General features: G+C 39.9%; 6 protein-coding genes across 6 annotated transcripts; 3 read left to right on the plus strand and 3 right to left on the minus strand.

Moving 5' to 3' along the window:
* Window positions 1–1,583: 1,583 nt before the first annotated feature.
* Window positions 1,584–23,392, minus strand: LOC134646364 (neuroligin-4, X-linked-like). The gene is made up of 9 exons (XM_063500236.1): window positions 23,018–23,392; window positions 20,809–21,771; window positions 19,811–19,960; window positions 16,787–16,972; window positions 15,265–15,715; window positions 11,171–11,384; window positions 9,820–9,944; window positions 6,523–7,132; window positions 1,584–2,689 (listed from the first exon to the last, which is right to left on the minus strand). Exons 2-9 carry the CDS (start codon window positions 21,281–21,283, stop codon window positions 2,282–2,284), a joined length of 2,619 nt encoding a protein of 872 aa, XP_063356306.1. The 5' UTR covers window positions 21,284–21,771; window positions 23,018–23,392; the 3' UTR covers window positions 1,584–2,281.
* Window positions 23,393–48,970: 25,578 nt separating this feature from the next.
* On the minus strand, window positions 48,971–61,822 carry sona (SON DNA and RNA binding protein a). Its single transcript, XM_063498167.1, has 10 exons — window positions 61,676–61,822; window positions 59,434–59,527; window positions 57,456–57,663; window positions 56,301–56,374; window positions 54,379–56,196; window positions 53,782–54,169; window positions 53,104–53,627; window positions 52,439–52,926; window positions 51,895–51,986; window positions 48,971–50,855 (listed from the first exon to the last, which is right to left on the minus strand). The coding sequence occupies exons 2-9, from the start codon at window positions 59,459–59,461 to the stop codon at window positions 51,912–51,914; spliced, it is 3,603 nt and encodes a 1,200-aa protein (XP_063354237.1). The 5' UTR covers window positions 59,462–59,527; window positions 61,676–61,822; the 3' UTR covers window positions 48,971–50,855; window positions 51,895–51,911.
* An 894-nt stretch (window positions 61,823–62,716) lies between these two features.
* ercc1 (excision repair cross-complementation group 1) lies at window positions 62,717–70,292 on the plus strand. The gene is made up of 9 exons (XM_063498821.1): window positions 62,717–62,871; window positions 63,112–63,525; window positions 65,218–65,321; window positions 65,570–65,669; window positions 68,542–68,618; window positions 69,132–69,231; window positions 69,439–69,510; window positions 69,732–69,800; window positions 69,889–70,292. The coding sequence occupies exons 1-9, from the start codon at window positions 62,812–62,814 to the stop codon at window positions 69,949–69,951; spliced, it is 1,059 nt and encodes a 352-aa protein (XP_063354891.1). The 5' UTR covers window positions 62,717–62,811; the 3' UTR covers window positions 69,952–70,292.
* A 1,071-nt stretch (window positions 70,293–71,363) lies between these two features.
* Window positions 71,364–76,835, plus strand: prmt2 (protein arginine methyltransferase 2). The gene is made up of 9 exons (XM_063499528.1): window positions 71,364–71,610; window positions 71,702–71,899; window positions 72,674–72,835; window positions 73,155–73,319; window positions 73,464–73,639; window positions 75,910–76,039; window positions 76,125–76,261; window positions 76,346–76,520; window positions 76,726–76,835. Exons 1-9 carry the CDS (start codon window positions 71,524–71,526, stop codon window positions 76,756–76,758), a joined length of 1,263 nt encoding a protein of 420 aa, XP_063355598.1. The 5' UTR covers window positions 71,364–71,523; the 3' UTR covers window positions 76,759–76,835.
* A 703-nt stretch (window positions 76,836–77,538) lies between these two features.
* On the minus strand, window positions 77,539–79,139 carry LOC134645902 (zinc finger protein 436-like). The gene is made up of 2 exons (XM_063499529.2): window positions 78,992–79,139; window positions 77,539–78,640 (listed from the first exon to the last, which is right to left on the minus strand). Exon 2 carries the CDS (start codon window positions 78,574–78,576, stop codon window positions 77,545–77,547), a length of 1,032 nt encoding a protein of 343 aa, XP_063355599.1. The 5' UTR covers window positions 78,577–78,640; window positions 78,992–79,139; the 3' UTR covers window positions 77,539–77,544.
* An 806-nt stretch (window positions 79,140–79,945) lies between these two features.
* On the plus strand, window positions 79,946–100,892 carry LOC134645957 (sacsin-like). Its single transcript, XM_063499606.1, has 7 exons — window positions 79,946–79,974; window positions 80,531–80,618; window positions 86,510–86,621; window positions 86,842–86,988; window positions 87,079–88,510; window positions 88,695–88,783; window positions 88,894–100,892. Exons 1-7 carry the CDS (start codon window positions 79,946–79,948, stop codon window positions 99,801–99,803), a joined length of 12,807 nt encoding a protein of 4,268 aa, XP_063355676.1. The 3' UTR covers window positions 99,804–100,892.
* Window positions 100,893–110,235: the final 9,343 nt, after the last annotated feature.

Genomic DNA, 110,235 nt, shown 5'->3' on the forward strand with positions numbered 1-110,235 from the left:
TACAGATCAGGACAGGGAAGGCAGAAATAAAAGGGAGTAAAATGGGAGCTTCTCAGCGCCATCGTTATGGCTTTTGGTGAAGTTCCTGGAATCGGGGTTTTTAGTTGGAGCAAAGAAAAAAAAGTTTTTAGCTTCACAGTAGCAACCAGATAAGACTATGACTTCATAAATGCTTCATATCTTATTATGATGACCAAAGCAGCAAGTACTCACGCTAAAATCAGCCATTATTTCCACATGATGCAGTCTGGGTGGGGAGGGGGGGGAGTGATAATTAATTTTACTGCTTTCCCGGTGTGTCTTGATAGAAATTTGGGAAAAAAATATTACTCCATTAAGAGGATGTTAAGGCGTAAAAAGCAGCATGTTTGCCTCACACTGTAACACAAAGCAACTGTGATTGTCCCCTCTTCTGCTCCACCCAGACTCCACCTCATTCATCAAATCTGGCAAACAATTGGCACCATGGTGGCAGGTAGTAAGCCAAACATCGGGCTTACTACCGATAAATCGTTGGTGACACTGCCACATTTCTCTACAGACTGTGGGTGACAGCGTCAAGAGAGTCTAAGCAACAAGACTTCTTTGTTTTATTTAGGAGGGGTTGGCAGACGAGATGGCGGCTTTTATATTTTAATGGGTGCAATTCAGTCGTGGGTTTGTAAAACAGTGGGGCTTGAAAAAAACAACAGAACAAATCCTTGAATTTTGAGGGACATGCTGTGATTTTCGACAGCATGTGTCCCAAAAAAAGTCTTTCCCTCATGCCTTCTGTAACAACCCCGCAGGGTTATTAGTAGGGGTATTTAAGCCTTTTGTTCTTTGAATGTTTGGGGAGACATGCGGTGATTTTTGACCTCCTGAAAAATCACCATCTGTCTGTAAATCTTCAGATTACATTTTGGTTTTTTAGGTAATATGGGTAAGGCCTTGACGAAGAATTTTAGGAATGCGAAGGGAAGGAGAGCAGGAAAGGTTCAAAGGGTTCGTGGTTTTTGGCTGGTGCTCAATCATCAAACCAATATTGCATTATCTACACAGTACTAGCTCATCTTCCCAATGATCAAAAAAAGACAGGATGGCGTGAAAAATGTCCTATATTTCAACGACTAAACAAGTACCTAAATGCTCACATCGTTAAGAATTACTCAAATGACTGTGCATAGCAAATATAGTCTGTAAATAAAGGTACTGTGTACATATTACAGTGGGTTGAGATAGAAAGACAACCAGCCTTGCTTTAGGACATCTATACAATAATATAGTAATATCTGAAATGAAAGCAATAATGTGGTTAAATAAGTCATGTTTTAATGCAAGAGCAGGTAAATGCTGTAAATCATAATATATCATCTGTATCTTTCCATTCTATTTACAAGAGTTTAACACATAGCTGGTTAGAGTGATTCTTCAGTAAGTCTGGCAACACTTCAGAGGCCCATTCTTCTTCTGAAGCTAATTTCTTTCTCTTGGCACACTTTCCATTTCTCTGTGTGTGTGTTTTTTTCTTCATATCACTCTATCTCCCTTTGTCTTCCTCACTCTCACAGCTGTTAAATCCCTCTCAATGAAATCTTAATCTCTTTCCCACCATCACACAAACTTTTTCCTTCAGCTTATGTTGTCTTTTCAATCCCCCTCTTCCTCTTTCTCTGCTTTTTCCTTTTTTGTTGTTTTTTTTTACATCCATCTCTCGCTGAAATTTGTTATTTTCTCCTCAGCTTAGTTTGATCCTTGGCAGATAGGGCCTTTGATCATTTAATGGAAAAAAAAATGCTACATTCACATTTCACAGGTTGTTCAAGTTGACATCAGCAGTCTGTGTGTGTGGTACTTCATAACTCAGTTCTGCATCTACATCTGCTCTCTTCAGCCTCAGCACGGTTTGCACTGCGCAGCTCAGGTGCAGTAAGAGATGTAAAGTAACTGACCCCTTTGCCACAGTGCTCCTCATCCTCCTCCTCAGATGTAGAAAAAAAGCAGATTTAAAATCCAAAGAAGGTTTTCAGACATTTGATGGATGTCCTGGCTCATCGGGTTATGAGCAAATGAGTATCTCGTCTGATCCAGTTTTAGGTTTCAGTTTCCCAGACATGCAACACACAGCTGTTTGTCTTTACATCCTGTTACTGAAAAATGTCTCTCTGTCATTCCTTCTGTAACAATCCTGCAGGGTAATTAGTAGAGGTATTTAAGTCTTAAGTCTATTTTGTTCAGTGTGTGTGTGTGTGTTTAAGTATGGGTGTGTGTTGTATCTATGTGCTGCGGTATCTTGCTGCGGTTATACACGCGTGGTGGAGTGTGTGTGCGTGGAGATGTGTGTGTGTGGCAAGTGTGTATTACTATATGGGCTATGGTGTGTGTATCCCTGGTGAGGATGCCCCATCCTCATCCCGGCCACCGATCCAGGTGTCATTGGGGTCATTGGCGTCGCAGGAGTAACGGGGTGAGACCCCGGGGTCACGGGCAGCGATCCCGGGGTCAGAGAGGTCATGAGGGGGACATCGTCGGGTGAGCGGCGCAACGTGAGGGTGTAATCAGGTGGGCAGGTGAGGCGCACAGTGTCCAGTGTGCTGTAGATGTCCTGGGTGTCCAACCCATCCAGCGCATCTAGAGTATCCAGGGTGTGATGATGGTGAGCGTTGTTCCGTTCATCTGCTGAGGCAGCGTCACACTCCAGCTGCTTCACCTACAGGTTTGGAAAGTTGGACGAGAGAAAACAATGAGGTCAAGTGGAGAGAGAGAAAAAAAGGCTGAAAAACAAATTCATTATTAAATAACCACATCTAGGGCAGCAACTGAGTATTGTTTCTATGATAAATTAATCTACCGGGTATTTAATCAAGTAATTAATTTATCATTACTCCTGAATAAAAGATAACATGAGAAACTAGTTTAATGGGTTTGGATTTCATGTTTTGCCCAGCCAACAGTCCAAAAACCGAAAAAATATTGAATTCACAGTGAAATAAATCTGAGAAAAACACCAAATCCCCACATGGCCAACATCAGCACAATTATGTATAAAGCCACAGTTCAGTAAAATAAACAATTAATCGTTATACCTACTTCAGTGGGCAATTTTCTTCCTTTTAAATACCATTTAGCAGGTGCTATGCGAGACCAGCATAAAATATCACTGGTTTATATAAATATATAATGAATGCAAAAGCCTCTAAATGCCACCTCGATCTAAAATGAGAAAGCGATATCAAGTGAAAGCTCTCAGTGGGTAGCATATGATAATAGAAGGCTTTCACTTCAAACCTGGCTAAATCAGACACTGAGCCTCCTCCAAAATAAGCACCGCTTTCCTTTGTCGGGAAAAGCCTCCATGTTCACAGCACCACTAACGAGAAGATGTGAATAAGATCATCTGACATTTAATCAGGTCAAGTTCCATTTATCAATGTGGTCAGACTATTGTCATGATGTTGTTTCCCCATTTCAGGCACTACTTGATATTTTAGACATGGCATGGTTTTTTATTTTTTGGAGAAAATATTATATTTAATGCTACTTTTTGAGAACTTTGATATTTCAAATATACACATGTGATTCAAATGATGGGTAGCAAATGACAACATAATCATTCATACGTCTTTTTGAGCAGTAATGCTATTAAATTTTGCATTATTGATGCTGGTCTGGGTCAACAAACAAACAAACAAAGAGCTATTTTGATAAATAAATCAAATCAAAACCTGCATTTAAATACCCAAATATATTTCTTCACATGTATATTTCTTTGCATAGGAACATATTTTTGAAAGTAGCGATTTCAACATATAAAGGACGTTAGTCTGGGCACTGTGTCACACATTTGTGACATGTGTCATTAAATAAAAATAGAAAAATAAGAATAAACCCTCAAATTGACCCATTAATGCCTGTGTATCATATTTGAAACACACAGTTTTTTATTCATTGTTGAGACTTCTACATCATCAGTGTGATTTTTTCCCCCTGAATAACTTAAAAAAATACACAATACAATTTTAAGCCTGATGCAGCAAATATGACACAAATGAAAAAACAGAAATTATTATTAAATTCATTTTTTAAGCAAATTTTCTAATGGTTCCATAAACTCTCAATTTTTTTAAAAAAAATTGAATTTTCTGGCAATTATTTCATGGTTCAGGCTTTAAATGGTTAAAGGGACGGTTTAATAAGCAAAAGTGTGGTTTGTTGCCTGAGGGCAACACCGTGCCATGGAGGGTTAGCTTACTCGACACGACAAGTATTCACTGGTTTTAGAGTTATTTATTTATTTGATATATCATAATTCTATTTTTATTTTTATTTATTATAACAACAGCACAGGGCATAGTGATTGTGCAATCTCTTCTATTTATTATTTATTGTTTATTTTGTTGTACTGTGTGGCTATTGTTCAGTTATTCATTTTGAATCATTTGTTTCCAGTTGAATCTTTAGTGATTTTGCAAGCCTTTACTACATCTTGTACAAAAAGGATTCTGCAAAACCAGCACAGATGGACAACAGGGGTTTGGCTGCAGAAGACAATTGAATTAGTTGAAAACCCAAGAACTGACTAGAGTTTTTGAAAATAAGGCATTTAACTCAGTCACAAATGAAATTTTAGTATAATTTCTAATCAGGAACCTGATTTTAAAAAATGTTTTAAACAAAATGTGTCAGATGGGCTTAGAGGCATTTGCATCTGATCTTTTCACATATACTACAGTAATTTGCACTGTATGAAAGTCATGATCAATGGTAAAGATTGGCAGCCACTCTGCGTCTTAGTGTTGTTAGTTATGTCCTCTGTCAATCATGGAAGGGAATTATGGGGGAACAAGGGAAAAAAAACATTATAAATAATAAAATAATATTAACTGAAAGCTTGTGTGTTAATTGCATATATAAAAAAATAAGTTTTGAAATATGTCTCATAGTTGCTGGGGTCCATTTCCGACCATTCTCTAACTCCTTTACCTTGAAATGGTGCAACGATGTATGAGTCATTGTTCTACAACTCAATTGAATAAAACATATTTAAGGCTCTTACCAGACCGCCTTTTGTTAGCTCCATTACCCTGCGATTGAATCTTGTGCTTCAGTGAAGCCACTATATCGTTACAGGGCAAGCATGTCTCTTAATGCATGTTTATGGAAGCAAGAGGTCTGTCTGCAATTAAAATCAATATAACACTGATTACTGGCCCAATTTTCTGATATTCCATTCCACAGCCCCAGAGGAGTACTCGGGTCCCCCTGTGCCACCCTATTTTTAAAAATCCTAGAAATGCACCTGCACACCAATGTGAGACATTCACATTAGTGAGATCGCATTTAAAGAGTCAAACGTCTTGGTAAACTGGGATTTCATTGCACCTGATTCAGAGCCAGCTTTGAGCACCTCCACACAGAGTTTGGACTTTAATCCATAAAACAAATCAAATCAAATTCTAACTACCTCATGCTATTTGTCATATAAACCCCTCCTGGCTTTATTTGACTGATTTTTAGGTATTACTCTACATCAGCGGTGGGTAATTAATTTTCCCAAGGAAAACTGGGACCTTTGCGGAGAGCCACACGAATAAGTTGAACTTAGTTTTGGTCAGTTAATTTTATTTCTTTATGAATAAGCTTATTGGTGTGGCCCTCCTCAACAGTCCAAGTTTTGCCTCCTGTTCTACAATCATATGTTTTTATTAGCCAGAATAATGTACAACCCAAGCGTGAATAAGAATACGTTCTAATAAAATGTTAGATTTTTATATTTAAAGAAACACAGCATTGAAAATAAGGACTTAAAACATAAAACTGGCAGCTGTTGTGCTGAGCTTGATTACTGTAGTTCAATTGCCAATTAAGATTTGTCAGCTATAAAACATATCTAACATTTAGCACTCGCTGTGTGAGATTTAAAAGCGACAAGCAGCTAACAGTGCTCCAAAGAGGCCAGATATTGAATGAACTCGAGGCAAATGAAAGCAATTCAGGCAATTGTACACAGCTAACACCTGCACATGCATCAACACTCACAGATACACACGGATCCTCACACTGATAATGTCTGCTGATGACGGGCTGTGTTTTGCAAGAGTGCTCTACTGGCAGCTGCTACACTGACAAGAGTTTAATTACGTCGTCACACAAAACCTCAACTGACTCGCTGACAATGAGCGTGATTATTTTCCATATAGCTTGAATCTGAAAGGGCACTCGGGGAGCACAGACCTCTGCCAAGGCCGATCCCCAATTTTGCAGGATTCAAAGAAAGCGCTGTGATTCCACACACAAAAATGGAATGGGGTCTTACTTTGCCCATGCTCCACCTCTCCAAGAAGGTTGATGTAATTCTATAGCTTTTGCTACAGAATTACAGCTAATCTTGGTGACAAACAAACAAACAAACAGACAAACGGCCAAGCTAAACAAAGATCTTTGAAGAGGATTTCTGTGGCTACACAAGCACACTATGACTCACCGCAATCTAGACTTCATCACATGTGCAAAGCATGTGCAGCCACCCACACTGTGACTTACCTGTAATGACATCAGTCCCTCCCCCTGCAGGTGGGCTGCAACGTCTGCTGGCGTGATGTCTCTCCTCGGTGGGGGAAGCGGACGTGGCCTACGATGCTCCAGACGCCTTTTGTCTTTTTTGTAAAGAAGAGCCGCAAATGCAAGTATGTTAAGAAACAACAGTGACGCTCCTACTGCAATAGTCACTGAGAGCTCAGTGGAGTAGTCCTCGTTAGGGACACGGACCCCATTTTCTTCTCCACCTTGTCCTAACGCGGGCTCGGGTGGTTGTGGAGTACCTCCTGGGGAACCTGGGTGGCGTGTACTGCTAGGAGGCCAACCTTTGGATAGACGCTTAGTGTAAGAGTAAGGGGTGTCATCCTGTGGAGAGGGACTGTGAGTGAAAGACGACACCGACTGGAGGAGCTCGTTGACATGATGCAAGTGTGGGACCAGCTGAAGCCAGAAGGAGATTTTGGTAGCACGGTAGTGGTCTCTGACACGGGGCTTGAGGCCAATGTGGAGATACAGCTGCTCCTTGGGGGTGTATTTAGACCAAGCCACTTCCTCGAAGCGATTAGGCTTTGTGTGGATAAACTTGGTATCTTGAGGAACTGGCTGGTTTGGATCACTGAAAAATGTGAGAGAAGGATTTATTTGTTGCTAACAAATAACTGTAACCTTAAAGAAAATAATACTAAAAGGATTTAAAAGAAACAAAGAAATTAAACACATTTAGCAAATGATCTCATGTTGCACCACGTGTGGCTCAGATATTCATTAGATGTATAAATATCAATGACTTTTTTTTCCCTTGCTTCTCAAATGTCAGGGAGTTCTCAGCTCCTTCTGTGCTGGCAATCATCCTCCGAGGATGCCGAGTTTCGCTCAAGCTGGCACAACAGTTTCATCAGACTTTCTAATCAATATTAAAGTGACATAAGACAAACCAGAGGCAAAAAATATTTGCTACAACGCAAAACAAGATTTATTTTCCTGTAAACATAGCTGCGAGGTGGTTTCGTTTTAGTTCATTGATTTTTGTGCAGTTTATATGACTCTTACAGAACATTCCTGTTAATGCACAGTTCAAACTCCTGCAGTTTGAACTGCGTGCAAACCTGTCAGATATCTACATTAGAGATGAATGTGTGCGTGGTACAGTGGAAATAGCTTGAAAAATCACTTCTCTGACACATGCCGACAGGCATTTATTTGTCGATTTACCGACTTATTTGTGTCAGCAGCTAAAATGTTGGGAGTCAAACGGCAGCGCATCTTCACAGACTTGCCAGTTACGTGTTATGTGCTCGCTTGTCAATCAACACCTTATGAACAGCACAAAAAGGCTGCTAGCTTAAAGACCTACCGACACACAAATGCACACAAGCTGAGGATTTATACGCCCACACAGAGGCGTGCAAAATATACATCAGGGAGCATCACATCTCCCCCGTTAAATTGAGCTGTCGCAGAGTTCCATCACCATCTGAGGCACTCAGAGCCGAGAGAAATCTTTCTTCAGAGAAAGTTCCCCTTTGATAATTGAAGTGTATACTGAAATCTTCACATGCCTACTTGGTGATTTTGCGCTGCGGCTTGCTGCGACGGTAATGACAATACAGACTATGGGCTAGAAACAGCTAACTTAATGCAATGTGACTGCCTTAATGCATTCACATTAAAGATATCTTTATTTCATGCCACAGTCAAATTATGTGAGCGCACTGTCCTGGTTCTTTATGCTGTGAAACAGCAAGGCTCTGTGGTGATTTAGATCAAGGTTTAGACCACAGATGTTTCTGTTAATCTGAAGAGGTCTCAGTGGATTGAGCCTCAATTGGATTAATTACTGGTAATTACTCACTTCGAGCACTGCAGAAAGAAGGTCCATCTTCAACAATTACTTTTATCTTGTATATAATGTCAGCGTGGAAAGATAAAAGGCACTCTTATCAGTGTGGATTGTCAGGTTTGTAAAGTTTTAATGCGGGCTTTTTCTGTGGCAGCAATATTTTTCAAAGCTACGGGCAGACCACTTCAGTCTGCTTTAATAATTTGGATTGCTCTTTGCTACTTAGTTTTAATTCAACATACTGAATAAACTATATTTCTCATTGCATCAGAGAAGAGAAGAGAAGAGAAGAGAAGAGAAGAGAAGAGAAGAGAAGAGAAGAGAAGACATTTGTCAAGCAACAGCAAATTAATCAATTGATTCCTCTTTTAGGACATCACCTTGGCTGTCCTCAAGGACTTTTTTTCAAGAGCAGGAGCTCTTTAACTATTTCCGCCAAGGTCCCAGAAGAAATGCCTGTCAAGACATTGACATGACAGACAACCTGTATGCCCACTTTGCCAAAATTAGTCTGCGGTGTTGCTTTCATTATTGTGCCTACAGCGCCGTCTCCTCGTCAGACATCAGAGAGCTCTTGAAGGAAAAGGCATTACAATAACATATCCTTTGCCTGTGAGCTCATTATTTTTGTTGCTCTAAAAGTGTGATGTTTTCATCTAATGCTACATTAAAATTCAACTTCTACGACAATTGCAATCAAATTTTTCTGGAGAAATGTGGTTCTCGTGTTATTATTTGCTATGTTAAATATTACTTAATTTAATAAAGAAGCTGAGCAATTAAGCTTATTACTCCTGCCTGTTTTCAATAAACTGATGCCAATGCCTACAACTCAATGCTAACAATCAAAACTTTTACATTCTCCTCTTTGTTCCCTCTTTGACTGAACTCTCTGTGTGTAAACATTGACAGATAGCTCGGTGCCTGTGTTAATCTTTATTATTAATCTGTCCAACAAATTAAGCACATGGAAAGGATATCAAGCGCTGCAAAGTGGAGAGGCTGTTTATCTTGATAACATTATAGACTTGAAACTTGGCTGTCCTATTTCAAGCCTGGAGGAGATTTATTCCAGTAAAATCAAGACTGAAATGTCCACACTTACAGAAACAACACTTTGCGTTGCCAAAACCTTGTCTTTGCATAGTCAATTAAAAAAAAGGATAAGGAACGACTGATCTTTGACTTTGACAGCTGTGCATTTTCTTTTGCACTTGTAAAATGTGATTAAGTGTCTTGGCTTTCATTCTCAGTCATGAGACATTTTACACATGTGGGAGGGGATTATGTATTAATAGCAGAAATTAGAAACGGGTTTCTCGGTTTGAAAAGACTGAATGACGCTGAAGCCATCCTCTGTTTTTTGTCTTTTTTATGGACTTTTGATTGTGTTTGCTTAATTCTCCGTGGGATTTTCCAACAGAACAACATCTCACATTGCAGTGGACATTTTATTAACTCACCCAGTCTTGGCAAAGTTGGTCCAGTAGGTCATAACGACCGCACTCAGCATCACATCGTTTTTGGAAAAGTTACAGTTGAACAGATCGGTGGGTCCCACCATGGGCACGCCGAACACATAAGGCACCTACACATATAAACACATATTCATGTTAGAGTCAATACATTTGTTCTCTGGACTCCAACCATAAGCATGACTGAAGCACTACTGAGTCAGATCCTGTTCATTTAATTTGATCATATTTTCCATACTCTGGTATCTGATCATTTTCATATTATATGTTTTGTTTGTGATCATACTTTGCAGCAGGGAGAGTGCAATATTTTTTTTATGCTTTTTCATGTTATGTTATCTTATGTTGACTAACAGAGGACTACAGTAGAGCTGTACACCAGCATATCGCTTTTGCCCTTCAGCTATTACATACTTGAGCCAAGGAAAGCACTTACGATTAGCCAATCAGCGCCAGGGGTGGGACAAACAAAGAACTGGCATTTATGTATATCATCGCCTGTGCACCCATATACACTGGCAGTAGAGCCCAGCTTCAATTATTTATTAAAAGGGTCTTAGCTTCGTTACAATGTTCAATCACACGTGGAGTGGCAAAAAGTGAGATGGGCGACATTACTGAAATTGCAAAGCTGGCTTTAATGGGTAATTTAAGTTAATTGTAAATGTATTTCACTTGTCTTAGTGGACATTTTTTATGCAAGGGTGAAAAGATCAAAGTATTTTCTTACTAATATTGCACAACATTTGAAAACCGTGTGAATTTTAGCCAATTATGCATTTTACATTTATTTCATTATTTTGAAAAAGAAATGTTGTTGTTGGTGTGCACAAACATATACACAACCAACAATGACTCTGTAGCCGAGATTAAACTAAAATGTGAATTTTGTGTCCTATTATAGCCATATTGTTACCATCATAATTCAGTCATCACATGCATGAACAAAGAGCTGTTTTATATAAATAGTCCTTTTCAGGAAATATACACATACACAGCATATAAGTACTTAACCACCTAAAAGGCCTGTAGCACAAGTTATTTCATGAACATTTCTGATATTTCATGCTCTAACAAATTGCTTAATCAAGTATTTTGAACAGATCAATGTGAAGCAGTAACAAACCCCAAAGCTTCTCATTCATTGTATAAATATTTCAAGATTCTTTGAAAAATAAGTCATTTTGTCTAATTTGCTTTAGAGTTAATTACTCGGATTAGTCACCATCCTTTGCGAAGTCTTTCTTCTATCCTCTTTGATATCTAGTCTCATTTCTTGAGCCTAGTGCTTAATAACTCTTCCCATGCAACAGATACTGCTCGTGTACTTTGATCTCACCTCATCTCCGTGGGCAGAGTCGGCCCAAGGTGGCGTGGCGTCACTCTGGCAGTGGTGGTAAAATGAGTAGAAGTAGGTAGGAGACCCATACTGAGCGTGGAGATCAGCTGTTGCTATTGCTGGTGCCACCCACTGATGGTCTGTAAAAAGCGCCACTAGTGTCTTCCGGCGGGTTTCTGCATTGTCCCGATCCGCCCAGTCTGTGTACATGAACCTTAAATCATAAATACATTTGAAATTTAGTCAATCGATCATCTCATCTTTCAGCAAATCTATTATATGCATTACAGAGCAACAAGATTTCACAGCAAATGGATATTTATATACCAAGGATTCAAATTCTGTTGTCCTTGCACAATGACAATAAAGGTCTTGCACCTTGAATCCAGATGTCGAGAGGAAGAGATGGATCTGCATGCCTATACAGTAGTGGTTCAACAGTCACAAAGTAAACCAGCCCTAAAGCATGCAAGCATTATTTGTTTTACACTACATAGCTAACTCATAATGTATAAAATTAACAGTAAATTGCATGAAATAATACCTAAATAATACCTCCTGCACAACTAGAGACCATAAACTCATCGTTGGAAGCTATGGTCAGCTCTTTTTGCAACCAGAGCAGTCACCCTATGCAGCGCATCATAAAGAATTCAGGTTTAAGGTCCCTCTGCACTGCTTCAATTTTAAGACACCACACTATGTCTACAGTTGTCTATGGCTTTTAGATTTTGCTAACTATGCTTTTTGCCATGCCTTTGACCAGAAGATTGTTCCCACTTGCATGTCAGTTTGATATATTTGAAGCTACAATGAGGGATCAGTTAACTTAGCTTAGCATGCAGATACTACAGTGTAGTGGTTTACACATTTGCCTAACAAGCAAATGATCCCCAGCTCAGTCCCAGGAGGAGACTCAAATCCCTTGGGGGATGTGTCAGGAAAGTCATCCGGTATAAAATATCTGCCAAATCAAATATGCAGAGCAACCCACTGTGGTGACCCTCTGTGATTAAGGGAGCAGTAGAAGTAGCCTTTTGTTCTAGCAGTCGGAGAAAACAACTCATTTTGTCCGTGTTAAAATAATTGCTAACCAACACCTCTAAAACTCACTAATATGCTGTATCTTTTTCCACTAAGTCTCCTGCTGGTTTCCTTTATTCTAGGAATCACTGCCTGGAGGCAAGACACTGTCAGTGTGAAGGGAGGAAGTAACAAATTACATTTATTCTCATTACAGTGCCACTAGTTTTTTATGAGTCCATACTTTGGCTACATTGGTATATGCTGCAGAGTCAAAACAAATGTCACATGAAATAGGGATAATAAACACGTGAGAACGGAACAAGAAGCTGCAGCAGACATAAAAACCAGCTTGTTTACTGTGAAGCACACATGTTCTCCGTGAACTTTACCTCATGAATATAGTTGTTCACGCTGTTTCGGGTTCAATGCTAAAACACTTGTGTGGGGGGGCTTTGCTATCCCTTCATCACCTATGACCCGCATGTGGGCGGCTGGTTTTCTCAGACCCGTGGCCTGCTTGTATATTCTTATTATTCTGTTGTGTTCAAGGTTGCACCCTTACAAGCTGTCTCCTAGTATGAAGTATGCCTTAGATTTGGACATAGTACTTTAATATAGTGTGAAGTCTGTGAGGCAAAAATTGAAGAAAAATATATGCGATTTGGAAGGTTACTTAAATCATCCGTCTTGTGATGCACGGCTCATATCTTCTACCACACAGAGGATTGTGAGTCATAATAGCCAGAAAAGCATGTTGGTTTGCATGCTTCAAATAGTGACTGGATGCTGTGGGACATCCTTGTCATTTTGGCATACTGTTTTGGACATACTGTATTGTGACATACTAAATCTTTATCTTATATTATAAGCAGCATGGTAGTAAGAATATTGGAACACAGGCCATCTCTCTCCTCTGATCTCTGTCTGTGTCATGGATGTCTTTAGAGCCGCAGGTCTGTGTGTCTGTTTGACCAACAGTGGGACTGAGGCAACAGTAGACAGGACGACAGTGTGGGTGTGCTTATTTGTGCTTCAGAATGCGACCGCCATGTAACGATCAGAAAATAATGTTTTTCTTGCTCGCACTGCTCTCCTCATAATCCACTTTCTAGCTTGCTTGGCCACAGCTGCTCTCCCCATTTCTCTCTCTCTCTCTCTCTCTCTCTCACTCAGGAACAAGGGGTTGGGTTTGAATGTTGGTAGTTTGCACGTTCAGATAATCTAAATTTTGACTGCTATAACAAATATCCCAATATGGCCACTCGAAATGAAACATCCAGCCAGACAAAGAAGGCAAAATAAAGGAAAAGCTGAGACTGATTTTTTCTTTTTTTATTTCCTGAATTGTCAGAAACAGGTTTGCTTTAAGGCCGACGAGTAAAGAGTTATCTTCAAAACAGGTAGGCATGTCAGCAAGTTCATTGTCAGTAGGCAATACATGTAAAAATAGCTCAGGTTTGTAATCTGCTTTAACCAATAACTGCAGATCTATTAAAAAAATGTAAATAATGTAAAGGGGATGTAATGATCATACAGGGATCCCATGGGACAGGGGGTGTCATTTTGTGTCTGAAAGCCCCATAACTTATTGCACAAATGTTGTAACTTCAAAAGTCTCATTCAGCTCAGTGTCTAAAGGCTTAGAGGCAGATAAAACTGAGAAGTGAAAAACAGAAAAGCTGAACCTGGAGCAGAATCAGAGTCAGGAAGGAACTACAACAAACTAACTGTGAGCACCACAGTTAGCGCCTATCTAATCTATGTGTGTTAGTGGGCTGCAGCTGCTGTGTGTAATTAGCTTATATTGTTTAGAGATTTCAGTGTTGTAGGCTGTACTGATGCCTCATCAGCTGAGGCTGATTATTTGATTTATGTAGCTTAATATTGCTACACAGTCTGAGGACACCCACTCTGGTTGTTTGGTTCTATTTTCTTCTAAATTCTGCAAAGGTCACCACCTGCAAAATACTCTATTGACAATATACCATGTTAATTTTACTCACTTTAGTGACTACATTGGAAGGAAACTCTTTTTATTTTAGCATAAAATCTCTTTAAGGGAAGGGATTTTTTCTTTTTTCTTTTTTTTTTTACGAAGGAGCAACCTCCAGAGCTGAAAAATGAAGCCAACTGCAATTCCTTCAGGTGCCACTTTAGGCTGGCTGCAAAAGAGAGTCAATCTTCATAGAGCTAAAATGTCCAACTTTGCAGCATCAAAAAGCATATTCACAGCATGGATCAAAAAACAATTTTGGGCTCTGTGGATAGTTTCCCTCCTCTTAACCACTGGGTAATTGAATTATGGGCATAACCACATTGACTGACTAACCCATCATAGGCAGATAGCGCTAACTGGTGTCTGCTAGGCCTCACCTTCACTGCTGCAAAAAATAAACTGGACCTTTTTATCTTCTATGTGCTATCGGGGCCCTGTGGAACATTTTTAATAGATTATCTGATTAATATTGTGGCTTCTTTTGCAGCCATCCAAGACATTTCTCCTTCAGTTTTGGTGAGTAAAGTTGTCACTGTGTTATTTATATGTTACCTAGCGCTAATTAGCTGATATGTGTGTCTATGTGTTGCACCGAACAGTTTATGAATGCAGCTTAGCTAGTATTAGCTAATGAATTAGCACTCCACTTTTCCATCCATATAAGCTAACTTCTGACTCCAGGAAAACAACATGGTGTTGGGGAAAACACTAACACTGATACTTTAAAATGTGAAGATCAAAACCAATGGGTGACATTAAACTGTGTATGATTTTTACTAAGTACTGTTGTAAAGTGCTTCTTCCATCCCTGGTCACAGCCATGACAGATATTTATTCATAAAGTTTAGACATGCTGGAGTCTGTTTCTTTAGGACAGAACATCAAGCTGTTCACACTATTAAAGCACAGCTAGCTGAAACACTCCTGACTGCAGGGTCGCATTTATTAGCTTCGTATCAATGATCTCATCTAACTTTCTAAAAGAAATCTGATAAGTATATTATTTGGAATGTCACATTATTATCCCCTCAGTTATTACTCATTTTTAAGTATATTCAGAAATTCAACTCACCTTATGCTTTCTCTCAATGTGTCTCGGCCCTCTGGGTATCCATACAAACTATCCACAAAGTCCGACACTGCGAAGTCAAAGTCCTCAGCACTGACACCGTCCTCTGAGTCCACTATGCCCTCCACAAACTTCACGCCCTCGCCCTGATTAACCCCCAGCATCACGTCGTAGTTCAGAAACTCTCCCTGCTCCATCAGAATCTGGGGGTCATCAGGTATAACATCACCATCAATCACCGGGGCAAAAGCTGTATGATATTTGGCTGGTGTTATGTTCTGCTCCACAAGTTCACGGTAACTCCGGCCCTGGAGGCAGGCAACCAGTTGCGTGCTGTCATCGATGCCGCAGCCCACTCTTTCACCGAGCTGCCGGGCATACTTGCTTGGCTGGTAGTTGACAGCCCAGCTGGCTAAAGCACTGCCGCTCTGGATGATGGCTCTGTGGAACAGGTCTGATACACATGAACACACAAACATACTGTAAATACAAATCTGGGTGTAGATGTAGCCTGTATACACTGAGGCACATATATATGGGTGCACATGCACCCACACATGTGTGCATGGATGCACAGCCACTTGAATGCACACCGGAAGGTTGCACAACACATTTGCACACATAAATAGATCCAGAAGCAATCATTCCCACAGCAAGGGAAAAAAATTGGCATCGAAGATCTGCATTATTCTGATTTAAAGTATGACAGGTTATATCTGGCATACTAAGTTGAAGTAAGAGTTAAATGTTAAAAGTTAAAAATAATAACAGCCCTAGGCTATATGAGTCACGGGCAGGCTGTATTATTCACAGAATTCAAAGGCTTTTTCAGGCATTAAGACCACTAAATGAAAGCTGCAACGGTTCACTGGAGACCTTGAAAAGTTTCATAATGGTAAATGTCAGAGCTTACAAAGCAGCCACCTACCTACCAACCGCCATCACAATCTGTCCTTTCTCTTTATATATTTCTAAATGAAAAAAAAGTTTAACATACAGATGGGTGATAATGATCGCTGAATTCTTGAAATCTATGGTGAGGAGATCAAGTGACTGGTGGGGGATGGAGTGGGCATTTTTTCTGCCATGATTTGGTTCTCCCCTTGGAGATTCTTGGAGGTGGGTCACTGCAAATCAATACATTGTTATTCTGATTGATCACCTTTATCCTAAAATGAGGCATTTATTTATTTTTTTGTCTTGACAGTGCCTTCACCCATAGGGATAGTGTACTCACGTAATGATTTAATAAGAAATACATTGTGGTCTTCAGAGTTTTTGGATGTCGGCTCCAATGAAAACACCTATGGGAAATTCTGGATTAACATGCTAACCAGGGCTCTTAACCGCCATCATCAAAAGACCAAAAAAGGGGGAAACCTTGATAATCCACCACTACCCTAAAGTCGCGCTGATGGCATGTTGTGGCAATTGATTTTTCTTTTAATTTGTCACCCATCTTTAAAGATTGAACTGAGTAAAACACAGTACATCAACACACTTTTTATCTTTGATTCTCCCTCACCCTCCGAGTAGTGCGACAAGGTGAGGAGGCTCACGCAGGATGCTCCAGCCCCTGATCCAAACACCGTGACCCTGTTTGGATCCCCGCCAAAGGCTGCGATATTTTCCTTCACCCAGCGCAGGGCCTGGATCTGGTCAAGCAAGCCGTAGTTCCCTTTTGCTGCCTGGTCACCTGTGCTAAGGAATCCTATAGGTAGGCAGAGAGAGAAGGAAAAAAACTCCTGTTCAGGAATGGCGCATCTTTATCTCACAATAACAAAAAGAAACTCAAAAGAAAACACAAAGTTGAGCACGAGATTACAGCATTCATACTGTTAATTATTCACAAGTTGTTTTTATGATACATTGAAGTTGAAAATTCATGAAAAGTGATGTGCCTCTCCTGCAATTCCTCAAACTGAATCAAATCAACAAGTTACATCCATATTCATGTCAGTAAATATCAATTACACACGGACATAAACGCATAAATCTACATGTGCATGCAGTTACAACTGCAGCTATCCCTTATTCCCTTTACTACTGATGTTAAGTAAACACGAGGATCCTAACGGCTCACTCCTCTATCTCATTACTGCAGAAGCTCATTTCTGTGAACCTCAAGCACATAAGAGTATAATGAGCAAGAAAAGCAATGCTAAAATACATTTCACCACTTATGTGCATTTGTCAGAAATTTCTCTGAAGCAAAAAGAAGGACACTGTAAGGATTATATTCGTTTAGAAGAGCTCTGTGATTATTATAAACTGTATAATGTGCTTTCATACTCTGGAAAAAAAAATTTGGGTCAATCGTTTATTTATTTCATTTATGCTCATGTGCATAATTGTACATCACTTTTAATAAATGGGCTCACCTCATGCATCCAACTTATGGTGACAATGACGAGGAGAAGGAAGAAGAAGACACTGCTACTCGAGATGTAGCTTGATGGTGATGGTGATGATGATGGAGAAGGCGCAGGTGGTGTAAACACAGGGGATGGAGTGAAGACACAAAGAAGCATGTAGGATGGTCTTTATTTGGCTCTGAATGATGATTACAGCAGTAGCTGCTATTTTTTCCCCAAGGTCAGAATTAAATGGAATTTCTTCTCACCCACTAACCACATGCAGATTTATTCCATCTTATAAAATCAATGTCTAATGAAAGGCTTGGAAATTAGCTTTTAAAAACGTATTAACCTTTTAGCATGTATTCAAACCCAATTTTCAAAAAACATTCTCTGCCTAATTAAGGAGGAACCCAGATGTGTCCTTACTTTTGGGAGAGAAATGTCTCTCAAACAGCCTGAAAATGATTTGCATGTGCAAGTAAAAGATCTATAAACCGATAAAATTTAATTAAAAGCCACATATTAATTAATACAAAACACCAGTCCAGTTTTTCTATTACTAATTTACATAATCATGCAGATTATAATAAGGGATGTCATTTTTTAGCTGTATAAGCTAAATCAGGCATTAAAGTAGAAAAGATACAGTATCCACACGTTGCTAACTTACATATTATTTTCATATTTTCATCACTCTCACTGCTAAATAGTGGGCACCTTCTTATTAGAATGCTTTTACCCAGTCAGTGGGATGTGTTGCCTGTATATTGACTGAATCAATATACAGGCCTCACACAAACAACTAAATGTTCATGCCCTTAGTGTAAAACAGTAAATGAGGCCTTGCATTTCTTTTTAACCCTCCTGTGGCCCCACTCAGCTCTTTGTAATTTTAATAATTACAACCACAAGAAGGCTTAATACCAGGATTTTAAGACATTCTGCTTATCCAACCTGTGAGCTTTGCATAGCTGCCTAAAATTAGAAAAACCACAGGGAATCAGATTTATGCTGTTCAGAGAGCAATGAGTCAGAGAGTCGTGGAGGTAAAAAGGATCAGATTTGAGTCGATGCTAGTAGTGGTGGGGGGGACGGCTTCAGGGGTTTTTTTTCCACCAGGGACCCCCATACTCAACATGTTTCCACTTAAAGAAAAAAATTTAAAAAATAAACGGAAAGGGCGCTCTGGGTAAAAACAGCTCACTAATGGTTTTCACATTTTATAGCTCGTTGAAGGATTAAACAATCCAGATGGTAAGTATACTCTAGATTTGACTTCTGTGTTGAGACGTAAAAACTGAATTTTGTTTTAAACAAAACTGTTGTATCTTGTAAAAGTTCCCACATAATGAGAAAAAGCAGAAATATTACATGTAAAATAAGTTAAAGGAAAATTCATTTACAAAGTACACACTGCATCAACCCTGAACTCTCAATTATAGCTCATAATATCTAATAAACAATACAGCAACCCACAGGAAAACTAAAACTGAATTAGTGTAAAGCAACAATGTTTTCTACAAACTAATGCATTTTTTTTTCCTAGTGTAAGATCATTCTGATAAATCTCACCACTGCGGTGACCACTGCCATCGGTGGACCTTTTGATTTATGCATTCCCACCTTCATCTGCTTCTATCATGGGGTAAAATATCCATCTCTTCCTATGCAATTTAATTTTTCTGGAAAAGACTAAATTCCCAGATTAAATAAGTGCCACTGAGATGTGGACAACGCATTTCAAATTATTATCCATTCATCACCCTTTAGACTACCCCGCTTCATAATGGAAATTACCATACAGTAGGTGTATGACACTGCAGTGATACCCAGAGCACCTTGGCAGTAATTGCTCTGCTATTGTTCTCTCTCGAAGGGTGGAGCACGGTTTTGAAGCTCAAATTCAGCCATTTTAGAAGCCATTCACTAAAAACCTGCTTGTAGCTGCTTGGATTTGGGAGACTTACATAAAAATAAAGGCACTACAAAAATAAACCATGAGCATATACACAGTATTCATTCACTGACTCATTGAAAAAAAGAATCTACTTTTAGAGTGTGAAGGGTTTATTTGAAAATCCGACTACACTGATTCTCAAAGCATACACTGTACTTTGGCAGTTTTACCTAATACAGCCAAATTGTACATACTGGAGACAGGATGGGTATAAAATGTAGATAATTCTTACCTAATACTCCTAGGCGGTAGTTGAGAGTTATGACAATGACATTGCCATAGCTTGCAAGCACACTGCCATCCATCATGTTACCGGTGCCTTCTGTGTATGAGCCACCGTGGACGTAGACCATCACTGGCCTCTGCCCCTCCTCATGGATGTCTGGGCAAGAGAAAGATAGAGATAGATAGATAGATAGATAGATAGATAGATAGATAGATAGATAGATAGATAGATAGATAGATAGATAGATAGATAGATAGATAGATAGATAGATAGATAGATAGATAGATAGATAGATAGATAGATAGATATTAGCGTCACATGGCATCAAATTTTTCTTCTTTTTTTTGCATAACTTTTTGCACAGCTCCATCCACCATCTCCAACTTCATTCTGTTTGAATAAATGGCCTTGTAGGCTGTTGGTGTGTGCATCTGTGGCTGTGTGTGTGTGAATGTCCATGTGTCCATTTTTATGTATCTCAGCCTTTGATCACTCTTTGGGTTTATTTGCTCCCCTGCCTTCATTTTTCGGTTGGTGGGTATAAATTGAAGCGGCGGGAGCGTTCAATGCCATGGCGTGTGTATGTGTGTGTGCGTGTGCGTAGGGTCACATGCATGTGTATGAACCAATATGTATGCATGAGTGAGTCTGTGTCCTTCCCACTTTCCTCCACAAGTAAAGGCGTAAACCCCATGGCGACTGACGCAGGTGTCTGCATATTAAGTGTTGGTTCAACCAGCAGTGCGCAGAGGGCGTTGAGGGAGCAAGGCATAGTTTAAAAAGAAAAAAAAGATTTATTTGTTTGTCAAGGTTATGTCTATGCTCTGACAGGACATTCATGATTTAATCATTTGTCATGCCCAAAATATTCCTAAAATCAGGTATCATCCTCTTAGCCAGTGTAGAGCAAAATGAACCTAACCATGTAATCCTAATCCCAATCCTGCACGCTTGTTTTTCTTCCCTGCCCCCAGATTTCACTGCACACCACTAGGTTCACTCACCTTCCTCAGTTGGCACATAGATATTGAGGTAGAGACAGTCCTCGCTCTGGTGAGTGAGGTACGTCGCTGCTATATCCAAGTTAGCAGTGAGCCAGGATGGCATCATGTCTCCCAGTATGCTCCTCTCATCCAATGACTGTGGGCACACAGGAGCAAACTGCGTCACGTTTCGTATTCCTGGCCAAGGTAAGGGCGGCTCAGGCGGCTGGAAGCGCCGATCCCCCGTTGGAGGCCTGGCGTAGGGTACTCCAAGGTACTGAATGACAGGCCCAAGGAGGTCTGAGGGCAGCGGGGTCAAGATGCCACGGATACGGCCCTGTGCCGTAGAAATGACCGGCACAGTCTGTTGTGCCAGTAAGGAGGTTGGATAGAGAGAAAGGGAAAGGCAGAGGGAGAGGAGGAGGGATAGAAACCTGAGGTGGAAGGAGAAGGATGAAGGGGGGGATAAAAGTCTGCTGGTCCTCAGCTCGGACATGATGATGTGTTTTGGGGATAGCTGGAAGAGGAGGGATAGGAGGGGTAAGGGGAGGAACTGGGGGAGGCAGAGGGTTCCGGCTGCTTTGACCCTTCAGAGGTATCCAACACTCACACACAGCTGCTGCTCAGCTTGGCCCATAGCACACACAACACAGTCCTGGCTCCTGCAAACAACCTTTTCCCCTTGTGTATGTGTCTGTCTGTGTGTGTTCCTGTGTGTGAGTCAGTGATTCTGTTCCTCTGAGTGTGCAGTGACTCAGTCAGTGACTCCGTTCAATACGCCGTCTCAGAGTGTATGCATGTGTGGAACTGTTTAAGTGAGTGTGTATGTCTTGGACTGGCGATTTGAGCCTACTTGCATGTCTGTGTGTATATGTTTGTGCATGTATGTGTGTGCGAGTCTCTCCTGTTATGTAAACAGTGGCATCACTGTTCCGCTGTCACTTTCTCCTTCGGGTCACCCCCATAACAAGCCCAAACTGCCGCCTGGATAAGAGAAAGAGAGGCAGAGAAAAGCGGAGGAGGGGAAAAAAGAGAAAGAATGGATTTAATTAGTCCTGATTAGAATAATCACAGGGCAACAAAAAATAAATAAATAAAATGTCACACACACACAAACACACAGGAGACACACATATGACATCACAAGGCCGGCTTGTGCACCTTGCTTTCTTTTCATGATAAAAATAGATATGGGAGTGATAGATAGGGCAAACGAGATGTTGTCCGCTCAGCTTAACTCGGTGTCAGACTGTCAGGGCTGCTGTGTCACATCCTCACTACACACTGTTTCACAGATCACAGGACCCCGATGGGGGGAGGGGAGGGTGTCACGTCACACGCTTAATTAAACCCCGAATACACCGTAGGGCTCTTGACCTGCATGTAGCATAAGGTAGGAAGCCTGTGACGCGCGCACGACCACGCACACGCATACTTTGCTCTCTATCCCACCACCTAAGATGCGTGCAATACACCTTTTTTTAAATGTCTCACACACTTTCTTTGTCACCTTACATGCTCAGTCTTTTTCTCAAGCGCACACACACACACTCTCACACACACACTCACACACACACTCACAGCTGCTTCCCAGCCGACACTGCTCTCTCTCTCTCTCTCTCTCCCTCTGAGGGCCTGAGGGCAGAATATTAACACACGCGTCCACATACGCGCACAAAGAGAGAGAAACATCAATTCTCTGTATAATCACACACACATCCGCGCGCGCGCACACACACACACCGACCCACTGTAAGCTGCAAAGATATTAGAGTGTAAAAGGATCAGCGCGCTGTCGCTCCTCTTATGTTAGATTGTATTGGTGTCGGCTGTCCAAGGTGCTAGTTAACATTCCAGTGGTGATCACACACACGCTGATGAATAACGCTCCATTTATCAAGGCAAACCCGCCTGCCACCCTCCCCTTGTGTATTTTCATATAGAAAGAACAGATAAAAGCTAGGCTGCTTTCTTATTATAACGAACGAGAGGGAAAGCGTGTGCGATGAAGAAGAATAAAAAACAAATAAGTGTGGAAAAATGCTTGCCTGTGAGGTAGAATTCCCTGTCTAAATCTCTATCGGCTCTGAAGCTGACTACGGCAAAACACGCTCACTCACTCACACACACACACTCACACACACACTCAAATGCAAAGCCTCAACCTGCATCCCCGCTGCAGTAGAAGGGAAAAAATCCTCAAATGACAAAAATGTAGGATATACCGTACCCAGGCTGGGTGAGAGGTGTGAAATCCCATGGACCATGCTCTCCTTTCCCGTCCACCGCAATATTTGCCGCGTGCTTTCGCTGCTGCAGCTTATCCGACGTGCCCGGGATGGGATATTGGGAGATATTCCTCTGCTGCTGCTGCTGCTACTGCTGCTGGTGATGGTGGTGGTGGTGGCACGTCTCCGGGGTGAAAATAACCCAAAAAAGAAACAAGAAAAAAAAAACAACCTGCAAGCCTTCCGCCTGAGGAAGGTGGGAAGAAGAAGAAGAAGAAGAAGAAAAGATTTGTTTGGAGCTATAGTAGAAATTTTAATGTTTCTCCGAGGAATACAGGGCCCAGGACGTTCAAGTGATCAATCTCCTTCTCTCCCTCTCTTCCTTTCTTTCTCCTCCCCCATCTCCCCCTCGCTTCCTCGCTTCCCCCCTCTCTCTCTCCCTCTCTTTCTCTCTATTTTCTCTTCCTAGATGCGATTGGACAGTGTGGCAGCCAGCAGCTACTGATCCAATGATACGCACCTAGCTCCGCGAGGAAGCGCAGACATGGAAAGAAGAAGGGGGTGGAGGAGAGGACAGGACAGGAGAGGACCGACCTGTTCATGGGAACACACACACACAAACGCACACACACACTCACACACATACAGAGAGGTGGACACCATTACACAATAAGTGCATAAATACACACACACACCTGTGGAAAGTCCCTCAAAGCCTAGAAACACACAAAAAGCATTAATGCATATTCCGACTCAACCGCATGGCCACAATCACACCTTGACAAATTTACAAATTTAGTGGAGTAGCTGCACAGTAACCTCCTCAGGACCAGAACAGGAGAGTCTGTCCCCATTCTATTTAGCTATGCCCGCAAGCAGCTTTCTCCCTCGGGCACTGCGTGTCAGGAGTGTGTGTGTGTGTGTGTGTGTGTGTGTGTGTGTGTGTGTGTGTGTGTGTGTGTGTGTGTGTGTGTGTGTGTGTGTGTGTGTGTGTGAGTATGGTAATGCAGTTGGTCTGCAGTCGCTACTAACTGTGTTTGGGAACACTCCTCACGTCAGCACAGCCTGCCGCAACAGCATTCAGGACTTTCTATTCCTCTCCTCAACAAGCTTCCATCCACCCATCCATCTCTTTGTCTGCCTATCTACCTCTCTGTCTGCCTGTGCACTTGTTTGCTTATTTCTCTGTGTCGCCTTCTACTCACTTAACCCCTCCCTCCACCCTCCCTTTCCCTTGTCCCCTTTCAGAAACATGCTGTTTACATATCCAACAAGGCAAAAACAAGCTTGTGCATGTTAATTTGAGCAGATGGGGTTTTGATAAGTGATTTGGAAGAATGATCCTGGCATAAGTGGAGACCTGTCCAGGGTCCTTTCTTCATCTTCATCTTCCCCTGCTTGCTCTGCTTTTCTTCCCCAGGCTCCCGCCCCCCCTGCAAGCCTAAGATGGATAAGCGGTTAAGAAAATTGTTGGGTGGATGGATACTGACATAAGCTTTACAAAGCTATAGTTCCAATAAGCAAAAGCCCTGTCACTTATTCTCTTTTAACTCAGACTTATCCAAAAAAGACCCTATATCTAAAACTGTGCCGAGAGTCATTTCGGCTTAAAAGGTTAGAGATGAGCTAGAGGTTAGACTAGGACGATCCAAAGAAGCTATCCATAAAATCCCAGGAACGACTCTAAAACTGGCACCCTATTAAGTAAGACTATACAGCAACTGGTATTGAGGTCAGAAGGGTTCGAAATTTAACAAAAGAAAGCAATATTTCATGTTATGAAAAGTTATTTTAGTCTTGTGTTTACAGAAATTTGATTGTCTACCCAATACATTTATTTTAATTCCTTTAGTTTTTACACCCATACATGCATTTTTCCATTTTATTTTATACTACCACTTTTTCTCACAGTGATTTCATTTGTCAGTCAGAGCGTGTACACTACGTGACTGATTAGTTTTCCTAAAATGCGTGAGGCTTTCTGTAGACTCAGATTAGCACCGGGGAAAGTAAACTGTCTCGGGGAAATGAGCGTTCCATAGACTGTATGTAAAGACAGAAATTATATCAACACTTCCTGCCATTATGCAAAAGGGAAATGAAATATATTCGTGTAACATCTCAGTCTTTATACCTGTTATGTTACTTAAATTTATATTCTATTACCTCTGTATTGTTATAGTGTTCATTGTCTCAGACACTACCCAAGGCAAATAAATAAATAAATATGTTTTAAAGGTGAAATGTACTGTATGTTTCTTAACCCATAAACCCTAAACTACTGTTTGAAATTTCTTTAAAATAAATTAATAAATGATATTATTGATGAATAATAAGAAGAAGAATTTGCTAAGTAACAGCCAAAACTGTAAGGTCAGGTTAACAACTGTGGGCTTTATGGATGGAAGACACTTTGGTGAAATTTCTATTAAAAAAAACAAAAAAACAATCAGTCCATTTTTGCTTGTTATCAGTTCAGAGTTTGTTTTTTCAGATCTTTACAGTTTTATTTTCATTCAAAAAAAAATTGTAAATAATACTGTAAAACAGCCACAACACTGATGTTATTGAACCAGTCCTAAAAATTCTAACTGACTCTATTATATTTAATGCAACACATAAATAAAATACAGCCAATAGTACTTACATTTAAGTAATAGTAATAATATGCAGCCTCTTCAGTTTATGTATGATAAACTTTCAAAATTCAATTCAGTTTTATTTATATAGCGCCAAATTACAACAACATTCACCAAAAGGAGCTTTACATTGTAAGGTAAAGACCCTGCAATAATATAGAGAAAACTCAAGAAATCAGACTACCACCTATGAGCAAGCACTTGGTGAAAGTGGGAATGAAAAACTCCTTTTTAACAGGAAGAAACCTCCATCAAAACCAGGCTCAGGGAGGGGCTCCGACTGTTGCGACCAGTTAGGGGTGAGCGGAGGTAGGACAAAAGACACACTGTGGAAGAGAGCCAGAGTTTAATAATAATTAATGATTGAATACAGAGTGATGTATAAACACATAGAGAGTAAAGAAAAGGTGAGTGAAGAAGAAACACGGTGCATCATCGGAAGTCTCCAGCAGCCTAAAACTTTTGCAGTTTTAGCCAAATCATACAAATACAGAGTGTCTGTCTCCCAAATTCAACACAGATGAGGGGCCTGAAAGCTGAAGGCTCTGTCTCCCATTCTACTTTTAAATACCATAAGAACCACAACCAGCCCATTAGTATGGCACCATGGTACTATTAGATCTGTAGTCCCTGTCTGTACTCTTGGGTCAGCATTTTAGATCAACTGAAGGCTATTCAGGGAGTTTTGGGGACAGCCTGATAATAATGAATTGCCAAAGTCCAGCATAGAAATAATGAATGCACGAACTAGATGCATGACATGCATGAAAAATGGCACTGGTTGCGTTTTTATAACAGATACACGAAGTTCTGGGATGAAATCACTGCTCGGGCCCTAAAATAAATTGAATTTGTAAGTGCCTCTTAAAAATTAAAAATTACTACATTGGCTCTAAAGTTTTGAAGTTCATTGAAATTAATTTTAACAAATGTGTACAGTTCAGCTCAGTCTTTTTGGTGAACAGAGAGGATTAAACCAAAATGTATTTTATTTTTGAGTGTTTCATATTTTTGAGGCTATGTAGAGACTACTCTCCACTGTCAACAATATATGTCATCACTAATGTACTGTATATGCCACTTTTCTCTTGATTCTGTGAGTGTCCTGTGATCATTTATTAAAAACCAACACCATCAGATCGGGTTCTCATACTTCAAGGAATGACAAAGTAATCTGTATTCACATATCTGCTTTGGATGAGTTTTATGGTAAATGTCTGGTTAGCTAAAAAATTATACAGCAGTCTATCCAATTATTGGGGTTTTTTTGTATCATTATGAGCTTTCTCTAGTACTCAACTGCCTGATTTTGTATGTTTGAGCACTGTCTTAAAATTAAATTCAGCTTGTATAAAGAACTGACCCTGGAGGGAAAATATTATGAGTTTTACAGATGCCTAAGGTTGGCAAGGTAGCTTAGAGAAGTTAGCAAAACAAAAATAACCAACTTATCCCACGTAATGCAGGTGAGAAGTTTACCTAAGTGCTCTTGACTGCAGCAGTTCACTTCGCAATGCAGTTAGTGAACCAAAAAGAAAGATGTACACGAATTAGCAATCACAGTATGCTTCTTCTCTAATACAGTCTGAGCTGCAGATCTTAATCTGACTTAATGTGGTGTTGCATATGTCTCATATCTAACATGTGCCTCGATTGAGTCATTAGTTCTTAACATGCACCGTGTCTATATATAATTATATTAAAATTAATAGAATGATTCTGCATTATATTAATTTTGTGTGGTATTGGACATATATTTGTTTCATGTGTGTGTTTTTTGTAATTTAGGTGTGTAATTTGCATTTTATAAATGTTGTATGTTTTGTCTCATTTTTATAGTTAGCTTGTTATTGTTTTGTCACTTTGTGGAAGTTTTAATTATGACCTGTCAGGGGACTGCAGATAGAAATTAGTCTCACACAGACAGTGGTAAAATGCATCAAATGGTACCACGTGTTTAAAATTGTGCATGGTCCCTTACAAATAACAGTATTTACGGCGTGTTTGATTCAACTTTTTCACAATTTAATCATAACATTAAACATTTGTTTGTTTCTGTAATTGAATTGGATTCATTTATGTCATATTTATTCTGTGAGTTTTTATAATTTCATTTGAAAGTTGTGGAAACATACTCGGTTCTCTGTTTTAAATTACACTAAAATATATTTGCACACATGAAGTAAACAGGATGATTTGGGAGAGTTTGTATGCAGTCAACCTGGAAAAGATGATAGAAGAAGTCATAAATAAAGGATCAAAACAGACATCTAAGTTTGTTTTGAAGTGGATATTACAGCGCAAGCAAAGAGACCATATTTAAGATTTGTTCCGAAACCAAACCAAACCAAAAACAGAGACTTTTCAAATCACAGAAAATATGTATTTTTGGAGTGGTTTGCAACAACACTGGAGGCTAAATAATCTTCCTTCACATGCCTAACATCTGTGTCTTCTGCAGGGCATGGACCTGTTGTGTGATGAGGAGTTCTGCAATAATAGTCTCACATTAACATTCTCAGTTACGTAAGGAGGAGTTTATCTCCTATGTTTCCTTACTTACCACTCTAATGCACAAGCACTGTGTGCTGTCAACCAAAGCTTCTTTTTAATGATATCTTCTTCTCTGTAGTATTACTCCTGTAATGATCCCCGTTTCAAAATCTCATTCATACAATTCCTTTTGTTCCTTGTCTACTCATCTACTTCATATTTATTCAGGAACTCCTCATTAATAATCATGTATTTCCTAATTTGTCTCTCACAAGTTTTACTCATATCTTTGACTAACACGTTGTAAAACAATTCATAGAAATCACAGAGCATGAGATTAGTGTTATTGCTTAAATGTGTTATGTGGTATATCCATACGGAAGGATTGATGTATTTCCCACCACCTTTCAAATCTCATCAGACACATGAGATATATCAAGACAGCTCTGTATCTGCCTCGATTGGTCGATTTGTACAAAAAGTAGATAAAGAACTTCAAAAAGGATGGAATATATTTGTCTGCAATTTGCTTCTTGCCAAGATTACAAGTGCTGTACTGGAAAATTGTGTCAGTGTTTCCTGCCGCTTTAAAGCACTTTCTCAATTCAATGCCAATCATGCATGATGCATGTTAAGAACCTAAATGCTTACCACTATTAATCTTAATGGGCACAGTCAAAAGCTGAAACGCACAAAATGGCAAAACAACACACTGGCAGTAAAGTGGCAGGTGAAAGCTGCCTCCTAGTGTGTGGGAAAATGGTGATAAATACTGACGTCTAACAAGAAGTGCAGGATTAAAATTCGTTGTTAAATTAATACTTTTACTTTCTTTGCTAAGAGAGACTGTATATAATTTGGAGCTGCTTTTTTAATAGCTAAACATACTAACAGGGCTTGTGCAGACTGTAGAAACACAGGAAATGTTTTAACACCATGTTTGATTCTGCTGTGAGTTCACACGAATGCAACACTCCTGTAAAGAGTGCCACTTTTATCTTTATCTTTAAAAGACAGTCTTTTTTAGTCATTATGTCATTACAGCTGAAAGCCGGAAGTGTGCTGTTAACAGTAAGTAATGTGGATGTAGAAAAATGGAGTTCAATTCATCTCTCGTTGGTGCTGGTCCAGCTTTTTCTCTGGTTACAACTCTCATTTAAAGCAAGACTTACATCTAACAAATACAGCGCACCATCATCAGCATTGCAGTGGAGCAGAGTGTCATTTTGACAAGTGGGCTAGTGAAAATAAAACTGCACTTCAGAATTAATCCTGAGGTATACCGAACCCCCGATTCAAAGAAGGATAATACTGTTCAACATGTAAGACAAATCACTGCAGAGATAACAAGTCCACTGTGTCATAGCTTTCATTAAAAGGTCTGTTTCTGCCTTACCTCTGTGACGCTCCATGTCTAATTTTTGCTGAACGTGTCAAGCTTGTAATCAGATGAAACCAGAGCAGCTGACAAATCATAAATTTAGTGTATTTTCTGCCTCTTTGTGGCTGCGTTTGTGCTAAAAATGGAACTAATTAAATGTGTTGGTTGGATGTATTACAGCTTATTCTTTCTACTGCGGCCCTAGAGATGATTAACAATAATAGGTCAGGCCTTTAAGGTCAACATGTACAAAGCTTTGATGATTTCATCAATCTCAGTTTCAGGAAAATATTGCATAGTTTTTATTGCCTAAACCTAACCAACCAAAGGAAACAAAAAACAGAAAAAAGAACAAAGAAAAAGGAAATTGTAAAACACAGACCTTCAGATTTGCAAATAAACTGTAATCAGCTCCTAGTTGACAAACCCATGACTTACTCCATCACCACCTTCCTTTCGTCTGAAAATGCAAACTTCTTCATTTCCTTCACATCTAATAAGGCCACAGAAGATGCTTCAAAGAGATGCCTCGTGTGTATTGGGTCTGATACCAGCCACATTTGATGCTCTGGGATGAGAACACATCGAGTTACCACACTAACCTCAAATCCAGCTTTATAGTACGGGTTTCTGACCTCATGAGTCTAAACCTTATTTGAGTCTATGCCTAGATTTACTCTCATTTATATTTTATTTTTTATTTTACACACCTTTTTTATTATTTGTCACAAAGCCAGTCCAAGTTTAGGGTCTTTTTTAACATTGCACAATACATCTATTTGCTCATTCATCTATCTTATTAAATTAATGTCGCTTCTTCTCTCCATTGCTTAGTCCAGATTAGTCCACCATTCATTCATCTCCCATCCCTCCAGCTTTTTTATCTCCCCTCCAACACATTTGCTCTGCCCGTCTATTAAATTATCTCTCCGTCTCTCAGCAGACCAACTCTCTTTCAGCTTGTACATCCTTCCCACAGCTCCCACTCTCTCTTAAAATATTCATTGATGCCTTAAACACTTTTTCTGTCTCTTTGACACACTACTAACCCTTAAATCTTTTATTGCTCCCTATAATCCCCATACACAACATCGCAAGTAAATTAATTTACATATATACATATAATTCCTTGCTTTATTGGAACTACTATAGGTGCTGTTATTTAGTATAGCTTTCTAGTGAGATGTGTTACTATTAGCTATAGTTTTATGGAACATACTGCATGTGTTATACCCAACAAACCTTTGAGTCACAACTTTCTCAGCTTGTTTCTTATTGGAACACTGATTTAACATTAAAGATAGTCTTAATTATCACTGCATAACACAAACTTGTATAATAAATAAATTACTTAAATCTTTTTAAAAGTGTGAAGGAGGAGTTTAGCAGTCTCTGTAGTCTGACGGTGAAGCAGCAGAGTTACTGTATTACTGTATCACTTGAAAGATGGTAGAGGAGTGAGCTGGCTGTGTTTGAGCTTGGTATTGTCTTTTCGTGTCCTTTGGGCTCGGCTCATCACACCAACGAGCTGCACAGCTTTTTGGTCTGCGCCCACAAGCCTCCCATAGCAGTTAGTGATGTTTCCTCTTAGGATGCTTTTCCTTAAAAGTTAACAAGTTACTGGCACTGTGTCTCTTGTGTTTGTTATTTCAGCTTGTGCTGCACTGGGTCTGAAAAATAATGAGAAATAAATGAGCGTCTGAGCTCCAGAACCCACAGCTGCATTTTCTTGAAATACCTAAACCTGTTGCTTGTCTCGTAAAAATTGTTCCATTTAAACTACAGTAAAGTCTGTGTTCAGTATAAGCAGCTTCTTACTGCCATCAAAGAAAATCTTTTCTTATTTCTGCCTGCGTACAAAAATGTAACCACACACAAAAAAATACAGCGCACAAATGGGGGGAGTTATTGTTTTATCTTGTTCAGACAACACAGATGGAATAAAAAGAAGCGCTCCGCCACTTTCTGAGCTGCATTTCTTATGTACCGTCTTGACACGAGATCTTAATTTATCTCATTAAATGTTCAAATTGTATTTCAGTCAACCTGCATAATGGTGTCTGAGAGCTTCTCTCCTCATGCCCATTTCCTTGACCATGGTTCACTGATGTAGTGGCGCTGTAGGAGTATTTTTCATCTCTGCCATCATATTATATGGCTGAGCAGTCAAATCAAGTTCAATTTATTTATAAAGCACTTGTCACAAAGTGCTTTGTCACAAAGTGCTCAAACGAAAATAAAGGACATGCAAACAGATATTAAAAGAAGGGCCAATAAAAAACAAAACCAAGCCCAAACTTCAGAGCTTCTGTTGAATTTGTGGCTTTACTGAGAACATATGGAAGCACACAGAGTCTGGAAGATACAGGCTAACAGGCTATAAGATAAGGAACTTTTTACTTCACTTTTTTACTTAATTTGCATCTAGCCTTGAGCAACGTTTCACATATTGTCTGAAGTAATGAAATGGGTAGAGCGGCATGGGAATATGAATACTGTGATGGAAAATATTGTGCAGTATTATGTAACAGCTTAAAACCATAGTGATAAAGGTGAAAGGGAACAGAGAAAAGTCCCGAACACTGTAAATGACAAATGATCTAAGTGTCCATTGTAGAAGAAGTATTATATCCTACAAAAGCAGATATTTTTTTGTTTTTTTTAATCACTCGTACACTTGAGTAAACTAAACAGAAAGAAGATATCCACAAACATACATAAACATACATACATACGTAAGAAAAGGCAACAAATGGCAGCAGTCATTTCATACATGCACTCACCCACTCACCAGCCACTTCATTAGAAACACTTTGCTAGTATGGGTTGGCCCCTCAGCTCGACTTCAAATTAGACGAGCTGCTGTACATTCCTCAGAGATTTTGGTCCATATTGACACGATGGTATCACACAGTTGCTGCAGATTTGTAGTCCACACATCCATCAAATTAAATCCATGAAAATCTCTTGTTCCACCACATCCCAAAAGTGTTCTGTTGGATTTGAGATCTGGTGTTTATTGAGCTTGCTAAGCAACAATACTCGAGTAGGCTGGAGTGTTTAAATGATGCTCAGTTTGTACAACAGGTCCCAAGGTGTGCTAAGAAAACATCCTCCACACCATTACACCACCAACAACCTGAACCAAATTCTGACCCTACCTTTTACCTTCCTGTCATCTTGAAGCCGTCCGGGCATTCTCCTATGACCTCTGTCATTGACAAAGCATATTGATCCAAAGAAATGCCGCTCACTGAACAATTTCTCTTTTTCAGACCATTCTCTGTAAACCCTAGAGATGGTTGTGTGGGAAAATCCCAGTAGATCAGCAGTTTCTAAAATACTCAGAACAGCCTGTCTGGCACCAACAACCATGCTGCGCTCCAAGGAACTTAAATCACCTTTCTTCTCCATTCTGATTCTCGGTTTGAACTTCAGCAGGTCGTCTTGACCATGCACACATGTTAACAAGCAGTTACACAGGCGTAACCAGCAGAGCAGCCAGTGAATGTTGATAGATCTCACATAACACTCCACTAAAAAAGTCATAGGTATTTAAACACTTTGATTTTGGGTCATTTTAAATGTTCAGCAGTTACGATAACTGTAAATGTCTCATAAGTTACGATAACATTAAATTGGTTGTAACTGTTATAGAAAAGTGTGTAATGAAAGTTAGACTAAAGGGTGTCTAATTCGCTCTTGGCTCAAGTTATGGCCTCTTAACCATTTCTTTAGATTGGCTGAAGACTTACCCTCCTTAGCTCTCTTTGTTAGCTGCTAGAATGAATTCACAACTTTGTACTGAGTGACACCTATGAGTACTCTTACTGATAACAAAACAGAAAGTAATCACTCATTAATTACTCGCAATCCATGCAGAAACTGTTGTCCCCGGTAAAATAAAAGATCCAACTGGTAGGCCTTTATGTGATAAACTTCATATTAATGTGGACCTTTTTTTTAAATCGTTTCCACATTTCCTTTTTTGTGTGTGTTTTCATGGTTTATTTATCCAGTACCTAGTTTTACGTGCAGCACGGCCCTATTTGGTAGCGGTGCTGGAATCCTGCAGGTTGCATGAGCATGCACGTAACAATGGCTGGCACTCTCGAGGCATTCTGAGACTGCACACAGAGGCAATTATTACTGAAATATTTCCCAGCCTCAAAGTAGGAGGAGAGGACGAGAGTGGGAAGTAAAGGCTGTCACATTTCAAATGAAGACATGGGGTGAAAGGGCAAGCAATGTAGGGGTGAATGAGACAGAAACAAGGATTAAAGGAAAAAAGGGGAGGCGTGATGACAACGCAGGAGAAAGAAGATTATTAGGAAACAAAGGAGAAACTGTGGCAGCTAAGGGAAAAAGAGGGAAAAAGAGAAAACAGGAGGAGAGGTAATGGACGAGGCTGACAGTGTGAAAAACTGTTAGAAGCAATTAGAAGGGGTGAGAGCGATTCAGACAGAGAAAATGATACAATGTTACAGAGAGGAAACTTTGTATCAATCTCTTAAATTCGCACTTTTGAGTCTCCTGAGAACACAGTTTATGGGATGTGGATTTTACACAGCTGAGGACTTAATATTGATTGACCCCGAACACCAGAGGGCACATAAATCCAGAGGCTGTGCTGAAATATAGACACGTATGGGCCATGCTTGTGTACCATGAAAATATAAGTCCTATAATTGATCATACTCTATGGACTGTTACAGGCAGAGGTTAGAGCAAATAAATCTACCAGAAAACAATGTTTATATTGATTGTTCATTGGTCCGGATGAGTCGAAGAATATAATTTTTTCTAATATGTTATCATTTAAGCAGGAAGTCTGCAGTACTAATGGATTTATTTTTCCAGAAAAACAGTAATATTTCAGCATCCTTAATGTCATAATCATGTGTCGTGTCCCTTTCAGGTCAAATTCTCACACTGGGTTATGTTGGGTGGTTTCCAAAACTGGGAAGCAATAATCAGTTGATTGATTGATTGATTGATTGATTGATTGATTGATTGATTGATTGATTGATTGATTGATTGATCACAGGTTTTAGAGGGAAAAAATCACACTGATGATTAATGATGATAATGAAGCTTTTACCCAAAGTTCTAATGTGTACATCTTCTTAAGTTAAATGTCATATTATAGCTACACCTGCAACTTATACTATTTGTTGTGATATTTATACCTTATGATAATCATTTTGTTTTTACCTCAGCATATAGCAAGTACTGCCTTTGTAAAATCACTGTGCCTGAAATTGATGTCCACGTATCGCAGCCTAAAGGGGGTTCCTGTTGTCATCTCACATCAAATAGAATAAGAAAGTCTCACTGCTCAGGGGCTGGAGCTTCAATGTTTCTAAATATTTGTGAATCACATGAGCGCATGAGGTAAAACTCCATTCCGTCCAACAACAACACTGGATTGAGGAGTGCGCGCGGCGTGAGAGGGATGTGTTCACGGCTGTGTGCTTGTGTCACGTAATTTATTGCTGAAGGTGCCGGTGAGCCACAAATAGCCACTGCACTGCCCACTGAATTGATACGGCAGCTGTTCAGTCGTGTGACCTGCAGGCACTGCTGGGCAAAAGAGACTTCTGAAGTGTCGGTGAAATCCTGTTGCTAGACTCAAACATCATTCTCTCTTTCTCTCTGTCAGCTCGTGTTGGGGTTGTGCATGAGCTTCTGTTTAAACTCCCTGTGCAGAAAACTGTGTATCAAATCCAATTTGTCACATCAGTATGAATTTATGCAGCGGCAACACACCTCCTGCTGTGTTTACTTAAGCAGTGTTCCAACAAAATTACTGTCAGAATTTTGATTCTCGTTGAGAAAAAGACTTCCCTTCAACGAGGCCGTTCACAATAGTGTGCTGCTTCTCTGATTGGTACCTGCCATCATCTCAATCACTGCCACATTTCATGGCAATGTTACATAAAATGAAACAATAAAGGTTCCGTATCTATGTTTGCGCATTGTTAAAATTATGCAAAAAAAAGAAATCTTCACAAAACACAGAGCTGCTCTTCTAGAATGATGATGAACAATAGGTTTGTTTGTTTTTTCAGAGCCTTTCAAGAGAGAGGAATTAAAATGATTGATGTTGCTGGCAGTTGGCCTCGGTTTAATGTATTCATTCGTGTGTGTGTGTGTGTGTGTGTGTGTGTGTGTGTGTGTGTGTGTGTGTGTGTGTGTGTGTGTGTGTGTGTGTGTGTGTGCTCCCACTGAGGGTGACACACGCACATATATATTTGGGAAAACATCACACAAATGTACTCTCACATGCAGACACACAAATGCAAATGAGCACAAGGATACTAAGTAACCAGGTTTAAAATATGCAATATGTATGTGCATGTACTACAAGCTTGCAAAGTCGCTTTCTGCACTCTTGTAAGTTTTCTGTGTGGACTTGCGGAGGTAAAAGGCTCATTCATGTAGGCTGTACTCCTGAAGTACATATATTTTTAGTCAAAGAAAATTAAAAAATTTAAAAAAAAATGCACTAAGTGGAGCTCAACAGGTTTCATAGTAATGCAGAACACGTTTATTGAAATACTAATTCCTAAGATTCAACATTTAAAATATATTCCATCAATTTTAGCCACTAAAGCAGCTGCTTAGGTAAATGATGAGGCATTACGGTAAAACAAAGTTTGCATGAAATGCACATAGAGTACAAATTTATCTGCAAAATTACAGTAAGGTTGGATTTTCACCATGTAATTGAGTTTTTTTACTCTCTCCATTCCCTTATTTTCTTTAATTGAGCTATACAGACCCAAGCGAACTATGACTCGTGAGGCCAATTTGTGAGAAACATCCCTAAACAGGCTGATAACTGCAAAGAAGCCATCCTGCTCCCAGAAATAGATCATTTTAAAATAAATAAATAAAAGAACGAATGAGCTGAAATGGCTATAATTTAAAGATTAATCAACTGTTATTGTATATTCCTCCAGTCCTATGAGGGGCTAAAACTAAGCCACTGCTGGATAATCCTCTCGGTCTAAAGCAGAAGAGAGAAGCTGAGTTTCTAAGACTACATTACTCCATGAAAATATTCATGTCACTTTGTATCAGTATGCCCATTTATGTCACATAGCTCGAACAAAGTAACGAGGAAAAACAGTCTTGAGAGGAATGATTAGTCTTAGCAAGAGTAAGCTGGCATGATTGATTGATATCATTTAATATCTCAGTACAAAAGCGGGTCATGGATGGGTTTTATTTGTTTATAGATGATTCAGTAAAGCCCACTGCTATAGTCAGTGCTTAAAGTGCAGGCATAATGTAAAAGGAAAAAAAAATGAGATGAAAGTAAATCATAAAGTCACACCTTCTTTGTCACAAGCTTTTTGTAGACTCACAATCTCTGAAGTGAAACCATAAAATAAAGTATACTTGTGGTCTGAATTTGAGATAGAATATTTTAGCTCTGAAAATATATGTCATTTGTGGTTATGCCTTTGTGATTCAGTTGTTATCATGGTTCATCCTGCAGCACCAGCTCTGCTTGCCAAAAGCAATGCACTGGAAGGTCAGCCACTCGGTCACCCCTTGATCAGGGCCATTAGGGGTTTTCTGCAAAATAAGAGGTTCAAGAATCGAAGGAATAACTGATGCAGTGGTCAGGTTTCATTATGACCTCTAGTTCTCAAGCTTGTTAGAGTTAATAGACCTAAAAAAAAAAAAAGGTGAGGACAAAGAAAAAACTTTTATTTTGTAACAAACCAGGCATGCAAACAAAAAGAAGGGGGTAGACAATGATCGAGGTGCAGGTTAGAGTCTAAAAAGAGCAAAAAGCAAACAGGCTATGGTGACAAATGCACTGGCATATGCTTAAAGGGCAATCTAGGAGGGGATAGATTGTGAACTACTGATATATATATACTGAACTAACAATGCAAGGTAATGTAAGTGAGTAAGAAGTTAAAGGCCATCATATTGGTGGAAGAGAAGGGCAAGTGGGAGTTCTAAGTCTGAAAGAACAGGAGAGTTAGTGCAGAAACAATAGGCAAGCAGAAAGGAATGAATCAACATAATGTATTTTTGCAATAATACATCATCCAAATTCATGCCAATTAAGCCTCTTTAAATTGACCTGAACTAATGGACTGAGAGACAGAGAGAGTGAAATACAAAAGACAGAGAGAGAGAGGGGGATGGCAAATACTTCAGCGTGTATAAATCCACTAAGGCACAAGTGTCCTCAAAGAAAGAGGAGATGCAGAAAAGGACACAGAAAGGACACAGCAAATAAAAGTAAAATAACAAAACTTAAAAGGTTTCCCACAGGTACTGTACGTGCTGCACCCGTCTGAAGTCTGAGTCCATATGGCATAGATTGTTTGTCAGCTGGCTAATAAGAACAACACTTTAGGGGCTAAGAAGGTCGATAGCAACCACTAAAGTAAAAGTACTCTTTTCACAGATACAGATAAGAGCTCTCAAATTAAAAACCCGGGACTAAACATTTCTACTTGTGGGCAAACTCTGCTGTCAAAAAATGCAGTCCTGTATTTGCCACTATAGAGGTAGCATTATATTTACATGAGTAACTTGGGTAAATTATGTTTTTTTTACTATATAATACATGAATATGATAAAATATAGAAAGGTTTCCTGTGAAGTCCTAGCAGCAATAAGTCTCTACTGTCCTACAAGTTTGCACCCAATAAAAATAACAGCGTTGGATCCAAACATCCTATTACATTTTAATAACCCATCTACTCTAGGAACCTCAACCATGATGCATATTAATCACTGTTTTCTGGCAAATGACTATGAAAGAAACTGGGGTGAAAAAGGAAAGTTTTCATCTAGGAAAAACAAACACAGGTCAGTGTTGTCATACAAGCATTCAAAAATGGGAAACAGTAGGAGACAACAGGAGACAGGCTAACAGGCAAGCCCTTGTATCCTCAAAGTCAAAAATGTCCTGCAGGAAAACAGAAGAATGACAAAAATAATGACACATCAGGCTTCCTGTCCTCTGTAATACAGCACAATGTTGCAGGAAACAGTTTCACGGTAAAAACGGGATTTAATGGCCATGAAAATTAACATAATAGCTGTTGTCCTTTATTAAAACAGAATACAATTACAAAGCTGCTTATTCCACGTAATTCATTTCAAATTAAATGGCAGCCATGTCTTAGCAACACCCGAAAGATAAGGAATGTAATATCCACTTACCAAAGCAACAAAAATAAGGGGCGTAATGTCATAAATTGCCTATTTTTCCCCCCTCAGACTGGGTAGACTCCATTTAGTTAAGGAGGAACAGGAAGCTGAGCCATGTGAGCTCTGAACTCCTTGGCCACTCAGTGAAGTTGCAGATCTAATCTATTTTGCATGGAAGCCATAATTAATGCATGCAGCAACGGGCAAAAACATACATTTCTTGGCTGCTTTGCTATGTCAGGGAACAGTGAGTTAACTTTAAAAGAGCTGTCATGTATAAAAATGTGTACAAGTACAGTCAAAGGTAAAAGTCCCGGGACGGCAGCAGAGTGAAAACGTTTGTCGTTGTTGGTGAAAGTGAGTCAGCATTTAACACTTTTCATGAATAAAATGTTCAAAGTGTAATGTCTTTGAAAAAGATGGCGGGAGGGGGGCATTGAAGAAAAAATTTGACTTGGGATGGAAAATGTTTCACATCCTTTGCCACCACATATATTCTTATAACGCATTTTATTAGACTAAAATGTATGGTTAAAGTAAGTGCTATCTGAGAAATTACAGCAAACGAGAACCACCTGGCGTTATGCATTGTTAGGGGGTATTGAGATGTGAGTTTATCCAATTGGATAAGCTGGAGACTAACCCTATCACACTCACACCTACAGCCAATTTACAATCACCAATTAAAAAAACAATTAAAAAGTCATACTCAAATAGATGTAGACTATTTGTAAGAAGAAAAAAAACTATTATGATTGGTCTGAGTAAGAGTTTATTAGTTAGTCAATATAATCATCATTGTTTTTTGTGGTATATGACAGCAAAATACCTTCAGTAAAATGTATTCCTACAGGATTCAGTGGTGCTCTGCCTGCTTTGTCTTTAGGCTTAGGTCTTCAGATCGGCTAGCGACTGCCTGGCAAAATGAGCACTGCCCTGCAGATATTATGTAAAATCTGTTACTAAGAAGTATACGTTTCTGCCCACGTGTCTGTAAACAATGACCAACTGCTCACTAAGAAGTAGTTCGGAAACTGCGAAGAGTGTGACTCAGACCGGAAAGGGAGGCCATTCCCCGTCAAAATAAAAGCTCCACCTTTTGAGTATCGTAGTATCGCACAGCTTTGTGTACAGTCTCTGTTTCCAGTTTATTTTTTTCAAGCTTCACTACCACTTGGTGATAGGATAGCAAGTGTTTGGAGACAAAATTCAGTGTCTTCCATGCAAACTATGGATGACTGCAGTAATCTACTAGCGACGGTAGCGATCGCAAGAAGGTATTCAGTGCAACACCCACATTGGGACCGATTTCACCCAGCAAGCACTCACCAAAACACACAAAACAATACGATATGACACAATGCAATGCGACACATTGCTGTTCAATGTGAAGTGACTGAATGAAATGATGGATGAAAGGATGATATGATGTGAAGGAATAGGACAGTATGAGTAAAGTAGCAAATAAGATGAAATATGATAGGGCTGGAAAGAATATAATAGGTGCAGAAATTTTTACATGATTTCAAATATAATGACCATTTAAATAGCATATGAAGTCACTACAGACTTATTAGATTGGTCCAAGTCTGGCTAATTGCCTCAGTCCACTTGTCTTCTCTGTCCTTTTTTCTTCCAGCTTTAAAAAGGCTAATGAGGCTGGGGTACAAAGAAATGTTATTTAAAAAAAAAAAAATCTCAGCAAATAAGTGATCAGTACTAAGGCATTTTTTTTAAAAAAATGAATGCTTAAAAAAATTGTTAGGTGGGGATTCAATCAGTGTAATAAAAAAGAAGATTTCTGTGAAGGAATAACAAAGCCAAAAGGATTCAGTTTATTATTGAGGATTACATTAGTTTATCCAGGTTTAAACTTTTGATCCCTTGGTAAGCCAGGGGGACCACTCAACTAATGTGAGTATTTCACAGCCCTGTGGCAAGTATACATATTTTATCTGCCAGCTGCGGATGGGCAGAATGTCAAACCTGGATATGTAAATCACAGAGGGAAGAGTACTCTTTTACATACTGTGCACTATTTTTAAGGAACGATACACACACACACACACACACACACACACACACACACACATATATATATATATATATATATATATATATATATATATATATATATACACACACACACACATACTTAAAAATAGTGCAGATAGATAGATATTGTAATAATAGTAATCTCAGCTTTTACTTTTCACCTTAGGTAATTGTGAGTACAGTCAGTAGCCCCAAAAGCAGGTCACTCTACTTGGTAAGGTTTCAAAGGTCATAATGACCCAACAGCCTCTGAGATTAGTCTCCCTTAATTTAATCTCTCCTTTCTAATTTTAGATACCTTGCATCCATGCATCCTTCTCCTTCTTTTAGACTGCAGATGAAGAGCTGTGCTAGCCTTATCTGGAAGGACAAACTGTAGACTTGTAGTATAAAAATACCCTCAACAGCCTTCAGAAGTGGGCGATAATACATCCTGTCAACACATGTGGTCATCTTCGTTCTCCTTGATAAGCTTGCTGCAGTGAGTGTTACTGCATAAGATATCTGAGCCCCCTGAATGTTCTTCGTGCATGAGTAAACATGGTCACACTGAATAGATTACCTGCCTGTTTCCAGTGTAAATGTAACAGTGAATTCTCTAGGAAGGAAACACATGCAGGTAAAGTACACAAACACACACACACAAGCACACCTACACACATAAGAGAACACCAATAGCTACTCTTAAGTTTACTGTGGAGGCTGTTTCTACTGATGAAAAGTCATACTCGCACACAAAACAGCACCACTATTCCTCTGTGCTTTTGTTGTACATGTCAAGCATGAGTGATGAACTAGATCTTTCTTTAGTACAAGCGAAAATGAAACACAACGGCTCCACTCTGCCTCCTTGTAGCTCGACCTTACATTGTTTTGTGCCTGTATCACTATCTTAATGTTCTCACTGTGAGCCCCAGCATGGGCAATAGACCGGAACGTCCATGACTCTCTAACGCACTCATCTTGACAGTGAGGTTTGGGGTTTAGGTGTGAGCACTGGGTTGTAACTTTGGTAGATATGACATTCACACATGCACACCCTAAGTGTCTGACCAGCAGATGAATATATATGTGTTCCCACTGACCCTTTCACACCGAGCCTCACCTTCGATGCTTGAACACATGCAATGTTAATCTCTGTAGACACAAGAGAATCTTTCATTCCCTGCAGCAAACACGCACACACTCACAGACATAAGCACACATAACCTTGATCTACCTTGATCTTTTGTGGACAACATCATCATCACCACATTCCTGTGACAAAAAAAACGTGTGCGCACACACACACACACACACACGTACACACAGGGCTGCCTCTGCTCTCACTCTCAAGCAATGGGCTGGAACTAACATACACATTCCTGCGGCTGTCTCACACACACAGGCAGAGAGGCGAAGAGGACACATGCACACATACATGCACGCAACCTTGTTTGTTGAATGCAGAAAAGCACAGCCTTGAAAGCACACAGATTCTATGATGTCTCATGTATACAAACCCCATGCTCTCTTCCTATAGAAATGAATCACCAGGACCTTACATCAATGCAGCCAGACAGATACGTACGCACAAATGACACTATGCTACCCCAGTGCTCATTACTGAAACATGCTACATTCAGGTAGCATCCATCTAATGTTATAGACAGAGTAGCCAGCATCTCTTCGAAACTCATTAAATTTGATGACTAGATACCACATTTAAAAACTCTGTGATACCTTTTTAATTAGTCAATCACATTACTTACCTTTTACTTTGCATCATTACACAACTTTCACACTCTTTTGCAGCTGTTTTGCATCCTTTGTCAACTGTGCTGTGTGTATAAAAATTCAGTGAGCATAGCTTTTTCCCCCAAAAGTCAACACTTCTCAGTTTTAATATTTAATATGTTGTCGCTGCGATGTTTTTAAAATGAAATACGGGGTTAAACTAATTTGCATATGTCCTCTTTTAAATTCCATTTTCACAGTGTTGCTGCTGTTTGTTGTTCCAGGAGTTTTGAACCAACCAACACACTACATGTACATGATTTGAACTTGACATTTGAGGGCAACTGTGTGACTTGATACCTAAATATTTCTTCTTTTCACAGGTATTTCAACAGGATTTCTTCCAAATAAGAGGTTTGTGAACCAACTTAAACATGTAAGTCTGCTGCAAATGATGCAGTGCATCTTAAACTGAGAGGATTTCAGATGTTGAAAATACCTCAAGCACTTGTTTCTCATCTCATTTGTCTAAATGTAAATACACATGAGCATGTGTAGGTGGGCGTGCAAACACAATCACACATGCATATAAAATAATCTGTTTTCCAGCTACGGTTGCTGAATAAACATGATTACCTTGAACGCTTCACTAACTTTTAAATAATTATAGTAGTTCAAAATAAAAAAAAATATGTTAACGCATACGCATATTTTAATTTGACCCAAATATAGGATGATAAAATGAAAAATGATAATATTTTGGTATTGCATTTTTCCCCATTTTTCCACATGAATAATTGAATTAGTTTAAACCTCATCCATAAATTAAAATCTATAGTTGCTCCTTTCCAGTGCCCTCATGAAATATTCACTCATGGACGCAACACGTGCGACTTCAGTCATGTAGGCGTACATTTTCATTTTTTATTGTTGCTGCCGAGCTCTTTAGTACAGTGTTGGGTGAAGTCTGTCCTTTTGAGGACAGTCGCAAACACATTTGAACTAAAATGTGCACACACACAGTTTTGACAGTACAACGAACCGACAAGTACAGTCAAAGTCACAGCCTTTGTTTTACTCGTCTGACCAGTACATGGACCCGCACAGTTCCAGACGCAGCTCACTTGCTTCTGCAGACAGTACTCCAAATCCCTCTCAGAAAAAAGAAAAGAAAAGGCATCATATTTTCTCTTTTGTTCTCAGTTTTTCGCCTCTTTTCTCTTCGCTCTCGTCAGCTTTTATCTCGTCGAGCCTCTCATTTCTCTCAAATCCTCTTTTCTCCTTTTTGTCTTGGCTGTCTCTGTTGTCTTCGTTAGTCTGCCTCACACTATAGTGAAACATCTTCCATTCTGATCCAGAACTTCACCACGGGCTGAATTCATCAGCTTATCCAGTGTGTTTGTGCGCACCGGCTTGTGTCTATGGCTACAGTGTGAAGCAGCATTGTAGGAGAAAAGCGTGTTTTGAAAATTGAAAGCAAGGGTAGGAGCGTAGAAATTTGTGTATGCGACCTCCTTTCCTGGCTGCCTAACAAAATGGGTAGGGTGCTTGGAATGGGTGGTCGTAGCAAAGCACTCAGCCATCCATCGACCGGCGGCCATTGATCTGCAAAATCCAATGACTCACTAGCTACTCTGAATGCAACCCACATTCATATACATGCAGACGCGACTGTTGTGTTAGTAAACAAGCACACATGAAGACACTGACTGATTAATGTAATTACAGTCCACAAATTAAATGACTATAATTGGACCAGACTATTTAGACAGAGTTGTTCTTTTGGAGATTGCAGTTAACCGAGATTACAAACCCCAGCCCACACATAGTAATTAAGAAAATGACACTGGAATCTAAAGGTGGAATTGAAATACTGCCTTTGCATTTCTAAGTAAGGTAGTCCTTGTGGGGTTTTTTGTTTTGTCTTTTTGTTTTCAAGACTATGCAAAAATCTAAAACGGGAGACCAGAAACAGGAGGGGGTGCACGTTGTCTTTTAATGCAATACTTTTTTACGTGTTATTTTTGCCTTAAAAATTGAGTCACGTGCCACTTTATTAGGAACACCAGTGCATATGCTCCTAAATGCAAATACTTAATCAGCCAATCACAAGGTAGCAACTCATAAAGATACCAAAGTTCAAACTGAGCATCAGAATGAGGAAGAAAAGTAATTAATGTCAATTTGAATGTGGCATGGTTGTTGCCAAACAGGCTGGTATAAGTGTTTATGATCTGCAGGGATTTTACTACATATTGGATTACAGGGAATACTCTGAAACAGAGAAAATATCCAGTGAGCAGCAGTTTTCTGGGTGTAAATACCTTTTTCACGCCAAAAGTTAGAGGAGAGCAGCTCATAGAAAGATGACAGTAACTCAAAAAAAAATTATTACAACCAAAGTATGCAGAAGAGCATCTTCTGAACACACAGTACATCAAATCTTGACTCAGACATGCAGCAGAAGACCACGCTGGATGTGAATTCTGTCAGCTAATGACAGAAAACTGAGGCTACAATTCACATAGACTTACCAAAATCGACGTTGTCTCACCTGATGAATCTCGGTTTCTGCTGCAACATTTGGATGGTAGGGTCAGAATTCAGCACAAACAGCATGAAAGGACGGATCCGACAATTAACGTGATGGTGTAATGATGAGGGGGATATTTTCTTGGCACATCTAGGGACACTTAGTACCAACTGAATATTGTTTAAATTCCACAGCATACCTGAATAATGCCTGTCCCTTTATGACTACAGCATACCTATTTTTTGATGGCTTCTATCAACAGGAAATTGTATCATGTGCAAAAGCTCAAACGCTTCGAGAACTGTTTTTTTGAACATGACAGTAAGTTATCTGTGGCCTCCACAGTCACCAGTTCTGAATCCAGTAGAGTACCTTTGGAACATTTTGGAAAAGGAGATTCTCATCAGGGATGTGTAGACAAATCTGCAGTAACTCTGTGATGCTATTATGTCAATGTGGGGCAAAAACTCTGAAGAATGTTTTCAGCACCTTGTTAAATCTATGCTATGAAGAACTGAGACAGCTCTGAACATAAAAGGAAATCAAACCAAGCTCTATCAATGTGTACCTAATAAAGGGGTCAGTGACTATACAGTCATTTTTTAAAATCTAGTGTTACAGAACTTAAAAATAATTCAATTAAATTAACAATGAGAATGAATACATGTAGAGTTAATGGAATTTTCATTTGTGTTTAGAAAAATACCGCAATATTCCTCGATATCTTTTTTATGCAAGCTTACCCAATTAAGGTTTCAGACATGCAGGCACAAGTCTTTCACGTGGGTGTGCAGATACTTACAAAGTGTTACATCATACTGTAAATGAAGAAATGCAGGCAGGTAACAAATTAAAGGGAAAAGCAACATAACGTGTCTTTGTAAGGTGTCAGGTCATCACAAACTGCCAAAGAACCTTCAGTCTGCTTTGGCATTAACTATACAAGTCTGTGTCCTTGTTATGGAGGGATGCGACAGTATTCTTCCGAAGGATTTTTCCTCATTTGGTGTTTTGATGATGGTGGTAAAGATCATTCCAATAACAGGTCCAAGCTCTCCATCCAGAAATGATGATTTGATTTGTTTTTATACCTGGTGACTGTAGAGGTCAGAGCTTGTTCACATAAATTTCAGCCCAATGCATTTTTGTCCGGCAGTAAGGAGAAATAAGACAGAAATGTTTGAACAAAGGATAAAGGTCACTCAGGGCAACTTTGTATTGATTCTGTCCAAGAGGACAAGTGGACCTAAAAATGCCAGAGAGATTCCCTCCACAGCAAAAACAGAGCCACTGGAGTTCCTCACTCTAGGGTCAAGGGTTCAGGCTTTCCCTTCAATATGACACCATTTTTTAATGGCCCGTGTATTGATTCGACAGGGCTTTGAATGTCCATCTCAATGGAGAGATTTTAAGGCAATGCCAAGAAACAAATGTGTTATCAAGCTTAAAATTCAAAGAGAAAAATCGGATAACTTTTGACAGCAAACCAACAAATAAAAAAGTCACTTCACTCGTGAGAGACTGAAGATGAAATAAATGAAAACGATCCACTGTCAGTCCAAAGCCTTTAATCCATGACCAGGTTGCAGATAAAGACTTAGGTAGAAACTCTCACTGTGGAGTGTTAAGCTTTTTATTTAATTCACCAAGAAAATCCACAGATTAAAGGCTTTCAAACTCTCTCCATGAAGGCTCTCCTGTGTAGCTCGTTCTGAGTAACACAAAAGGCTTGCATACTAAAAATAATATTTCAAGTGTCACTTCCCAAACATACTTCTGTTACTGCAGTTCCTACACAATATTTAGGGATTCACATTAGTGTTTTAAGGGCATTTGTTGCAAATCACGGAGTGCGTGATTTCACAGACTTCATGTTTCTTGATTTAAGTGTCAAAACTTCCACTATGAAAGTACAGTGGAAATAAAGAGAAAGTGCACCACTTATAGGAGAGATTTATAACTACTGCTTTTTTCTGCCCTAAATCTATTTCTGAAAGGGCATTTTAATTATCCAAGCATTGAGGATATAGTAGCACAAGCCCAGTTCAAACATTATCATTATCTCTATCTATCTTTATCTTTGTTTTAAACAGAGAAAATACAAACTGCTCACACACCAACAAACACTCTTCCAAATTAATAACTTGTATAGACTGTGCAGTTGAGCGCCATCGCTACATATCCTACGTATGCCCATTATGGAGTATCTTAAACCATGCTCAATCATCAGGGTAAGGAAATCCCAAAAAGTTGATTCTGTTCATCTGGACGTAGCGTAGCCTGTTATGGAGGTTTCTGCCATCAACACAGCACTGATGTGTCAGGACCGGCTTCACACCATATAAATTTGATATTTCTTTTCATATAACTTGGCAATTTCTCTTGAATTCTATCACTTTAATGTAATTACATTTTTCTTTAAAAAGTGTCATGCCCACATTTTAGGAAGGTGTTATTATTTTCAATATGTTTCCACCAAAAATGGGTGCACTGTGGTCACGGAGCGATGGACATGGTCAGCAACAACACTTAGTTGCTGTTGTTTATTATGTAGTACACTGAGACCAAACAAATAACCGGAGCCCTATTCCTTGTATGTGTACAGATACTTTATCAGTAACACTGATTCTGATTCTGTGATGTTTAAATTATGCTCAGTTTATACGAAAGGGCTAAAAAGGGTGCCAAGAAAGCATCCCCCACACAATTACACCGCCACAACCAATGATTCAAGGCAGGATGGATCCATGCTTTCACGTCGTTTAATTCTGACTCATCTATGTGAATGTGGCAGCAGAGATCAAGTCTCATCAAATCAGGAAACGTTTTTCCTATCTTGTATGGTCTGATTTTGGTGCGGCCCTGTGAACTGTAGCCTCAGTTCCTGTTTTTAGCTGACAGGAGTGGCACCCAGTAAAGTCTTCTGCTGCCGTAACCCACCTGCTTCATGGTTAGATGTATTGTACATGTTTTGGTTCTAACCAGTGGTTATTCTAGTTATAGTGGTCTTCCTTCCAGCTTGAAGCAGTCTGGCTATTCTCCTCTGACATCAACAAGGTATTTTAACCGAGAGAACTGCCACTCACTGCTGACTCTTTTGAATAAGCTGTTAACAAGAAATTAAATAAGTGTTCATACTGAAGTAGCCAATGCATATATACCACCCTAACTTGTCTGAGACACATCTTATAAAAACTGTGTCTAATAACACATTGCAGTAAAACAGCCCCCCCCCCTTAAAGGGCAAACAACGCTCCACCAGCTTTTTAATATGACTCTACAAATTCAGTAGAGATCATTTAAACCATGCTGTGCCCTTAAAAAATATATATTTAAAAACGCCCCCGCAAACTGGTAAATTTAGAGAAGTCTTCGACTCCACTAGAGACAGAACCAAGAGACATTTGATGGAATATTGAGCAGTGCATTGTTTCAGTGTTTGGAGAATTTAATTCATTAAGGGTAGTTCTTACCATGCAATACAAAACACAAAATCAATTTCTTTAAACAATGTCATCTACTTATGCATCCAAGTGTTCACATCACTTTGCCAAATAGTAGTACTAGTATCCATTCGTTTTTCTACATATCCAAAACCTCTAGCTTAAGTATGAACAAGATGTGTTAAATCCACTTCAAATCACCCATCGTGCCAGTGTATCGCATGACGATATCACACCTTTAAAATCACAACTGAAAATTTCTTCACACAAACACTAAACTGTGGATGACTTTTTTTAAATTTATTGCGATGCATGTTAGTACAGCACAGCTTGCAGCTGAAAATACACGCACCCTCTATGGGAAGCTTTACTAGTCCATATTTATACTAATTCTTGTAATATTCAAAATAATGTTTTGTAATGATGATGATGTCCCTGGAAATTTCTCCAGAAATTAAGATCCACATTAAAAATGACTAAAGTCAACAAAGCACAGGAGATCAGAAGTACATATCATTGAGGTTTTTAATAATCATCAACACATTTATGTACAAAGCAAGCGATGTAATATTCAAATGACCAAAACAAGAAAAAAAAAATCCTAAAATGCATCATCTTGTTTTTTCTTTCATTAAAATAGCTACCTCAGGGATCAAGTCAACCGAATAAGTCTTGTTAAAACTTTCAGATTCCCTCCCACAGTTAAACAGCCCTGGGCATGGGAGGAAGACAAAGCCAGATGGATTCAGAAATATTCCTCCCTCTAATGAAAACAAATGAATTATGAGTGCAAGATTTTTGTAAAACCAGCAAAAAACCAAAAAGAAAAAAAGAAAAAAAAGAAGCTTGTCCCTGTCAGTTTTCCCAAGAGCACCAAGTTTGTCTTTGTTCTTCAGTTAGGGACAAATTAATTCTATGAAACATGTTTTCCTGGCCCACATAATACAGGATAATGTAATAGCATTTACATGGAAAGCAAATATTAAATGTGATGAAATTAAATCAAAAGGGTTTGTTGGGCGTTTCATGTTTGCACGATACACTTTTCTTAATATCAATTCACTCGTATTTGCCACCTGAGTACAAGACGTGTACATTTCAAGCGGCTATAGTTCTTTCTTCAAAACAAGCACATTGAGAGAAATAACCTGATTGTCAAATACACAAAAACAGAGCATCGTCAACTCATTCTACAGTATTAGCCATGCGCTAGCCCCAGCTCAGTACAATAAAACCATACCTTTCTTGGTACTGACATGCCATGTCTGCCTCTTAAAAAAAAGGCCCATAAACACAAACAACTGACATTTAAATGTGTAAACTAAAAACCTGATAAACCTGTACTGATGAACTCTATAAATATGCACCCCTCTTTTTTCTCATCAGGAAACCTTCTCAACCGTTTCTGCCTGTGATCTAAATTTAGGATATTCACCACTTGTCTTAAGTACCTCTAAGACAGCCCATCAATCTGCACTGCTTGACATGCCTGACAAACGGCACTTGTTGCCCTACTGATGGAAAAATAACCTCCCCTTTCAAAATTTCAAGCAAAACATGTTCCCAAGTTCAAAACATCCCAACAAAGCCCAAATGAAAGACCAGGACAGAATCAAAGATCAGCTTGGTGCTATAAAAACAGGGGGGGAAGGGGGAGACTCACACCCAGGGCAGTACAAACTGAATTAGTCATGTTTAGTGAAATGAAATTCCTTTTTCATTGCCACAATTCAAGCACTCTTTTTTTTTTTTTTTTTTGGGCAACCTATATATTCAAATGACTCTTTCCTTCAAAAGAACCTGTGGTTACTCTCTCACCCTGGAGATCCAAGCTTATTAAAACACGTGAGGATCTACTATCTCTAACTTAATATGCATTATTTATTTATAAAATCAGGGACTAGAGATAACCGAGGGAAAAATACAGCAGAACAAGGAAACAGTCTCCACTGAACACAATTCTTAAGAAAGCATGAAGGTAAAACAAATGTAGAGAAACTTGGAGGCAGTTTACAAAAACACTTGCGCCACTAGTTTGGTTTGTTTCCTCTTCAGTCTTTACAACAGTGACTGCTTGCATAAGCAGAAACACTGAGGTGTTGGTGGTGAAAGTCGCTATGTACAAACACACACGCACACAGTACAGTCATCCAACCGTTGCACGCCCCAGAGTCCCCAGTTTTCTCAGCAGCATCACCGGTTGAATTCTGGTTGTATCTCACTCCGACAAACCGGGGAGCAGAGAGGGGCAGTGGCCAGTACTCCTATGTTGTGTATGACAACTATAGTCCTCCTCCACTCAGTCAAGTCATCTGGCTAACAGAGAGAAAAGTCCTCTTGGGGGGAAAAAGACAAAAAAAATGTTTTCCTTCAGTCTTTCGAGGGAAGAGGCTGTATAGAGACAAAGACAGAGGAAAATATAAATGTATGGTAGTTTGTCTAGTTTGATTAATTGACAAAAATCACAAAACTGATTAAATAATCAGGAAACAAACTGATTAAATATGCACAAAAACAGGGCAGTAATGTGCATTTATTTTTTCTGAATTATTTGGTTTGGTATGAACTGTTCTCAGGTCGGTATACCCTGTGAGCTTAAACTATAATAGCTCTACTGATGTTGACGTGCTTGTGTTCTAAATTAGTACTAAAATTAGAGCGGGCGCTCCACTCAGGGCGTTTTGGCAGTGCACAAGTTGTTGTCCACCAGCTATAGACTAAAAGCTGCATGCCTTTCCAGGCTAATGTATGACCTAGTGCCTAAATATTTGCATGAACAAAAAGAACATATTTAGAGGTCTCCGTTGCTATGGGGAACACAAATAGTGTCATTTACAAGAACAAAAGTAAAATTTATATTTTCAACTGTAAGATGAGCAGCTATAATAGTAAATGTGCAATTTTTAAAGATGAAATTGCACAGTTGGCTTTAGTGATTTAGTAATGTATAGTTAAAACAAAGAACTTGTGAACCCTTTGGAATTGCCAAGATTTTAAAGTGATTAATTGTAAATGAGGCCCGACTTCATCAGAGTCACAATTATGGACAAACAATCAGCCCACACTAATCACAGCAAACAGTCAGATGAAAATCAGACACATTATTCATAATCACTTTTAAAATGTTTGTAATTTCAAAGAGTTTACAAGTCATTCCTTAGAAAATAATGAATGCTACACCTTTCTTAATGTACAACACGGACACTTCACATTTGTAGCATTTGATGGGCTACAACTTTGTGTCATTCAGTTATATAAAAATTAAATTAAAAAATGTTTATTTGATGGAGCTTAATGATTAAGCTGCTGAAAGGTGTTGCAGCACATAGCAGAATGAGGAACCTACAGGAGAATAATGTATAATTTATAAAATTAATATAAAGACGAAGGTACAGACTGATATAGAAATCAAATAAAGACAGAATTTTACCTTGAGGGTTGGGGTGTTTAGCTTTCATCATCTGAGACATGTGGTTTAGCAGTGGCCATCTCCTCCTTGCTATTTGCTATCATCTTACACTTCTACAAAAAAACCAAAACAAAAAACATCAGGTAAAGAATGGTCCATACTTTACATATATGAACCATTACAGAAAAGTCATGGGGTTCAAAAGTAGAAAACACAAGCGAAAGAAATTCTATTGTGTTCTTTGCATGGTGACAAACAACTTCACCTCAATATAACTGAACCCTGAAAAACATTATGTCACTATGTCAAATATTTAATATTCTAACTGCTTTCAATTTGCACTTACTGTTTTGTTTTAGATGGCTATATCCAACACATTATTCTTTCAATAGACACAAACCTACTCAAATAAAAAGATAAATGTACTAGAGTCTGGAACCATTTAAAAGAAATTAATAAATAAATAACAAAAAAACAAAACACCGCACTTCAATATTTTCTGTTCCACATGATTTCAGAAAAACAGCAACGTCAATCAAAATCTGAAGCAAAACCACACGTTTACCTCAGTAAGCTCTTTGATGGTATGTATGTTAGCCTGCTGAGTGACTTTCCTCTTGGCTTCCTCGATGTGGTCCAGGTTAAGAGATGGTGTTGGTGGGACAAGGCACGGGGGAGGCTTGTTAGTTATTGTAGGAAGTGGAGCAAGGGGAGGCATGGCCGCCAGAGCACCCATGTTGGTCAAGGCAGCGGTCATAGTAGCTGCTGTCATACTTGCCACAGCAGCACTCATAGTGATATTTGACATGCTGGGTATTCCTGGAATATTTGGTAACCCCATTGGACCCATGTTGGGCATATTCGGCATGTTCGGCATTCCCATGCCCATTGGAAGGGGCAAAGGTAAAGGTAAGGAGATCGGGGAAGGAGATGGAGTAGGCAGAGGGAGCTGAAGGATGGCTTTTGGTCGAAGACTCTCAGGAATTGGAACCCCGGCCTTGGCACACATGGCAGCAGCATTAGCCTTGGCTATCTCGAGCAACTGATCCTTATCTGAGGAAAGGAGGGTAAAAGATTGACAGAATGAGGGGTAACATATTAGGGCAAAGGAAGCTTAGATAAAAAAATGAAATTAAGAAACAAAACCTCTTGCATATGTGGAGCACAAAAAGAAAAATCATGTAAACATGTTGCATAAATGTTTAGAAATATAACATCAAAATGTCTTACCCAGATCAGTCAGCCGTGGAGGAGTCTTGCTGGTGCTGCGTCGTGTCCGGGACCCTGAGCGACGTTGTTTGCGGAGGATGAGAACTGGAGAGTGGCTAGGTTCCCTCTTCCACCTGTCTCGTCTGTCAAAGGATCGACTGCGAAATACTGGGCGCCTCCCTCGACCCCTCGACCTTGACCTGCGTCTACGATCCGGTGAACGAGATCTGGATCGCCTGCTTCTGTCTCCTGATCTGGACCTTTTTCTGCGGCCAGTGGAGCGACTCTTAGAGCGCTTACTCCTTTCTGTGGACTTCCTCCTTCCTCTGGGATTTGGTGAGCGTGAACGAGATCGCCTCCTGCGGGTTGGAGAACGGGACTTGGACCGGCGCGTTTTGGTTCGTGACTTGGACCGTGAGCGCTTGCGTCGCATGGCAGACCGTGACCTTGATCTCCGACGACGGGCAGGGCTCCGAGATTTGGACCGTCGCTTCTTCCTCTCTGATGGAGAAACAGATTCTCTTTTCTTCACTGGAGACTTGGACCTAAGGGAAGGTAAATGATAAGACTGATAACCGTACACTGTACTCACATTTAATATCTGTACACAGTCCAACAGTTTAACAACTACAGAACAAGCAAGAGGGAGAGATTTCTCTCTTTTACTATTTTGGTATCATGTAATACCACAAAACAAACCTGGACAGTTTTCTTCTGGATGTAGACTTTGATGCTGAACGCCGAGGTGATGAAGTTGAACGAGAAAGTTTTCTGTGCTCCGCAGGTGAGGGAGATGGGGAAAGCTGCTTTTTCTGTACTTCTGGAGATGCTGAACGTGAGGAGCTTCTCTGGCTTTTGGATCCCGTTTTAACTGGAGATTCCTCTTCCTCATCTGAGCCTTCTGAACAATCTGACCCATCCGTGCCAGTGCCAGGCTCTTGAGAAACAGACCTGGACCTGGAAGCATCTCCCCCTTTTTGAGGAGAATCTGAACTTGTCCGATTAACAAGCTCATCCTGCAACTTTTCTGAAGAATTCCCAATTTCAGAGCTGGAAGATGTTGCTGGGAGTACCGGCTTCCAAGCACCTGCAACGTCAATGACATATTATATGAAGATATGCACATTTGCATAAACTAAACCAATCAATCAATCAATCAATTAAATGAATTACTTGAATCTAATGATAAGTAGGGGCAATATATGAATTGGGACACTTGTATGAAGATAAATACATCTGGAGAAAAACATTGGTTTTCATGGCTTACTTAAATATTTTGAAGGGAAAAGGTCTCACCTTCTGTAGCTGCAAGTCCTCCATTTTCCCCAGCAACCTTAAGCAAGGAGGGCTTCTTCTGTTTAACTGGGGAAGGAGATGTGGATCTGGCTGGAGATGAGCTGTCAGAAAGCCCACCACTTGACTCAGACCTAGACCTGCAGTCGGCAGACTCAGATTTAGACTTTGATCTCCTTCCACTCTTCCTAGGAGTTTTGGACCTCCTTTTGCTAGGCGGTGGTGAATGTGACTTTAATCGGTGTCTTCGAGACAATGAGCGAGACCTAGAGCGTCTACTAGACCGTGGCGGTGAACGGTTTCTCTTAGCAGGGGAACGAGAGCGCCTTCTGACTGGAGACCGGGATTTAGACCGCCGTCTGGGGGGAGGGGTCCTGGATTTTGTCCGTTTGCGGGGACTCCTGGATCTGGAGCGACGACTGCGCTTAAGCACTACAATAGAACGTGACCGAGTTCGTCTGCTCCTGCGGACCGACCGAGATCTTGAACGACGGGATCTGGGGAGTGGTGATCGCTTGCGCCGAGACAAGGATCGACTCCTGGAGCGTCTCCCTCCAGTACGTCTTGCTGGTGACCGTGATCTGGAGCGGCCAAAGGGACGTCTGGATCTAGAGTGGGAGCGGCGGGGTCTAGTGATTGAACGTGACAGCGAACGTCTGCCAACTCCACCCCCTCGTCGAGGTGAGCGGGCCCTGGAGTGCCGCGTGCCTCCACGGGAACGGGACTTTGACCTTCGACTTCTCCTCGGAGACCGAGACAGAGATGGTGACCTCCGCCTGTCACGTTTAGGGGACCGTGATATCTTTCTTTTTGGAGACGGAGAAGGATGACGACGCTTTGGGGAAACAGATAGGGAACTCCTCCGCCGTTTCGGAGACCTGGACTTCCTTGGAGACTTTGACACTTTCTTTTTAGGGGTGACAGAGTGAGAAGTAGATCGGGACCGACGGCTTACTCTTTTCGGAGACTTGCGGGGGGGAGACAGTGACTTCGTCTGGGATTTAGGGGTCTCGGAGCGGGACCGAGAACGGGCGTGCTTTATAGGACTTGCAGATCGTTTTCCCTTTGAGGTTGACCTGGAATGGGTTCTTGACCGTTCTTTCACTAATGATGTTGTCTGAGACTCCTGCCTGCTGGGACTACGTGATGGTGACCGACTTGGGCCTGACTCAGACTTCTTTATTTCTAGGGTTCTGGAAGGTGAAGGAGAATTACGCAATTCATCCTCCGTGACTTTCGCCCTCTGAATTGAATTTGTCTGATCTTTCAGTACTGGGTCATCTCTTTGAGCAGCACCTTCCTGTTTTGGGATTATGTCAGGCAATTCCTGGGCATGGCTGAATGTACCATCTCCCTGACTGCACTCTGTTTTAACTTTAACTGTTGCCATCTGGACTGCTTCTTCCTGGTCTACAGAGGGTGATCTCATAGGCTTCTCCTCCAATTCATTAACGTTACTGTCCTGCGCCTCAGTTGTGGGCACATCGATATCTGATGTGTCTTCTTTTTTGACCCCAAGCAATGCAGATTTCTGCTCAATGATGGGAAGGGGTTTCTCCTCCCCTCGTTTGCCTTTTGGAACCAGTCTGGATACTGGTTCTTTGAGGTCAGATGCCACAGCTGGAGAGTATTTACCACCACCAGATGCTTTGCCTCCTTCACCTTCAGAGTCTGAACCTGAGGCAGAGCTGCTTTCAGAAGGGGAGCGAGATGGGGATTTCTTTTCCTGCTTTTCATCTTTCTTTCTCTTTTTTTTCTTCTTTTTAGCTGCATGCCTTTTTTGCTTTTTGGATTTTGTCTCTCCCTCTGTATCAACACGATCTGAAGAAAATCACGATTTAGAAAGAAAAAAAAAAAAAGAGTTGACATTAAACCATTGCTTTTTAAGCAATCATCAATTATAGCCATGTCTGACTTTCTCCTACCTGTAATTGGATCCTTTTTGCTTTCTTCCTTGATTCCTTGGTCTCCAACTCCTGCAGCTGCTGCCAGTCTGGCACTAAAAATACAACAAAAACTAAGTTAAAGAGATTTTTACTGGTTAATCTGTTAAAAAAAATTAACACAAAATTCAGCTATTCTATCAAAAAAAGGTTCACAGACAGAGTGAAAATTTATTGGAATAGCACACTTAATTGATTCAGAATTCAGTAAGTCTTTAGTCAAAGGCAAAACCTGCTACTTTTATGCTCAGATGTATAGATCTGTTAACTGGCTTTGAAGTGGAGGTCACCCTAATTGCAACCATGGGCTCATTTAGACAAAATTGATTTGTCATGAGTGTTTTAAAAGAGATGCAGACAGCGTTATATTCATGCAATTTCAACTGAATGAATGGTACCAACAAAAGAAAGATAACAATATGTAGATATAGACTTTTAGAAAATTCAGATAATGTGCACGTGTCTGTTCTGCACCAAGGTTTAGAGAGGACACAGATCATTGGTTGTTGAGGTAGCTGATTAAATGTTGTGATTCCTCTCAAACTGCTCATCAAAAGAAAACAGATCCATCAAAAATCTTTATAATTCATGCAGTCTGTGCCCAACAAAAAAGGCACCTTGTGACTTTTCTTAGAAAAGCTTCCTATTCAATATAGGACATTTTTTAAAACAACTTCAACTTTTATCTTATTTTAGTGGTTTACAATTTCAGTTATTTCTACTTACATTGAAAAAAAAGAAAAGAAAACTGCAACGTCTACGTGTTATTTTAGTCAGATTACATTTGTCTACAATTATGACTTACATAATGAACAATCACATCTTAAAATTTAAGATTGTAAATAATTTCCAATGGTTTGAATACAGCATTTTCCCTGGTCAAATGTAGCCCTTCACAATAGTAAGCATGAATCAGTCCATGTACAGTAACGGCAAAGAGTCATCTACAGAAATCTAAGCACTTCTGATAAATAAAACTTATTATTTTGTTTTGGAAAATTAAACTTTTATTAATCAACTGCTTTTGTATACAAGAAAAAAAAACCTAAATATTAAGTAATGTACAATTTTTACTGTGCCAACTTATTAAGTCTCAGAGACTATTAGATTTAGTTTAGAATTTTAAATTTTCCCAACCTGGCTCTGGTGGTCCTGACAGGTCTCGGTGGAGGTGGAGGCTCAACATCTGACTCGGCACCAGATTCTGAACTACTCTCCTTCTCGCCCTTCCTCCGCCTCTTCTTCTTCTTGCTCTTGTGTTTTCTGTGTTTCTTGTTTTTCTTGTGGGAAGGCTCAAGCTCTTCCTTGGCATTCATGTCATCTTTCTCAGGTGCCTCCTCCTCACCTGCACAGTGAATCCAATATTTCAAATTACACAAGTCTTTGACAAACAGAAAATGAAAAATCTACAGCAAGCAGATACCATTTAGTTATGTTTACAGATATTGGTTAGCACCAGCATCACACTTGTCTGTCTGAATTCATTTGAACAAGGATTTCTATGAACAATGACAAATCTTCAGCTCTGCTAGAGAAAAGACATTTGCACACATAAATTACTGACAATACCCAGAGAACCATGTTGGGTAATTTACCACTTTTCATGTATAGTATTTTTTTTAAGGCAAGAGCACCCAGTAAGAAGGGTGATGGCCACACACTCTCTGTGAATTCACTCAACAATTACCTGCCTAATTCGAACACTTTTGTAACAAAACATCACACAGACTTTGTGCTCCAAACTGGACTTTGTTTCCACGGAGCTGGCATCTTGAATATCCTGTTCAATGTCAAATCCAACACTGGGTGAAAACAGTTCAAGAGAAAACCAGAACCATCTAGAGAGAGGGTTAACTGTAACCAACTCTGTACATGGTTCTGGGGAATGCCAGATGGTGTTCAAGAGCGCTGGTCAAGCCTAATGAAGCATGAGATACTCTGAATGTTCAGTCTGTTTTGATAACCTTCTTCAGCCAGTTTCAAGCATCTAGTAGACTGGATGAGCAGCTGATCAATGATACTGACAGAACAGCAGGCAGCAAAACCTGAGCCCAAACAACTACATCATTCCCAACAGGCTTTAAGGTTGTGTTTCCCATACACTTGGAATACAAGGATTGACATCTCATTCACAATTTAGTTTTCACTGGCAACTACTTGACTGTTCTTTGGAGATCACAGCCCACCCAAACAACTATCAAATTACAGTGCATACCTAGATAGTAGCTTTACCTATTTGAGAGAATACTAGCTCTAATTATTGGTAATTATTTTACCCAAGATAAAAGACGACTTTTTGGCAGCTGCAGTGGCGTTTGGTTCTACATTTTCCTGTTTGTACAATGTAAACACATTTTTACCAATCAGATGCCTGCTTATTGTTTATTAGTGATAGGCAAACAGCTCGGATCAATACTACCACCATCTGGCACTAATAGGACATTACATCTTACACAGCATTGCAAAAGAACAATATTTTCAGACGAAACAGTCATGTAAACCATTAAAAAATTTTTTGTATTTTAATAATTTAATCACTATTCAAATATTCAACAATGATCATATTTGTGTCCATGCCTAATAACAAGCAGTGTTTCCAGTGAGTCACTCTCGTTCTGAACAGATCATTATTTGTTGGGAAAATAACTAATTAACTGTAAACAGACTAATTAATCATTTAGTTATCTTCATGTCAATGGGCCTGCTATGTGCAAAGGGAAGTAAAGGGCTTTACACAAAGAGAGGAGCATATGGTGAAACAGAAAAACACAAGGTGAAACGAAGACCAGAGGAGAGAAACTAGCACAAATACTGTGGTTAATCCCTCCCAAAAATGAAGACTACAAGGCATCTTCAATCATGCAGTGAGACCAGTCCAACATGGAGCTTTACAGAAATTAAAAGCAACTTGATTTTTTTTTTGTAAATGTATTTTAAATTTCACATAAATTAGAGATAACAATAAATATAAGTTATATTTTATTCATTTCACATAAATTTACTGAGGCACAGACTGAAACTTTAACACTGAAATCTGTGGGGCAAAAACAAACGTAAACAAAATGGGTCAAATCTGAACAGATTCGGACCTCTTTGGGGCTTGTGCATCGCTTACCTGAGGGGATGTCCACTGCACACTCCATTATACTGTTGTGCTGATCTTGTAAAAGATTCTTTCAATGTCACTGGTGTGCTGTTCCCTCTCTCAACTGTAGGGAGAGAAAAAAGGTAATTTAACGGGAGCAACAAACGGATGCCATACCAACAGAAGTATAGATTTCATCACCATACTTTAGTATACATTTTGGTAACGCTACTGCAAACTGCTAGTATTTTATGAAAACTTTCTGCTGATTTGGAGCAAAACAGTAATCACTGGTTGTTATGAGTCAACCGCTGTTGATGACTAAATACCATTTAATACCATTTAAGTGGTATTCACGTATCTAATAAAAAGCAGCCCGATCTAATTGGTTTTAAATGTCGTGGGAGAAATATTCTTAATGCCTAACATGAGTCTGAAGAAAAATTTGATTTACTACACTTGTGTTTTATTTTCCCCTGCAATTATCCAAAGGTATAAAAACTGCCCCAAAGTAATCAGTTGGGCTGTGATTAAAGCTGCTCTGTTTTTCCTAAAACAAAAGAAAGAAAAAAATGCTTAAACAGACACTGTGTACTCTACCCAGTCCCCATGGCAAGCCAACTTAATGCTCCCTCACAAATAATATAGCCATGGTGCGATAAATATTGATTTTGATTTCCATTTTACCAAAACAAATGAATTATTTGAGAATAGCCTTCTACTAGGAAACTAAGGTAGCTCATCTATGAAAAAGGATATAAACTAGTACATCAAAATCAGACAATATTCTGAAAGAAAAACAGAATAGCTTGGCCTATATTTAACCACAAGTTTTAGACCATCAAACGGCCATCTTCCTACATTTCTCTAATTTTTAAAAAGACTGACGATTAACACTTAAGTCCCTTGTCTTGAGCAGCAACTTCCATATTAAAACTGGTATATTTCTGGAAAATTATCAATTAACACTCTTCAAGATGACTCTGGAAATAAACAATGAAGTATCAACCAGAAAAATCAACATAGAAAACACAGATTTAGCAGATGAGTATCCTTCAATATTTACATGTCCAAAGAACAAAACATTGCTCTTTTATTCCACTACTCAAGAAAGTGGTTTTCTAGCACTTCCAGTAATATGTCTACTACAAGCCAATATCATAACCCATTTAGGACATAATAACCAGAATCAGGTAGTTTACCCTTGCTGTCTACCAAACAAAGGTGAATCTGAATTGTGAAGGCAAACATATTTCAAAAGTATTCAACAGTATAACTTAGCCACGTAGTTTTAAGCAATAATGCTTCGTTAGCCAAAATCTAAGATCAACAGACATCTTAAGTAACATCTGAAAAACGATTCTATAAATCTTTTGCAATCAGGTCCCAATTGCTTATTAGAGGCTTTTAATTCGTTTTTTTCTTTCCATTAAACTCTGCACATTACTCACGGACGAAGTGGTTTTGTAACGCTAAAGCTTTAACAAAGCCATCAGTAGTGCCAGCATGGATACATAACCTGCGAAAAGCACCGATGTTCACAAACATTATTAATAACGCCACTTTCGGGACGTAAAGGCTTCACTTAAGGATACGTTCAGAACTGGTTACTTCAACGAAAACAAAGACGATACTACGCTAAGATGCACACGGTGTTAAATAGCTAACACGTTTAGTGGACGTTACGTTTCTCTATTAAAGCTAAGGCTAACGCCAGAGAACACATTATTTTTGGATTCAGTTACCTTGAGCTAGTTTAGTTCGCCTTTCAGCAACAGATAGATTATACTACAGTTTTGATTAACTGCGTAATACAACCCTCCTGTACTCGCAGACCAAAAGTTAAATGAATGGCGAAAGCAAGGAACACAAAGTTTCAAACTGCGACAGTTCGTTAACACGTTAGATAAGCCGCTGTCGGGCCTGCGCTGCTAAGGGTAACATTCATTCACAGATGACTGCAGCTGGTAGCTCCTAGTTAACGTTAGCTTACTTTTAAAGAACAATAATTCCGCTGTTTGTCAAACTATTATTCCCTTTAACCTAAACGCTTACTAGCTAGGCAACACGGAAGCAGTAAAAGACAACTATACTGCCTGCACACCTCGGCCTCAACGTCGGCTCATTGCCCGCTTGCTCTCCAGCGAGGACATTACCGCTAGCCATAGCATGCTCGTTAGCTAGTTTGCTAATCACTTGGCTGCTACTTCTTTCAACAAAACAGATTAGTTCGTTCGTTCATCATACAGCCCATTCAGTGACGCAAACTTACACGGTTAATGTTGGATGGCCGCGCTTCCCGCGTAGAGGATGCCAAATGAATGCAAATTGCCCGAAGCTAAGAAGTCACTGAATATGCTAACCGTAGTCGTTAGCCAACTAGATGCCCCGCCATGATGGGGAAGGTATCCCAACATGCCATGCTCCGCGGGTTTGAATGGCGGCGTCACTGTCTCCTAGGCAACTCCAAGCGTAGCCAAATGCATTAAAACTTGAGATGATTATATCTCGGCGTTTTCCTATTTATTAATTACTTTAGCATACAGTGCAAAAAAAAAAAAACCTAACTCTATAGCCATATCGTGTACATAAGTGGTGAAATTTAGTCCACTGTACACATAGTTTAAGCATGTAGTTTGAGCTACTCTCTTGAACGATATTTACTCAACAAACTTGGATTTTGGTTTTGATACACTTCTGCTGATATTTGTTTAGAAATATTTTCGGCCTGAAGTGTTTTTCATAATTTTTCCAGAATTTGGTATGAATAGAAAGCTACATTTATTTTTAAGATTTTTAATAAATAGCCTTCATAGACTCTTGTATCCATTCAATTTGGGGGGGGGCTGTTAAAACATATATTTAAGCCACCGTCCTCTCTTTGAATCGTCTTTGGATTTCAACAGGGATGCATAGGTGGTCTATCACAGAAACGTTTCTTTGAGACATGTATTCACTTTGAAAATCAGAGCCAAACAGAATCAGGGGCAATGCTTTGACAAGAGGAACGAATGATAAAGTGGAACACCTAATCCCACTAATGAGGAATGACACGCATTAAAAATGTCCTTAAAATGAATGTTAAAAAACCTTCAAATCAGTTGCGGGTCTGTGTGAACGTGGACTAATTATTCGGAAATATCAAGACAAATTAAAGTCGTGTTGATAAAGTTGTTTTAACTTACTTACATGTCATGCCAACAGTCTAGTTTAGTGCATAATTATCGCGTAATAACGCTTGTTTTTATCCTGTGACAGAAGGAACTGAAAAGGCTGTGTGCTTGTGCTTTTATTCTGATAGGATTGGCCCGGAAGTGCCGTTGCAACCTTGCATTGTGTGTCAGAAAGCGAGTTCTTGCAAGTTCAACTTAATGTTTTTACTTGAGAATTCTCCAGCTGTCAACAGACATGAAGAAGAGATTTAACATCAACCTGGACGATTCTGCTTTCACTAAAGAAAGAACACCGGTCTGTATTTTGCTAAAAAATAAGTTCACGGTTACGTAGCAGGCTTGCTAGCAAACGAGTCTTCAAGCATACAATTTAAATTTTTAACGTAAGATTCACTTATAAATTAGCTATAAAAACGTATCTATAAAAGGTTTTCGTCAGGTGGATTTCCAAATTCGTGAATGGTAGTTTTATATTATTTAATTCATAGTTAAATTATCGGTTCTCAGAGAGTATTTCATTGTGATTGCTTTTCAGCCAAAGCCACAGTTTCAACTCGCTTCCAAAGTTGGACAAAGCACTTCAGCTTCAGCTACCACAAAGCCTGCTCAGTCAGTGACCCAGCCGGTCTCCTACGCAGAATACATCGTCCAGAGTAAAAGCAATGCGGCTGCTGCTTCACGTAGAGATGCTGCCTCCAAGTTGCCCAGGAGCGATGATGCTGAAGTTACCTGTGTGAGGCAAAGTGAGCCATCTACAGTGTCCTCCAGCACAGAAAAATGTAAAACAGTGCAGGACTTGGCTAAAGGGCCCCATGTCAAACTGAGTGAAGAGGCACAGCAGGCTACCACCGGTCAAACAGAGGGAAGCGGTCAAAGGTCAGAACCGGGCATCAGCTTGGGTCCTAAACCAGTGGGATCTGGGAGCAGCATTATTGTCAGTCCCCGACAGGTATGTATTAAAACTATATAGCTTTGATCCAACAGGTGTATGGTTTACAGAAAACTGTAGCCTCCTTTCATGCATTCCTATTAGTGTCCCAGTAGCTATTTTCTGTGGAGGTTACATTTGTCTGTTGTTCACTGCACAGTGGCAGGGTATAACACCACGTTTGTTTACATTGCTACTCCCGTGTTCTTTTTTTGCTGAGGGAAGTTCAGGAAACAGTCTCGCAGTTCACACTAGAGCAGGGCGATATGACCAAAAATATTTATCACGATATACATTTGAAAATTTGCGATAACGATATAACTGACGATATAACTGACACTAGACAAAATACTTTACAACTCCACAACTTTATTAGTGCAAAAAAAACCCATCAATGTATTTTCACTTAAACAAGCAGCTGTTTTTTATGTGCATTAAAGTTATATAAAAATTTAACAGTGCAAATGCAAATTCCTTGCTGACAGTGGAAATTGGCCGACATATCCTCAGCATAACCATGTATAATATCCACAAAACTTAAAAAGAGGTTATACACACACAATATGATAATATTATGTTGAAGCACAGTATGTATCACTCCGCGAGGCTCCTGCCTACGATAGCCGTAATGCTCCGACAATCCATCAAGCGGTGCGGCTTCGTAGCTTAGCAAAGTCGTACTAAAACATTTGACAGATTTTCGAGCGCCGTGTACCACATAAAATCGTCGATTTTCAGAAAAATCAAAGGATTGATTTTAAGTGTGCCGTATTTTCCAAAAAAAAAAACATGGTAATAACGACGGCCCGCTAGCATGCTCTACCAAAAATAGTGCTTTGTTGTGTATCTGACAGACGAATGCTAAACCAGTTCCACACCACTAAAGTTGCAGCATTTTTACAAACCAATTCTGGTTCATCTGTTTCATTCAACGATCCGCTTTTGCCCTTCTGATTCTCCGTTGCTGCCATGCTTTTTCCACCATGTGCGTATGAAAACAAAGGCACTGCGCATGCGCGTTTTACCCATATTCTATCGCGATATTTCATTTTCTTATCGTTGCCCAACATTGTACCGGTATTACCGTGAACGGTATGATATGGCCCAGCCCTAGTTCACACTATTTTATTACCAGACAGTTAAAGATTTGGCTTGCACAGCTGTGGACTTCTCAGTGTCAAGCAGTCTGCACACGGAGAAGTGAAGTACAATTCATAATTCAAAGTATATATTAGACACATGAAAACAGGAAATAATTGTGATTGGCTATTGATGGGGAGATGCGATGGTTTAGACTTGGCACCCCCTGATTTGTTTTCCTCAGGGTTCTTCCGCATGGCAACGGTCATTAACCTCTAGTCAGGGATCTTGTGAGAAAACCGCTCCCTAACTTACAGTTGTTACCAGGGGTGTTTTATTTTCATGAAGTCAGCTTTAATTGACACAGTGAAGTCTCTATTTCATGTTGGCTATAGGACCCTGTTATCATACACTCAAGGTCAAGTAACCTTTCTTGTCTGATACTGTGTTCTGTAAGTGTGTAGCAATTTACTTTCTACACCCAACTCTTTCTATCTCTCTTAGTTCATCCTTCACAACATGGGGTTAATGCTTTTAATGAGGAGTGTGTCAACTCTATTATGAGCATATATTGCAATCAATGTTGAAAAGACACTTTATATTTAAAAAAAAAACTTATTTCTAACACTACAGAGAGGAAACCCCATTCTGAAGTTTGTTAGGAGTGTCCCATGGGAGTTTGGAGATGTTGTGCCAGATTATGTCTTAGGACAGACAACCTGTGCTCTTTTCCTCAGGTGGGTTTTTGTGCTTCACAAACTCTGTTTATGTGAGCAAGAAAACGTTGTTGTGAACATTTTTTTAAACTTTTTTTCTGTTACTGTAACATCATGTTGTTATAAAAAAAGGTTTCTATGCTTATAGTTGTTGAAAAAAATATGCTTTTTTCCTTTACTTTATATCTATTGTGTATTTTGCTTTGCTTTGATGTTGGTTTATGTTCTTTCTGTTTGTTTGTTTGTTTGTTTTTTGACTCGACATAAAGTCTGAGGTATCACAATCTCAACCCAAACTACATCCATGACCGTCTGAAACAGCTTGGACACACATTCACACTACGAGTGCTACTGGTTCAAGTAGACGTGGTAAGTAAAGATGCTCTTTAGCATTAACCTTGATACTGATTATTTAAAGTATTCTCAACATTCAGTGGCCTGACTTCTTTGTGGTAACTTGGAGATTATTACTATTTATCAAACCATTAGGGGATGCTCTATATCCAATCATTGTCAAAGCCAATTTCTTTACATCAAATCTAATCAAATTAAGATCTTTGAATGGCTGCAGCAGCTATTCTAAGGTGTCATTTCCTCTGATAAAGTAAAATTAGCACATGCTTATGATATACAGTCCAGTTTAGAGTTTTTCTCAATTGTTTTAATGTGTTTATTGTTCTACTTTTATCAAAAACTTACTGACTGCAAAAACGTGAGCCTAATGTTAAGTGTTCAGATTCTAAAAAAGGAATGTAAAGGAGTGTATGTGCAGAAACAACAGCAGTGTGTACAGACGCAATGGGAAATGCTAATGTTGGTGGGGAAGCGTGTTATTAATTTGAGAAAAGCGATGAGAATGGTGTTCCTGATGTGAGAAATGCGTCAAAGCGATTTGAAACTGTAATCACATAAATAATGCATTAAGGCACTTTTTAGGAGTATTACTTTTTTTCTATTTCAAATGCAGCTCCTGCATCTTTTTTAATCATTCAGTACCTCAGAAGCTGTTGAATATTACTCTTGTGAAATCTATATCTGAATAGCTGCAGTTTGTACATATCAGGAAAGGAGGAGTCTGTACAAAGTTTCCTGCTACAGGATTTCAAGACTGATACCATCTTCTTCTTCTCTTTGTTTTCATCTAAATCTTTTACACTTTCTCCGAGCAACTAGAAGCCGTCTTGTGACAGGATCAAAACAGTGGTGATGCAAATTAATTTGCGCTTAAGCTTCATTTTCTTTTGTTGTGCACTACACATCTGTGAAATATCACGACTGGATTTTGCACAGCTGTATGGTATTACATTCAGAATATTTGCACACAGACAGCAGACGTGGGTACACACCTGTGCAGTATCACTTGGTTTTAAAATTGTGTCATTTTCTTGTAACTGGATTACATCTATGCTGAACAGAATTTGCTCTTAAAGTAACTCATTTTAGATCCTGTTTAGATCGACTATAATAAAAGCAGAATCAGTGCACCTACTGCAGTTTGGATCTTTTTATATTTTAATACTTTGTGTCCATCTTTATTTTTCATGACAGACTCAGTCCTCCTCCTCATGGAGTATACTTTTTATTAGCTGGATGGTTTGTACTGCTCTATCCTTTCTCTTTAAACTGGTTCATATTTGTTCGGTTGGATTCAAGTCAGGCAGCATACTTGGCCTGACCTGAAAGGGGCAGGTCATAGTGTTTTTTCCCTCTACTTTAGAAACTCTATTGTGATGTGGGCAGTGTGCCTGGGATCATTATTATGCTGGAATATCCCTCTTCTGCCGGCTTCTGGAGATTAGGAGTCATTGTGTCAGACAGTATTTTGGTACATTCATAGTGCAAACTATAAAGGTCATCTCCCCAGCACCTTTTGCACCAATGTATCCACACCTCATCGAACATGTTGGATCCCATTTGAACTGAACATATTTATATTGTTCTCAACTGCCCATAGAACGTGCTCCCAATATTCATCGGTTTGTTTTGAGGGGGTTTTTCCATGTCCTTTTTTTTTCTCCTCTAAGTTTAATATTACAGTTTTGTACTGAAGAACAAGCAAGTTCTTTTTCTTGGACGCCATCCACTGAGCTTAATGTTATGCATTGTCCTTCACAGCTGTCACAAAAACTCTGATCTCCATTTATAACCCCTGTGCCAAGTCTTAAGTACTTACCCAACTGTTTCTCAGAGCTGGATTGTGCAAGCAGTGCACTGTTGGTGGCATCATTTTAGGAGGACAGCCACTGCAGCTCTGATGAGCGGCACTATGGCTCATTTTGTACCTCCTGATTACTGCTGCAGCAGCTGTGCTTCCACTGATTTTTAGGTTGAAATCAATCTTTCTTTATGTTTTTCCATCTTTGTGGAGCTTCATGTTGAGATTATTCAGTTCCCCTGACAGTTCTTTTCTATGTGGAACCATGATGCAGACATACAGATCAGACAAAACCCACAGGTCCAAAATTGAGAAAGTCCAGCAAAGAGTGTTACTTTTCATAAGAATCACTTATGTCAGCTCAGAAGAATGCAATTACCATAAGGTGATATAATTTACATCATTTATCATTTAAACACTGTTTCAAAGGATTATACTCACCTTTGTTAAATACTGTGTAAACACCTGCCACAGAACTCAAAAGTAAATTTGTGATAGTTCTACAAGTGTTTGTGTCTCCAGGGCCATTTTTTTGCCGCTTTGGGACATCTGGTTAATACTAGAAACAAAATTGGAGGCTTTTAAGCGAGTGAACAACAGAAACAGGGACACAAATTACCTCTGAGTCTGTAACGATAACAGCTGTCAGGTCGGTAACGTCAGCTGGCCTTATGAATTGCTGACAAAAATGTAAACATCCAAAAGTTTTATATTTAACAAGACAGAACAATCTTTGCAGGACATTACAGCTCTCCTTTAGCCGCTTAATGTAAGTGATCAATGCAGATCTACTCATTTGTGAAGTGTATCTTGCCTCAGCTGAATTAGTTTCGCTAACAGTGGTGTAAATGAAGTGTGAAGAGTGCAGCTGGAGACTATTTTTGGCACTGTGTGTAGGAAAATAAAGATCTCAGAGCTGCCAAATAATAGATACTGTGTAAGAAGACTCAGATTTGGGTCAAAATTAAAAAATGTCACAACATCTCAATTTGTAGCAAATCTAAAGCCCTAACGTGACTTCATAAAGTCTTTAAGAATGAATTGTTGTTATTTTTTCTTTTAACCCTAACGTCTCTTCAACTACAGAAAGATCCTCATCATGCGTTAAAAGAGCTGGCTCGCATGTGCATCATGGCTGACTGCACTCTTATCTTGGCTTGGAGGTAAGACTTGCAACTGATGATCAAGAGCAGCGGTCCCCAACCCCCGGGCCTCGGACCGGTACCGGTCCGTGAGTCGTTTGGTACTGGGCCGCGAGAGTTGAGGCTCAGGTGTGAAATGTATGGTTTTCAGGGTTTTTATTGGTTTTCAGCGTTATTTTGTTATCGTTTTTATCGTTAACTCGGTTTTCCTGGGTCTTTTCACGTGTGTTATGAATGAATCTTCTTTTTTTCGGTACCGGTACTAGTTTTATTTTGTTGTATTTATCCGCGACACCTTAAAGGCCGGTCCGTGAAAATATTGTCGGGCATAAACCGGTCCGTGGCGCAAAAAAGGTTGGGGACCGCTGATCAAGAGCACCTAGCAGCTTGCTACAAGACACGTATATAAAATAAATAATCTGTGTGACTCTGGCTCCAGCATCTAAAAACTAGAGCTCGAAGACAAAGTCAAACACTACTTGTCTTTTTAAACGTGTTTTGTTGTTTTCTGTACTTCTCATTTTGAACTGCCAGTCCAGAAGAGGCAGGCCGCTATCTGGAAACGTATAAGTCGTATGAAAAGAAGCCAGCTGACATGCTGAAGGAGCAAGTTGAAAGAGACTACCTATCAAAGGTGTGTGTAGAGTCACCATTTTCTATGTGAACTCGGTGCTTTGTGTGTCTTTTCGCCTACTTGTGCCCATTTAATAAAAGAGATACCATTATAGAAATGTCATGGAAAATATGATAACATGGGATTGTACAGTATTTGCCAAAATCTTGCAGTAGCTTTAAGACCATGAACACTGAAAATGCTGATTGGATTTCTGCTTACTTCAAGGTTACAGATTGCCTGACAACTGTGAAGTCTATCAACAAAACTGATGCCATTACTTTGCTGTCTGCGTTCTCTGTGAGTGCCTCATTTTTCACAATTTTCACTTCAAGTATTAATTAATCATGTTTATTAAATTCCTTTAAAGACTCACTATATATACCACATGAGTTTGCAAAGCCTAAAGGGAGATGTGCAACTTGATTGGTTCATGAACAACTGCAAGTGTCTAATTCTAGGTCAGTCATGTTGTCAGTGGATATGATCCAATAAATAAACAGAGATGATGTATTCTTCAGTCTGTAGAAGGAATCATCAGTGCCTCTAAGGAAGATTTGGTTGTCTGCCCAGGCCTTGGACCACAAAAAGTGAGGAAAACACATGTGCTGAGTGTAAATATACACCGCGTAGATGAAGTGTTTGATGACTTAACATGTTGACATTTTGTGTTTACAGGCAAGACGACTCTTTGACGTGCTCCATAAGCCCTTTCTCAAGGCAAAGACAAAAGACAGCTGAGACTTTTTTACCAAGAATGTGATATGCTTCTGACAACAGTTCTACATTTTTGATCATCATGTTGAACATCAAACTAAAACACTCAGGAGGACTGAATACTACAAAGTCTATCGATTTACAGAGTTAATGGAGAAACATGTTTATCCCGTACAAACTCAACTAGACCTCAATATTCATGCCATGGCTTTTCTTTTGTGGATTCTTGACATGAACTGGTTAGTTTGAAGTGGCCCATCTTTAAAATGTACCTTCTTCCTCGCTGGAATCAGTGGATGTGTTTTAGGAATTTAAGTTGTGAACTGTTTGAGCTTCAAACTTATGTATTTTGTTTTTTTTATTTCTGTGTGTAACACACATGCACGTGTGTTATTAATTTGTATAATTTGTTAATAAATATTTTTGTTATATTTTGGTTTTTACATTATTTTATTTTTAACTGTATAATATATCTTTATATTTCATTGCAGACACACAAGACAACAATGATTTTGCTTGAATCTCTGCAGAAAGTGCACTGGAATGCTTTAAAAAAAAAATCTCAAAAAAAGGAATAAACAAGGCAACATTCTTTTTAAAGTCTTATATAGAGGTATGGATAAACTGGCGACTTGTCCAGGATGCCCCTTGCCCTTTTTATAGCTTTTATGATCTAAGTTTTTGAGAAAGTGGATGGAAGGATATCTAAAATTCTTTGAGATATCCAGCAGTATATTAAATCTGTTTTATCTTCTTGCAAGTGGACATAACATACTCTTTGGTTTTGCTGTGTCCATTAAGCCACTTTAAATCAGCTATAAAGAAAATTAAACAAGAAATAGAGATTATTTTCACATCTTTTGGTTCTTTTTTGTAAGAGAAAGGTAACCCATATGGAGGTTTGGGGGTATTTTTTAATGTATTTGCATAAATGGTTCAGGGTTATTTTTAATCAAGAACCTAAAGATTAAATTTGAGGCAACAGGAAAAGCGTACAGATCAAAAAATACATTTTTTTATACCCTCAAGTCATTTTCTTTTCAGTCAAACATTTTTGTCAAGTTAAATTATGAAATTGTGAAATTCTATTCTTTGGTCTTTCAGTGAAGGGCCTCTTCCCATCGCTTTAGACAAGCTTCAAGTCGGCCTGTGTTAACCAGTTACTTAACATAATATTAACCTAGAGGCCATTTGGGAATAAAAGTGAATGTGACACCAGAAGAAAGACGAAAATACAACTGTGAAACAAACCAAATTTGAAGACCAACGTATCTCATAATGACGCTTAATAATATTTGGTGCACAATGCATTAAACGTTTTCTGATAGTGTTAAATGTCGTGTTATTTCGTTTGAGATGAACTTACAGTTTCGAAACTTCCGACAGCACGTGAAGGCTTGATAACGCAACCTTACGTCGAAACAGGAAGTGTCTGCGGTGCGCGCTGTAGCTGAAAATAGGAGTTTCGCCGCTCGATTCACTCTGGTACACACAGTGGGGTTTTTTGTAGTTTTTTTTTTTTTAGTTGTTCTGCACGTGAAATGGTTTGGCTTGTTTATTAGAGAAAAACAAACAGCGAACGTGTCAAAAGCAAATATGCAGACGGAGAAGGAGGACGAGGATGATGCGTCCTGTGAGGAGTACGTTGCCCGGTCAGATTTCACTGGAAGTGGCACCGATCAGGTCAGAGAGACCCGCAGACCTCCGAGATCCTAGCCTTAAAACGGGAGGTGGGGGTATCAGCAATAACCGTGTGACTTGTTTTGTCTCACAGCTTAATTTCAGCAGAGGGGACAGACTACTCGTGCACGCCAAGCCCTCCTCAGAGTGGTGGTGGGCAGAGCTGCAGGGGGTCATAGGTTATGTCCCTGCCAGCTACCTGAGCCAGGATGCTGCAGGGGAGGAGGAGGAGGACCCCTCAATAGAAGACCCGTGGCAAGATGAAGAATACTTTGGCAATTACGGAACGCTGGTTGGAAATTTTAAAGAAGTGTATTGCTTTGCTTGTGTCCAGTTAATTATCATGAACTTGGAGATAATGATGATTTGAATCATAAAATGCGAGTTTAAACGGTTTCCCAGCGCGTTAAGCAGCCATGCGTCTTACATTGTAACTATAGGTAATCACCAGCATGCAACGACTAAGACTTTAAGCAGCCTCTTTTGTCTAGTCAAAGTGACACTACCCTGCAGTGTAGTGGTGCTGGTTTAAGATGCTGGTCCTCGGTGGTGCATTATTCAGTTTCCCTTGATATATTTACTCCCGAGATGCTGGGAAACCATACTCAGAATAGATAAAAGATTGCTGTTTAGCCCCTGATTTCCAAATATACACATGTAAGCCTTTTCGTGAATGCATCACCCCAGATAAACAAGGGGGGGAGCATGAAACTAGACCCTGCTGTGTTTTGGGAATTCATTTGGATGCCATTTGGAGTAGTTTATTTATCAATGGATTAATTATCAAAAACTCTTGTTTAATTCAAGCAAATTTTATATGTCTGATTTTATTTCATATTGCCATTTAGAAATTAACGTTTTATTTGATGAAGCAACTTTTTATCATAAAGTTATGTTTAACAGGGGAACAGTTATGCAACTGATCACTGCTTTGATCAGTATTTTATTATAGTTAAAAAATGTCTAACTTTTGAGCATTAAATAAACTGCCCTTGGCTACCTGTCAGTTTGCTGTAGATACATTTTTTAGGCACTGTGTTTCATTTAGTCATGTTTCACGACACAGAGGCTTCACCTGGAGATGCTGTCAGACAAGAGCCGCACTGAGGCATACCGGCAGGTGATTCTCAGCAACAGTGCTTCTCTCAGCAGCAAGAGGGTGATGGACCTCGGCTGTGGGACTGGCATCATCAGTTTGTTCTGCGCTCAGTTGGCACGCCCCTCAATGGTAATGCTGAATGTTGGATTTTGTGTTATAAAGAGAAATGAAATAAGATTGCATTCATTTTTAAATTATGCGGAAAAATCCGCATATATTGTGAGTTAAGTTTAAGTTTCCTGCCAAATAACAAAAACAAATTAGAATCTAAGAGTCCAAAAATAAAATCTTTCACAAAAATGTGGTTGCTTAGAGGAGCAAAATCACCAGTTAGGTATTGAACATTGGTGTACTTCTACTTCCATCTGCTGGACAAAGAGTGTTGCTGCATTGAGGAAACAGCATGATGTATAGAGTGCACAGAAGGAGATTATCTGTGGTGTTGTAGGTGTATGCTGTGGAGGCGAGCTCAATGGCAGAGTACACCAGACAGCTGGTGAAGCAGAACGGCTGTGATGAGGTGGTCACGGTGCTCCAGGGGCGGGCTGAGGACATCGAGCTGCCTGAGCAGGTGGACGTCCTGGTTTCTGAGTGGATGGGTAACTGCCTTCTGGTAATTATAACATTTACTGTCCTGCTACTTTAAAAAAAAAAAAATTGTTGTGGGACATCCTTTTCTGCTCTTAACTATGTTCAGGTTTTACTATACCACATTGCTTCTTTCTTTCTTTTTTTTTGCCTTTTCCCCACGCTCTAGTTTGAGTTCATGGTGGAGTCAGTTCTGCTGGCCAGGGACCGCTGGCTTAGAGATGGTGGCACGATGTGGCCCTCCTCTGGGGCCCTCACCTTGGTGCCATGTCAGGCCGACAGCTATTACGCAGAGAAAATGGCCTTCTGGGAACGGCCATACGGCCTCGACTTCACTCCTCTTCAGTAAGAGCCATTAGTTCACAGTTGACAGTGAGGAATGTCCTGTCATGTGCCTTACAGTGCCTACAATGTGCCTTATACACACATATATGTGTGTGTATGTATATGTATATATATATATATATATATATATATATATATATGCTGCATTGAGGAAACAAATATATATATATATATATATATATATATATATATATATATATATATATATATATATATATATATATATATATATATGTTTCCTCAATGCAGCATATATATATATGTACACACATATATGTATATGTGTGTGTGTGTATATATATGTATATATATGGCTCCAGCAGATCCCGGGAACAACATCGGAGATCTCTGTCCAGAAGAGCGCAGTCCTGGGAACAGCTAAGAGACTGTGCAGGACCCTCAAGCTCCCAGGCCTCTGGTAGAGGACCCGAGCTTGAAGGATAGACCGCCCGCAGGGGCGAGATGGGTGTTTATATATGTGTGTGTGTGTGTGTGTGTGTGTGTGTGTGTGTGTGTGTGTGTGTGTATGTATGTATATATATATATATATATATATATATATATATATATAATTTAAATTTTCAGGTAATTTTAAGCATTCTGAACATAGATGATGTGCGGATCAACAACTTAGTATGATGTAATGTGGTGCAGGTCAGGTGGGGATCTGTTCTTGACACGTGATAGTCAGAAAACAGCAGCAGACATGGGAGCCACATGACTTTAAGCACAACTCAGACTGGCCACTGTGAGCTACAAATGTTTACTTTACTCATAAAGGTCAACTCTTCTTGCTACAGTACTTTTCGTAGTTCTGCACGTCAGACACAAAGTGATGGTACTAACTCAATGATTTACATCAGTTTACATCATCACCATATACATAAAAGGCAGCACAAGGAAAAGGAAAGCTCCAATGAGTAAGACGTGAACTAAGAGCTAAAAAGATTTGTTTTTTTATTAAGTCCAGTAATGGCTGATTTCTTACTTTATGTGCTTGTGTTAAAATCTGTTTTACCACTAGGTGGCCAGCTTTGAATTAATCATCCTCTCGTTCATATCTGAGAGACAGCCTTGTGCCAGTCCATGCAGTGGTTTAAACACTTATACTGCGAAGCAAGTTCAACACATCCAGGCTGGCTTGATAGAAACTAAAACCCCAGTCTGAGATAATAGGCATCATGATGCTGTGCTATCAACAGCCAGTTTTTCTGCTTCAGGCTCTGTGCACGTTCACACAAAAAGAGGTGTTTCACACATCATTCTTCTTCCACACAAAATGATCAGCTGTGGACAGCATGGTGCAATCAGGGACAATATCAACAATATAAGAACATCTAACAGAAATATGTAAAGATTATAAAACGATGAGAGCAAAATGCAGCACTGGAGCTGCAAATAATATGAGAGTAATTCTTCAAAATCTCTACTCTGGTGATTTGATCATCACAAGCACACAGAGCAGTATTACTGCTCAGTGAGCTGTCTGTGTTGCTGTTTCTACCATGTCAGCAGCACGTTAGAGCTCTAGAACTTTAAACTTCTTAGGAAATGAAGAGTCAGTTTTAGCTCTGGTTCTGTCCCGCTGCCTGATGAATGAAATGTAGGAATTGCTGTATTTTGTCACCAGTACAAAGTGAAATTACTTTTATTGATTGAATATTGATAGGTTGGTGATAAATAGCCCCAAAATGTAAGTGATCACTCTTTTAATCTGTGTTCCAGTTACTACAGTTCCACTAGTGCAAAAAACAAAAACCTGGCAGTATTAGGACCAAACTATGAAGGCTTGTGTCCGTTACTGAAAAGTGATATGTCAGATTTTCAGGTTATTATCTTGTAAGTTGAAATTTTGAAAAAAATAACACAAAATTTGGCATCATCAGTTTTATGCATGTAAATTCCAGTTACAATGTACCGCAGCCAGGTTTTTTACCACAAATTTCTGGAACAAGTAAATAAGGTTTACTTATATAGCGCTTTAAAATACAGAAATAGGTATAACTGAGTTATCTTTAATGTTGCAATTGAACTCTAACGTGAATCTTTTTCATCTGGGGACTTGTTTTTATTTTTTGTTCATCAGTATTTACAATAATATTTTGTTTAGCTGACTAAATACACTTGGAGGTTAAGATGCTCCTGCATTTAACATTTTTATATATCAGAGTTCATCACATATTGGTTAGAATTATATAAGGTTAGAATAATTTACGAGTACACCGATAATTCATTTTACTCATGTGCTAAATACTTTTGTGTTTCTGGAGGCCTTTGGCACAGCAGGAGTTCTTCACCAAGCCCAAGTTCAGCCACATCATTGAACTATGTGACTGCCTCGCTGCTCCTTGTGATGTCATCTCCCTCGACATGTACACTTTACAAGTGGGAGACCTCGAGGTCATTTTTATTTTTTTTTTATGAGAAAGTTGTAAATGAGCCAACTTGGATTTTGTTACTAATGCTTGACTGTTTCGTTTCTCAGGAAATGAAGGGTCAGTTTCATTTTTGTGTGGAGAAGTCTGCAGTTTTCCATGGATTCACCGCCTGGTTCACTGTTTGCTTCGAGAGCCTGGAGGCAGGAGGCGCAACTGTGGAGCTAAACACTGGCCCCAACTCTGGGTAAAAACATGAAAAGCACAAAAAAAATCTGATGCATAATTAGTTAAATATGATTTCATACTAACTAGTCCCCTTTCCCTACAGGCCAACACACTGGAAGCAGACATTGTTCATGCTAGACAGGCCACTAAGTGTATGCGCAGGAGACTCGATCAGTGGAACCATTGTCCTCCAGAGAAATCCTGTCTGGAGGCGCCACATGACCGTTACCCTGCACTGGACCATTAAAGGGAGCACAGACAATCCAGACAACTCCCAGGCAAACATCTTCATTTACTATATGCACTTTATCTGAGATATGTATTTATTATAAGTAATTAGAAGGTTTCTTTATTACTTTTTATATGAGTGTTCTTTGGAAGGGTTTTTTGTTTGTCTTTTGCATTGTTGTTGCACAATCTCCTAACTTAACCCTTAACCATAAAGTTGTTCACTTGCTGTTTCCCCCTCCCCTCTGTCCTTAGGCTGGAACAAAGAGTTTCCCCATGTGGAGGTGACACATATTCGCTCATCACCGGTGGAGATCTAAAATAGAAAAAAACAGTCTAATAAAATTAAACTGCTCGGCTGTGAGACTGCTGCTGAAGCGGACTGGTGTATTGCCCACATGTTGCAATGAATGTGCCAGAGGAATGCCTGCTATCATAGTGATGAGCCTGATTGCTGCAATCACAGGTGATACCACCCTAAGAGCACATTTACTGCTCATTTTTATTGAAGGGCAAAAGTACTTTACATAAAGCAGTGCTGTGTCGCACAGCTGGAACATCAGTTGTTTTTTTGTTTACTGAGGTGCAAAAAAAAAAGACAAGGTTGAGTCACACTATGTTACTTTTCATCAAATGGCATATTGTTTTACAATAAGCATTTAAATTCCATTTTTTATTGTTTGTACATACATGCCACTAGGCTTTTATGCATTTAGAAGAACAGATTAACAAAAACCATAAATTACAATGGTTTGAGATATGACCTTTTTTTCATTTTAACATTGTAAGATCAGAACAATGTACGCCTCTGAAATGTTACAAACATTAGCCTAAAAGATACCTCAATAAAAATATTATAGTGCTTAAAGATAACTGCTCACAATGGAAATCACCATCTTAAAATAACAATTAGTGAACTCACATTGATATAAATTAAATAAAAATTGGAACTGTTTCAACTATCAATCTGGTGTTTGTCCCTTTCTTACCATCATTTGTAAACATTTAACCTTTTAAAACACCGACATTACACTACTGCCATCATCTCTGTCTCGGCTGACGCTCTCCTTCTGGCTATGGCTCTGTTTTAATCTTTGCTTTTGCTCTGGAGCGTGTGTTAACCTCCTGGGATAGCTGCTGAGCGGGTAAGGACTCAGGAGAAGAAGGCCTGGAGAGCGGAACAAACAGGGGAGGTTTGACAACTTTGTCTTCCGCCCCCTTATTTTTATCCTTTTTCTGTCTCAGGTGTTTGTCACAGTGGTTCACAAATGTTTCCAGTTTGACAAACGTCTTGTTGCACACTTTGCAGTGATAAGGTCGCTGTCCTTTGTTGAGGCGAATGTGCAGCCTGATATAAGATGACCTGACAAAAGTGCGACAGCAGACGCCGCATTTCAGATCTTCGCTGTTGGTTTGTGTTTTCTGAGGCTGGCTGTGCGGTGGTGGAGACAGTGACTTGGCCTGTCCGGAAGCCTCTTGAGCCTTGTGAGAGAGCAGCAGTGACAAAGAGCGAAAGCCCTCGCCACACTGCTCGCACTTGTATGGTCTCTCCCCGGTGTGCAGACGAACGTGTGCCAGGAGCCCAGCCTTCTGGGTGAAGGACTTGTCACAGTAAGTGCATTTAAAAGGTTTTTCGCCTGTGTGGAGTCGACGGTGGGTCTTCAGGTGTGAAGCGCGCCCAAAGGTCTTACCACAATCTGGGCATTTAAATGGCCTGTCTCCGCTGTGGATTATCTTGTGTGCCATTAGGTGGGAGGACTGATGGAAGAACTTGCCACAGGTGTTACATTTGAACTTCCTTTCCTTATTGTGAGAAGCAAGGTGAAGGGTCAGGTGAGCAGAAGAGATGAAGGTTTTGGAGCACAGGCTGCAGCTGTGAGGGTCCAGGCGGATGCGCCGGTGTGGCCGGCGTCCATTCTGGGGGCTGCTGCCTGCCCGGCAGGATGGGCATTTGGAAGAACTGTCTGTTTTATTCTGCTGTTTAGGATCGGCTGGAGTGTCATCAGAATCAGGCTCAGAGTCAGGATGTGAAAGATTAAAACTGCACCCACAGTCTGAGCAGCGCCCAGACTGCTGCTCCACTTGATCACTGGCGTTATCCAGCATGGTGCCATCTACGCCCACAGCAGCAGGGGAGGGGTTTTCACTGTCCTACAGATGATGGGAGCATCTGAGAGACAAACATGACATAATTATTGTTAATTTTTTTTTGGGGGGGGGGGGGGGGAACGCACTGTTTAATCGATGCCCCCCTGCTTACTGACCAATCGGCTTTATCGCTGTTTCGGGTGAAATACAAGCCGCATATCCCTCATCGGTTTTTGGGCATATTGTATAGCTTATGATCGCATTATCGCTCCTTGTCGGCCAAATAGGCGACAACAAGACCTGTGCGAATATAACAAGTATGTGCACTAGCTTACTTAGCAGCCTACCAACTATTGTAGGCCGTGGTTGGTTTTAAACAATGCGGAAGATATTTGTGGACGCAAGCAGCACACAAACAACAATTTTCACATACCGTTCTCATCCTTCCTAAGCAGTGTGCTTGAATGTAAGTACTTTTCGTGCGAACGCGGTAAAAACAACATATTAACCAGAGTTAAATAACGGCGGAACACTGTCGTTTACATTTTATCGTTTTCCTTTGAGATGATGCTGCAGCCCGTTTTCCGATAAAAACGGGCTGCAGCATCATCTAGCGAGCGGCGGGACAACTGTCCTCACCGGAAAGCACTGAATGAATTTCACGAGATGCTCTGAAAGTTTCGTTTCACTCAGAACATTTGAAGAATGCGGCTGTTTTTGTTTCTTTTGGTTTCGTTTCTAACAGAATAAGGGCGAAAATGGAACAAAACCTGAGCAGAAGTTCACGTGCGACGTTTTGATTGGCCATCAGCAGCCTATATATAAAGCAGACTGATGTAGGATCATTATTTTAACTGGACCAGATGGGACCACTCACTTTCATGAACGAGGTACTATGATTTTAATCTTTTAATATCTTTGGTATTGCAGTTACCTACTTAGTATAATGTACTCCTTAAAGGATGTACAAATATGTACAAAGTGTGGCTCTTCATAGTTTAGTTTGCATAGCATTGCATTGTATCTAAAAACAGTGCAGCGTGTAGGTAGCTGATATTTGATTTTTTGAATTCAAGCTGATTAACAGGAAGTTGGCTGCTATTCAGCGATAGTGTATATTTCCTTCCTCTTTGGGGGTAATAGAGGCCACCCAAACACATGAGATATCAATGGAAAGCCTAGAATGTCCTCTATTTAGTACATCAGGACTTAGTGGGATATCTCAAATAAGTCAAAAGATGTAGACCAAAAAACAAATGTCTATTACAGAGGACATAAACGAATAGGCTGGTTCTCAGGAGGATATGTTGATATGTTGTATGACTTTGTTCTGCTTTCCAGTGTGTCACAATACCCTGAATTTCTTACAGGAACCCACCCTGGAACAATGAGTCTGAAAGCAAAGAAGAAAGCTCGGTGAGTTGCTTTGCTTTTTCTTTAATGTTATGTATACAGTTCTTCCTACTGTATATAAAACAATAGGAAATACTGTTATGCACATCCTACAGAACAGTACTTCTGTAGAAAGTACTGTATGCAAAAAATATGTGGCTCTATAGTACTGTAGGAAGTGCTGATGCATATTAATATGATTTTTGGCGCTAATGTGATTTTTTTCATTTTACTTGTAGGTCAAATTATTTATTGAATTGAATTACTGCTCAGTGTGTAATTATTTGAATCACTATATGAAATGTTTTTATTAGTCTGTGAGTGCACATCTTCAGTCATTTCCATGAGTACCTGCCCCTTTTAAATTTATTGTCCCATAAAGTATCTTCTGATTTCATCACAAGCTGTTATCTGATTGAAAGTTGAGAACTTTATGGCTAAGAATACAAGTAAAATACACAAGCTTGTTTAATATTAGCTCTTTCCTATAATCAGTGTATCAGGAGGACTCACTTTGGTTTAATTTAAATTCAAACTCAGTGCTTTTTAATTTCTCTGCTGATACTGTTGCTTTTTATAGGACTTCTTTCGGGGCCACAGCACCGCCCTTCATTGACTACTTGAAAGATATTCTACGTCGATATCCAGATGGCGGACAAATTTTGAAGGTTGGTGTAATGTTTTGCCAAAAGCCCATTTTATCAGTTACTTCTTAAAGTACTTCATGGGGTTGCAAAATGATTTTCAATCCTTTAGAAATCCGGTTTCAAAACTGTCCCTTGGCTCTGATCAGTAAATGCTTTCCTAATGAATGAATGGTCTCAGTTACTCATTTTGGCATTTTGTACCTTGCTGATAAAAAACCATTAAGTCCATTTTGTAAATCATTTTTAAATAAATCATAATCTGATCATTTAAACTGTCACAAAGGAGGGTTATCTAGTCTGTGCTAACGGGCTAACTCCTTGTTATTAAAAAACACTGTTTTCACAGTAAGATACACCATTGTACACCCAGTTTCCAAAAAAATAACAAGATCATGACAGCAAAAAAAACACGAAGATTGTGGCCTCATAACAGACTTCAGTGACTAATATCACCGTGGTTCTGTCCAACTTTCATAGTGTGAAGAACTCATGAACTAATTTTGACCAAATTTCACACAAATGGATACGTTTTGGGAAATGATGATATTTTATATCCAAAGGGTCAAACTTCTGGTTTACAGTAACATAATATTTAAAAAAAAAACACTTTTCTGGCCATTGTTCAATACTGCAAATCAAATCACTTTTATTGTCACATCACATGTGCAGGTACACTGGTACAGTACATGTGAGTGAAATTCTTGTGTGCGAGCTTCACAAGCAACAGAGTTGTGCAAAATACAATAATGTAAAACAAGCAAAATATAAAATGGCTAATCTAAAAAGTAATAAATATATGTACAATATGTAAAGGTATATACATTACTGAATGTGTATACTAAATATGTTTTTCTACGTGTGTGTGTTTGAGTGTGTATATAGTATGTATATACATGTTTTACAAATGAAATAAAGTAAACAATAAAATAAGATATATAAAATATACAGAGGTTGGTATGTGCAAAACAGTGGTATTTATATACAGTATGGAGTGCATAATGTTGAAGTTCCAGTAGTGAGGGTGAGGTGTCTATGAAGTGTTCAGCAGTCTGATGGCCTGATGGAAAAAGCTGTCTCTCAGTCTGCTGGTACGGGACCGGATGCTGCAGAACCTCCTTCCTGATGGAAGTAGTCTGAACAGTTTATGGCTGGGGTGACTGGAGTCCTTGATGATCCTCCCTGCTTTCCTCAGGCACCGCTTCCTGTAGATGTCTTGGAGGGAGGGAAGCTCACCTCCAATTATCCGTTCAGCACACCGCACTACTCTCTGGAGAGCTTTGCGGTTGTGAGCGGTGCTGTTGCCGTACCAGGTGGTGATGCATCCAGTGAGGATGCTCTCAATGGCACAGCGATAGAAGGTCCTGAGGATGCGGGGGCTCATGCCGAATCTTTTCAGTCTCCTGAGAAAGAAGAGGCGCTGCTGCGCCTTCTTCACTGTTTTGTTTATGTGTACTGACCACGTAAGATCCTCAGCCAGATGTACACCAAGGAAGCGGAAGCTGCTCACTCTCTCCACAGCGGCGCCGTTGATGGTGATGGGGGTGTGTACTCCTCTGCACCTCCGGAAGTCCACTATCAACTCCTTTGTCTTTGCGACGTTGAGGGTGAGATGGTTGTCTTGACACCAGTGGGTCAGGGCGCTGACCTCCTCCCTGTAGGCCGTCTCATCACCGTTGGTAATAAGACCCACCACTGTAGTGTCGTCCGCAAACTTCACAATGACGTTGGAGTTTCTAGTGGCCGTGCAGTCGTAGGTGTAGAGTGAGTACAGGAGAGGGCTCAGTACACACCCCTGTGGAGCACCAGTGTTCAGTGTGATGGGGGATGAGGTGGTGCTGCCCAGTCTGACCACTTGGCGTCTGTCAGACAGGAAGTTAAGGATCCAGCTGCCGAGGGAGCTGCTCAGTCCTAGATCCTGTAGTTTCCTGTCCAGCTTCGAGGGAACGATGGTGTTGAATGCTGAGCTGTAATCTACAAACAGCATTCTCACATACGTGTCTCTCTTCTCCAGGTGTGACAGGGCAGCATGGAGTGTCAGGGCTATGGCATCATCAGTGGACCTGTTGTGGCGGTATGCGAACTGTAGAGGGTCCAGTGAGTCGGGTAGTGCAGAGCAGATGAAGTCCCTGACCAGCTTCTCGAAGCATTTGCTCACGATGGGGGTCAGGGCTACGGGTCGCCAGTCGTTCAATGAGGAGATGGTGGAGGATTTGGGTACAGGGACGATGGTGGCCATTTTGAAGCAGGCTGGGACTACAGACAGAGAGAGGGAAAGGTTGAAGATGTGTGTAAACACTCCAGCCAGCTGAGCCGCGCATGACTTCAGGACGCGGCCGGGAATCCCGTCCGGACCAGTAGCTTTGCGTGCGTTCACCCTCCTGAAGCACTTCCGCACATCCTCCTCAGACACAGTGTGCGCACTGACGTCATCCGCGGTGCGCACACTGTCCGGTCTCGTGGTGTTCGCTGTGTCGAATCTAGCGTAGAATACGTTTAGATCCTCACACAGAGAGGCCGTGGTCTGCGGTGTGCTGGTTTTCCCTCTAAAGTCTGTGATCGTGTTTAGTCCCTGCCACATACTCAGAGGGTTGTCAAAATGTTGCTCCACCCTGTCCCTGTACTCACGTTTGGCTGCTTTGATCGTCTTCCGGAGTTGGTAATGTGCGTGTTTGTAGTCCGATGTGTTCGCGGAGGCAAAAGCGGTGCTCCGTGCCGCCAGTGCTGTGCGAACATCTCTGTTAATCCAGGGTTTTTGATTTGGGAAGGATTTAACTGTTCTGGATGGGACGACATCTTCCACGCATTTTCTGATAAATCCGCAGACTGAGTCTGTGTACTCATCAATGTCTTTAGCAGCCACGTGAAACATTTCCCAGTCCGCGTGATCAAAACAGTCCCGCAGCGTAGACTCCGATTGGTCCGACCAACGGTGCACCGCCCTCAGGGTTGGAGCTTCCTGTTTCAGCTTCTGCCTGTAGGCGGGCAGGAGCAGGATGGAGCGGTGATCTGATTGGCCGAATGGGGCGCGGGGGAGGGCTTTGTATGCATCCCGGAAAGAGGTGTAGCAGTGGTCAAGAAGCCGGTCTCCACGAGTGCTGAAATGGATGTGTTGGTGGAGTTTTTGTGAGACTTTCTTCAGGTTACCCTTATTAAAGTCCCCGGTCGTGATAAACGCCGCCTCTGGGTGTGCGGTTTCCTCACTGCTGATCGCGCTGTACAGTTCCCTGAGTGCTCGGTCAGTGTCGGCTTGTGGGGGAATGTAAACCGCCGTAATAATCACTGCTGTGAATTCCCTCGGTAGCCAGAATGGCCGGCACTTAATCATCAGGTACTCCAGGTCCGGTGAGCAGAAAGATTTGACCGGGTGCACGTTCGCATAATCACACCAGCTGTTGTTGATCATGAAACATACACCACCGCCTCTGCTTTTCCCAGTAAGCTCCTGTGACCTGTCCGCGCGGTGCACAGAGAACCCCGGTAGTTGTATTGCGGAGTCCGGTACCTTGTCCGATAGCCAGGTTTCTGTGAGGCAGATCACGCAGCAGTCCCGCATCTCTCGCTGGAATGAGATCCGTGCCCGAAGCTCGCACAGCTTGTTCTCCAGAGACTGCACATTAGCCAGTAATAAACTGGGTAACGGTGGTCTGTTAGTGCGCCGTCTCAGTCGAACCAGAACGCCAGATCTTCTCCCTCTGCGTCGGCGTTTGCGGCCTCCACGGGCCCAGAACAAAGGCGTCTCAGGTGAGATGAATGGGGGGTCTGCAAACGGAGGGTCCGTGTTGCAAAACTTGAACTCCGGAAAGTGATGAGAAAGTCCATCTTTTATGTCCAGTAAGGTTTGTCGGTCGTACACAAGGAGACATGTGCTACTCGTGAAAAAATAAAGAAAAAGTAAAATTAAACACAAAAAACAGCTGTTGCTTGGGGGAGCTCGCGACGAGGCTGCCATACTCGGCGCCATCTTGAAAACACTAATCCTAGATGTGTACCTTGTGAGTATTGTGTGACTATTTGATCTTTTTTGCTGCTTGGATGCAGTTTCTTTGTAGTAACAAATATATTTAAAACTCTTTTGGCTATCATAGCTATAAACTTGTGTGTGGAATCAGCTTTACAAGTCAAATGTGAGCATATGTAATATGTTTTTTAAACTTCAAGATCTGTACCGCAAACAACATTCTCTATCCTAGATACTTGACTTGGATAAGAATCAAATTAGTAGATTATTGGAAACATAGATGTAAACTGCAAGTTGACTGCAAGCATTACTATAATTCTGTTTTTTTTTCTGAGGTTTTGCACCACTTGCACCGCATAAGCACCATGTACATTAGTGTTCTTGTGCATTTGACCATACTGAGTTGCCTTTTTTATGTGCTTTAATGTTGGAAGAAAATGTGAAAATATAATACAGTACAATTCAACACTAATAGTATACAGTTGTGTTCAGAAGTTTACATACACAGGGGCATGAATGTCATGATAATTTTGGACTTTCAGTGATTTTTTTTGAAAACTAAGAATTGTATGCACAGGTTTGGATTTATTTTGGATTTTCCCTAATCCACCCCAGGGTCAAAGATATATATTAAGTTAGCCTTCTTTATCCGTCTCAAAACCAGTTTTGATATGCGTTTAGGATCATTGTCATGTTAGAACACTCAATTGTGTTTAAATTTCAAATGTCTGACTGTTGGTTGGACGTAAAGTTGAAGAATTTTTAAAGTGGTCAATTTTCAATATTCCATCCCCTTTGTGTAATGTACCAGTACCACAGCAAAACAGCCCCAAAGCATGATGCTATTGACATCATGCTTGACAAACTGGCACACTGTTCTTAGGTTTGAAAGACTCACCTTCACTGCTTTTCATTGTGGCCAAATACCTGAATCTTGTCTGACTATAAAACTTTTCTCCTGAATGTATTTGGCTTGTCCTTGTGGGAAGCTGCAAATTTTAGTTGAGCAGAAGGTGCCAATTTTGGAGCAGGGGCTTTTTTCTTGGTTGGCACCCTCTAAGTCCAGGGCGAGACAAAAATGGGTCTTTAAGAAATAAATGTAAATCCTGTAAACTTTCAGTTGTAGTCGGTCATGATTTAATAATGATGATAAGAAGTTAATAGGCCTTGGCATTGTAAAAGACACTGTAGAACCTTCAGTAGCACTTAAAAGATTTAAGTGACTGTATGTATATAATATATATATATTATATTTTGGCCTTCTGTGGATTAGAGAAAATCTAAAATAAATTCAACCTTGTGCATCCAATTCTTAAAAACCCTCTGGTCAGCTGCTTGGAGTTTTACTGGCCCGTGTATGTTTTTATTGGGTTCTGAAATAAGGTTTTATGTTTATATTTTCAAATATTAATGGAATATTTTATATTATTTCACTTTTAATCTGTTACAAAAAAACTTTAAGTAAATATGGTGTAGTACACCCCATGTCCCCTTTAGCCTCACCCCTGTTTGCTGAAGGTATCGCTTTTATGAAATTAAATGATGATTTTACCAGTCTGGTGTGAGTGTAACTCCCAGGAGCTTTTTTCCAGTAAAGGTTTTAATGGTAATTACAGGAAGAGCCCTGCTGTTTTGGACGCTAGAAAAGCGTTTTCTTTCACTCATCCGGACCTCACCATTCTCACTAACGGCTCTGACTCTTTGCTCTGTGTAAACAGACTCTGGCTCCACATTAAACTGTGCCAGCATCAACATCACTGCTGCTATTGTGTTATCAGTGTTTTTGAAAAGCTAGCATTTACATTGTTTGACAAATGAGCGTGCTAAACACAGCATAGAAGAATTTGTGTTGAGAATGTTTTTAGAATTAAATTACTTGATGAATTTTTGCAGCCCTACTAGCTTCCATTGGCTGTCTTCTGTTAATGGTTGTTGTTTTTTTTTGGTCAATCAGGAACTGATTCAAAATGCAGATGATGCTCAAGCCACAAAAGTGGTTTTCATCCATGATGAGCGAAGCTATGGGACTGAGAGCCTTTGGACTGAAGAACTGGGAAAATATCAAGGTATTTATTGAATAACAATAAATAAACAACCTTTTTTCAAAAACATATGTTTCTAACGTTTCTTTTACTTTTTACATGAAAAAATGTTAAAAAGAAAAAACAGACAATAAGGAAAATAGATTGTTTGGGGGGGGGGGGGGGCAGTCTTTTTTTCAGTATTTCTTTTTCTTTTTTTTTTTGTATTATCACAAAGCCATGAGAATGTTTTATTTTTACGAAGGTCCTGCTCTCTATGCCTACAACAATGCCGCATTCACTGAGGACGACTGGGGAGGAATTCAGATGGCTGGAAGGAGTGTCAAGCGTGACGACCCAAACAAAGTCGGGAGGTTTGGAATCGGCTTCAACTCTGTTTACCACATAACAGGTGAAACTATGTATAGTTATCACACTTGATAAGAGTAATGTTTTTTTTAAATAAACAATTGACAGTAGCATATCTTTACTTTGTTCATAGATGTGCCAAGTATATTCAGTTCAGGCCACCTTGGCATGATGGATCCCCAAGAAAAAGTATTTGGAGAGAGAAGTGGAGGGTTTCGGTGGTCTTTGGATGATTCTGAAGACCAAGAAGTTCTGTTGAATATGAGTGATCAGTTTCAACCATTTAGAGATATAATCTCACATGTATGTGAACATGGATGGTCAAAAGTTGTCCTGGAGGATCAGCACTTCAATGGGACAATTTTTAGATTTCCTTTACGCAATGAAGCATCAGAAATTTCTGATAATCTGTATGACTCGGATAAAGTGGTTGAGCTTTTTGATAGCTTCATTGCAGATGCAGATTTGAGCCTCCTCTTCTTGAAAAATGTCACCTCCGTGTCCTTGTTACATATTAGTGAAGATGGAGCTGTTAACACCAGACTTGAAGTGAAATCCTCAGTCCCCACAGATGGTGTTTTGGAGCCAGAAGAGGAGTCAGTCACTGAGGGTCTAACAAGGTTCAAAGTTATAACTGTGAGTTCAGAAGACCAAAAAGAGACAAAGTGGCTTCTGACAACATGTACCATGAAAGAGGGCGTTGCAGAAGATCTTGATTTGCTTACAAAGAAGTTGAGCTTTTTACCTCAAGTTGACCTGGCATTCCCCTGTGGTGAGAAGAGAGACTGTAGCCAGAGCAGACTGAGCTGCTTTCTCCCCCTTCCAAACAATGAATCCAATAAGACAGGACTCCCAGTTTATGTCAATGCATGCTTTGGCCTCACAGACAATAGAAGACACATCAAATGGCAAGAGGAAGACCAGAGACATGATGAACATGCTTTGTGGAATGAAATGCTGATGAAGAAGGTGTTTCCACAAGCATACATCAAGATCATTCAAGATGCCATCAAACTTGCCCAAAAATCTATCCTCCCTGTTTCCTCTGTGTACAATCTGTGGCCAGATCTCACTCAGATACAACACAAAGAAAAATGGCATGCTCTCACTCTGGATGTTTTTCATCACTTATTCAGACAGAACGTGGCCATCCTCTCTCTTGCTAAAGATGAAAGACAGTTTATCTCTCCATCAGCAGCTGTTTTCCCCTGCAATGGCCCAACAAGCACCAATATATTGTCTGGCATTAAAAGGGCTTTGGTGTCATCTGGAGAAAATCTTGTCACTTTACCAGCTAGTGTTGCAAGGGCCATGAATGAGGCCTACCCAAACCCTACTACCCTGAAACATGTGACTCCAGCATTCCTCAGGGCCATTCTCCACAGGACCGGTGTGGATAACATCACTAAAGATGACAAACTCAGTCTTTTGGAGTACATTTTGGGTGATGAACAATACAAAGAACTTGAGGGTCTTCACCTCCTTCCACTCAGTGATGGCTCTTTCAGAGCGTTCACATACAAAGAGGAAGACACTGCTTTGATTGACAGCCATGAATTTCCGAGGTAGGATTTTCATACATCTATCAATATTTAAAATAAATGTTATATTCATTATGACTAAAGTTGCCATTTTTATGTGTTATTCACATATTGATTGTAACTGAATATTTGGAAGGTTCAGGAATATTTCTATACTGAATGAACTCTTAACAGTTTGATCGACAGAATCCATTGCACTTTTTTATAGAGTCTTGCTGCCATTCTGCAAACACCTCTTCATCCCACATGATCTGACTCCAGCCTGCAGTGCCCATCTGAAAGAACTGGCCAGAAGAAGTAAGTCAAAGTAATTTTAAAGAATGCAGAGTCATTTGTACACAGCTACACATTTTAGCACACACATTTATTCTTATCTTTTAAAAAAATCTTTTTAATCTGCTCTTCAGATTTCTTCAAGGTCACCAACATTGATGCATCCCATGTGGCTGAATATGCAAGACGATATTTGCCACCAGACTGGAAGCAGACAGGGAAGAACCTTGTTACATGGGACAACAACAACAGTCAGCATCCACCTTTAGACTGGTTCCAAGAATTCTGGAGGTTTCTCAACAGTCATTTTAATGAGTTAAGTCCTTTCACTGACATACCTCTAATACCAGTTAGTCCTCTGTCTTGCAGTCAGACTGTATTAGTAGCAAAACTACAGCAGAGCACAACCCTGATCTTTCAGAAAAGTAAACAGCTGAATTTACCAGACCAAATAGCTCAGCTGGTGAACAAAGTTGGTGGCACAGTGGTGAGAGGAAATGAGTGGCTCAAGCATGAAGACCTTGACTCGTACGTCCTGTGCCCATCTCCAAGGAGTGTTTTGAAAGTCCTGATGAATTTAGATTTCCAGCATCTTATCACAGAACTCACATCTACCTCTCACACAGCACGCAATGAACTGAAAGATTATCTTTCTTATCTGGATTCTCTCTCAAAAACAGAGAAAGATTTTCTCTTGAAGTTGCCTTTGTTTCAAACCATGAAAGGAAAGGAAAGTGTTGCAGCTCAATCAAAACAAGCTGTGATTCTGATCTCAGGCCTAACAGTACCAACAGAGCTCCCTATGCCTGATTCCATAATCCAGTGTTCTACTGAGACTGACCGCAGACTGTTACAGCTGCTCAAAGTTCATCTCTTGGACACTGCCAAAGCAGCCAATGTTCTTGTCGACAGCATAAGCAAAGGCGCTTGTAGCAGTGAAGACATTAATAAGATAATGACTTGGATTTTACAGCATGGTAAGGTGCTTTTCTCACAAAACGAATCCCTGAAATGTAGCTGTAAGGACTTGAGCTTCATTGAAATGAATGGACAGCTGAAAAAAGCCTCTGACTTTTTTGATCCAAGAATTCAGACTTTTAAAGTCATCTTTGAGTCAGACTTCTTTCCACCGCCTTCATACACTCATTCACTGCAGATGCTGGAAAGCTTAACAGAAATCGGATTACTGAATAAAGAGATAGATGTCTCACCGGAACATTTGCTACATGCTGCCACGCTGACTGACAAACTGTGTGTGAACTCACAAACTGAGGCTCTAAGAAGAGCTCAGGTTCTGTTGGGAATGTTGGAAAGTAATGATTTACTGTCAAAGTTTTCTCACAGACAGCTTCATTGCCTCAAAATGTTAAAATGGATCCCATGTGAACAACCTGGAAGTGAAAAACAATTCAGTGATAAATCTCAGAAGTATTGTTTGTTTTGCCCAAATGAAATAAGACATTCTGTGTATAAGGACATTGTTGGACATGTAATGCCTCTGGTAGGGAAGCTCAGTGACAGAGTTAGCAACAGCCTTGGTCTCAAAGACCTACCACCACCTGAAAAAGTGATTGAGAATCTGTCAGTCTTGAAATCAAAAGCACTGGAAATGGCTAATCCTGACACAGATGTAGACTTCAAAAGACAGCTGCACAGCATTTACAAACACATGCAAGACAATGTCTCTGTATTTGTTACAATGATGAGCAAGGAGACATGCTGGCTATGGACTCACAACCAGTTTGTTGCACCCCAGGATCTGGTTCTTGAATACCCAAATAATCTAGATCTGAGTTCTTACATTGGGAAGGTGCCAAGTGAATTTTTGCCGTACAGAACATTGTTCCAGAAATTTGGCCTGAGAAAAGTACTTTCAAATGAAGACATTTTGGGCATTCTGTACTCCATCCAGCAAACAATTGAAGCAAAACAACCGCCAGTTGCAAGTTCCTCTGAGGTCAAAGTGTCAATAGAAATTCTCAACTGGCTCTGGAAAGAGAAGAAAACAGTTCAGGATGACATCCCAGTGCCAGTTATTGCTGAGGGAGGAAAATTTACCCTTAAACCACGATCAACAGCTCTCTTCTGTGATGTAAGCAAAAATGGACTAAAAGAACTAAACTGCAGAGAAGAGGAAATTTATGTCATACATGAGGAAATCCCAAAAGCAGCGGCTGAATGGCTGGAAATTCGTTTTCTCAGTACCCACATCCTTGATCCAGAGGAGATAGGAATAGAGCAGTATGGACAATCTGAACCAATGACAATGAGGATAAAAAACATTCTTAAAGAGTACGATGAAGACAGTGACATTTTCAAAGAGCTCATCCAGAATGCAGAGGATGCTGGGGCAGATGTTTGCAAGTTCTTGGTGGATTTCAGAGTACACCGAGATGCCCCTGAAAGCCTGATTGACCCTGACATGGCTCTTTGTCAGGGACCTTGTCTTTGGGCTTTCAATAATGAGCAGTTCACAGCAGAGGATTGGAAAAATATTGTCAGAGTTGGCTCAGCCTCAAAGGAAAACAAAGTGGAAAAAATTGGAAAGTTTGGACTTGGATTCAACACTGTGTATCATGTGACAGATGTCCCCTCCATCCTTAGTGGCAACACTCTTCTCATACTTGATCCAAATGTTACTCATCTCACAAAGCATATCAAACACAAAACAAATCCTGGAATCAAGCTGGATCTCACTCAACAGCGACTCTTTCATTGTTTTCCTGGTCAGTTTGGATCATATGAAAACATTTTTGACTGTAATTTTACCAGAAAAAGTCCTCCTGATCCCTATCCAGGAACTCTGATCAAACTACCTTTCCGAAGTGAAGAAGAGGCTGTCAAATCAGATATAAGCACAAATGTGTATCAAAAACACAATATCCTTGATTTTCAACATCTCTTTTCTAAGAATTCACAAACCCATCTGCTTTTTTTAAAGAACATCATTACATTATCCCTCCAAAATATCCCACACAATGGATCAACTCCACCAAGAGAAAGTGAAATAGAGACCATCTTCTCTGTGTCCAAAACCACTGTGAGTGCAATGGAGATTCCTGATGACAGCAGTGTGTCAAAGTTACGTGAAGCTGAGAAATCACTGATGAAACTTGATGGTAAATGCAAAGGACTAATTGAATCTTGCACAGTCAGAATTATCCAAATATCCAGTCAGCAGTCTAACGAAACTAAACTTCAGTTCTGGCTCCTGTACAACTGCTTTGGGACAGATGAGTCCTTTAAAATGGCCCTTCACATAAACAAGCAGGCCAGTTTCTCTTTGCCCATTGGAGGGATTGCTGTGCCTTTGCAAAATGATCCAGAAACTGGAAAATTCACCACATTACGAACAGATCTTGTTGGACAGGCCTTTTGCTTCCTTCCTCTTCCCATTCACACAGGTCTTCCTGTCAATGTAAATGGCACATTTGCGGTGACAAGCAACCGAAAAGCTCTGTGGGAAACTGGAGTGAAAAATGACTGGAACAAAGCTCTCCTTCAGGATCCAGTAGTGACAGCATATGTTACTGTACTCAAGGCACTAAAGAAAATGTCAGAAAATAAACAGCTGGTGAGTTACTGTTATCATACCTTTTGGCCTGAGAGAGAGAAAGTGACTGAAACTTTCAAGCCTTTAGTGGATGCACTTTACTCAACCATTGTTGATGACTCTGTTGATCTAGAACTCTTTAGTGATGGAGAACAATGGTTCTCAATGAACAATGCCATATTTCTACATGAGAGCATTGAAAATGATGAAAAGATTGGTGACCTTGCAGTTCAAGTTTGCAAGAAATATGCAAAAGGACCCAATCATGTTGTTCCTCTTCCACTGTGGCTGAGAAACAGCTTCAAACAGGCTGGCCTAGAAAAGGTTTTACAAAACAGGACCTGGAACTGGGAGAAGTTCTACAGAGAAGCAGTGTTTAATAACCTAACTACAATGGACTCGAAGAGTAGAGATACCCTTGTGCTGCATGCTATTGACCTTCATATCAAAGAAATTGACAGTCTGCTGCTCTGCTATGCATGCATACCCACAAAGGGTGGACAGCTCCAACATGTCAGGAAACTTGTGAATCCTACAGGGAAAGTGGCCTGTCTTTTTGAACCAAAAGAGGGACGCTTGCTTGATGGATCTGAAAATGACTTCAGATCTCCAAAAAGGATTCAGCGTTTGTTGGAACTCGGTATGGCAAATGATCATCTCCCATTGGAAGACATCACAGAGAAAGCAGGCACAATTAATAAAACCTGGAGCATTGACAAAACGAAAGCATTTGTGCACTTGAAGTGCCTTTTTGAACTGATGAAGAATCACATTTATGATAAAGACTCTCACCACTGGAAAACACTGAGGACAACTGCATTTCTTCCAGCATTTTCCCCTGGTGATGCAAAAATGGAAGGAAATGTAACACTTAAAAGGCCCACTGATGTTTTTAGTGACAAATGCTCCCTTCTCGTTAACATGACACAACCAGTGCTGGATAATAGTAATTTGAAAATACACCACAGTGATCCAGTCCTAAAGATCTTGGGCGTGAACAGCACTCCGAAGCCAGAGGTGGTGCTCCAGCAGCTGCATGAAGGAAGCAAACAAGCACACTCCATTGACAGATCCATGCTTTACAAAATAGCATTTGAGTGTTATAAGTGTCTGGATCAGTGGATCTGTGACTCTGGAAATACCACTTACATTTCACAACAAGCAAGTTCATTTCCATTCATCCTCAATGGGGAAACATTTGTGAATGTTGACCGTGTAGCTGAGAATGTGCAATTTGAAGCAAAGCCCTATCTCCACGTACTTCCAGCTGCCTTCACAAGCTTCAGGAACCTCTGGACATGTATAGGTGTTGAAAAACAATTCACGATCACTCAGTTTCTTACTGTGTTGCAGGAATTACAAGCTCAACATGGAAACAAGCCCCTACCAAAGAGTGATCTCTCAGTTGTCTTCACAATTTTAAACAAAGGGATATTTGAGGCCAAAGTCAAAATCACGGATGACTGTCTGATACCCAATGAGCATGGAGTTTTGCAGTTTGCTAGTGAGCTATTTTACAATGACAGCCCATGGATGCCACTCACTTCAGGTGTCACATTATGTCACGAGAATATCCCACGAGCTATGGCTCGCCACCTTGGAATCAAAACAACAAGGCATCATTCTCTGGAAACCCACATAGTTGATGACATGTCACCGTTTGCTTTTGACTTTGAACAGCAGGAACAGCTGACTGTTCGTATTAAAAACATAATTTCAGCCTATCCATCAAAGAAGGATATCCTTAAAGAGCTTATCCAAAATGCTGATGATGCAGAAGCAACAGAAATTCACTTCATCTGGGACAAAAGACAACATGGGAAAGAAAAAACATTTGGGAAGAAATGGAACAATCTCCAGGGTCCAGCACTTTGTGTGTTCAACAACAAAGTGTTTTCTGATGCTGACATTAAGGGAATTCAACAGCTGGGAGAGGGAGGAAAGCACAACACCCCAGGGAAGATAGGGAAGTACGGAGTTGGATTCAACTCTGTTTACCATCTGACTGACTGTCCTTCGATCCTTACAGGGGATGCAGTACTTTGCATTTCTGACCCCAATCAAAAATACATTGAAAATCACTCAAATAACCAACGACATGGCATTGGCTATAAACTAGCTGACACTTTCAAAGAAATGTATGTAGATGTCTACAAATCATTTCTTCCAGACAAATTTTCTCTTAAAGAGGGCACCATGTTCAGATTACCTCTGAGAATGGGTACAAATGCAAATACCTCCAAAATATCACAGCAAGGAGTCACTGACCACGACATGAAAGAACTGTGCTCTGCCCTGTCTGAAGATCCTGAAGGACTAATTCTCTTTCTGAAAAACATCTGCAAAATCACAGTCCATGAAATCAGTGAAGATTCAGGAGGACTTAAAACCATCTTTGAGGTTGAAAAAAATCTGCCACAGAAAAGTCAGGACGAGAAAGAAGCTTTTGTAAAACATCTACAAAATGCACTGCAATCAGACAAATTAGCAACACAAAAGACTTTCTATGAAACCACAATTTCCACCTCAGATAAAAGACAAAGTAAGTGGATTGTTGCAGAACAGTTTGGCTCCTTCAAAGACAGCTTTGAATTAAAACTATCAGACAAACTTCCCCAAGCATCATTAGCTGCACGTGTGAACACAAAAGGATCCAGCGTCATGGATTTTAAAGGAGAAGCCTTTTGTTCACTTCCTTTGCCAGGGAAAACTGGACTGCCAGTACATGTCAATGGAAACTTTGAGGTTGATTCTGCCAGGAGAAGCCTTTGGAAAGAAGATGGGAAGAGTAAGAAATCAACCTGGAATGAGATTTTGAACCAGAACGTCATTGCTCCACTTTATGCAGATCTCCTGCATCACATCAGGCGCAGCATTGCAGTCAAGAAAGTTTCAGTTGCAAGTACTGACTCATGTTTCAGTACAGAATACTTGTGTTTTTGGCCAACTGTGTCCAAAGACGTTTGTCCAGACTGGCATGAAATGATACATGAAGTATACAGATCACTGAAAGGAAAAGGCCTTGATGTAATCCCTGTGATGAAGAGCTCAACACGGAAAATTGCAGATAAAAAAATTAAAGAATACTCTTTTGACTGGTGTAATGTCAGTGAAACAGACTCTACTAAGTCACTTTATCTGACAACCTCAGGAAATTTCAAGCTGAACAACATTTTGGAAGATCTTGGAATGAAGCTGGTTCCTTATTCCACAAACATGCAGAGGATTTGGACAAGTTTCAGATCTGCTGGGGTTGAAGTGAAAGAGGTCAGTCCCTCCACTGTGCAGACTTTTCTACGAGCAAAACCTCTCAATGATCCAACCCAAACAGATGAGGATTTGCCTTTACCCATAAGTGCCACTTTGATCAAAGATGAGAAAAGATGTTCAGAGCTCTTGAGATTTTGTTTAAAAGTTTTCTCCTCAGAAAAGGTCACCCAGGACAATGCCAGTTTGCTCGAACGACTTCCGCTTCTTCTCACAAAAGATAAAGTATTGACAGTTTTCAACTCCCAGTCGCTCAAGTGGATATCAGGATATGAAGATCTCTTCTTTCACTACGAGAACAAATTTGCAGACTATCAGACAAACAAAGACCACATTAAACTTCTTCAAAGTTTAAAACTCATCCAAAAAATGACATTGCCCTGCTCAGAGAAATATCTGAAACCATTAATTCAGCATCTTCTTAAGAACTGTGAAGTTGATCCGCACAGTGGTCTTCATGTCCCAAATGAGAAAATGTTAAAGTGGCTGAAATCACTTTGGATGTTCATAACAAGTGAAATTAAAGCACCAACATCTAGAGATGACGAGTCAAGTCTGACACTAAGTGATGTGATGAAAACCTTTAGCGACTGCTACATTTTACCTGTTGTGTGTCCAAGGTTGAAGAACAAGCACTTGCTGCAAACAACGAAACACATTTCAAGTGTTGTGTTTGCCTCACAGAAACACAAAAACATATCAGGCATCCTCTTTAAACTTGGTTTTATGAGTTTTGATCATGTTTTCTTCTCTAAGATGGACCGAGAGGTACGTTCATGTCTACAGCATGAGCTTCTCGATGTAGATGATCAAAGCGCAGTGTTGGATCAAGTGTACAAAATTAATCACCCAGAATTTTCCCACCTTTCAAATAATGATATGAAGGAGTTTCAGATGTTCCTGCAATCGGGATTATCCAAGTCCAAAGACAATCAAGAGTATGTGAGGAAACTCAAATCCTTACCAATATTTGAAACAACACATGGTGAACGAGTGAGCATTGATGGACCTAAAAAGGTTTATGTTCTCAACAGCTTTTATTCAGTAAAATTTCCAGATTTGTTCAACCTGCCCAACATCGACAGCATTTTTCTCAAGTTCAACTCTGAGAACCACACACTGTCAGAAACACTCAACATTCAGGTCCTGGATGATTTGCAGTATTTCATGAAGTTCATTCTACCTGTTGTACACCAACTCACAGAGACACAGATTCTTCACAGCCTCAAACTGTTGCTGTCACTACATTACTCTTCAGAGGACAAGAAAACTATCATCTCTTCACTGAAGACAGTGAAACTGATTCGCAGTTCTCAAGGTAGACTGGAGCCTGCATCATACTACTTTGATGAGAGTGTGGAGCTGTACAAACAAATGTTGCCCCAGGTAAAATTTGTTCCTGAGAGATTTTGGACTGAGATTTGTGAAGGAAATGACTACAAAACAGAAAAGGCAAAAGAGCTGGTCAGAGAACTTGGAATGAAGCATGTTGTGTCAAACGATGAGATAATAAATTTTGCATACCAGCTGGAATCAGAAGCAAAAGGAAAAGGAAGAATTGAAGACCTGAAACGGAAATCATCATTAATTTTCAGGAAAGCCTTGAATAAAGCATGTGATGCCAAAGACAACAAGGAAAGGTTGCTGGAAAGCATTGCTGACATCAAATTCATTTTTCCAGTGAATATTCGAAAAGAACTGTCCAACTACCACCAACCATTTGCTCCTGAAGGAACAATGGTTAAAATTAGAGGCTCTTTGATTGAAAAAAATCCAGAACAAGAAGATTTGATTTGGTCCTCAATGTCAATTATAGACCTACCAGTTTATACAACACAGAAACTTATGCAGATGATGAAAAATGCAGGAGCTCATGAGGAACCACCTCCAAACTGTGTTGCCAGTAACATAAGAAACATCTGTCAGTCACCATGTGAAACTGACCAGCTGATCAAAACACGAGCTAAAGTGTTCAGAAGTTCGTACGCTTACCTGCAAGCAAAAAGATTTGAAGGAAACCAGCTGGCTGGTCTTCCTGTTGTGCTGGTTGAAAAAGACACAAAACTTATGAGGCCTAATGACGTGTGTCTGTCGCTCTCCTATGATCTGGACTTCAGACCATATCTGTACAAGATTACTCCAGAAGATGCAATGTATGCACCATTCTTTCAGAAAATTGGTGTGAAGAACGAAGCTACTGCAGAGCAATATTGTAATGTTTTGGCAGCAGTTTACGCTGATTCCTGTGATAAACAAGAACTACATTCGAACCAGCTGAGAACTGTGAAACGAGCTGTTGAGCAGTTGTTTAAGTCAATCAGTGCTCAGGGAAATGAGACACTTCTTGAAAATGTGGAGACTCTGTATCTTCCTGCAGTAGATGGTAAATTATACCCATCATCCACACTCTGCTACAACGACACAGTGTTTGAGGCCAAAAGGTTGGAAGAAGCGCTGGAGAACCAGTTCCTGCTGCTTGAGAAACTCAGTGAATGTCATTTGGGCAACGACAAGTATGAGCATCATCAGCTGTTGCAACTGCTGCCTCAGAAATTTCAGCCAAAGATGCTGTCTGAGTTCACAGAGGAAAGAGTTGTGGAATCAAAGATACAGCTTTGTGAACTTGGGACTGGCTGTGAATTTAGTGGATGGTTTGATAAACATCTCTCCTCAGGAACCTTTAAATATGGATTAATTTGTCTTATTAGAGAGAATTCTCAAGGCAAAATAACACAAGAAGATGCCACTAAAATGTGTGAGAAGATTTTTGGCAGTATACAGATTATCTGCTGCAAAACCTTGGAAACAACACTCTGGCTCGATAAACAGCCACTTCCCAAAACTGATGAAGAAACAGATGTATCTGTGGAACGAGGGCAACAAGGGTGCACCTTTTACTTAAAGCACAATGATGACATGGCTCTCAAAGTGATAAATGAAGTCACCATGACACTGACAAAGGAGATTAATGTTCTTTTAGGAAACAGAATTGCTTCAATTCACCTTCCAGTGCTGGGACAACTCCTCATGTGTGACGATCTGCAAGATGTTCGGAAAACTTTGGCTAAAAATCAGATCCGTGACAGTGCTGAAACTGCAAGTTCCTCTTTTAGTCCAGCAGCCCCTGGGTCAGAGGTTCCAGAAGAATGGCATGATTGTTTGGACATGAATGTCCTCAACAACTTTGAAGAGGGGGAATATGTTGGCTACAGCATTGATGACAAGTACATTTATGCAGTTATTGTTGAAGAACTGCCTGGTCACAATGGACGATATTCATGGAGATACAAAGTACATATTGGACAAGATGAGCCCATTGAAGTCAGCTGTGTTGATCTGTTTCAGTTTAAACGAGAGAAAAAGTTAAAACCAGAAGAAAACACTTGCATGGAGCTGGAACCACTGACAGGAGCTGTGCCACATTATTCTGAACCATCAATAAATTCCTTACCAGCCTCTGTTGAGGAAGCTAAAAGGGAAATTGATAAATGTTTGGCAGAGATCTGGAGGCTTCCTGAGGAGGAGAGGCACAAAGCCATCAAGAGACTGTACTTCAGGTGGCACCCTGACAAAAATCCTGATTGCCAGTCCCTCACCACTGAGGCATTCAAATATATACAGAATCGAGTGGATGAGCTCAGCAAACCCAAAGCTGCAGACTCGACCTTTTCAAGCAGAAATACAAATTTCAGAGGCTTCTATGAACAGTGGAATCAGGAGGCCAGGTATCACAGAAATAGTCGAGAGAGGTTCTCTAGAGGTTATAGAGGTTTCCATTCCTACAACTTCTGGACCCACAATGAAAATGTCCCAAGGCCAGACAGAGAAGAGGCCAGACGCTGGTGTAGACAGGCTCGCTGCGATCTCAATGCAGCTCACAAAGACACTGGTGGAGGGAGCACAGAGTGGTGTCTGTTTAAGGTCCATCAAGCAGTGGAAAAGTCTCTCATAGCAGCATGCTATAAAAGAAATGGACAACGCCCCAACAGCAGCTCAATTTCAGCCACTGCTGCACAAGTTTCCCGCTACAGCCCCCAACTGAGAGATCTGCCTGAGATTGTGAAAAACCTGCAGACACTCGGGGTGGATCCCAAAAGGACTCAATATCCCAACTGCCATCCATATCCCCACATACCGAACGGACAATTCAGATCAGAGAATGAAATGCTGGCACTGAACAAGGCATCTGAGCTCCTTAATAAAATAGAAGAATATGTGAATTAAGGATTTAAAACAAGGCATTGGTCAGTGTAATTGTTTTTCTAAATGTTAAAAGGATGATATCCACAGTGGAAAACTGAAATATTATTTAGCATCACAACCAAAAAGGAATTTAAGTTGTATTTTTTTTCTTTTGAGTAATGATCACTGAATGATGTTAGTATGAAATATAAACAACAAAGGTTTTTGTGCACTTTCATGAATATTTACTTAGGAAACATGTAATCACTGTATGACTTTGTTTTGCTTTACTTTCATTTTGAAGCTGCTCATTTGTGATATTGATATATTATGTGTTTTGTTTTGTTTTGAAAATGCGTATATCAAGTATTTTTTTGTATTCAACTTAGTTGGGATTTTTGACTACTCTTTGGAGTAGGTCATTGGACCGCTTCATTGTTGTTTGGTAAATACCTGCTGGGAAGCAATATACTTACTGTAATATAACATTTATGAAAAGGCAAATGTGAAGACTACTTACTGAGTGAAGCTGCAACTACTGTGGAACACAGGTGTCGAACTCCAGGCCTCGAGGGCCGGTGTCCCGTAAGGTTTTGGATGTGTTCTTGATCCATCACAGCTGATTTAAATGGCTAAATTACCTCCTCAACATGTCCTGAAGTTCTCCAGAAGCCTGGTAATGAACTAATCATTTGATTCAGGTGTGTTGAAACAGGATGATATCTAAAACCTGCAGGACACCGGCCCTTGAGGCCTGGAGTTCGACACCCCTGCTGTAGAAGTTCTGTCTAATGTATTTAGAGATATTCTTACTTATTTTTCTTACATTTTAAACAATTATTACTATTGTCATCCATAAGTTTTGGTGACAGAAGACACTCAGCATGTAATTTTGTTATGTTAAGTGCAAATGCAAAAGAAATTGGCAGAAATCTGTCACAACCTATTATTATCATTTAATAAAAGTTTTCTTATGAAAGAAAAGAAATGGCAATGCCTGTCATATTTCTAAATAGGGGTCAAGGGTTAGCTAATATTACTATAATTAAGTATAAGTGTATAAGAAGTTTAAGATTATTACTCCATTTCATTCATTTCATACTTTCATTCCTTGTTCATTTACTGTATATTCAGGAGTTCTTAAAGGAATAAAGATTACCTACTTTACACTAACTGTGTCTGTTTAATGTGATTTCACTTTTTCACTGTATCATTTAATGTTAATGTGTCAGTGGCCAGAGTGACATAAAAACTGTACCCAGTAATACCAGTCAAATCTGACAGCAAAAAATCTCTGAAGTTTGCTGACTTTGACTCTCTCCCTGAAGTTAAACTTCGACCACCATCTATGGCAATGTAGAATTAAGATTGCTCAAATTCAGGATTACTTGAGCTCTGCAATTCATGAGCTGCGGCTGAGATGAACATACAAAAGACATCTATGCTAAGATGAGATCAGCCATGCACAAGATTAGACAAACCATTGAATCAAAGTGTTTTGAGCAGTTTAAAGACAGTGATGCTCACTTAAAGATTACGTTTACATACACTGAACTCAAAGAAACAGAATTAGAGGCGAGATCTGTTAGAAAGAATAAGAAAAGATTGTACACGATCATTAAATGTACTTACATTTCTCAAAAATTGTCTGTGTGAACCTTAATCATCCATATTAGTAAATGGAGTTTGTTGAATTATAATTCCAAGTGTACCTCCAAACACCTTCAAGCCGACCAGTGGTATAATCAACCCAACTACCAAACATGTCTGCATGGTCTCCACGAGAATCTGGTTTTCACAAAGGAAATTCTAATTGGGTCTAAGCAGATAATGAACCTAAATCTAATTAATGTCATTGGACCCCATTTGGATGTTCAGTTGTCAGTGAAGAGAAGCACGAGTCATGTTATGAATATAATGACAACTTAACAACATATCTGGCAAATACATGTTTCCATATATTGTTTGTAAGGAAGAAGTTCACATATATATCAGATTTGGTCCTTGTGTTTTGCCTCCTGTTCTCTCTTCCTTCAATTGATAATTTACACTAAATCTCTACATACAGCAGGGTGGCGCCTGTTTCTGAAGGGATGTGAAGATAGAAAAAAGAAGTAAGGATCTTTACAAAGTCAGTGCGATACAATGGGAGCTCAAGGTGTTACAAGCATATTAGACACTTGCCTTAATGACACATCTAATCCAAACCTGGAGGGAACTGCAATAGGTACATTCTTCTATTAGTATATTTTGGGTTGAAGAGACTCAACTCATTAACGCAAAGACATGTTTTGGGTTTTGGAGCTTAGGTTCTAGTTGTGAGGGTTGAGGTGGACACATCAGTGTTGTTCATAAATGTGGTGAATCACGAGCTCTGCAGTTTGTTAATAGCTGATCACGAGGCAACATGAAAACCGGTTCAGCTGGAACACCATGTATTATTACTGAATACCCACCTGGCAACAGAAAAGTTGCCAGGTGGGTATTAACAGAAAGTTCAGCACCTATTTTATCTAGAAGAGGGCAAAAATACATCAGAGCTGATGAGAACATCTCTCAGAAAAACATAACATAGACTTTGTTTTATTCAAGAGTGATGCAGCTTTTAGGACGGACATACATGATATAGCTAAATCACATCTCCCCTGCTTATGGACAATTCAGCTTTGTTACTGTATCAAATAAAGTCACCATGACATGTAAAATTAGCCAAATGGGGAACAGCCTATGAATTACTGTAAGCTGTACTTCATTTTAAACAATGTGGAGCTTCCACATTCCACGGGAAGGAAGGATACTAGAAGTGGATAAACATAGATTTTACTTAGTCTTCCTTCTTCCTGAGAAAATATGTTACTTACCTTGTGCAACACCATATTATCGGAATGAAATAAGCAGCTCCGTTTTCCTACAAGAAAAAACTGCAGACTGTTTCCTGATGAAAAGCTGCTGAAGTGGAACAATTGTCCGCAAGAGCAATATGTGCCCATATTTCCCGTGTCTGTCATAGCCTTTGATAAATTAATGGATTTTCTGTAATCTACATTTGATTCAACATCTCTTGCCTGTACAGGTAGAAGATCCATGCAATAGTACAAGGAGGATGTTGCTTTAGCGAGTCATATATTCACTCATATAGTCATAATTTGTTTTATCAAACACGTTTACAATGAGTCTTACAAATTTTTTCATAATGAGATTTACAGCAGCAAAGTCTTCTGTTACACAGTTACAGTAAGTGACTATTCTGATTTCCCTTGATTGTAATGTGGGTGTCCTCTCCCATGGTATGTGTCACAACATTCTGACTTTCTTACAGAAACCAATGCTGGAACAATTAGTTTGAAAAAAAAAGAAGGCTTGTGAGTTGCTTTGTATTTATTTCAATGTATTATATTCAGTAATAGGGTGGGTATTAACAGAAAGTTCAGCACCTATTTTATCTAGAAGAAAACAAAAATACAGAAGAGCTGATGAGAAAATCTCAGAGAAACATAACATAGACTTTGTATTACTTGAGAGCGATACAGCTTTTAGGACTGACATAGATGATATAGCTAAATCACATCTCTCCAGCTTATGGACAAATCAGCTTTGTTACTGTATCAAATAAAGTCGCCATGACATGTAAAATTAGCCAAATGGGGAATGTTGTGTTCAAATTTTTCAGAAGAAATTTCAGGATAAATATATGTCATTTAAAAAGATTTAATTTGCTTTGGCAGTTGAAATTACAAGTTACAATGCTGGACCTTTGCGTGATACAATAGTCTGCCTCACAGAAAGGATAACCCTGAAACAGGCTGTATAGCTTTATATACTGAGACAATAACAAAGATTATTTTCTCCCAACACAAACGTGGCAGTCCGCTGTGAATCCTCCTCGTTCCGACCTCGCCTCGTATCTGCTCCCTCGTCTGTAAGAGACAGAAAATAAAAACATATGGCTGCCTAGCCTTGATAATGTTATTATTCATTGTTCCTCTACTGATTCTAGGTCTGGTTCAGGCAGTGTTGGGAAGGTTACTTTTAAAATGTATTCCACTACAGATTACAGAATACATGCACCAAAATGTATTTTGTAACGTATTCCGTTAAGTTACTCAATGAGAGTAACATATTCGGAATACTTTGGAATACTTAATATATTGTCATGCTTTTTACAACTACATGAATGTACTATTGCTGTGTGATTTATTACTATTACTGAAGGTTACTCGCCATACCAATACCAACTAGATTTTTAAATCTTTATATAAAATGAGTATATAATGATTACTGGGCTTAAGCCCGGGTTGTTTTTTCAGAAGCCCGGGGTCTTTTGGAGTGTAATTTTTTTCATAGTTAGATGCCTGGCTGACAACTGTATAAACAAAAAACTACACACACTATTCGAAGCACATAGTGCACACTGTGGGAATTTACGACTGTGCGTAAATCCCCCCTAATATTGGTATGATCCGAGCTCAGACACTAAGCGACTGAGCGAGGGGGCGGGGGCAGCTGCTGCCTGCAAGTGGGCTGTTGGAGAAACGGAGCGAGGCAGACAGAGGAGAACTGAAGTTTGACCAGGTACCAAAGCAAATCATTCGTACTGTACAAAAAATGTAAATATGACGGTGTATCACAAAAGATTGATATCAAACTGATCACTTGACCCATATTAGGTTACTTGCTCTTCAAGTGAATCAACAAATGGCGAAATGAAAAGCCGAACAACAACAATGCTGTTTCTTTAGAGAGTGTGTGTTTATTTCATATTTTCAGTTGTTACCCTCCACGGCTAAATAAATCGGTTTCAGTAATGTACTGATATACAAGAATGGACATAAGGGGCTTCTTTCAAAGAAAAAACTCTGGTAGATGTTATTTTATATATTATGCTTTGTATGTTGTTCAGTATATTTCTATGCAAAACAAGAGGAATTTCAATACACAGCAGTATATCACAGTTTAAACCAGATATTTACATACACTTTATGGAAAACACAAGAACATTTTTTTTACTGTACAACATCAATTTAGAGTAAACTTGTTTTGTTTTGGATAAATAAATAGAATAAAGAGAGAGAGCTGTCTATTTTTTATCACTTTCATCAAATTTAGGAGTACATATACAGTTTTAGTTTTTTGTTAATTAATAAGAAAACTCCAGACGATTCCATTCTGAGCTGAAGAAGCTTCTGATAGGTTAGTAGAGTCCATGTGAGTAAATTGGTCGCACATCTGTGAATGCATATAAGGCAAAACACAGAGCCTGTTTCTTTGAAATGGGAAAATCAAGAGATGTCAACCAAAACACCAGGAAAAGAATTGTGGAGCTCCATAAGTGTGGATCAATTTTGAATACAATTTGGTGCCATTTAAATGAATGAATGAATGAAGGCTTTATTGGCCACATGCAGGTCACCCTGCAGTGGAATAGAACCCCCCCCCCCACACACACACACACACACACACACACACACACAGCACAGACGTCACATGGGGATACAAGTCAGAGATCGGCAGCATTACAGAAAAACACTGGAAAATTACACTACAACGGGAAAGTGGAAGAGGAAAAAGAGACCTCTACTCATGCTGGGCTCTTGAGAGGACAGCATGAGAACAGGAAACAAAAAAACTCTTCTGCACAGAGAGCGCATAAATGTCCTCAGTACAACATTATGTAGCACGTGACAAGCCACAGGTTTGGGTAGGGGGTTGAGGAGTAATCCGAAGAAGACACAGCAGTCTTCCTGCCCAGCGCTACCATTCCATCGCGGGCCCAGACCCGCCGTGTTCTCCAGCAGGGGGCAAGCATCGAAGGCATTTGGAGAGGGAAGGGGGATGAGTGAGTGCGTATCCATAGTTCAGCTGAGACAGTGTCCTTCGCCCTGCCAGGCTAAGTAAACAGTCTGCCAGCCAACCCAGGGGTCCGTTCTTCGTACCTCGCTTACTACATCCAAGATCAAATGACACATCCAAGATCAAATCATCGCGCCAACTTTGAGCTCGCTATCCCGGTTCTCTGAACACACCTGTTGTTGACGATTAGTACAGCTGGATGAAGTAATGTGAGATCACTGGGTGGCTTAAAAGGGGCTACGCATCGATAGTAGAAACATTGATCGGCAACCCTTTGATTGGTCGGCGAAAATGTCGAAGGAGCGTGCTCAGTATTTTTCGGCAGCAGAGCAAGAACTCTTGATTGAGGGATTTCAGGAGTTTCAGAGTTTAATTAAAACGCAAGGGAACACTGCAAAGGCTGCAAAAGCAAGGAGAGAGGGCTGGCAGAAAGTTGCTGACAAATTAAACTCGTAAGTAATTTATTATATTATATTACATTATATCACATTACATTACATTATATCATATCATATTATATTACATTATATCCTCTTTCACATTAGAGCCACAACAGGACCCACTAGAACATGGGAACAAGTAAAAGTGAAATATAAGAATATTCTACAGAATGGTAATATTTATCATTTATATTGCTTTTAGTCTCTTGAAAAGAGACCCTGAAATAATCTGTTTGTTTGTTTGTTTATAACAGCAACCAAGAAAAGGGTAGAGCAAATAAAGACAGGTGGTGGTCCTGCACCCCCTCGTCACACCCCGGCAGAGGAGCTGGCCCTAGGGTTGAATGCCACCAGACCCATTGCTGAGGGCATCCCTGGGGGCAGCTCTTCCTTAGACCAGCAGCCGGGGTGCAGTAGCAGCAGCACCTTCATAACTGGTAAATGAGCTCATAATTCTATTTGTACAATGTAAAATATTTGGTTGTTGCCTTAATTAAAATGCTTTTTGTACTGTGACATTTATTGACATTGTGGGGTTTTTTGTGTGTAGTTTTACATAACACTCCATCACTTCTACCCAGGGGCGATTCTAGGATCAGAGCTTTGGGGGTGCTGAGCACCCAGAGAGCTGCCCATCCAGGCAAGGTAAACTTTACTCGTCACAATGAGACTTCTTCCCCGTCTCTGTCAGTCCCTGCATCCTTAAATGTCTCCAGTTGTCCCGAGTTCCCTCTGACTGTCTCCTTGGTGCATTTAAACCCCTGTTCCTCCCTGTCCTCATCGTCTGTTGTCTTCATCTCCATTATCAGTCATCATAATTTTACCCTCTCTGTACAAGTCTGCAAATTTCTTTATTAAACCATAAGATTCTTAAATTCAACAAGTCTCTCTGTGCCTGGGTCCTCTTCACAAAACATTTCATCATTTTTTTGTACATTTTAACACAATTTAAGCAAAGCACTGTTTTGAAAAGTCTGTAACAAAACCATCAAATCTGATAAAGGTTATTTAAATGCTGCTAAAGAAGAATGGATTGGAATAAAAAAAAAATACATATCCTAACCTTAATTACTGCGGGAGAATAATGAATGATGCTCACAGTGAGTAAAACGTAAACTGAGTGCATTTTTTGGACAGAGATTCACTTTTAATGTGTATGTATAATATAATACAGACACATAAAAAATACACTCCAAAAATAGAAGAGTCCTTGAAATGTACAAAATATTATTAAAAAATTAAAAAAATCGAGACACCTTGGCCTAAGGTACAATGTATACAATGTATGAAAAGATCTTTAGTGCAGATACTACTATGGCTCTGCAGATTTTTTCTTTTCTTTTAACCTATGTCGCCTCACCTTGAGGTTGGCAAATCTGTCTATCACATTTTGGTGGTCAAGTCTCTCAAGCATTCCTTTCTCAACTGACATCACAGCCAGGTGCTGGAGTCTGCTTTGACCCATGGTCATTCTCAGCCAGGTATGGAGCTGAGTCAAGACACTAAAAGACCTTTCACAGCTACAGCTGCTAACTGGGTTTGTTAGGGCAATCTGAATAACAGTTTTCAGTGTGGGGAAGATCCGATTATCCAGAAGATTGTACAATGTTAACATATCTGGAATGGCACCAGCCTCACTCTTGAGCTTCAAAAGGTTTTTGGCAACCGTGACTTCCTCTGACTTAAGCGCAATAAGGTAATGCAGTGCCAGGGCTGACAACCCAGTTTGTTTTGCAGATTCTGTATAGCAGCTTTAATATAGGGAGAACACAACTTCCAGATTGCATGAGTAAAATTAGTTGGGTTTTTTTTCTTTGCCAGTTTAACAGTTTCTGTTTTGCCTGTTAGTATTCCCTGTCTGTTTTCTTACCTGGTTCTTCCTGACCTTGTACTTTCTCCTCATGTTCCCCTCTTTCCTCTCTCTCTGGACTGACAATCATACACAAATAGATTGTATTCAATTAGATGGAAAAAAAATACTATTAAGATCACTAATAAAAAGGTCCTCTCTCAGTGTACTTTCAACCAAAAGGCAAATAACCAAACCACATGTACATCTAATAAAGGATACAAATATTGAAACACTGATCCAACATTATCCTTTATTGACGGATCATTTGATCTTACACTTTTACCTGAATGTGGCTCCTTTTTTTGAAAAAACTTCCTCATATCCATTATGAACCTGGCTGTCTCTCTGTACACACACACGCACGCACGCACGCACGCACACACACACACACACACACACACCAGGAGTTATAAGGTTAATGGGCATTCAGTCAGTTAGCTAGTTAGTACCTTGGGTTAAATATCGGCACATGCACATATGACAAAATAACCAGTTTCTCTCATTAAATTTCAAACAGGACAGTGGTAACAACAGCTTGCTATGGACAATTTTAAGTTTTAGATTTTAAATAGGCTATGTACATTTCAATGGGAGCAACAGGACGGTCAAATGTCGCTGATTTTACTACAGAGCAGGACGGATTGTAGGGTAGCAAACATAGTCGGGAAACACGTTTTCAACACTGCAGGTTACCTGGATGTAATGTTTTTCAGCTAAAAAGAAACATGGCCTGACTCCTACCTAACTATATAAAGAGTAACTGAAGGTTAAATGCAGCTAATATGTCCTGTTTTAAGGCAGGTGCTTCCACCTCCGCTCCGCTGCGTCTCAGCCACCATCTCTCTGGCAGCAACGGAGCTAGAGCCAGAGCAGGGGAGAGCTGAGCTGGAACAAACCATTTTGGGAGGGGGAAGGGATATCTATACTTTTGTTGTTAAAATGTTTTATCTCAATTACGTACTGTATGCTTTTTATATTTTTAGTAGTGTGTCCCACAAACAGCAAATATTGTCCAAAAAAAAGTAAGAAATCTTTGGGGTGCTTTGATTCATTTTCAGCACCCCCAAAAATGGGCTAAAATTGCCCCTGCTTCTACCTGTTCCCATGCAAGGGGTGACTGAAGCATGCACAGTAAGTTGGGAGATCTCTCTATGAGCACACTGTCGCACTGAGCTAAAGGATCCTGTCTATCCCGCAATATACGCTGAATTCTGAAAACTCTCCTTATCAATCTTGCACCTTCCGCAATGGGTTGCTCGCGTACAAACGGACAGGACATGGCTGCGGCAGACTTCCCAAATCCACCTTCGCTTTTATAGCCGTGGTCTCTCATCTTGATTACACGACATAATTTACTATTACTACTCTAAAATATGAATTACATCTGAAATAATCAAATACATGAAATAGAATGATTAATAGTACATTTCCCTTTTTTTAGGAAATGACCTGTATGTATCTGTATGAAATCAATAAAAGAATCAAATACTGCATTATCTTTAGTTACATTGATAATATTTATTTATGGAAAAACAGTGGGGAAATATCGCTGTTGCTTTCGTATAAATGAAGCGGACATACCTAAGTGGCCGCGATCTAATCCTGTTTACATAAAGTAAGCCTGCTCCCAAGCAGGTTTACGCTTACGGATCTGTTGCTATGACAGCAAGTCCCGGATGAGCTTCGGAGAACCGAACGATCCAAGATCACGCGAAATCGTCAACAATCAAATCCAGCTAACTTACTTAGCGAGGTACGAAGAACGGACCCCAGGTGACCTTGCATGGAGTGTGGAGAACAGTCAACACAGTCGTTATCAGGGAGTTTTTGCTCGGCTCCAGCCTTGAGCCGCCAGCTGGCGCCGAAGAGGTGTCCGCATTATGATGTTGATGCCGTTGATTTTTCTTTTATGCGAGCAGCTCATGAGAATTTCAAAGCTGTTCTTTAACATTCCAACACTGGTCTCTCAATCTCCCGTTGGAGAGCCGCGAGCCTCTCTATGTGTCATGGTCCTGGGTCGTGCGACCCAGTGTTTTGAGTTGTAGTTTATTTTGAGGTTTATCGTTTGTTTATGTTCATTAAGTTATTCCAGCTCATTTGTTATTATATTACCCTTGTGTTAAGTCTCCCTGGTTCATGTGTCATGTCTGCGTGGTTATGTTTAGTTCATGTCATGTCTAATCTCCATGTTTCCTGTTTTACTTTGAAAGTCTGTATTCTATGTCAGTGTACTCAGTTTCACTTCTCCTGTCCTGTCGTTAGGTTCATGTGTGTCAGCTGTGTTCCCATGTGTGGCCACTTCCCCTGATTATCCCTCATGTGTATTTAGTCT

Source organism: Pelmatolapia mariae, linkage group LG16_19 (assembly GCF_036321145.2).
Source record: "Pelmatolapia mariae isolate MD_Pm_ZW linkage group LG16_19, Pm_UMD_F_2, whole genome shotgun sequence".
Lineage (NCBI taxonomy): Eukaryota > Metazoa > Chordata > Actinopteri > Cichliformes > Cichlidae > Pelmatolapia > Pelmatolapia mariae.

What these genes read in the sequence shown, in the direction of transcription:
- LOC134645902 (XM_063499529.2), bottom strand. Translation starts at nt 78,576, where the DNA reads ATGCTGGATAACGCCAGTGATCAAGTGGAGCAGCAGTCTGGGCGCTGC.
- LOC134645957 (XM_063499606.1), top strand. Translation starts at nt 79,946, where the DNA reads ATGAGTCTGAAAGCAAAGAAGAAAGCTCG. An exon ending in AAAGCAAAGAAGAAAGCTCG is followed by an intron (nt 79,975 to 80,530) that starts GTGAGTTGCTTT and finishes TGCTTTTTATAG; the next exon opens with GACTTCTTTCGGGGCCACAG. An exon ending in ATGGCGGACAAATTTTGAAG is followed by an intron (nt 80,619 to 86,509) that starts GTTGGTGTAATG and finishes TTGGTCAATCAG; the next exon opens with GAACTGATTCAAAATGCAGA.
- sona (XM_063498167.1), bottom strand. Translation starts at nt 59,461, where the DNA reads ATGGAGTGTGCAGTGGACATCCCCTCAG. An exon ending in TGCAGTGGACATCCCCTCAG is followed by an intron (nt 57,664 to 59,433) that starts GTAAGCGATGCA and finishes TTCACTGTGCAG; the next exon opens with GTGAGGAGGAGGCACCTGAG. An exon ending in TCCACGGCTGACTGATCTGG is followed by an intron (nt 52,927 to 53,103) that starts GTAAGACATTTT and finishes TCCTTTCCTCAG; the next exon opens with ATAAGGATCAGTTGCTCGAG.
- prmt2 (XM_063499528.1), top strand. Translation starts at nt 71,524, where the DNA reads ATGCAGACGGAGAAGGAGGACGAGGATGATGCGTCCTGTGAGGAGTAC. An exon ending in CTGGAAGTGGCACCGATCAG is followed by an intron (nt 71,611 to 71,701) that starts GTCAGAGAGACC and finishes TTTGTCTCACAG; the next exon opens with CTTAATTTCAGCAGAGGGGA. An exon ending in CTCGACTTCACTCCTCTTCA is followed by an intron (nt 73,640 to 75,909) that starts GTAAGAGCCATT and finishes GTGTTTCTGGAG; the next exon opens with GCCTTTGGCACAGCAGGAGT.
- LOC134646364 (XM_063500236.1), bottom strand. Translation starts at nt 21,283, where the DNA reads ATGTCCGAGCTGAGGACCAGCAGACTTTTATCCCCCCCTTCATCCTTC. An exon ending in CTACCGCCTAGGAGTATTAG is followed by an intron (nt 16,973 to 19,810) that starts GTAAGAATTATC and finishes GCCTACCTATAG; the next exon opens with GATTCCTTAGCACAGGTGAC. An exon ending in ACTCTGCCCACGGAGATGAG is followed by an intron (nt 9,945 to 11,170) that starts GTGAGATCAAAG and finishes TTATATGTGTAG; the next exon opens with GTGCCTTATGTGTTCGGCGT.
- ercc1 (XM_063498821.1), top strand. Translation starts at nt 62,812, where the DNA reads ATGAAGAAGAGATTTAACATCAACCTGGACGATTCTGCTTTCACTAAA. An exon ending in ACCTGTGCTCTTTTCCTCAG is followed by an intron (nt 65,322 to 65,569) that starts GTGGGTTTTTGT and finishes CTCGACATAAAG; the next exon opens with TCTGAGGTATCACAATCTCA. An exon ending in TACTGGTTCAAGTAGACGTG is followed by an intron (nt 65,670 to 68,541) that starts GTAAGTAAAGAT and finishes CTTCAACTACAG; the next exon opens with AAAGATCCTCATCATGCGTT.